General features: G+C 35.1%; 2 protein-coding genes across 3 annotated transcripts in view; both read left to right on the plus strand.

Moving 5' to 3' along the window:
• Window positions 1–15,671: 15,671 nt before the first annotated feature.
• Window positions 15,672–104,725, plus strand: LOC136036704 (caspase-1-like). Of its 2 annotated transcripts, none has more exons than XM_065719024.1 (5): window positions 15,672–15,946; window positions 20,507–20,709; window positions 38,542–38,710; window positions 73,481–73,697; window positions 104,407–104,725. In XM_065719024.1, exons 1-5 carry the CDS (start codon window positions 15,736–15,738, stop codon window positions 104,657–104,659), a joined length of 1,053 nt encoding a protein of 350 aa, XP_065575096.1. In that variant the 5' UTR covers window positions 15,672–15,735; the 3' UTR covers window positions 104,660–104,725. The 2 variants fall into 2 exon arrangements, with proteins under 2 accessions (XP_065575096.1, XP_065575098.1); XM_065719026.1 differs by having other exon boundaries at window positions 73,481–73,676.
• Window positions 104,726–128,397: 23,672 nt separating this feature from the next.
• Window positions 128,398–144,179, plus strand: part of LOC136036708 (phosphatidylinositol 4-phosphate 3-kinase C2 domain-containing subunit alpha-like) — a 144,048-nt gene continuing 128,266 nt past the window's right edge. Inside the window, exons 1-3 of the mRNA XM_065719037.1 lie at window positions 128,398–128,484; window positions 133,260–133,472; window positions 143,485–143,907. Of these exons, the coding sequence (XP_065575109.1) occupies window positions 133,268–133,472; window positions 143,485–143,907 (628 nt within the window). The 5' untranslated portion in view covers window positions 128,398–128,484; window positions 133,260–133,267. The remainder of the gene's footprint in view (window positions 128,485–133,259; window positions 133,473–143,484; window positions 143,908–144,179) is intronic.

Here is a 144,179-nt window from a genome sequence, read left to right on the forward strand (position 1 = left end):
TTTGCTTTAAAACCAGAAATCCCTAACAATTCTTTCAAAGACATGAAGATTCTTAATAATTTAAGAAGGGATGAATCTATTATTATTACAAAAGCAGAAAAGGGTAACACTTTAGTGGTAATGGACACCAAGGACTAAGATTCAAAATTAAACGCATATCTTTGGAGCATATCTTTAATTTTCCAAATCATTTTATTTTGTTTGAAAATGTTTCTTTGGTTTCTAGGGACCAAGGTTTAAAGCAAACTTTCGGGGAAACAATCGAAACTAAAAAAAATCTATTCAAGAATAATTCCATAAACAGAGATACAGGTGAAATTGGATTGAACTCAACTTATGATAATTTATGATAATTTATAATCTGATCTTTGAACTAGTGCCGGGCAATATCGGATATCGATCTTGATGTATCGTACCAAATATCGACATCGTATATGAAATAAATGTTGACATCGAAAATAATATTATTATGGCTTTTTCCGGCATCTACCAGTAATTGTCCAGCAACAGAGATCTAACATAACAAATTGTTTTGCAAATAGCCGAAAAGAAGAATAATCTATTCAATATACTGGCTCATATATGAAGATACACAGCATGCAAAACTGTATCCATAAGATGGCATTCCCTGTTCTCAAAGAACTTCCAAAATGCTTGGATCGATAAATACCTTCTAAGCTTATAGGATTTTAAGCTTATAGGAAATTGTATATACCCGTGACTATTTCCTCCAAATTTAAAGTAAAATAGCAAAAGAAAAACCGAATTGGATTTGTTTAATATGTTCAAATAACGATGACGTTCATGAATCTTGCATCTCTAATAATAATTCCTGTATTGCCCCGGTAATCAGCAGTCAAAAATCCATTCCTGCTAATACCAATTTTGTAGCTGAAAATTCATGCAGCCACAGCATGGACCTGTCAGTCCAGTCTATTTCAAAGCCAAATAATCATTCCACTGAAGTAATTCCAAGTGACAATATCTCTGATGTCACAAGCCAGACGCTCAATGCATTCGATTTCGGTAAGACTTTTGTGTCAGAGACAGGAATTTCACATGTCGTAGTTAATTCAATATTTTTTTCGCTCTTGATTTGCTGAAAGCCGGAATAAGCGTTGATGAAATATCTAACACAATGACAGAATTCTATCATTTAGAAGAGTTGAATGTAGCGAAAACGCTGCTCGCATGTCTTCTGTGTCGTTAAGTTAGTAGATTGCAAGAAATGAGAGGAAAAGCAGGTGAAAAGACTACCGCCTCGGACATAATGCAGGTTATGCTAGAACTTGATTCGAAACAGTTCTTATGGCCTGTAATCGTCCCACGGAGCTTCAATGAATGTCCTGTATTAAAGCCTGACATCAGCGTCCGGCTTGATAAACTCGTTTAGGACTATTCCCGGAAGCTTGAAAATACGCTGTCTTCTATCGAGCGTATCGAATATAATTTGGAGACAAAAATAACACCTGGCAATGATCTTGATCCCAATCCCCCCACTGTGGTCCCCCATGAATGGCCACCTCTCCTACTAAAGACTGTTCCGTTAGAGACCATAGTGATAAAAAACCCACCCGCTCTCCTATTGAAGGATCCTCTCTGCCGCAAGAAAGAATTTGATAAGACGGGATGTGCAAATACTCGTTATGTTAAAGCGACTAAGGATAGTGTTATGGTATCGGTACCATGTCAAGATGCATCGAAGCTCAGTTGTGATTTAAAGGTTAATTTTCTTGAAAGCATAATAACTTCCAAGCCTTGGTGATTTCTTGGAATTATCAGGAGTGTTGACATTGATTTTGATGTTAGTGCCTACGCATCGGACTTTCCGGGTATAATCGAGTTTAATCGGCTAGGAAAATCGCAAACTATAAGAGTTATTGCTCAAACAGGTGAATACCTGCATTTTACATCACACATGGCATAAAATTTGGTTATGAGCTTCTCCGAGTGGAACGTGATCGTATTCAGCCTAGGCGTTGTATTAAATGTCAAAGTTTCAACCATGGTCAAAATCAATGTAAATCTGAATGTTTCAAATATGCCCGATGTAGCGGTAATCACAATTCGACTAAAGACTCCCCATGTCAAGTGCCAGTTAAATGCGCCAGTTGTGGCTCAAATGATCATCCAGTTTACAGCTTTAGGTGTCCAATTTTAAAGAAATTTTGTAAATGAATATACTACTTCGTTTTATATCCTTTAATTCAAATGGTTTGTTAGTGAAACTACCTGTACTTCATAGTTTTTTGAATGAAAATCATCGTTATTATGTCTGCAAGAACACCACCTCCTTGATCATTCGTTAAATCTGCTTTCTAGTTTGTCTACTCAGCATGATATTTTTCCTGTTCCCGCTACGCCGACTTGTGGGCGTCCCTTCGGTTGTTTAGCTACTAAGGTTATTTAGGTTCGGTTGTTAGTTTACAGTCGATTTTCGTACTTATATTTTAGGTGATTTCAACTGTGATCCAAATATAGCTCATGAACTGGGTACAATTTTATCGTCTTGTCTTCCTAATTTTTCTGTTTTACCGAAGTCCCAGGATTTTACTTATATTCATTGGAGTGGTAGTACAACTAATATTGATCATGTTTTTCTAACCCAAGAGATCCTTTGCCTGTGGTTATTGTAATCGAAGATTTCCCCGTCAGTGACCATATGCCATTTCAGTTCATTTTACCCCATTTTCCTTCTCGTCCTTCCCCAGTTCGAATTTCAGGTAATAAGCTTCCTAAATTTTTTGATCGGGTTGATTGAAATCCAAATTTTAAACCGCTTTACCAAGAAAGAGTTGAGACTTTAATTGATAAAGTTTTTATTCCTGATAGTTTGGACGCGATGGACAGTAATCCATCTTTGACTATTAACTGTATTTATTTTGAATTAATCCATTGCTTAAACTGCGGTGCTGCAGCAGCTTTTCCTACTAATAGGATAATATTGGGCGCACAGAAACCTTTTTGGAGCCTCAATCCTTTTTGGTAAATTCTAATAAGGTGGCAAAACAAGCATATTGGGAATGGTGGGTGCTTGGTAAACCTAAGGACTCGCATCCACCTTTTTTGATAATGAAAAAGAGAAAGGCCGAATTCCAAGCGGAGCTCTACCGCCATAATAACCTGATCATGGAAAAAACTTCTTCAAACGTTGAGAAAGACAAGGACGAGAATCTCCTTTGGAAAGTTCTCCAAGCAATAGGCGGACTAACATGCCTGATATTAATTCCACACCATCGCTAAAAGAGTGGGAAAATTATTTTTCTAAGTTATTGACTTCGCATGATTCTAACAGTGTTGTGTTGCAATTAGATGAAGAATGAAGAATTATTCAAATGATTACAGGATATCTGAGGATTTGTTATCAAACGTTAAAAAATGTTATCAAAATTTTAAAGGCGCAGTTGGCTGAGGATCATGATGGCGTATTTTCTAATCACCTCAAATTTGGTCCTTCTTCTTTTCTTATTACTCTACTTTTCAACCTTTTACTTACTACTGGCTTAGTACCATCGTCATTCTATATTGGCATAGTTACGCCTATTCCTAAGAGCGGGAAGAAAGACTTGTCATCTTGTAGTTCCTGGAGGCCAATTACTAGGGGTTCAATGATTGGGAAAGTATTTGAGTTGTGTTTGAAGGATCTTTTGAAATTCTCGACGTCGGTTCTAATCAAGTTGGTTTCAAAAGAGGTTTGGGATGTGACCACGCCCATGCATCTTTCAGAAAAGTTATTGGAGAAGTGGGAATTTGTGGTCAACCACAATACGTCCTCTTGGTTGATATCAAAGGGGCCTTTGATAACATCTCTCACGCATCTGCACTGTTCGCTTTAACCCATGCGGGATTGCCCCTAGCTGTCATTCGAGTCCTTCGCTCTTGGTATTCTGGATTAAGGATCCGTATTTGTCCGAGTTCGTCTTCATCTCAGTCCAAATTAATTCAAGTGGGTAGAGGAATTAGACAAGAAGGAATTATTTCTCTTTAAATATACGATTCATGTTTGGCCCTTAATTCTCTTTCTTGATCTTTTCTTTCATTATCTCGAAATCTGGCTTACATTGCATATGCTGATGACACTATCCTTCTAAGCAGGTCCAAGTCTAGTCTTGTTTCTAATTTTAATGTTTTAATTAATTGTTTAGAAGATTTGGGCCTTTCTATCAGTTTTGAAAAATGTCAATTTGTTGTTGTAAATTGCTTAGAGGATAATGTCAAGTTGACTCTCGATTGCGGCAATGGTGTTATCTTCCAGTCGTCGCCAATAGTCATTTATTTGGGATTACCTTATGCTGCTTCGAATAGAGATTTTAAACCAGTCCTAGTTCTGCATGTTCAGATGAAACTACGCAAGGTATTTGGTCTTTTAATTCATTTTCGGGGTCTTTACCGTCGGGACGTCCTTGGTCGTATGTATAGCGCTGTTGCTCTGCCTCACGAATTGTTCCTATCCCTCCTCTTCCGTAATTTCAGACCTTCTGATCTCTCGCCCATTAAAGTTTCTTATTTTAAATTTTTAAAATTTTTACTTGGTTTCCCCCTTTCTTTTAGTAACACTGAGATTGTTTTAAAGCTTAAAGTGAAGGATCCCGTAGTCTGTATAAAGAAAAAATATAAAACATTTGAAGACAAGGCGAAAATTATCCTTTTAGGCCACAATTTATCTCCGTTTTTTAGTAACGGTTCTGGCTCTTGTTAAATTATTTAGCAAGTATTTTTTTTTCTTTTTCTTTTTTTTTAAGCGTTTGATCAATATTTGACACTTTTGGATTGTAAGCGTTATCATTTGTATTTTCTTCATATTTATGTTGTAGCCTACTCCTCATTTTTTGAGGGAAATAAAGAAAATAAATAAAATCAAATATAACATTTTGCAAAATTTGCCAGAAGGAAGATGACGGGTGCATGTTTATTTGTTCTGTTTAATTATAATTTTTTTTGTAGTAGTTGTAGTAGTAGCAGTACTAGTAATAGTAGTAGTAGTAGTAGTAGTGGTAGTAGTAGTGGTAGTAGTAGGAGTAGTAGTAATAGCAGTAGCAGGAGCATCAATAGTTGGAGTAAGATTAGCAGGAGAAGTAATATACACGTACTACCTTTTTTTCAGTTAAACATCCCGCTTATCTTGTTTCGGAAATTTCAGCTTGATTCTCTAGCTTATCCCTAAGATATTGCTGATATTCCCTCTTGACAGCCAGCATTTCTACAGTTTGTTTTTATTTAGCTTAACATCTCCCACGTCATCTCCCATGACAGAACATCCTAAGCCTTTTTCAAATTATTCAATTAAAGGGGGACTGAAAATTTGCATAAACATTTCCGGAAAATTTCTCCTACTAGCAGGAGTAGCATGTATACAATACCTCCAGGTTGAATCAAAATCCCCCTAAATGTGTACTGAGTGTTTTAACTTAATACTGTAAGCTGTACCTGATATGCAGCCTTTACGCCCTTTTTATAACCTGCAATTACACGGAGCGTTTTGATTTAGCTCAAAACCCAACAACATTCTCTTAAAGTTTTACCTAAATATAATTAGCCCGAGTAGTAGCAGTATTTGAAGCAGAAGTATTAGTAGTTCTAGAAGCAGTTTTAACAGTAGGCTGCTAATGGTAGCATTTGCAATAGTAGTAGTAGTAGTAGCAGCATGAACATAGTTTCTTTAGGTTTGCTCAATATCCCCCTAAATATGCGCTGAAAGTTTCAACTTTCCCAAGGCCATTCCTACGATATTGCTCATAGGCTGTTTTGACAATCTGCATGCACATAATATGTTTTGATTTAGTTCAACATCCCCCTAAACCTTCACTGAACACTTCATCTTAATGCTCTTAGCCTCAGTAGTAGTATTAGTAGTAGTAGTAGTAGCAGTTGTGGCAGTAGCAGTAGTAGTAGTAATAAAAGTAGAATTAGGAGTAGTAGCAGTAGCAGTAGATGTAGTAGTAGTAGCAATAGTAGTAGTAGGATTAATTGTAGTAGTAGAAGTAGCACTAGCAGTAATAGTAGTAGTAACCGTAGTAGTATTAGTAGTAGTAGTAGTAATAGCAGAAGTAACAGCAATAGTAGTAGTGAAAGTAGTAATAGCACTAGTAATAGAAGTAATAGTAGTAGTGGTAGTAGTAATAACAGAAGGAACAGCAGCGGTATCAATAGTAGCAATATTCAATGAACGCCTTTTGATTGGTCAAATGTAGACAAACCCAAGACAGTAGTCTGAGTGAGAGGGAAAGCGGACATAAGTCTTTTTTAGAATTGTATAAATAATAATGACATTTTCACTTGATAGTAGATATTGTCAAATCCATCCTAGGGTAGAACTATGGTAAATAGCCATAGTACTAAGGGATGATTGAGATTTTTGGTTTGACTAATAACGGATAATGTCTACTGAACTTGTATACAAAAGGAGGGGCTGAATTTGCTTGAACTCACAGACGGAAAAGTGACCTAAGCCTAACCTGGGTGCAAAAAAAGTGTTTTGATTTGGTTAAAACCATCATATTTTGTTTCAAAGTTTAATCTTAATACCAATAGTGTCAGTATTATTGGAAATTGTGAGTAAGTATGCACTTACTGCCTTTTGGTTAGTTTAAATTCCCCTCAACATGCCCTGAAAAATTAACATGCTCTAAGCCGTTCCTGAGATGTTGGTGATGTACGCTTTTGGAAATCCACATCCATTTAATACGTTTTAATTGGTATAAACAGGCCCTAAGTTTTCCTTGAAAGCTTCACCTTTAACCCTTTAGCTTCTTTAGTAGGAATGAATGTAATAGCAGCATGCATATATCACCTTTTGTTTTATTAAATTTGCCCTCAGAAAAAGCGGAAACTTTCAACTTAATGCCCTGTGCAGTTCTACGACATTGCTGGTATGTCCTTTTGACAGTCTGCATGCAAATATCCTCTCAACATTCCTAGAAATTTTCATCGTAATAACCTTAGCTTTATAAGTAAAAGTAGTTGCAGTATTAATAGTACTAGTACAAGTAGAAGTATTAGCATCAGCAGCATGCAAAAATTACTTTTTGTTAGTTCAACATCCCCCAAAACAAGTCCTGTAAGTTTTAACCTAATGCTCTAACTCGTACCTAAGATATTGCTAATAAGCTCTTTTGACAATATGTTTGCTCACAGTGCATTTTAATTTAGTTCAACTTTCCCATCGACATTTCCTGAAATTTTCACTTTAATCACCTCAGCCTTAGTAGTGGCCACAACAGAAGCAGCAGCTGTAGTAGCAGTAGTAATAGTGGTAGTATTAGTAGTAACAGCGTGCAAGAACTACCTTTTGATCAATTGATCAGCCCCCTCATCATTCTGCGAAAATTCCAATTTAATGCCACAATTTAGTTCAATGCTTCTACCGACGTTATCTGAAAGTGTCATCAGAATGCCTTTGACCTTTTCATATACGAAAGAGCACCCCCTTTTCCGGTTTCAAATGTTATGAATAAACATTGGGCAAATACCATAACAGAAAACCCCTTGCCCCAAGGGCCGTAGAGTTTTCATTTTGCCTAAGATATAGCTATTGGACTTTTCAACTATGCTGAACGAAATTACTATCCAAATTTCGACTGGATGTCTTCGGGGCAAAGGCAAGTGGGAGAGGGGATAAAAATTTTAAATAATAAATAAAAATATTAATAAATATATAGTTAAATATATGATAAATATAATTAAATCAATATAAATAATAAGTAAAAACCGAATAATATAAAAATAAAATAAATAAATAGAAATATCAAATTAAATTAAATAAAAAATAAATAATTCATTGAACCCATTTTGCTCTTTACATAGGCAGTGCTATTTTGCTGCCGATGATAAGAATTTATGCATTTATCTGTTTGTTTCACTTACGTTTTTTATTGCTTTCTTGTCGTTACTTTTAAACCAAACACGTAAAAAGCTCACCAGAACAGCTTCGAAATGTTAGCTATTTATTTTTTGTTTTTTTCGTTTTATTTTTCATTATCTAATCAGAAGCAGAGATAATGGCATTACAGAAACTAATTTTAATCAGAGTCAGTGTGCTCAAGACCTTATAGGGTTAAACTTAAAAACTGTTGTTTCTTCAAACACGGATAACCAAAATGTTTCAACCATTTGAGGTTAAATTTAAACCGTAAGTAAATACGGGTTATTTATTAATGATAGTATTTTGGAACTCCCCTGAATATATCACAAAAACAGTGAGATTTCATTATGCCAAACAAAACTAAGCTTTTTAAGTTTTTTAAGCATACTAAGAGTTACTGTATCATTATGATATTAATTTTAATACTTGTTTTGCTACGTTGAAATTACTGGTAATCTATGTATCTACGGTTCTTGTAGCTTTTGTAATTATTTGAGTTTCTTACATTTTGAAAGATAGGCATGTGTGTTAGCTAGGGTCTTTTCTTAAAAAATATTTCCTCTACTGCTGAAAATAATTTTATGGTGTTGTCACTTTTAGTTGTTGTTTCATTTAGTAATTCCCTAAATAAATATTTCTGTGTGTGTCTTTTACAACTGCAATTTTTAATTTCCTAAAGCATTATTAAATCTGTAACCCAAATGAACTTAAAATTTTCAGTTAGATTCGGGCAAGAGTAAGGTTTCGCTGCAGCAATTGGATTGTTGTAAGTGTCAAAACTTGTTAACTATAATATATTGAACTGAGTAAACACTAAGCTACTTTTTGCCTTGCCCAACCATAAATGTAGTATAGTATAATATCTATATTTATAAAAACGTCATTATAAGTATATAAGGCTTTGTATATGACGTCATTTTAAGTATATAATGGGCTGATTCAAAGAGAAATTTCAGTATAAATCCTAAAATGGTAGAAGAAACAGCCGAGGAAGCTGCTCAAAGAGTTAATTCAAAGAGAAATTTTAGTATAAATCCTATAATGGCAGAAGAAAAAGCCAAGGAAGCGGCTCAAAGAGTTAATGTCAAAAGGCTTGCGGCTAAAAGAGAAAGTAAGAAAAGAAAGCGTGTCGAGGAATCACAAGAACAACGTGAAAACAGACTTGCGTCTCAAAGAGATAATATCAAAAGAAAGCGTGCCGAGGAATCACAAGAACAACGTGAAAACAGGCTTGAGGCTCAAAGAGAAATTACCGAAAAACTCATGCAGAGGGATCACAAGAACAACGTGAAAACAGGCTTGCGGCTCGAAGATATAATGCCAAAAGAAAGCGTGCCGACGAATCACAAGAGCAACGTCAAAATTATCGCCTGGTATTCAGGTACAGCCCAGTCGATGATTGTAGCTTGAGTAGATGTGTTCAAATCGGGACTATGTCTAAAATTTGTCCCTAGTAGTAGTAGTAGTATTAATACTAATAAGAAATAACACAGACCAAAAGTAGTATTAAACCAAAAGAAATAACACAGACAAAATCAATCGGTAGCACACCAAAAGCGTTGCTTGCGAGTGTGTGTTACTGACAAAAAATATTATTTTTTCTATCCATATTTTTATACTATTTTAATTTCAAAAGCTTTATTATAACTTTTACCCTTACCAGATTTTAGATTAAATTTACGACCATTTCCACTACCTACCAACGATACATAATTGTCGAGATTCCCTTTAAATTGTGGGTATTTCTTTGTACGCAAGTTTATAGGAGCAGTCTATAATACACCTCTCCCCTAGAGAAAATCCTGGATCAGCCCCTGGTTGGGATACCGTAATCTGAGGAACAGTAAGAAAACATAGTCTAAGCCTAGGACACTAGCTGAATATAAGGAAACATTTCAATAAAACAATTCTTTTTTCATAATATGCAAAATAATCAAAAGTTAACACATTTTGCACGGGAAGAACCTTTATCTTCACTTCTTTCCTTGTATTTCCAATTTTTTATCCCATTTCTAATTATCTGAGTCTATTTTCTAAGCCTAATTTCCAAGTATTTTCTAAACGTTTACAAACGAAAGATCAATTGTCATCTATTGACATGTGATGAGGGAATACAATCAGATGACACTGTTTATTTACATACACAAAGTATTTGAAAACAGAAAAATACAGTAATTTATAAAAGATTGTACAACAATGAAAGAAGTGAAGATAAAGGTTTCCACCGTGCAAAATGTGTTAACTCTAATTATTCTGCATAATATGAAGTAAGAATTGTTTTGTTGACATATTTCCTTATGTTCAGCTCGGATCAAAGGCTTATACAGAAAATATAGTTGTTTTCAATTCTTCTCATGGTATAGTCCATCTAAACTTATTTTAAGGGTTACATACAACAAATTGCAAAAGTTTTGATTTTGGTATCATTCGAACCGGATAAAAATTCTCTACAACATAGTTTACAACTTACAACTCTCTACAACTTACTTGCACCAAAGTCTTAGACAGGGGGCTTTGCCTGACAGGATTCCCTGGGCGAAGAAAAAACATATTCGGAGATCTTATACCGACTGGACCTACGTTTCAGCCAAATATCCAGGCAACATTTTTGTTCTGATGGCTGCGACATCGCTGCTTCGACAAAAGATATGACTAATCTTAACCGAAACCGTGTCACTGGACGGGAAGTAATGTCAAGCCCGGAAATGACACTGACACCCAAAAAAGAGGAATTTATTTCGTGCAAAAAGAATAAAGCTCCTTTGATCAATATACTTTCTGATTATTTACGAGGCAAAGGTATGGGGAAATCCAAGCTAAAACTGATGCTGATTTGCTTATTGCGCTTACAGCAGTTGAGTTTTCGAAGACTAGGGATACTATAGTTATCGATGACGACACCGACTTGTTGGTGTTGTTACTTTATCATTGTAGTTCTGTGCATTACAAGGTATACCTGCACAATGAGCCTAAGGCAACCACTTCAGGCGCAACTTGAGACATCAAAGCCACTATTAAGAAGATTGGGACTGAAATCTACAAACTACTTCCTTTTGCTGTTGGCTGCGACACAGCTTCCCGTCTTCATGGACTTTGCAAACGGATTGCACTGAAACGGGTGACAGAGAATGCGCAGTTTAGGGGAAATGCTTCAACGTTTCTCGAATTGATGCTTCGAAAGAAGATATTAAAGAAGCGGATGAGGCTGCACTTTCTATAGTGTACGGGCACGCGCACGACTTCTTTTCTGCATTAGTTGTCCAGTTTTTTCTGTCTGGATTCAACTTCGCGTAATGTTCTTCTCAGTCCTATATTGACGCTTGATTTATGGCCAGGAAGGGGGAGAACTGAACACGAGCGTTCAAAACAAAAACAAGGTGCATATTCGTAATTTACGTACCAGATTCACTTATTACCTTTTTTATATACGTGCCAACTAAGTTGTTTTTAAAACGTCTTCATTTTAGAATAAAAGACGATAAATGGTCAGTTTCGCTTTGTCCGATTTTGGCTGATTTCTTATGTGCTGTAGCAAATTTTCTCGACTTCTAATGGTACCAAAATCAAAACTTTTGCAATTTTGTTTGAGGTTAAACCTTAGATTGACTGTACTATCATATAATTTGTACTTCAGAATAAATTTATTCTCCTGGAGTTACCTCCGCAGATATTTACTAATTTATGTTGCTTACTTAGAAGGAATACAGCGTTATCTATAATAATTTTCACTAGCGTAACCTAGAGCGCTTTGATATTATAATGTAAAGAGCTCAGCAATGTGAGAAATAACAGTCAAGGTGAATTGATAATTTCCTCTGTGCTGATTTTTGTGCAAATGAGTTTTAACAGAGGAAATAATGATGATGATATTATCTGTTATGGTTTGGACATTTTGGATAGCGCCGGAAATTTCATAGCAAAGTGTAAATTTTGGAATAAGATTTACCGAATGAATTGGTCCCTATGTTGTCCAAACTGACGCAAAATGTAATAATCTATTAACAAGCTAATAGTGGCAAACTCCCCAATTTCATGATTTGCCGCCCATCCAATGTACCCTTCATTCCAGCCGTGGCCTACCAAATATTTCGAAAAATACTACTGCGCAAGTCTCTGCTCTAATTGTCTTTGCATTGCTGCCAGTGTCGAAACTCACTTTGATGTATCGTTGTTTAAAGGGTGCCCAAGAGTCAGGGAGGTTATGAAGTTCGGGAGCTATATTAGAGTAAAGCTCATTTTTTTTTTATGGTCACTTGCTGGAGCTAGCAATAAGAGATGGCGTGAAAGTCAGTTGAGAAATTATTTGTATTCACAGGCTATTAAGACTCTCTAGATGTTATGATAAATGCTGTCCTCGTGACCATCTAACGGTGAATTGTCCGAATTCCGATCCAAAATGTGGTCATTGTGCTGGTCCACATACCTCAACTAAAGAATCACCCCGCCCCTGTTATCCTTCTTATAGAAATTACGGCGGAGACCATGTTTCGTAAGCCCTACGGTGCCAGACATTACATAATATCACTGTGCAAAAAGAAAATGTTTCTTGGATATCATGGATCCCCAAGATCTATCGCTAGCTTCTTAAAATATTAATGGCAACAAAGATAAGGAAATCATTCGATAATATTTGATGCTTGATTATGATATTGTTTCTCTTCAGGATCATTTACTAACAGTGGCTAGTAGTAGCTTCCTGCGTCGAAATCGTGGCCATAGGTAATTTATTATTCATGCTCAACCGACTAAACGTCGGCCCTCCTGCGGCCTAGCATGCATAGTGAAGGATGTGATAATTTCATCTCAGTTCTATTCAGATGCTCATCTACTGGCTATTCACATTGGAAATACCGTTTTCATCAACTGCTATTTACCATATGATAAAAGAGATACTAGATCTTTTTCGTCTTTCAGCATAGTTTGTAACAAGTTGAGAGATCTGATCTCCACTGTTACTTCAAAAAGTCTTTGGTCCAAGATATTCGGTAACTTAAATTGTGACATCAGCAATGGCTGTGCTTGTAGTGGCAGTTCTTTGAATGCTCTTCCAGATGCCTTCCTGCCCACAAAAAACAATAATAGGGAAACATATTGATTCAGGCGGAAACCATGACGCTATGCACATTGTCGGGATGGCGCTATAAAATTCCCAAAAACAATGATAACATCCACATTGAGTATATTTCTCGAATCATAATAATATCAACTTTATATTGCCGCATATGCCTAAGGCCCATGTGACTCTGGCCTTATATTTGATTCCTAGACCGGACAAACATTATTTGCTCACGGATTATAAAGGTTCTCTGAGGAATAGATTTAGAAGAAAATGTCATGAAGAAAAAAGCAAAAAAGTAGAAAAAAGCCTCAGCAGAAAAAAAAATAAAATGTCGATAAAATAAATCTTGAAGAAAATGAAATCTTGAAGAAAAAAAATCCTTGGAGAAAAAAATCCATTGAGGAGAAGAAAAATCTCTCCTAAAATATGACGTAACATCCAATTGTGTGCCGTCATTGAACAAAACTCACGTGTACCATCGTTAAATAGCCCTAACATGTGTGCCGTCATTACTTAACACTCATGTTTGCACCGTCATTACTTAACACTCATGTTTGCACCGTCATTACGAAACACCCACTTGTGCACCGTCCTCAGTTACAACTGGGAATTCCCCACAGGCCCCGAACCTTAGAAAGTCATGCGAGACTATGTCATCCTCAATAAATCTAATAAGTCACGCAAGATTACGTCATTCTCGATGAATTTAGCCAGTCATGCAACTCCCTTTACATAACAAACCACTGTAATAAAGTATTACATAACAAAAGTCTGTTCTATAGTATCAAGTAAGACCCAGGTGCGTGGCTTGAGAGGCTGGTAGCTCCAACAGCATATCCCCTATGACTGATTTTAAAACTGAAAACCCCTCACTACTTTTATTGCCTTCAGTTTAGCTTTGATTCGGTCAAATTTTTACTATGGAATGTTTGATAATTCATATTAAACTTACGCTGACAACATTTATTGATTAGCCAATCGAAATCATCTTTGTCAAAAATGATTGGTATCGTTCGTGCTTCATTTAGTAAAAATGGTTGAAATCTATTTAACGATAAATACGAATATTTATGCTTTAACTCCCGCGCGTCGTAATTCGCGGTTAAATGTTCATTTTTCACAATTCCTATTGTCTGTTCTCTGAAATGGCTTGGTATTACTGTATGGTCTAGTTTTATGAGTGTCCGTAGCTTGTAGATGATTCTAGAAAAAAGATTCACGTTGGTTATTCTAAAATTGCAGCAAATACGGAAAAATTTTAACATAAAGTTTCTATGTAAGGTTTATTCAACTTTTGTGATCATGTTGTGCTTTTTCCTGATTGTGTTCTTAGTCAGCTAAAATGCCAAGATGTTTGGTGCATGTACTCGTGTTACTTTTGATATCTTAAGCACCTTCTTTATTTGGATTCACGTACCTGGAGCCGAATACTTATTCATAATTATAGCGCTTCTGATGTGACTAATAGGCTTGAATTACTTTACATTGAGTTGCTAAAGACAGCTCATTGTAAGCTCGGGCTGCACCACGGGCTCATCCGGTTTTTGTTCAATTGTATTTGTATATTGTTATCAATTGTTTTATTTTTGTTCTTAGTTTTTGCACTTGTGTTGTTTTGTTTTTTTTCTTTCTTTTTTATTTGTACTCTACTTTCCTCTGTATTTATTAGTGGGCTATAAAAAAAATCATCATTATTATTATTACTAGCGTTGGAGCCAGATGGTGACAATTGTTTTAACTATTACCAATCTTAATAATTTGCTGTTTGGTACCAACTCTAGGAACATAGAGTGAAAGCAAGGTGTCCCAAGATAATATTTAAAATCTTTTAAGACTGACACTCGGTAGCAACAGAAGCAATATTCTTAATAGTTTTTTTTTTAAGACGTTAATGCATCTTGGTTCATTTGAGTAGAGGTTCACTTCAGTTATGAAATTGGTTTAAGCCATGAACCTCTCCAAGCATGAAGGGTGACGGTGTAGTTTTACAATAAATGTTTTACCCATTTCCTGTGGTCTTATTGAGTTAAAACCTTTAAATGTATTTATTTCTAATAAGACCTATGATAGACTACCTGCAACCCCTCCAACACTCTTCCTTCTATCCAACAAAGCTATATTTCGATATAGACTCGTGTCTACAAGAAAAATGTTTAAACTCTAATGACCATTTAGTTTTTCATGCAGTAGAAAATAATAATATGCTGTCTACGTAAACTTGTTTTGTGAATCCGGAAGAAACTAATCAAGCAAAATTTATGTTTTCTTGGGTGAACTAGCCAAAAAAAAGCTCGTGGACAATGGATTAAAAAAAAGTTTACTAACGTCTGCTTGGCAACGCTGGGCCAGGGATTGGATCCGTGGCTTCTGTGAGGTCGAGTGATAGGCTCATTGCCCCTTGTTACTTGTCCCTGTAAAGGCAACTGGAAACTGAAGCATTGACAAGTGGCGACACCCTATGTCCTATTATTTTCTCAGGAGCATCTAAAACTTTTTTAGCTTATTTGAATGAGGTAAAATATTTTTTCTGCAGTCTTCACTAAATACTAAAAGCTACAATTTCCATTTCTAAATACTAAAAGCTACAATATATAATTTACGTTCAAAACATGAGATAATTAGTGCTACGAATATGCTTTACTTTAACTTTAAGAAAACGGCTATTAATTGGGATATCATCCTTACTGACTTTATTGAGGTCCCCTTGGTCCTGTCTACATGCCCTGTTTAAATTTACATAATTTCTAGTTCACCCAGTGGAAGCAACTTGAACACAGCCAAAGCATCGACAACTGGGCATGATGAAAGGTATAACATGTCACATCAATCAAGAGGCAAGGCGGTTATATTTACTCACAAAGAATATAGTGAAGAGCTTAAAAATGAATATCCATACGACATTACTCGGAAGGGCGCTGAAAAGGAAAAACTGCAGCTTGAAAAAACCCTTAAAATACTCGGTTTTGAGATTGAACCTGACTGCGATGATTTGAAAAAAGAAGATGTGATGAAAAAATTAGAGAAAAGTAAGTAGCATTGCTAACCTTTGACCTATGAATCAACCTTGCCGCTTACAGCAAGTAAATTCAGTTTTAAACCTTTCGAAATTTCTAACCTTTCAGCTATTAAGTCAAGAATTAGAAAAGAGATAATGTCCATAAAACCGAAATTGTCAGAAAACTTGACGAACTTAAGAGACAAAAACTATTTCAACTTTTTCCGGATGTTTCACTAGGGCTTTAGTTTATTTTTTGATGGCTTAAAAAAAAATGCTAATAAGTGCCTCATTTTCAGCTTAGAAAAATAAAACTAGTTTGCAGTTGCGCTTGAGAAAAACGGTAAACCCGCTCAAGTTTGAGATAATTAATGCTAATGATAACTCTGACTTATCTATTCATATAATTTCTGTTTCTCTTTGGTTTGAAGCACCTGGTAATTTAAACTCGTTCTAAGTTTGACTATGGTAAATTTAATAGCCTTTATTTACCGTATAGTGATGTGTCTCTCAAGTTTTTTCCCTGACCTTGTTAATAGGTTCTTGTGCAAAATTGAGAGGAAAATCAGTAGATCGGAAATTGATAGCTACAGTCTCGTATCTACAGGTTGAAAGTGGTCGGAGGACAAACACTCTCCTAACGTACCATTATTTTGCCCATAGGAGCTGTTCTAACATAAAAAAATAAGACTTTTTTCACCTTACATTTTGGAAATAGTAACTTTAATATTCAATTTTGTTACAATAACTTTTTTTATTGAAATAAATGTATAGTAAGGTGACTTATAAAAAATTACTTCTGTTTTCTCTAAACAATAGGATGTAACGAATCAATAAAACCTGATTAGTTTCTATAATTTTTGTCGTATCGGAATTTCTTTGACCCTGTTAATCTGCCATGACTTTTAAAGTGAATCAGCAAAAAAACTTAATGTTTATTTGATCCAAACATCCTAACTCTTTTTCTAGTATTTTTTATAACCACCAAGGTTGAATTTTCCCTTTTTTTTACACCGAAAGTTTCATACCGGTTGGACTGAAACGGTTTTAGGCTTATTTCGGTGTTTTAAAAGCCAATATTTTTACTTCTTTTTGTAGAAAAATATCTCTGCACTTAGGGCTGTTTCCCAAAGTTAATATTAACGCAAGGTAATTTCAGAGCCAATCAGAGACAAAATAGACACAAGACTACTCTGAGCGTTACAAATCAATAAAACACATTGTTTTCAATAATGTTTGTCGTTCATTGAGGTCCCCTTGATCCTGTCTGCGTGCCTTCAAATTTTAAAATGCCAAGAACATTAAATACAAAATCAGATTATTTAAATAGGCTAAGTAGAAATTTAAACAACCATATACTTCTTAAAAATTGATTATAAATCCAGGACTGAAATATTTAACGAAAACAGCCATATACGGTAATGCATTAACAATTAAGTGGCATCAAGATTGAAAACAAAGAACGTTTGAAAAAATAGCAGGAAATGAGTGGAAAGCTCTAGAAAGTATCCCTTTCCTGAGAGTTCTTGCAAAAGACAAAGACTGCAATTAATTGGCAGTAAGTTGAGCTAAAAAAATGATTGAGCGAATAAAATTATGAAAAATATAAACTACGCATTAACAAGTTTATGAATAAAATTGCTGAAAATTAAACACAGTTTAAAAAATAGATTAATGGTTAATTGACTTACATGGTTCAATTGCAACTCAACCGTCGTGTAACTGAACCCCAAGCAGATAAACCCCTGAAACTTAACCCTAGTGTAACTAAACCAAAGTGTAAGTGAACCCCAGTCTAACTGAATACCCGTGCAACTAAGCCCCCGTGCAACTAAACCTCAATGCAACTGCAACCTCGTGCAACTGAACCCTATTTAACTGAATTCTTGCACAATTGAGCACCTTTGCAACAGTACCCCACTTTTACTGAATTCCCGTGCAACTGAACACTCACTTAACTGAGCCGTTGTAAAACTGAAACACTGAGTACCATTGTAACTGAACCCTCGTGCAACTGAGTCCCCTTACAATTTGACCCAAATGGAACCTATTCCAAGTGTAACTCATCTCCGAGGAAAAGTAAACATCAATACAATCGGGCACAAGGAAACATACGGCTGGACAAGGCAGAAATAAGAAGCTTCAGAATAGATACGAAAAAGGTGTGTCTTAGTTTTCGAATGATACCCAAACTCTGTGAGACATTAACCCCAGTCATGGCTATATTGTGTCTAAACAAAATTTTCTCATCAAGCGAGATAGGAAGAAATTAGACCATCTCATCCTGTGGTCTATACGAGGAGCTACACCAGTCTGTGAAAAAAAAAAATGTGACTTTGCAAAAATGGCAATTTCCAACAAACCATAAAAATCTGTTAACATACAGTTCAGAATATGCAGGTTAAGCATGCGTGGAAGGGGAATTCCTGCTTGTAAAACACTCTTGAAACCTTTTTTCACACAGTTCAAAACAAACCAGTTAGACATATGTGTGAGGACGGGGTCAATGACCTCTACAGCTGTAATAAAGAATTTAAATTTCAAAATTCATAGTAACAACTGAAGAAATACCTCAGATAAGAGCTCGTAATATCAACTGACCCATAACAAAGTGCTTTTAATTTTCATAGAAACCGATCCTACTGCTCGTGAAAAGATGCCAGAAATAATTCAGACAGGGCGTTATAGTACTGTATATGACTATAGTGGAATAGATGGCAGTAATAAAGGATGACCATCGCATTTGTTACAGTTCTACTGCTTTTCACAGGTGCATTTAAAACACTGAAGTTCGGTCAAAATCAGTTCTGCTTCACGAATAAAACTAAAAATATGTTTTAAGAGAATACCAGTTTCTAAAGATTGAAACAAGTTGTCAGCGAATCCCCCCTTTCCTCCCAAAAAAAGGCACCAGAAAGGGGTAAAAATAAAGGAAAATTAGTTTAAAATATGAATTTATTCTGAAGGATGTGAAGAGCGAAGTTTTAACATACGAAAAACAAAAATCATTGCTTCGTAGTTTATGCGATATCTATCTAGAAAACCTGAAAAAACAAGCTCACTCGTGATATTTCCTTCCATTTGGTGAATACTAAAAAAACTAGCTCGGTATATCAAGACTGATCTTTGAGAATTTGACCTGTATGGCAAAAGTTATATCATACCAGGACAAAGAATAATACAAACCTTATAAATTCGTCTTTTATTTTGTGCTTGCTAATTACAAGTTTTCTTGCTGCCCAGAGTAGCATCCTGCTGTTTTGGTAAGGCATTGAGTTTTTGAGTAAAGCTCTAGTTTTGCAGCATTCTACAAACATGCTGCAATATCGTGAATGAAAACACAAGTTGGAATCTTTACATGTTCTATCTTGTTGTAACTGCTTATTTTTTAAAGACATGAAATAAATGCCAATTATTTCGGAACAAGAAGGAATATACTGATGACAAAGCTTACAGTATACTAAAGGCCCGGTGTCCTTGTCTGCCAAAATTAGGTCATTGACGAAAATAAGAAATTAAACGAGGCCAAATGCACATCCCTGAGGGATATCATACTCTACTGCAGAAGACCTCCGGAAAAAGAGTATCGATTGAAATAAGTCTTCATACCAGGATAAAGCATTTGATCTTGTATCAAAATTTAATAATTTTCAAAGGAAAAATCTGAAGGGTATAAGAATCAAAATCTTTCTGAATATCCAAAAACAAAGATGCCAGGATAAAGCCAAAATCAATTGCCGAATGAATGAAATTCAAGGGAGTTTGAAAGCATGCTGTGTAGAGAAATTTCTTATAATCCAAATTGGAAACGATGTGAAAACACCTTGACATCCAGAAAACTAAGAAGCCTGAATAACATGGCCTTCTCAAAAATTTTGCTGAAAACAGATACAAGATGAATTGCCTCTGACTAGCAGAATCAATCCTAAATATAGTTTTATGCAGCCAGTATAATCTTAGCCCGTTCGAGAGAGTCAAGGAATATTACTTTCTTAAAAGACAGATAGACAAGCTTAGTAAACGGTAACCAAGACGCAAGAGGAATGGCACTGATAACCCTTGTAGGAAATCACTCTGGCTGTGAAGACAACGATCCTTTAAGATCATTCACAATCTGAGTCTCGAAAAAAATCCGAAACGGGGTTAAATACCACTGACTTTAATCCTTAGGCCTAAGATAGACTCTGAAATGACAGAGAGGGGTGGTAAAGCTTGTAGAGGAAGCAGTTGTCTTTCCCCTATTAGGTAAAAATTAATAAGCTGTAGCTGATCATATCCGTCTCCTTAGACAGTTTGACCATCTAATATCAGTATTACTGAAACTGAAGGTGGAGGGGGAGCAGGTCCAACAAGAGAATTAATAATATTTCCTCTCTACCCCACATCCTTTCCACACTCAGAAAATTTCCAATAACGATACTGAGACTTGGCCTTCTGACACACAATGTTAAACGTACTCTAATAATGCGTATTAAAATGTTAAAAAGAGTGATTCTGTCTTCTTGTGCTTTGATTGTTTTGATTATATTTTGATAATTTAAAGGAATTACTGGTGTGTCATAATTCTATTGTGGTATTATTATTTTTTAAGTATCCAAGGAGGATCACGAGGAACGGGATGCATTGTTCATCGCAGTAATGACGCATGGAGAACCTGGAGACACAGAAAATGGAGAGCGTGGAACTTGGTTATTAGCGTATGACGACAAATACGACATGAATCGTCTGTGGTGTCCATTCACTGCTGATAAGTGCCCATCTCTAGCCAACAAGCCGAAAATATTTATTATACAGGTTAGATTTTCTTTTGAGGCAGAAAAAATATTTAGACTTGGTAGGTTCGAAAAAGTATAACGAACTTTATCACTAGCATTGATCGCTTGACAATTAAATGGGCTTTGTCGTATTGCTTCATAGAAAATTTCTTCTGAAATATTCTCCTTCCTTGGAAAATATTCTCCGCAAAAAAATTTCCCTTCAAATTTCTCTTGAAAATTCTCTTCAAATGTGAAATTGAGCAGCCAAAGGGAAAATTGAGACAAAAAGCAAAAAGATATTTGTACATTAGGTATTATGGCAGTGAGTCATTGTGTAAGTGGGGGTAGGGTAAAAATTGTCTAAAAGCGCATATTTTGCTGAAATTTTTTAGTCTCCATGAGCCTTCAGAGAAACATAGGAGGGGGTATTGCAAGGCGGCAGATAAAAATTAATCTCTCATTTCCCTTTGTTTAAACTAAGACTGAAGATGGGTTCTGCGGGGCGATTAATCCCTCTTATTACAGAATAATATTTCTGACAGTTGTTTTAACACTTTATTTAACTAAACTCATTTGCGTCAGAACTTATAAGATTATGCAAATTGACGTGCAAATGCGCCTACTCTATTAAGAAGGAAGGACAGTAGAGAACTATATAGATGGGAAGGAGGTATATGCCTAAAATAGTGGATTTTAATGCCATAGTTTCTTAACTCTCATTGAGTCTCCTCATAAATACAGAATGAATTCTGGGAAAGGGAGGGGGATTAATTTTTAATTTTAATTAATTTCCCTGAATATTTCTGGTCCACTCTATTATCATTGGCAAAGGAGATGAGAGGGGGATAATAATGATTCTCCTATTGTGACAATCCAGTTTTGTGTAGCATAAAATCTTGCATTTACGCATCAACTGGTGTACAAATTTAAAAGGTCAGACGGGGTCCAACAAGCGTCGCCAAGAATTTTTTTTTCAGAGAGGGGCATATTTTACCGCTTCATTTGTTTTCAGCGATTTTAAGTGGCAATATTTATATACAACCTTTCAATATATTTAAACACATGTTGGACATGCATTTAAGCACCAGATAGCTCTATTGTAAAGGTCACTATGGCTTCTGCCACAAAGAACATAAAAAATCATGTGGAATTCCTATCCACACTGAACAATATTACTCCTTTCTGTCTACCCTTAATTTTGTATTAAAGATTCTATAAGAAACTTATTCAATAAGGCTACTATTCATTGGAAACATGGACTAATAATATAGTTTTTGTCCTAATAGTGTAACGGCTGAAGTATTAAGGAGGGCCTCCCAAATTGGCTGAATAGTTTCAGTTTATTTCAAGTATTAATGATCCTGAATACTTTTAGTTGAAGAAACTTGTTTTTTTTCTGTTTTTTATTTACACTATAATATTTTTCTTCTCTATTTTCATTCCTTCGTTTCGCATTGTTTGGGGCTGGAGTAAAGTTGTCATAACAGCTTTATTCCTTATGCAATTACTCCCTTGGCAGCGAAACTACGAAACTTTAACGTGTCTTTTGAAATTCCACTATAGCCAAATCTAATCAATAAGAAAACGGGTCATATATCTGAAACACAAGAAGGGCAGAGCCCCAACATTCATTATTGCGGAATCCAGTTGAAAATGGATTTTCTGGGCGTTTTTGCTTTTTTCTCTGAAATATTGGGAACGTCACTTCCTATTTTAGCTTCCATATGCTTAGATTGTGTCGAACCATGAGCAAATGCCTTAGCATACATTTTGCAAGTATATTGCTATTCTCCAGCACTAAATCCAAACTAAGTGTATAGGTTAGAACTGTGAGAAAAGGGTTTGCGCATATTTTGCAGAAATAAACCTTTTCTCTAACGCGAAATTTCATATCATTAAACAAGTTAGAACTTACATAAAATGCCATCACATATATCTTGCATGTATATGGTTTTTCTTCAGTATGAATTCTCAAATGGAAAAATAAGCTAAAAATGTTAGCAAATTCTTAAGTGTAGTGTTTTGTTTATAAGGTTTCTTCTCCAGTAGGAAAGTCTCATGATTAGATAGGGTAGAATTCTTTGAAAGTGCTTTAGTGAATATTTCACATTTGAATGGCTCTTTACTGGTATGACGTCTTATATGGATGTATAAATTACTTCCTTAAAAAATATACTTTATTGTATAGCTTGCAATTGTATGGTGTAATGCTTATTCCCGTCACTAAGAGGTTTTTTCCTCGATTCATGACTTGGTGGCATGTGAAATTACTTTTCTTTGGTTAATTGATTATTTATTCTCATCTTCTCGTACAAGAATTCTGTTTGATCTGCTAGTCTGAGTCTCAGTGGACGATTCTGTGATATGCCCCTGATAAATCTTGTAGTATTTCAATTTGTTGTTTCTTTGTTGAGTCTTCTTCTCATTGACTAAAAGTCTCGTCATTCAGTTCCTTTGGCAAATTAACAGGTGACGACCCATCTATCCCTTTGGTTTTTTGGTCCTTCCAGACAGCTGAACACTCCTTTATCAAAAATCAATATTTTGATTATGCATTGGTAAATTTGAAGTGAAAAATAAGTTTTCGAACATAATTGCGAGATAGAGGAGAGAGTGAGAGAGTGACCAATAATGTGGCTTAATTCCTTCTAGATTCGTCATCGAGTATTTGATTGATTTTTGGTTTAGTAATCGCTAGTCTGGAATCTGGAAGTAAGCAGTGTCCCTTAAAATTTTGTAGTAAATTTAGTGGTAAAAAGCAAAATTATTAGATATAAGTGGCTTAGAAAGTTCTCATTTTCAAAAATAGTAAAAATAGAATGTAAAGGGATGTACATAAATCCTGACTAATGTTAGCATGGAAGCGCAATACGGAAAACTAGGGTCGAAACTACTGAATAGCATGCTGATAAAAGAATGATGTAGGGCGTATGCACGTGTGAATAATTCAGGTTTTTAAGAGCGAAATATCGAATAAGGGGTTTGAAACTAATATATGGGAGGCTTCTAGACAGTATAAGGATAAGAAAATGGAGTGGGGTGTCCACAAATCTGAATAATCTTGACTTTTAAACTTCTTCAAACTAATTTCTTCATTTTTTCCAGTTATTTTTTAACCATTTTCTTAAAATCATTCTCCTACAATTATTGAATCCATCTTCTACATTGTCAAATTTTAAACTCTCGGGTCTAGTGTTCAATTGTTCCTGAAATGTTTCTCTTGAATTCCCATCCTGGGACATACCAGCGTCATAGCTTCCCATAAGGTAAGTGCCCTTCCTAATGGTCTAAAAGTGGTTAGAAAGGCGTTAAAATGTAGTTTTAAATCAATAAGAGGAATACTTTAAAATAATATATCAATGAGAAGATGACATGGAGGTATGCATAAACCTGAATAATTTAGATTTAGCAGCCGCACAAAGAAAAAAATTGTGTGAAATCAATATAATAGTAAGCTATTTGAATACTGTGGTGGTGAAAGAAAATAGTGTAGGGATGTATAAAAATCCAGATAATCTAGGCTTAAAACCCAATAAATAAAAAAAGGGTCTGAAATCAATAAGAGAAAGACTTTTGAATACTATGGTGGTAAGGAAATGATGTAGGAATGTACATAAATCTCAATAATCTAGGTTAAAGAGAAAATTAAGAAGAAACTGGTTTGAAATCAATAAAACGAAGGCTTTCGAATATTATGGTGGTAAGGAAATGATGTGGGAATGTACACAAATCTGAATAATCTAGGTTAAAGAGAAAAATTAAGAAGAAACCGGTTTGAAATCAATAAAACGAAAGCTTTTGGATAGTTTAGTTGGAAGAAAATGGTGGAAGGGTGTAGGCAAATTGAATAATCTAGGTTCAGGAGTGAAAAAAAACATTGGATTGAGGTCATTAAAAGTAAAACTTTTGCTTAGTAGGGGAGACCAGCCCACATTCACCACTTTTTTCAATCTTCATTTATTGTAACCACAGTTTTCGACTTAAAATAATTCAGAAAATGGTGCAATATAGGCTTATCTATGGGGTATCTAGGAAAAAAATCCCCAGTAGTCAATCTTTTTCGATGCAGCGAAAAAAAGAGCCACAGTGAGATTCTCCAAAGATGGCTAACCTGGGCCAACCTGGTTCACGTTCGCCACACATTATCCCACGTTCGCCACCATCTTGCATCATGGTTATTAAAGCATCTATTGCTCTAAATATAGCGCTAGAATAGATGTTTATGTATAGTTATTTCAGATATTTATTTGTCACGCAGCTACAAAAGGATTTAGGTATAGCATAATTCACTTAACCCATCTTGTATACTGAAAGGTCCACACCAAAATCAGCCGTTCAGCAAGTCTTGAAGTTCGATCTGACATTGAGGGTTTTCCTAATCTGGTTACAACCTCGGACTTCAAGACGCAAGATTCCTCTTCAGTCAGCACGAACTTGCTCATTTCTACACACTTCAAGAATTTAACACCAAGCTCATCTGGATATTCCTTTAAAACTTTTGCAGCATAAAAATGCTTGCCACTCTTTTTAGCTTGCAAGACCAACTAAGATAAAGTCGCCCAATTCTATTTGCCTGCTTCCCAAATCCTCTTGATCTTCTCCTAAATTTATACTGTTGTCACTATCATCATCAAACTCCATCTCAACATGATCGGATTCACTCTCACTCTCAAGAAATATTTGCTTGCTTGCTTCTTGTAATTTGGCTTTCTTTGCATTCTCCTTTCCCTGGCCCTTTTTCTATTCTTTCTTCTTCTTCCTGTCAGCTTTCAGTTCTTCTTCTTGACAGATTCTTTCCTTCACTGGGGTGTCAGTCAAGATTTCGGTAGTTTTTTTTTTCACTGCACGTTTGATTTGTTTTCTCGGAGGTAACACATTCCGGTCTACATCTGAAGGTAAGCCCAATAGAGATTGGGTAGCGTTGTCACAGTCAGTAAACTGGCTAGCCGCATCATCTTTACGGGAACCAGAAACTGGTGATGGAGGTACTAAGACATCCTGTTCCAAAGGATATGGTCGATCAGAGACATATGAGCTGAGATACTCATGATCTTTGAAAACATTGCGATCGAAAGGGAAAATCCCAGTGCTACGAAAACCGCTTATTATGTTTTCTGGAGTCAGTGCTTTGGGATACGCCTTTCCGCAAAGCTCGGACATGGAAATAGTCTTGCATTTGTGCTGTGTCATAAAAATCGCAGATTCCCTGTCGTAGAATGCCTTCAAAGGATACATAACTGACCTGTCAAGTGGTTGCAACTTCTGCGTTGTATGTGGAGGCACTGTCAGCATGACAACTCCATTCTCTTTCGCTAACTCAAGCAATTCACTACTGTAACGACTAATGTGATTGTCAAGAATTAGTAGAACAGGATTAGCTTTGCTTGGTCTTGCCTGACTGGTTCATTTAAACAAGAAAGAGTTCATTGCACATCCAACCCGATGCCATTTCTGAGCCGTGAGCAATAGTACCTGGTGGCGCTCCTTTCAGCAGAATATCAGGGCATTTCTTGCGAGGGAAATTGAGCATTGGAGGGACGCTATTACCTATTATTGGAGGGACGCTATTACCCCTTCCTTTGACATTGTAATGATTTTCTCCTAATGTGATATATAAGCAGTTTAATCTAGGTTGAATTTTGGCTTTATACCCCATAGAGGAAGCAAGAGAAAGAAGCAATGAATCTCTGGTTTGAACCAGAGATTTCAAACCAGCGTTTCTTCTCAATTCATTGAGAAGAAACGCTATTTTCTTTTGTCTCCTTGCTCACAGAAAAGTGAGGAATTGCGTTTTACATATCTAAGGAATCTCCTTGGTGCATGAATCACGTCTGGTCTTATAAACAAATAGGTTTGAGCAGAATACTGGTTGTTAGTGTTTCTCTAATCATCAGTGCAGCACTAGTTACAGCTTAGTAAAGAGTGAAACACAACTTATTTTCAACGTAATCTTAAAATGTATGCTGTAAGAACCGTATTAAATAATTTCGAATGAATGCTGATACAAAATAATAGCTATTATTTGATTTTAAAGAACAATAGATTGTCGTTATTGAGACACATTTTTGAGAGTTTCAAAAGAAGCCAGAAACACCTCAAAAAGTATGTCAAATCGAAATAAAACACCATTGAAATTGAAATTCTTGAAAATCCTCGATTGAGGACTTACAGTCCCACACATTGAACCAAAAGGAAAAGCACAACTTGGAACGATCAGTTTTTTTTCATGGTTGGTGCTTCCGTCACAACCTCCATAGCAGCCAAAAACTTAAAACATGTTTGGGGAAACAGCTGCCAAGGGAGGAGGAATCGCCATCTGAAGCTGATTCAGGAATATCAACTATTGTATTTTTTCTCGGGGTTGATCGTAACGACTGTTGGTCACAAAGTATAAGAAGAAGAAAGGTCATTTGAACAAAAATCACAACATTTACTTCCCGGTTAGGTAAAAAAAGAAGACAGACTTAGTCGGTTTATTGCGAGAATTCGACCGTCCAGGTTCGCCAGGCCCTGGTTTGCCATTCCTAGGAGTGGCGAACCAGGGCTGGTTTTTAATGGCGAACGTGGGCTTGCTCTCTCTTTTGAGAAAAAAAAGTGTTGATCAATTATTACCATAGATGGCGTCAAATATGCACCCATCATTGTTGTTAAGTTGCAGATTGATCACGTTGAGATAATGAGTCCTCTCATACCTTTATGTTAAGCATTTACTTTTTCCATTTTCCATCAGGACAAAATCTAGCTTTAAAGCACCAAAAAACAACTACCGTATAGAATTTACAAAACGTGTTTTAACATGCTTCTTAATCTACTTAAACTTTCGCTACTAGATGGCAGTTCAAACGCTAGATTATGGGATCCTCTCCGTGGATGGATTGCAAGTAAAACGCAAATGGTGAACCTGGGCTGTGGCGAAGTTGGGCTGGTCTCCCCTATATTGGTAAAAAATGTTGTGGCACAAAACGAAAATCTGAATAATCGAGGTTTATAAACTAAAAAAAGAAATAAATGGTTTGGAATCAATAAAAGGAAGGCTTGTGAGTAGTATAGTGGTAAGAAAATGGTATGAGGGTTTACGGAAATAATCTAGGCTTAGGAACAAAATAAGGAAAGAAAGCCATTTTAAATATAAAACTTCTCGATCAATACGATTTTTGAATTGCATGGTGTTAAGAAGAATGGTCTGGGGATTTATTTAAATCAATATAATCTCATACTGGATCAATACAAAGAATGACAGTGATTTGAAATCAATAAAAAGAAGTCTGCTGAATAGTATGGTGGGGAAAAAATTGCCTAAGGGCGTAAGTAAAACCAAATAATCCAACCTTAGGAATGGATTAAAGAAAATTAGTGGTTTGAAGTCGATAAAAATAGGCTTTAATAACTGTTGTGGTAAGAGGAAGGTATGGGTTAACGCAAATATAAACAACCTAGAATTACAAGAGGAATAACGAAAAAATGGTTTGAAGTCAATAAAGGAAGACCTTAAATAGTATTGTGGTAAGAAAAAGGTGTCAGTCTTACGTAAAACTCAATTATTTAGGAATAAAAGTGAAAAAAAGAAAACTACTGCTTGAAATCAATAAAAGGAAGGTTTTTGTATACAGAGGTGATGAGAAAATTGTGCAGAAGATTATGCAGATCTGAATAATCAAGGTTCGGGAGTGAAATGAAGAAAAAAGTGATTTTGAATTAGAAAACAAGGCTTTTGAATAATATTGGGCAAAAGAAATGGTCTGGGGGCGGGTGTACGCAAATCTGAACAACTTAGACATAGGAGTGAAATAAAAAAGTCAGTGGTAGTGCATTAGGGAAAAAAAGGTAGGAACAAAGGACTATTTACCTTTTCGTATTAATTACCTTCGTAGGAACGAAGGTAAGGACTATTAGTAAAAATGCTTTAAGTTTAACAGAGAGGAGGAGGTGTTGTACAAGAATTATTTGAGCAATACATCACATAAAAATAAGAGAGATGTAAAGAAAGTGAAGAAACCATTTAAAATTAAAACTAAGGGAGTGTGAAGCGGAGGTAGTTGATAAATTTGCCAAAGATCTGGAAGATGCAGCAAGACGGGATAATGAGTAAAATATTGTGCTGATATGTTAATAATTTGAGAAAGGATATTCATTCTGGACTTATTCCATTTATAGATAGGAACTGGGTCACATTTACGGATAAGAAAAGAGTTAAAGAGAGATGAGTAGAATATTTTGAGTAACGTTAAACCTTGAGAGAGTTACATGAAAAGATATAGAGAAAAATGAAAAAAGTTTATAATCCTTTGGATGTGAAGGAAGATTTTTTTGTGGGGGGAATTTGGGACAGTAGGCTACTACAAGTATTAAACAACAATAAGGCACAGGTGCTGATTGTGCGGAAAATGAGTCTCTCAAAGCTGTTGCTATGATATTAGAAATAAGTTAGTCAAGATTATGAGTATGTTTTTTTTTTAAGCAGGAAGTATTTAGTGATTTAGGAAATCCCTGATTAAGCCACTTTATTTGATATGTAATAAGAGGGAGTGTGGTATATATACAAAAGATTAGTCTGGCTTCTGTAAATAGCAAATTACTTAGTAGGATGATACTTTTTAGACTTGGCGATACTGTAGATAAGGTTATGAAATAAGAACAGAGAAATTTTAGGAAGGGTAGAGAATGTGTCGACCAAATTTTCTTTCTTTGATTAATAATTGAGAGAAGTGCCTGGATCATCATCTAGCGCCTTTAATCCTCAGTTTTCATACTATGAGTAGCCGTTAAACTCAGCTGATAAAAGAACTTTAGCGAAAGTCTTGTCCTTGTATGGTATTAAATTAATAAAAAAGAAGTTTTTTTTTTAACTGAAAGTAAGGACCGATATTAAAACTTAAAACGAACAGAAATTACTCCGTATATAAAAGGGGCTGTTCCCTCCTCAATGCCCCGCTCTTTACGCTAGAGTTTGACTCTTTCTCTAAACTACTTTTTAAAACAGTAAAAAACTTAAGTGCAAAGAGCGGGGCGTTGAGGAGGGAACAGCCCCTTTTATATACGGAGTAATTTCTGTTCGTTTTAAGTTTTAATTTCGCTCCTTACTTTCAGTTAAAAAAATAGTTTTTTTATTTAATTTCCGAACGTTTTTAAATTAAGGCATGTTTTGATTTTGGCTCTCCGCACATGAAAAATTAAAAACGAAATTTGCATATTAAATTATTTTTATGGCTAAATGTCTGTCTCATAGTTTTGATTGGGTGATTTTGAGAAAAAAGAGCGGGGGAGTAGGCATAGTCACCCTCCAATTTTTTGGTTATTTAAAAAATCAACTAGAACTTTTAATTTCTTACGAACGTTTTTAGTAGTAAAAATACGTAACATGCGAATTAGCTTACGTAACGAACTTCTATATTCGTATTCTTTTATTACGTATGTGAGGGGATTCATCACCTCGTCAATACCTCGCTCTTTACCCTAAAGCTTTAATTTTTTCCCAATTCCTTAAGAATGACAAAATTAAATGAATCACAAAGGCCGTAGAATAAAATAGTTGAAATTCATAAAGTTACTTTAGCCTAAAGAGCGAGGTATTAAGAGGAGGTGAACCCCTCATATGCGTAATAATTTCTTTTCGATTTAAGTTATAATGCTGGGCCTTACTTTCAGTTGAAAGAAAACTTTTTCATATTTATTTTTTCATTATTCTTTTAAAAAATGCTAGAAAATCTTGCGCCTCCTTCATGGAAATTTTCTTCCCGCATGACAAATTCATCTATGGAAAGATTCCCCCGCGTAACTCCCTCGCCTCAATCCCTCCCCCAACCAAAAAAATCCCCCTGAAAGCGTCTGTACACTTCGCAATAACCATTACCGTGTGTAAACACTGGTAAAAGTTTTTAACTTGCAGCCCCTCCCATGGGGACTGTCGAGGAGTAAATCATCCCCAAAGACATAGTTATTACGTTTTTCGACTATGCTGAATAAAATGGCAATCTCAGAATTTTTATCCGGTGGTTTTGGGAAACGATTGAGCGTGGGAGGGGGCCTAGGTGTCCTCCAGTTTTTTGGTCACTTGAAAAGGGCATTAGAACTTTTCATTTCCGTTAGAATGAGTCCTCACACGACATTCCAGGACCAATGGGTCGATACGATCACCCCTGGGAAAAAAAATGATAAAAAAAACAAAAAAAAAAACAAAACAAACACGCATCCGTTCTCTTTCTTGTGGAAAAAAAAATGCAAAATTCCACAAATTTGTAGATAGATGCTTGAAATCTCTATTCTAGGGTTCTCTGATACGCTGAATCTGACGGTGTGATTTTAGTTAAGATGCAATGACTTTTAAGGGGTGTTTCCTCCTATTTTCTAAAATAAGGCAAATTTTCTCAGGCTCGTAACTTTTGATTGATAAATCTAAACTTAACGAAACTTATATATTTAAAATCAGCATCAAAATGCGATTCTTTTTATGTAACTATTTTGTAAAAATTCTGTTTTTTAGAGTTTTGGTTACTATTGAGCCGGGTGGGTCCTTACTACATTTCGTTACCACGAACTGTTTGATACCAGACAAATTAACTAAAGTAACTTTTACTATGTACAAGAATAAACACTGGTGCGGTTAAGGTGGGGAATAAGGTTAGAATGTTTTGTCAGTTGAAAATTTTCATAAGAAATTTGAAGTTCTGAAAAAATGTTGATAACCTTATCAATTTTAATATTTGTTATTTAATCAATAGGGGTACAAGGAGGAAAAAATCAATAGTTCTTAAAATGTTTTCATAACATTTTTTCATAAATGTTATTCCAATTTTTCATAAGTTGATGTATGAACTCTGAAAAAGAATGATAATATTGATATTTGTAAGGTTTTGCTATTTAACTCAATGGGTTAAAAGAAATAAAAATATGAATTTGGATGTGTTTTATTGGTAGGAATTGAACTTAGAAATTATAAAAAGGAGGCAATCCTGGCATTTGAAATGTTTAGCTTCTTTAATTCAAAAGGCTAGAAGAAAGAAAACGGGACATGCGTTAAAATAATCAATTAAAATGTGTTCTGTCTTTAAAAGCTTAAGTAGGTAATCTGAAATTCTGAGAAAAAGTCCTAGTGTTGTTATTTGAAAGCTTTAGTTGTTTCATTCAAAGGGTGAAAAGTAATAAAATGCAATATTTGTTAAAATTACAAATTATGAAGTGTTTTATTGGAAAAAAGTTTGACATAGGAAGTCTGAAATTTTGAAGAGACCTGCCATTTTTTATGTTTGAAAAGTTTTGATTGTTGAAGTTTAGTTAGGAAAAATATATATTGCGTTATAAAACCATTAGCATAAAGAAAAACAAGGATAGTATAGTTTAGTGGGGAGAAGCAAGCCCACTGTCTTAGAAATATAATTAGGATAAAAATATCCTCCGGAAAACAAAGGATAAAAAATATATTTTGAGGTCAATAAAATGAAGGCTTTTGACTAGTACGTGGAAGGGAGAGGGGAAAGGTTTGGCATGTCAGGGTATTCTCTTTCGATTTATGATTTACTCTAGATTGAATTTCCTGTGTTAGGTTTTTTGGTGTTTTCCTTAAGTTTTTTTTTCATTGTCTCGTTTGAAATTTAGTTAATTTACTGTCTGCCATGTCATGTTATCCTCTTTTGTTTCATGCTTTAAGCATAAAACACTAGGTATGCTGTGTGCTAGGTTGAATTGTCTGTACTAAGTTTGTCGGCGTTTTCCTTGAGCTTCTGAACAGTCAGGGTTTGAAATTTAGTGTATTTATGTTAATTTGTTTATTTGTCCTCTTTTTTCATGGTTTGAGTTAAATTGTATGGTCGGTAGTTAAATTAAGGTATGTTTAAAATCAAAATGTTTAACCTGAAAGAACTCTTGAATGACAAAACACAATGCCAAAAGTAAACAATGGCACAAGCCCGAACGCTTAAATTCAAGTCAGTAAAATACTGCATGTTTAAATTAAGGGATCTAAACACCTAACTACCTAAAAGGACTAATATAAAATATTTCGGACATAGTTTCTCAAATTTAGGTCCGATAGGGGGCCAAAAATGTTCACGAGCAGCTCAAAAATTGAGCTTCAGCGCCTATGGCCAAATAGACTTCTATCTGAAATTAAAATGACTTTTTAGGGAAATTTCAGGTAACTGCCTAGGTTTCCGTAGGATGATATTAAAAGCAGCCACGTCAATTTTTTAGAATTCAAGTTTGTAATACGGGAACTTAACGTTGCATATTGAAAATTTTGTTGATACATGCTGCTTGAGAGTAAATTTAAGCGTCAAGTCTTCTCATGAAGCCAACTATATATAACAATAAATTCAAATATCATGAGTCCATATACAGAAATCATCATCAACAGAAAAAAAAGCATTGAAGAAACTTCAAATCAATAGCCATGTTGGATTAGCAAGTATCTAACTCCATAACTGCTACACCTACCACCACTACTTCTACCACACCACTTTACTTACGATATTGAGAGGAGAATTAAACTAAATCAAAAGACGCTACGTACATGCACATTGTAAAAACTACCTGAAGAATTGATTTGGGTATTGGAATTTTCAGAGAATCCTTAAAGGGGAAAATCATCTTAAAAAACAACAATATGTGCACACTGCTGTTAATCAGTATCAGATCCAGGGGGCGCCCCGCCCCCCTGACGTATTGGTGAATTTGTAGTTAGGACTGGTTGCTTCGGTTTGAGTTGGGACTTGAGTTTTGAATAAGTGTTTAATTATTAAGACTTTCTTTTTGCAAACAAGTTTGAAACCAAATTTCAGTTACTTTTATGTGGTCTCTCTTATATTTTAATAATGACACATACCACCAAAAAGTATTTAATTAACTTTAAGTTTATCAAGGGAATCCATCCCTATTACCACAAAAGCCAACTGGGAGTTGAAAATCTTCATTTTGTAATAGCAAGGAGGCGAAATTTAAATCCTAACTTCTTTAGGATGTTAAAATGATATTTCAGGATTGTGCTGTAACAACGGGACTGAAAAAAAAAAAATATCTATTCTTTTTAAATGATTACTGTGGCCTTTGAAGGAGAATTTCGACTCATATATTTAGTGTCAAGTACATACTTATATGAACCTTTATTAAAGTTCTAAAGAGCTTGGCCTTTATTTTACTGTTTTAGGATGAACAGAGGAGGTGACATTTCATCATTTGCTCACTAAATCCAAAACTTCAATTAATAATTTTCGCGGTTCTCATACATTTATTTTGTTTTATACAAATCTCCTAAAAAACAATAACGTTGTAAAAACCACCCCGCTTCGCAAAAAGAGCAAGCCCAAAAAACAAAAACAGACAGCCAAAAAAGTGATAATATCAATTTCTACGCCTCATTATCATAGCAAGACTCGAAAACAAATTTTTGACAGTAAAAAGAAGTAATTTTAGAAAAAAAAATTATAAAAGAAGGCAAATAATTATGTGTTTATTTTTTATCTAGCTGGTATAGATGGGTATCTGAATTCCCAGTTTGAATCAGTAGAATGACATTTTTTTTTCAAACATTTACTAATAGAATGTTGATAAAAAGTGGAAATTCACGCAACTTGACTTAACCACGGAAACGGAATGCAACTACAATATTACTTCAGAATTTCTGACGTTCTCAATACCAACCAGTCACAAAATATAGCTATGTTTTCCTATAAGGATTGCATTTGTCCATAAAATTGTCTAAATTGCTATATATACCGCTGAGGTTTTTTATACTTATTTAGATACATGCGATCCAATCATATTTACATGATTAGTTCCTTTATAAGTCAAAATTTTTACCGGGCAATTCTCTTAGTTAGTGCTAAAGCTGAGTAAATTTTTGTGCTCAACAGACATATCGAGATTTAAAGTTTGAATTGAATATCAGATAATCTCAATTAAAAAAAAAAAATACTTAGAAGTCAACTACAGCTTGAAACCCGGATAATTTTAATCACCAATCTATACTTATCAAATAAAAAAATAACAAACACATAACTATTTGTTTTTTTAAGGAGTGTTTTGACCCATATTCTTAGTTTGAAGCACATACATACGTACATCTTTATTAGAGTTCGTATTTTGTAATGATTACGGTATTTATTTGAATATTTTTGGTTGAACAGAAGAAGAAATACTGACGAAGAGCTTTAAACTGACAGGACTGGCCATTATAAATTTTCACCAAAATATCGAAGTATACATCAACCGTGCAATAAGCAGATATGGCGGGAGTGGAATTACAGAAATAGACTTTTTCTTATAAAATTGTGAATGCTGTAATTTAAGCATATTATATAGAACTTCAAAAAGTGGAAAGATGCGCTCCGTCGTTATGAAAAGTAACATTTTGATTAGTAGATTCTTGAGATTTCGTCAAAGTTGAAACTGTTTATTTAAACACTATTTTGAAAAAGAAACAGTGATTAGTTAATGATTTATAGTCTCTACTTAAAACACTCGTTTTAAATATCTTCTGTGTATTTCTATCAGTTCGTTCTGTTTTTCTTGTTTTCCCCTCTAAAAGAATTAGCATTCCATGTTTAGTATATCCTTTACGAATATACAAATTGTATCTTTATCGTCACTTCCTACTCTTCACTACTATCTTAGTTACTAAGCGATGCCACAAAGTTAGGCGACATGCAAAATGGTTTGACAATTACAAATTGTCACAAAGAGTGCACGAGCCTAAAAGATGGCTTAAGACCATTTTTTTTTACAATAAACAGTTCTACTTACTCGCTATAGCTGTCAGAAGGCCAAAGGCAAAAAATTATTCAGAAAATGTTAATTATAATTTTTTGTTTAGATGCTGAACATTTTTTTTTTACTGTTGGTTGGCTTTTATAGCTTAATATTTTTTTTGATAGATATTCTTATTCCATTTTAGTTTCAACGGATTTATTAGAAATTTAACCCTCACCAGATTTTATATTAAATTTGCGACCATTTCCACTATCTACCTAGGAAACATAACTGTCGAGGTTCCCTTTAAATTGTGGGTATTTCTCGGTTCGCAGGTTTATATAAGCAACCTTTTGTATCACCCCCCCAAAGAAAATCTTAGATCCGTCCCTGCTGCTAATACTACTATTACTGCTATGTATACTACTATTACTACTACTACTACTTCTACTACTACTTCTTTTTTTACAACCACTTGCAAGACTAAAAGCCTTGAGAAGAAAATTTCAAGAAGAATATGAGCAACAGGTTATCAAAAGGACATATCAGCAATGTCATATCAATGGCTAATTCCATTAAGTTGCAAATTTCAGGACTTGATGAGAGGGATGCTCTAATGACCAAAAGACAATATGTTAATGCCACTGCTGGTACTTCGCAATTACTATTAGTGCCATTACTAGAAATATTAATGCTACTACTGCGACTACTATTACAACTACGCCTAAGGGTATTAAGGTGTGATTTTCAAAGAATATTTAGAAGGAAGGTACACTGAATCAAAACTCGACGTCAGTGTGCAGGTTGTCAAAAGGACATAACAGTAATATCTTAGGAACTTTTATTACTACTGCTGCCACTAAAGCTACTACTATTAATTCTGCTACTACTACTACTGCTATTAAAACTAAGACGACAAATTTGGGATGTATAGAGACTGTATGGAACTAAGCCAAAACACACTATGCCCACGCGGTTTGCGTGGGCATAGTGATCGACCACGCGGTCGATCGTATTCGAAATGCTTCAAGAACGGCTGATTGTATTAAACTGAAACTTTGAGCGTGTATTGAAGGGAAGGTTAAAGTAACCAAAGGTACTATGAGCATGCTTCTACTAATGGTGCCATAACCATTGCTACTACGCAAGCTAAGGGTATTAAGGTAAAGCCTTTAAGCAATACTCAGGCGGAAGTTGAATTAAATCAAAACAACCTATGAGCATGTGGACTTTCCAAAGGGGACAAAGCAACATCTAAAAAACTTATGCTACGAGTATTAAGTTGGACCTTTAAGGGTAATGTGTGGGGCGTTTTGAACTAGCCAGAAACGAATATGTTTGTACTATTAATACAACCACTACAGTTAATGTAAGTAATGACGCTAAGTGTATTAAGTATGAAGCGAAGAATAAAAAAAGAAACAAATGAAAAAGATAAATAAAATCACATAGGCAAGGGAAACGAGGGAAGTGTCAACCAGTAGAAAAAAACAAAAAGAAAAGAAGCAGATATTTTTGACAAGGAATTCCGCCAAGTCATCTTCAGCGCTAAAAAAACGAACACAAACAAAATCTACCCTCTTGAAGTAAACCTCACGAGAGGAGAAAAGACAGCCAATCAAAACCATTCAGATTAAATTTTGTAAGACGATTCTGCAGTTGGATTGGGCAAAAATAAAAGATCAGAATAAGAAAAAACAAAAAACAATGATATTATGCATTATAAAAATAATGCAGTAAAGAGTTCCATTAAACCAAAAATGAGCAGGAATCAAGTAAAATAAAATTTCAAGCGAAAAAACTACCGCAGATCAACGCCAATAAATAGATGAAAAATAAAACAAACAGATGGTACAATAAATATCCAAGTCAAACTCAGAACGATTAAAACTTAGCATAAGTCGGACTGACAACCTACATGCTTTCTCAAGACCACAACACAATTTGAACTAAAAACAAGATGCACTTTAAACGTTTTCACTTTTTCTACTTTAATAAATAAAAAATGGTCAACCGTTTAAAGAATAAATGTCAATATACTTATATAAAACGGACAATCCGGGTTCATTTTTTTCCAGTAAATTGCAAAATATGTCCTAGGCTTGAAAAGGTATGGGGGCTTTCAGCCCTATTCATATTAATTATCGCACTTTTTAAGTTTTACACGTTTATTTATTGTAGTTTCTGTTCGATTTGTATTTCATTTATTTGTTGATAGTCATTTGTGGTAAGCTTTATGCTTGGAAGACTATTTGACTTTCTTTTTGCTCATTTTTGGCTTAATGGTTTTACTTTACTTTGGCTTTATTTTTCCTTGAAAACTTACAGGGAAAAAGTTTTTAATTGCTTTTTTAAAGTTTTTAAAGACTATTTGACTTTCTTTTTGCTCATTTTTGGCTTAATGGTTTTACTTTACTTTGGCTTTATTTTTCCTTGAAAAATTACAGGGAAAAAGTTTTTAATTGTTTTTTTAAAGTTGTTAACATTGAGTAGCCGAAATGGAGTAGAACTATCTTAAAAATTTCACTAGATTACTATTTAACCCTCTTCGAGTCAAAATTATTGTTTTACCCAACGATATGACCGAAAGTGCCACTTTGCGGTGCCACTTTCTCTTTAACCATTTAAATAGGGTGTTGGAGCTTCCAATTTCCTTTGCTTCACTATATTAAGGACGGTCTTTCGGTACAATAACCCATAGAATAATAGACAAAAAAAAAATAAAGATACATACAAAAAAATAAACTTTTTTTTCGTAACCATCCTTCTTGAACAAATAGAAAATTTTGGATTCTTACCAATGAGGCTTGAAATCTCTACAACAGGGTTCTTTCCTATGCCAAATCTAACATTGCGATTCTCATCATCATCACTTTCCTTTTCGGGAGGCCAACCCTATCTTTTTAAGTAGTGAAAATTATCTCAAGCTCTTAAATTTTGATGGGTAATTGTTAAGTTAATGACCTGCACAAGTTTGTTTTCACTGTTAAAAGTCAGTTGTATATATTGTGAAAAACCCTACTGATGTATTGTTATCAAAATATCATTGGTATTGTTTTGGTTACGATTGGCAGAGATCAACCATTAGCTGTAGCTCGTTACTGCGAACAGCTTGACTAAGTTTCTGTTGTCTAAAGAGAAGCCTTTTGTACAGCCGGTTTGCTAATAATTCTTGTTATCCTCGTTTTAGGCATGTCAGGGTGAGTCTACAGACGCTGGAACGACCCTATATAGGGAAGATAGCCAAACCGATTCTACTAAATTTAACGAGGCAACACCAGTTAGAAGTGCCACTAGTTTACCTTATTTTACAATTCCTAATCAGGCAGACTTCATGATATGTTTTGCAACCATTCCAGGTATTACCAAACAAAGACAGCTTTTTAATGAAAGAAACATGAAATTGAAACTTAAAAGAAACCTAAAATTATCACCCAAGGAACAAGATATATATCAAAATTAGTTAAAATAAAGTAACTGCTGATATTTTTCTATATTTTGGGAATATTTAAACCTAGCGCTTTACTAAAATCACAAAGCTAATGAAAAAATCAAATTGTTAATTTTACTTGTAAAATAGTAATCAAGTCCCTGTAGAAAATAGCTGACTAATTCATAAGGTTCTCAAAAGCCTTTTACTTACCAAAATGTCAGTCGATTTAAGTGTTCAAAATCAATTTTTCTCAGACCTAAAAAACAAAACAGAAATCCTTTTGGACCAATAAGAAGATCATTTAACTGTGCATAAAAATAAACGGCCAAAAGTCACTGTTCTAATCATCTGTGATATAAATAAATAGTATTATAACATGATTTGCTGAGAAAATTCACCCTTGGATTCAAAAAACTACAGAAAAAGTTTTCGAAGGAGATTAGAGAGCCAATTAAGACAGCAGGAATAAATTCGTACAATAATTCGAACTCAAAACCACCAGAAATTATTATCAAAAAGTAAATAAGTCAAAACGAACAGAGATGAAACGAACAATCATAACAAACAAATACAAATACTAATTGAAAGGAATAAATTTTAAAACAAGTAAAAGCTAAATTGAGCATGGTTATCAGACTAAAAATGAACGAAAATCACTGCAAACAAAAGTTTAGCTACTGTCCTTTTCCCTAACTGTGAAAGTCTAAAGCCTACTGCATCATTTGCGTTGTATTGAAAACTACAGACGTCTTGATAATTCCTTAGGAAGAACTAATAAAATCAAATTGCATATTTTTTTATGATGATAAGAATATATGGCAGCTCAGCAGTTCAGGATTTTATTTCACTGTATTTTTTTTTCAATGTTGAAAATAGAAAAGAAAATTGTTGTAAGATTATACATTTTCAGTAAAGCGCGTATGACAAAATGGGCTTTAGACTTTTGCAATTAGGGAAAGGTACAGTAGCCAAAGTTTTGTTTGTAGTGATTTTTCTTCATTTTAACTTTAATTTACATATTCAATTTAGTTTCTACTGGACTTAAGATCTCTTTATTTATTTAGAACTTAAGATTATTCAATTATATTAGTACCTGTTGTATGTTTCTTTGCTATAAATGTTTATTTAATTTATGTTTGTTTTGGGTTTCATTTATTCTTTAGTTGTAATTTTTGGCCATTTTGAATCTTAAACTTTATAAGAACTTATTTCTGCTCGTCTTAAGCTTAATGTGGCTCTTTACTTTTCTTTTAAAACTTTTTTTCTGAATTTTTTTTTTAAATTAATTGCTGTTTCTTCTTGATTGCCAAAATTTAAAGTTTTTTAAGGTTTCCCATTTTAATATCAAAGGCTCATCGAAGTATTAAAACATCAAAGTGACGTTTTTTCACAATAAAGATTGAAGTTAGAAATTCCCCCAACATTCCCTGAAAGTAACCACAAATAGAAGCAATCACAGTCACAGTTACTAGTGGTCACAGTTGAAAGTAGTCATAGTTGCAATCACAACCAGTCTCACTTGCAGTCGTAATGGTAGCATCAGTAGTAGCAAGCCTGAAAGTTTCAACTTAATACCCTTACCTAATCCTAAGATACTACAGGTAGGCATTTTTGATAGCTTGGACGTATACAATTTTTTTTTTATTTAGCTCAACATACCCCTCAAAATTTCTAGAAATTTTGCATCAACACCCTCATCATTTTGGATCATATCCAGGATCAAATATTTCTCCCTTTTCTAATAATAAATTCTGCATGTAAAAACTGATAAATTGCATAATATATATCCCGTGCCCCGGGGGGCTGCAGGGGCATGGTATGCCCAGAGCCTTAGCTATTAGAAGTTATGACCTTTTCAAATAAAATGGATTTTTAAGATCTCTATCAGTGAGTTCTACCACAATTACTACTACTGCTACTACAGCTACTATTTCCAAAGAAACTATTTCAGAGGCTGGGGACATTAAGGTGGAAAATTCAGGAGATATTGAGGGGAAAATAACTAGATGCAAACACACAATAGGCATACTGGTTTTCAGAAATATCTCTGAAACGGCTTAGCGTATTTAGTTGTAACTTCCAAGGCATGATGAAAGGACTGTTCAATTGACCAAAAGGTAACTGGTGCATACTATTACAGCTACTACTGTTAATACTCCTAATACTACAACTACTGCTAGTTCTACTACAAATAATTAGGGCTCCTACTGCTAATAAGAGTAAATGTATGAAGGTGAAAATTTTCAGGGAATATTGAATTTTAATATATTGCATATAGGTTGTCAAAAGGGCGTATCTCAGGAATAGCTTAGATTTCAGTTTTCAGATTCTGATATTTATTGCTTCACTAAAAAAGGAACTAGCAACATTACATAAGACCTATAGAGCCACATAAGATAAAATTCCTGAGGGTGACTGTATGTTCTAACTATCTTGTTCACCATTAACCATAAATATTAACCACCAGTTTCAATACAAATAATTTTGATTTTGATTTAAACCAAATTGAGTTACTGGCCACTCCAATGCTACGCAATGAAATGAATATGAACATGACAAAGCGGGTCTATTGCCAGTAAAAGATAACAAAGAGAACAAAAATTCAAACGAATATTTCACCTAAACAAAACAAGATGTCTACAGCGTAGACGAAAATATAACGGTTCAAAATAAGGATGAAACCTTTTAATCGACTGTGAAACAAGTATAAAATTTCTCACTTAATATTTCGGACACATATACAGTGTCCATCATCAGCAGTAAAACTGAAAGACATCAGTAAAACCAACAAAATTTATATCCAATAAACTAATTACAAATAGTTTATTGCTCTCATTTTTTTCAATGAACTATATGAGCAATAAACTATATGTAATTAGCTTATCGGGTATAAATACTGTTGTTTTTATTGATGTCTTTTCGTTATACTACTGATGATGGACACTATGTATGTGTCCGAAATATCCAGTGAAAAATAGTATATTTGTTTCACTGTCAAGTAAAAGGTTTTAGCCCTATTTTGAAGTTAACCAGTGTAGAGAAAAGAAAACTAGATCTAACTTACATGGGCAACGTGAGGTGTTGCGGCAACCTTTGTTCGGCTTCGCCGAGTAAAGTGTTGCGGGAGCAACAGTTTATTTTTCCTCGCTTCGATTAAACGCTGAAGTTGTTAATATGCAAGAATCTTAAAATAAATACTAGGTACACCGACTCACAAATGTTGTTAACCTCTCATTGCAACTAGCAAAAGTTGCAAACCCCTCATCGCTGAAGATGATTGTAGCCTAACAGCCAATTATTACTTACAAGTCCCCTACATGTCTTACCACTGGAACCAAATTGGTCTTACCATCAAATACACGGGAAAAAATAATAGGTACACCTGCTAGTGAAAAGTTGCGAACCCCTCATTACCAAAGATAATTGTGAGCCAACAGCCAACTGCTGCTTAAACTCTCCTATATGTCTCACTATTGGTATCGGTCTATTTTTGGTTTCAGTGTGTACCTTAATACTGAAGTTGTCAACCCCTTTAACCTTTCAAACTGATATATCTCAGGAAGAAATTTGTCTACCAAAAAATGGATGATATATACTTGGATCAGCTCATTAAGAACTATCGACTGCCGTCGAAAAAAAAATCAATCTGTCTTAGTTCAAAAGTTGACTTTTTTGCCGTATGCCAAGTTTCTATCGTCATCACTCAGAAAGGAGCAAAGGATAAACCCTAATGTCTTTAGCAATGATAGAACTTTTAAATTATAAGAGGCACATCCGATACTATGTCTCCACCACAATCCCAAGTGAAAAAAACTGAAGATAAACTCAGCCAAAATCACGAATAGAAATGGATAGAAACAATAGATTCTTGGCCCCAGGCAAGAGTTCTACGAAAATTTTCAAAATGAAAAGCCATATTCATCAATCTAGCCTAAGGTCCACACTTTCCGTAAAAATAATAAGATGAAATCAGGGTGCTAGGGGAAATAAAACAAACAAAACAAAAAAACAAAAAAAACAACAAAAAATAACGACAAAATCAAAGTGTTGCTCTCGCAACACAACTAGATTCTAAAACTAAAAATATAAACAGAAACATATATAAAACTAAAAACCGACTAACTATAACGTACAATATACAATTATTCACGCATAGTCTACAATTGCCAGCTACCTCCATGAAACCATAAAAGTAACTCAAACGTTATTTCGATGATACTTTTCTGGTTTCATGAAGATAGCTGGCAATTGTATATGCAAGTAATTGTACATTGTATATTTTAGTTAGTCTGCTTTTAGTTTTAGGTATTTCTTTTATCTTTTTTAGTTTTAGATTCTATTTTTTTTATGTTTTTGTTTTTTGTCTTTCTCTATGCTGAAGACGTCTTGCTCTATACGGGTGAAATATTCATTTGATTTTCTGTTCGCTTTGTTTTCCTATAGCGGTCCTATCCCCGTTTTGTCATTTTCATTTCCTTTTCTGTTTTTCATGGCTGGCGAGTTTAGCTTTAGATCTTTTATTCACTCTAATACTGTCTGGAAGAACATTCCACACTTAAACAGCATTGTATCTAACAGCAAAGCCTGACCTGCTTCAATGTCAGGTTTCATGAAAGAAATTACTGACGTTTCTAATAGCAAATTCATGATAAGTAGAATTCTAAGAAAAATATGCAAGAAGTACATGGGGGACAAATTATTTAAATACTTAAATACAAAATAATTGGTAGTCACGTTGTTGTCCAACATTCAAAACATGACGCTTGTTATAACACGATATAGTACTGTCATGTTGTTATAACTTACCGAGTACTGTCATCACTTTGTTTTGAACTATTTCAATACTTTTGTAGTTACTTAAGAAATTAAACCATACCGAACACTGTTGCCTAACATAGAGTTCAAGAGTGGAGCTATATAAAAGTTTGCGGGTCTAGACCAGATGTACATTTTACAGTTTCGGATTGTCCCTAGACCATTAGAAGCTTTGGCAGATATTATTTCACAATGCATCTTCCAGTTAAAATAACAGTCAATGTGGAGGCAGTAGCTACCGGATGTAATATAATTTTTGAATAAATTCAGGTCCCTATAAAACTACAGAATCCATTTGGGCTAAAGACCCATTCCTGCTAAAATCATGAAGCTGTACTTCCTCGCATTGAAAGTAAGGTAACTCACACTCACAAAGACGTGAAGACACTATTTGCTTTTCCCTTGAACAGACTTCGAACCCTTGAACTGACTTTGCAAAACTAGTAATGGAATTATCATCAGCAAAAGAATTTAGTACAAAACCACTTATATATGCCGTAACGTATCCACATAAATTCGAAATCAATTTGATCCTAAAACGGATCCCTGTGCCGCACCAAATTAGAAGGCATCACGGCAGTGATCGATCGCGAAAGTAACCATGAAACCATCTAAGAGCATTATCTTTAATGCCTGGACTTTTTAACTATGTCAAGAATATTCTAAAATCAACAGTATTGAATAATTTGTTTAGATTAATAAATACTGTTAAAGAGTCAACTTTCTTTCAAACATGAAACCTTGGTCGGATGACAAACTCTGATATGCTGTTTCCAAAAGCTTTTCGTGTAAACTAGTCAGCTGCTCAGTAATATTTGGAAGATAAACCTTGCTTACAATCTATTGGCTTCTGCACGAAGAGAGAGATAGCGAATAAATTTACAGAAATGTATTTTTTTATATTCTTTTTCCTAAGAATAGGGTAAAGCTCAGAAAGGCAAAGAATAAAATAATCTGAAAATGTAGAATAAAGCTCACCAAGGGCAATAAGATTATATTTCCTTTGATAATCTACAATTTTAGAATAGCCAATTCGGATCTTTAAAATTTGAGAGAGTGAAAAGGTTTAATTAATCGAAAAAATTTAATTAATCAAGCAGCAAACAAAACGTAGCAAAACGCACTAAAAACAACACACAACAAAAACATAAATTAAGAAATTTACGAATATTTCTACTGCACATTCGGGAGCCTTTTTCAACGGCAAAAAAAAACAGAGAAAAAAAAATCAATCAGAAAAAAACAACAGTACAACACGAAAAATAAACAAATAAATAAAACTCAACTTTTAAATTATTCGAGAAATGCAAAACCTTTGATTTTCTGCCTAATCACCGACAACCGTATGTTATTAGTACAACAGATATTTCTCCTCTATATAGTCAGATTGACAAATGAAATCTGTTAACAATAAAAGCTGTATTTATTTGAAAAAAAGAACAATTCATAAAACCCCAAGTCACCAATCCTGATTGAATTTATAAGGTTAAAAACATTTCAACTATACATAGCAACGGATGTATCATAATTGAAGTGAATTGTCTTATTTGCTAACTTAGCTGCCGTCCCTTAACTCTTCCCAGCTTCGACCCCATCCCGACTTTCACTTACAACGTTGTTATTTGTCCAAGGACTATTATTTATATTACCACTGTTAGAGAATTTTACCTGCCGCTTAATTAAACTATTATAAATTGAATTAATTTTAAAATTCCCTTCGTTCTTAATAATACTAATGCTCCCGTAGATATTTCTTTTTAATTTCTATAATTTCTCTAAAGCTTTGTAAGAGGCCAATAGATGTATTTACAATTTGTGCTTGGTCAAAGGATACATTACGGTAAAGAAAGTCAAATAAATGCTCTGCTAAACCTGATTCACACATTTCTGTTTTTTTATTATATTTTAGCGGACAGTTAATAGCATTTTTAATGTTGCTGCAATCTCTTTTCTAAATTTTGTTTTGCCCTTCTTAAATAAAATTTACCACAAGCAAACGAAATTTTGTATACGTCACTTCTTTTGTTTTCTGGAATCCCATGTTTTCCATTATTCAGTAAAAAACCTATGATTTGTTTGAATTTAATAGCTGTTTTTATAGTATGTTTATTTAATTCTCTTCTTAATTTATGTGATAGAATTAGTACATACAGTCAAGTTATGTAATTAAATATAGAAAAACAGGTTTTTTTAACTGAAATTAAGGAGCGACATTAAAACTTAAAACGAACAGAAATTTCTCCGTACATGAAAGGGTCTTTTCCTCCTCAACGCCCCACTCTTTACACTAAAGTTTGACTCTTTCTCTTAACTCTACTTTTTAAAACAGTAAAAAACTTTAGCGTTAAGAGCGGGACGTCGAGGAGGAAAAGCCCCTTCCATATACGGAGTAGTTTCTGTTCGTTTTAAGTTTTAATGTCGCTCCTTACTTTCATTTAAAAAAAAGTTTTTTATTTATTTAATATCTGAAAGTTTTTGAATTAATGCATGTTTTGATTTTGGCTCTCCGGACATAAATAATTAAAACGAAATTTGCATATTATTTTTTTTGGCTAAATTGCTTTCTCATAGTTTTAATCGGAAGATTTTGAGAAAAAAATGAGCAGGGGAGGAGGCCTAGTTGCCCTCAAAATTTTTAATTAGTTAATAAGAGCAACTAGAACTTTTAGTTTTTTACGAACATTTTCATTAGTAAAAAACATACGTAACTTACGAATTAACTTACGTAAGGAACTTCTATATTCGTATGATTTTATTACGTATATAAGAGCGTATACCCCCTAACAATACCTCGCTCTTTACACTAATACTTGAATTTGTTCCCGATTCCTTAAGAATGACCCCTGAATCACAAAGGCCGTAGAATAAATAGTTGAAATTACTAAAAATACTTTTTTGCGTAAAGAACGAGGTATTATGATGAGGTGAACCCCTCCTCATATGCGTAATAATTTCTGTTCGTTTGAAGTTTTAATGCTGCTCCTTACTTTCAGATGAAAAACTTTTCATATTAATTTTTCGTTGTTTTTTCAATAATGCTAGAAAGTCCTGCACTCCCTTCATTGAAATTGTCTTCCCCCATGACAAATTCCTCCATGGAAAGATCCTCCCACGTAACCCCCTCCCTAAACCTCCCCCCCAGCCAAAAAATCTCCCTGAAAACGTCTGTACACTCCCCAAGCCATTAGTATATGTAAACAACGGTGAAAATTTTTAACTTGCAGCCCCTCCCAGGGACTCTGGGGCAGTAAGTCGTCCCCAAAGACATAGTTACTAGTTTATTTGACTATGGTGAATAAAATGGCTATCTCAGAATTTTGATCCGGTGACTTTGGGAAAACTATGAGCATGGGAGGGGCCTAGGTGCCTTCCGATTTTTTGGTAACTTAAAAAGGGCAGTAGAACAATTAATTTCCGTTAGAATGAACCCTCTCACGACATTCTAGGACCACTGAGTAGATACGATCACCCCTGGGGAAAAAACAACAACAAAAACAAACAAACAAATAAACACGCAACCGTGATCTGTCTTCTGGCAAAAAATACGAAATTCAACGTTTTTGTAGATAGGAACTTGAAACTTCTATCAAAGGGTTCTCTGATACGCTGAATCTGATGGTGGGGTTCTTATTAAGATTGTATTACTTTTACGGAGTGTGTCCCCCTATTTTCTAAAATAAGGCAAATTTTCTCAGGCTCGTAATTTTTGATGGATAAGATTAAACTTGATAAGACTTATATATTTAAAATCAGCATTAAAATGTGATTCTTTGGATGTAACTATTAGTATCAAAATTCAATTTTTTAGACTTTCGGTTACTATTTAGCCGGGTCGCTCCTTACTACAGTTCGTTACCACGAACCGTTTGATTATTTGTTGATTTGACCCGTCATCTTCTAAAACTACTGGTTCCATTAACTCTTTTTTCTATTTGAGTTATTTGGGAAATCATCTTTTCAGGGTATTTATTATCTATTAGAATACTCTTAATGAAAATTAGTTCATTACTTATATATCCTGATGATGCGAATATTAATACCATATCAGCTAAAAAAATAACTAATCCCTTTTTAATTTGGATTGGATCATTTGACATGAAATACAAATACCACTTATTGTTGGTCGGCATACGGTAGGTTGGAAAAATTTATTAATTATTATTTTTTGTATCAAAATGTTTGCTAACAGTGGACTTAAAGCCCCCCTCCTCCATTTGGTTATCCCCTGATTTGATGCAAAAAATTATCCCTAAGCTTAAAATAGTTCGTTTAATTACTAGAAATTTTACCTAAATTTAAAATAGTTTCTATTTCAATTCGCGTATATTATTTTTCTATCTCATCCTTGTACTACTGAAATTTTTTGGATAAAATACTAAAAGATTCATCAAATGGAATATAACTATACATTAATTTTATTTTTAGTGATTTAGGAAAGGTTTAAGTGTCTCTGCTACCTATTTCCCGATCTTTTCCATTGGTTAGGTAGTTGTCAGTATTATGTTCTTAGTGCGTTAAGTGTCCAGTACCCTCAATGCTTTAAGCGGCCAATGCCTCCATTAATTTAAGTGACCAGTCCTTCCATTTTTCCTACGAGTATTTGGAGTTGCTAGTCCCTAGTATCCAGCTAAAAAATCTTATAAAATTTCATATTATTCCGCAAACAATATATTTTCGGTTAAACTATTCAATTGATACAAGCGGACCCAAAGTTTTATCTCAAATTCCGGTTTATAAAGGAATTCTTGTTTCATTTGCCAAATATGTTGTAAAATAATTAAAGTAATTTTGAAGTGATATGATGTCTAATAAACGAAGTTTCAATTTGGATTACAATATACAATTGGTAGAGATTTTTGTACTATAATGGTATCAAGCCGATTAATTATTATTGATAATTGATTATGTTTACGATTAAGAGGTATCATTAATTTAATTTAATGGCCCTGAGCACACTGGCTTTCCATTACCGGGTTTACACATGAGTTTTGGTCACAAAATTCCCATTCTAGACCCAATGCCTCCCACCAGGGTCTCAAATTTTTATCCAGGGCCCCAATGCTCCCCCTTCAGCTTCCCCCCTCCCAACCACGTTTTTTTTTAAATCAAATTAAAGTTCTTAGAAATATATTCTAAGGAAATCAATGTGTTATATCTGGGACAGCGGCCAACTGATGCTAACCGTCACAATATCATAACAAGTTAATTGAGCAATCAATTTTTTGAATTGAAGTTGGATTTTTTAGCAAATGCTACCAGTGAATTGTTTTCATGTACCTAGTTTTTTTTTAAGCATCATTCCAAGAACAAGCAAGCCGGTTTCCGAGAATTTCAAGAATCTTAAGAATGATTGGTTATCTGGTACTGCGTAATCATTCATGTTGTCAGTAAAACAATACAAACGAATACAAGCGGGATCATATGATTTCTGAAAATTTCTCGGCATGTTTCTGGGAATTTCAAGAATGATACGTTATCTGGTATAGCATAATCATTTGTGTTCTCGATAAAACGATAAAATGAATGTAAGTGGGCCCACATGCTGAATTCTTAAAATTCTTTTGTAGGTTTCAGAGAATTTCAAGAATTATTCGTTATCTGGTATTGCGTAATCATTCATCTTGTCGGTAATACAATACAACGCGTTCTCTGACTGCCCTCAAATCTGGTCTTGCACAGCCACAGTTTTATTACAATTTCCGGTTGATAAGAGAAAGTCTTGCTTCGTTTTCCTAGTAGGTTGTACAATAGTTGAAGTGAGTTTGAAGTGACGTGATGTCTAGGAAGCGAAGTTTTGATATGGACTCTAACATGCAATTAAATAAAAAAAAACTTTTTAACGGAAAGTAAGGAGCGACATTAAAACTTAAAACGAACAAAAATTACTTCGTATGTGAAAGGGGCTGCTTCCTCATCGACGCCCCACTTTTTACTTTAAGGTTTGACTCTTTTCTCTTAACTTTACTTTTTAAAATGGTAAAAAATTGTATCAGAAATTTGATCCGGTGACTTTGGGAAAATAATTAGCGTGGGAGGGGGCCTAGGTGCACTACAATTTTTTGGTCACTTAAAAAGGGCACTAGAACTTTTTATTTACATTAGAATTAGCCCTCTCGCAAGATTTTAGGACCTGTGGGTCGACGCAATCACCCCTGGGAAAAAAACAAACAAACAAACAAATGAACACGCATCCATGATCTGCCTTCTGGCAAAAAATACAAAATTCCACATTTTTGTAGATAGAAGATTGAAACTTATACAATAGGGTTCTCTCATACGCTGAATCTGGTGGTGTTATTTTCGTTAAGATTCTGTGACTTTTAGGGGTTGTTTCCTCCTATTTTCTAAAATAAGGCAAATTTTCTTAGGCTCGCAATTTTTGATGGGTAAGACTAAACTTGAAGAAACTTATGTATTTAAAATCAGCATCAAAATGCAATTCTTTTACTGTAGCTATTGGTATCAAAATTCCATTTTGTAGAGTTTTGGTTACTATTGAGCCAGGTTGCTTCTTACTACAGTTTGTTACCGCGAACTGTTTGATTGGTAGAGATCTCTTTTCGTACTATAATAGTATCGAGTCGCACATTGATCATTGATTATGACTCCATCCGGCCAGGTATCAGTTTTGTAATGTAATAGCCCTAGAGAACACTAGTTCTTCATTTCCAGGCTTGCACGTGAGTTTTTGTCCCCACATTACCTCTCCATGGCATCAAGTACCGCTCAAGGGCCCAAATGCCCTCAAAGTTTTACCCCCAATTGAACAGAAAAAGCAACACCAAATAGTCGTAGGAATTGTGGGAGTACTGGCAGCGTACTCCCACACTTTTTTCTGAACTGAAACTTTTTCAGTTTTTTTCAACACGATTATTTTTTAGACAGAATTTTTTGGACTTAGAATTTTTGGGGACTTCGAATTACTTTGGGAGGCCAAGAATTTCTTGGGACAAGAAGTCCCATAGAAGACAACGAAAATTTCATAAAATAAATGGAAAACTGCATAAAAGCTAAGAAATGTTGTTGGCTCAGTTGTTATCTCAAAAGACCAGATATGGGGTCTGTCCCCGAAAAACTCTAAGTCCCCAAGAAAAAAAGTAAATTTCAAAAGATCAATTGAAAACTCCTTAGAAGCTAAGAATATTGTAGACTCATGTGTTATCTCAAAAGACCAGATATTAGGACTGTTGCAGAAAATATTGTATTGTTTCACTGACAATATGACTGATGACAATACGATTTCCTTAGAATGTATTTCTAAGAAGTTTTATGTGATTTTAAGACGCAGAAAGAATAGTTTAATGGGAGGGAGGGGCAAAACTCACGGGGCATTTGGGCCCTAGTGGGGAACTTGGGGCTCTTGAGGGGCTACTGAGTCCTGAATGGGAATGTGGGGACCCAAACTCATGCGCAAGCCCAGTAGTGGAAGACCAGTGTGCTCAGGGCTATTACATTACAATTATGATACCTAGTCGGCTGTAGTCATAATAGATTATTAATAATCAATAATTGGCTAGATAGTATTATAGTACAAAAATCTCTACTAATTGTATATTATTAGACTTATCAAACTTCATTATTAGACATATCAAAACTTCATTTCTTAGACATCATGTCACTTCATTTCAGTCATTATACAACATGTTTGATACGAGTTGGATACGAGGGACTGGCTAGTAGGAAATGCTCCAAATAGTCGTACGAATGGTGAAAGTACTGGCTGGTTCAATTAATTGGGGTACTGGCAGCTTAAAGTAATGGTGGTACCGGGCACTTAAACGTATTAATAAACTACTATAGTGGACTATAGTTGATCCTATACTATACTATACTATACTATACTATACCCTACTACAGTGGATCCTATAGGTTGAAAAGGGATACCTATTTATTGTATATTTTGCACACCGTATATTCTTGAACAGACTGATATTTTTGGAAGGAACATATAATGCATTTCTGTCGTGATATTTTTGTTAGTTTTAAGGTCCGTTAAAAACTTTCTTAATTTTGCTGCATACAATTCATTTGGGTCTCTATTAAGTTTTTGGTAATTTTAACTATTCTTTAGTACTGTTTCTGTTTTATTATTAATATTCATCTCTTTCTAGAATTACTTCTGAATTGTTCTTATCTGCTGTCGTTATTATTAGAGAACCATGTGTTTTTAGATGGTTCAAAATTTTCATATCTTAATTCTTAAAGTTTTTTTACATTGTCAAATTTTTTTAAATTTTCACAACTCCCAGTCTTAATTTATTTAATTTATTATCAAAAATATGAAATGCTGTCTCCACATCTGAAATCATTACTTCAATAGGTACTTTTTCAGAATTTAGTACCTATTTTTATCTTTCTCTAGTACTTCCTTTTGTTCTTCGGTTACGTTCCATTTACTTAAAATCACCACACTTGGTCCTGGGAAATGTTTTGGCTTATAAGCTGATATCTTTTGCTTTTCATACTCCCTTTTAAATTGTAAAATTTTTTGGTTCATTCTTCCTCTATATAATCTTAGAACATGCTCAAATAATTTTTGAAAATCAAAATAATTTGATGAATTAATTAATATGAAGAAAACCAAAAAGTATTTTTTTTAATCTGTTTCTCTTACAATTTTTAGATTTTTTCGCGTAATTAGCCTTATTAATTGCTTTTAAGTGATGCTTGAAACACAACCATTTTGGTATTATTTTGTTTATTTTTTCAATTTTATAAAAACTTTTGTTGCGTAATAATATCGGCATGGTTTTTTGCTAAATTCCATTATGATAATATTCAATTGGTCTTTTGCCACCTATATGCTATTCTTTTATAATTATTTAGACCACACTACTTTTGCTTTTAAAATTTAAGATAGAAAAAGGGTTTAATTAATCAAGCAGTGAACGGAACGTGCTAAAAATATACTAATAACAAAACTCAACAAAAAAAATTCATAGAATTTCAACTCTACATCTGGGACCCAGGAGCCTCCACAACAGGAAAAAGAGAGAAACCACAAATAAATTTAAATCATTAAAAAGCAATAACACAACAAGAAAGAGAGCACAACACAACTATTAAAGAACTGCAAAATCTATAACTGCAAAAACTTTATGTCACTAGTACAACAGTTTTATCTCTTCTTGAAAGTCAGATTAGTAAATCAGTTCTATTAAGAATAAAAACTATTTTTATTTGAAAATCAATTCATATAATCTTAGGTTGCCACCCCTGATTAAGTTTACAATGTTAAAAACATTTTAAGTATGCATGGCAACGGGTCAAAGAAACGTTATAAATTAAGTGCGTTTTCTTATTTGGTAACTTAGCTGCCGTGCGTTGACTTTTCCCAGCTTTGACCCTATTCGAAATTTCACTTGCAATGTTATCAATTTTTTGAGGACTATTATTTAAATTACCATTTGTAAAAAAATTTACCCGCCCCTTGATAATACTATAATCAATTGAATTAATTCGAAATCCTAAGACCGTTCTAAAATTAATTTTAAAATCATTTTTTAGAGTATCAGTTACTGTTGAGCCAGGTCACTCCTTAGTTACAGTTCGTTACCACAAACTGTTTGATTACTAGTTCCATTAAATTTTTAATGGAATTAAATTTCAGGGTATCCATTACCTATTAGAATATCCTTAATGAAAATTAGTTTATTACTTATGCATTCTGGTGATACTAATTTTAATACCCTATCAACTAAAGAAATAACTACGCCCCATTTTACTTAGATTGGGTGATTTGGCCTTATTGGGTGATCTTTATTTGCTTTTTTTCTCTCTCTTTCTTGTTTTTTTTAATGTTGATATTTATTTTCTCTCTTTTTTCCTGCAGTTGATAAAGGCTCTCTGATTTGGAGTTGAAATATTTGGAATTTTTCAATAGATTATTTTGTTGTATTTTGTTTTTATTGCGTTTTGTTCACTACTTCATTCATTAAACCCTTTTTTTCTTTTAAATTTTAAAAGGAGATGCAGTCTGGTCTAAGAAATTATTTACGTATAGCCTTTGGTTGGAAAATGACCTATTCAATATTATTATTTTTGAATCTAGCCAAAGACCAAGCCGATATTATTACGCAACAAAAGTTTTTAGAAAATTGAAAAAATAAACAAAACACACATAATGAAGCTAATCAAGAGGACAATCTAAATTTGCCAAATTTAATCGACGGAATGAAAGATAAACGATTCCAGAGATTTCTAATTGTAAAAGAAATAGATTTTTACAAGAAAATACCTTTCTAATAATACTTTTCTAATAACATTTGACTAATTAAACCAGTTTTTCACTCTTAAATATTAAATGGAAAAGCAAGAAATTGTCTAAAAATTTGGATCTTTAATCAGGCATTCTGAACGGCAGGCTAATAAGAATTTTTGTGTGTTTTGGTAAGTGTAATACCCATTCACGGCATCAAATCTAAATGAGGGATAGACATTTTTTAAAACTTAAATGTCTTGCTGTGGGTGGAAAATTGAAAGAAAAATAATCATATTGCTCAACATCAAGTGAAACACTGATATTAATAAAGAAATAAAGAACCTCATGAACCATTTGCGATATACTGAGTTTACGCCGGCTAATGAAAAGAATATTATCAGCATACGAATCGAGAAGAATCAGTCTACCCTACGAAACAAACAGAAGAGATATTTTTAAACACGCTAGAAATAGAAAACTTAAAATACTTGGATATAATACTCCTGGTGTAAACCCTGACGAACGGGAAGAATAAAAAAAAAGAAAGGGCACTGTAGTTTTAATTCAAAGATACGAGTAACTATACCAAAATTTAGGAACAAAAATAACTTAAAAGTTAATGCTGTGATTGCAAAGAAAGTAAAGGGTTTAGATTGCGTATAAATATACCTAATGTAAAGACACTAGCCTTTTGCTGAGGCCTCTTTAGCAAGAAAAGCCAGAGGACGTTGAGCGTACTGGCAACCGCTGTCAGACCAAAAACCAAGCTGATTCTCCAAGAAACTAGCTTTCGTATTAATGAAAGAAAGCCGGAATTATTCAAGGATTCTACCAAAATTACAATTTTCCATGATAGACCTTTGAATAGAACCATCTAAAAGACTCTTACCTCATTTAGGAACAAAAAAATCCTATACTAGTATTTATTAATCTAAACAAAACATTCGATACTCTTGATACTAGAATAATTTTGACGTTGGAAAAAGCCTAAGTATTAAAAATAATGTTCTAAGTTGGTTTTAGGGTTAAATTCCTGATCAACATATAAATGTTGTTCAAAAAAATATTGTCACTGCCACAATGCCTTCTATTTTTGGTGTACCACATGGTTCTGTTCTAGAACCCTTTCCATTTCTAATTCATGTGGATACCTAACTGTATTATATCAGTGATGCTGTATTAGCTACTTTCGCTGATAATAGAGCCAATACTGTTTTTGCAAATTCAATTCAAGAAATCGTGAAAAAAGTAAACAGTGCACCCACGGTCTATGTGTCTTCGTGGGTGTGAATTACTGTGCTGTCAATGCAAGGAAGACCAGCTTAGTGAATTTCAGCAAAACCGGGTCTCTGTCCTCAATGAATTCTGCAGCCTTATATGGATCTGAAGCTATACAACAAGTCTAGGACCTTTGTTGTCTGGGATTCTATATTAATCCAATGTGTCCCGGTGTCACGGTCGTCATTTGTGTCCCGGTGTCCCGGTCTGTAGTTTCGTCAGTCGACACGCATATTTGTAGTTAATTTTAATGTTATTACGTTATTAATGTTATGTTATTATTAATGTTATAGTAATGTTATTAATGTTATTAAATTAGAATTGTTCAGGAAAGCATTCATTTCGTCTGCAGGGGTTGATCTAGGCATTATAGGTAATGTTTGCCTGAAATTTCCCGCAAGCAAAATTAATGTGCTACCAAAGGGTTTCGAATTCCCTCGCAAATCTCTCAAACATTGATCCATAGCCTCGAGCGATTTTTTGTGTGCCATTGTGCACTCGTCCCAAATAATAAGTTTGCATTGCTGCAATACTTTACCCATCCCAGATGATTTGGAAATATTGCACGTGGGAGTTTCTGTAGAATGAAAATTCAGAGGCAATTTCAAAGCGGAATGAGCAGTTCTTCCACCAGGCAGCAACGTTGCGGCTATTCCGGACGACGCAATTGCCAACGCTATGTCTTTTTTTGATCGAATTGATGCCAAAATCAATTTTATCACAAAAGTTTTACCAGTACCTCCTGGCGCATCCAAAAAGAAGATTTCTCAAACGTTGCTATCGACACAATGCATTATCTTATCATAAATGTCCTTTTGCTCCGACGTTAACTTAGAAATGTTATTTTGTATATACGACAATAGATCACTTGTGCTGTAACTTTGTACACGATCCAATTCTACACATGTTGAAACAGCAGCGTTACGATTAGGTGAAGGCATTCCCAAACCCTGAAGAGGATTGTTTGCCATACATACGGACAAATCTTCAATAATAACTAAAGTGTAGTTATAAATTTCTGATGTAAAATCAAAAGTCACATCTGACGTCTCTAGCCGTTTTCGATGGAGTATATCCTTGACCATTTTCGATTTATATTTTTCTCATAACTCTGTAGGAGCTGAAGGAGAGCAAGTTGTTAGTATGATTCCAAACAATGCACGAATTTGACTTGGAGTTGACGTTTCGCACGCGTCATTGATGCATTATCCCAGTGTTGGTCATTCTCCAATAAATTCAGAGCTTGGCATGCACTACGGTAAGTGTGATATATAATACCGTTTACAGTTCTCAAATACTCAAAGGACGTCGGACCGGGTACATTCACCAAAAGCAGGCGGAGAAAGAAGCATTCATGTTGATTGGATTGAATGGTGTAGAGTCTTCCTATCGTGGTATCTTTGAAGATGGTAGGTTGACCGTCGACTGACTTACCCTGTTTTCGACGTTCAAATACTTTATTTTTAGCATTCCACGTGTAATACGAAGACACTTCAGTATACAGCAGTTTTTTTGCAAAAGAATCATTTAGACATAACAAAAAGAAAGCAGTTAACGTGGTATCCGGTGGATTGAGGGCTCTTTGTCGCACGTTAGATTCTGCAAAACAAACACGTTGTCTATTCTGTAAATGTACCGCTAAGTGAACAACAGCTGGACTTCGTTCATGTATCGGAAATGAAGGAATTTGCCAAACAGCTTCATTACTGCTAATGCATCTTCCAGCCTGATATTGTATGATTTCATCGATATCACTGATTTCGGACTGCAAGCCAAAAACTGCCATGTCAATGCCTTTGGTGGCGTATTTACATATGTATTTGATTGTCTTTACGGAGTTACAGTATTCAACGTTTATATGTGCATTAAATGTTTTTGAAAATAAAGGTGAATATGGAACAACCCACTGATTATCTACTTCGATGGTGGTACCCTTATGCTTTTTTATTATTGCTGTTTTACCGCCATCTTCAGTAGACCTTCTTCTATATTGTGGGTAACCATCATTGCCAGTAATTGTGTTGGGTACTAAAAGTGGAGGATATTGCTTTGTGCACCTTCCTTTGGCCATGCATGGTGATTTTTCATTCAGTGCTCCGCAAGGTCCATGTATCATATTTTTTACAACAATATCATATAAGCCCTTATCGACATTTTCATCAGGAATTTCAGCGGAAATCAAATCGTCAATTTCATTAGAAGTAATTTTATCATGTAGCCAGATTAAAATATGTGCGTGTGGCAATCCTCATTTTTGCCATTCCACTGAGTACATCCAGCATCGTACAGACCCAAACACTTTAAGATTTGCTATGTAGTTCATCAGTGATTTCAACTTTTGCCGGAAGACACGGGCCGTAATGTCATGTCTATGAACCGCCGATTGTCCTTGAAGTAAAAGCTGCCGTATATTGTAGCACATGTAAATGTAATAAACAAATCTGGACGACCATAGAGACGAACACACGCAATGGCATCTTGAGCATATTCATGCATATGACGGAGACTGCCAGCATGTGACGAAGGTAAAATCGTTAATCTTCCAACATTTTTGGTATTACCGTCATTTACAACCGCATCTCGCAAATGAATGTATTTTTCAGAGCAGAGCTTGGTCCGATTCAGACGGATAAATAGCAAACGTTCTGATTCAATTTTTGCATACATATCAACGATGTATTGGTGAAACAATTGACGGCATTTTAAAATATAATTGTCTTCATCCTGCCGAATCATTAGTCTATAGGAATAATAATGCATTGCTCTGCATTTCTTATCCGTTTGTTTGTTAGTGGATGGATCTTGTAATTTATTATTAAAGTGATAGCCGTCGGCTCCATCCCAAAAAATGAAAGGATATTGTAGGGCATCGTAGTATCGATGAGTTTCAGCAATTCTTACCAACTGAGTGTTTCGGTTATGAAGAATAATATCCTGAGGGAAAAACTGATCACCGACCATATTGATTGCCACTTCGTCGATAGTTGGACCATTTTATCTACGCACATGTTGGCCAGGAGGCGTTTTGTCAGCGGAAATAACAATTTTATGCGTATCAGTAGGCATCAAATCGATGGCTGTTTTGAACAGACGCACTAAATTATTATTTTCGTGGAACATATGTTGCAATTGGGAAACGATAGTCCTTTCAACGTCGAGAGAAATTTCGCAACATGCATTTAATTCAGAATCTCTATCACTGATTAAGTACAGTTGTAAAAATTTATGATTCTCGCCTGAGAATAGTAGAAGGGACCATGCTCTATGATAGATTTGCCCTTTTACTTTGAAAGTAGGCATAAATTGATCTGGATTTTCGATTTGGGCACCAAACGACGTCATTTGGAAACATGAGTTATATTTTCTGATGTTTGATAAAAACGCGTAGATTCTGACGTGTAAGCAAAGTCTCAATGGCTCTGGTTGTGCAGCCAGTAGAGGAAGTTTAACTTTTCCTGAGGCACAACACATTCCCATTGTTTCATCTTTAAATTTCAAGGCCTTGCAATAGGGACAAATTTTAGACATAGTCCCGATTTGAACACATCTACTCAAGCTATAATCATCGACTGGGCTGTACCTGAATGCCAGGCGAAAATTTTCAGGTTGCTCTTGTGATTCCTCGGCACGCTTTCTTTTGGTGATTTCTCTTTGAGACGCAAGCCTGTTTTCACGCTGTTGTTGTGATTCCTCGGCACGCTTTCTTTTCATACTTTCTCTATTAGCCGCAAGTCTTTTGGCATAGACTCTTTGAGCAGCTTCCTCGGCTGTTGCCATTGTAGGTTCTTCTGTCATTTTACAATTAAAAATTTCTCTTTTAACGATCTTCCTAAATACTTATAATAACGTCATATACTAAGCCTCGTCATAACTAACATGACGACAAACAACTTCATGACGACATACAGCTCAATCCTTATAATGACGACAGTCGACAAACACGACATTAGTCGACACACAAACATGACGTCAGTCAACAGACACACAAAAACAAACAACTTATTTTTATATCTATACTAGCTGTTGAGGTGACGCTTCGCGCCGAACCCAACACCTAGTTGGTGGGGGCGCTTCGCGCCCCCCCAAGCCCCCTTCGCGCGTAAGTTGTTACGCGCCATATTAGTTACGCGCCATTGCAGTTGTGTCCCTGTGTCCCACCTGTAAATATAGAAAGATATATATATATATATATATATATATATATATATATATATATATATATATATATATATATATATATATATATATATATATATATATATATATATATATATATATATATATATATATATATATATATATATATATATATATATATATATATATATATATATATATATATATATATATATATATATATATATATATATATGTTTTTAACAACGTAAAACTTGCGAATATACAAGATTCTTCGATGTCCCATTGTCTGTGCATATAAATAGATTGTCAGGTTTACCGACTCTTGAACATGCAACATAAAATTGTCTATGGGAAAAACAATCCGTATTCAGATCTATACCTGATTATTCTAATGATTGCCCTTGAGCTTTGTTGATGGTGATTGCTAATCGAACATTCCCTGTGTCCCCGTCGTCATTTATATATCCCCCTGTCCCCCGGCATCCCCCTTGTAGTTGTGTCCCTGTGTCCCGGTCGTCATTTATATTCCCAGTATCCCGGTCGTTATTTGTGTCCCAGTGTCCCAGTCCGTGATTTCTCTTTGATTGTCCCGGTCGTCATTTATATTCCCTGTGTCCCGGTCTATAGTTTTCTTTTTCTCCTTTATTTTTCAGTTTTTTTCCTTTTTTTACTTTTTTTTCTTTTTCAGTTTTCAGTTTTTTTAGTTTTTTTATTAGTTTTTAGTTTTTTTTCTTTTTAGTTTTTTTTATTTTTAGTTTTTTTTGTAGTTTTTACCTTTATTTTAGTTTTTTTTTAGTTTTTTTTCTTTTTTAGTTTTTTACCTTTTTAGTATTTTTTTTAGTTGTTTAGCTTTTTTAGTTTTTTAGTATTTTCTTTTTAGTTTTTTTTGTAGTTTTTACCTTTTTTAATTTTTTTTCTTCTTTTGTATTAATGCACCAAACGACGTCATTTGGAAACATGAGTTATATTTTCTGATTTTTGATAAAAAAAAAAAACGCTTAGATTCTGACGTAGTTCCAGTAAGCAAAGTCTTCAATGGCTCTGGGGGTGCAGCCAGTTGAGGAAGTTTAACTTTTCCTGAGGCGCAACACATTCCCATTGTTTCACCATTAAATTTCAAGGCCTTGCAGTAGGGACAAATTTTAGACATAGTCCCGATTTGAACACATCTACTATAATCATCGACTGGGCTGTACCTGAATGCCGCGATAATTTTCACGTTGCTCTTGTGATTCCTCGGCACGCTTTCTTTTGGCATTATCTCTTGAAGCCGCAAGCCTGTTTTCACGTATCTCTTGTGATTCCTCGGCACGCGTTCTTTTTTCACTTTCTCTTTTAGCAGCTGGTCTGGTTTCACGTGGCTCTGGTAGTTCCTCGACACGCCTTCGTTGACGGAAATTGCACATTCCTAATCTGGCATTATCTCTTGAAGCCGCAAGCGTGTTTTCACGTTGCTCTTGTGATTCCTCGGCACGCTTTCTGTTCTTACTTTCTCTATCAGCCGCAAGCCTATTTTCTTGCTATTCTTGTGATTCTTCGGCAAGCTTTCTTTTCTTACTTTCTCTATCAGCAGCAAGGTTTTTGGCATAGACTCTTTGAGCAGCTTCCTCGGCTGTTGCCATTGTAGGTTCTTCAGTTATTTTACAATTACACATTTTTCCGTCTACGATCTTCTTACAATTAAAAATTTGTCTTTGAACAAATTTCTTAAATACCTTTAATGACGTCATCGTCAAAACAAAAATGACGACAAAAACTTCATGGCGACATGACGTCACTCGACAGACATAACACACAGACAACTTATTTTTATATAGATATAGCTGTTGGGGTGGCGCTTCGCGCCACCCCAACACCTAGTTGGTGGGGCGCTTCGCGCCCCCCCAAAGCCCCCCCGTGCGCGTAAGTCGTTATGCGCCATGTTAGTTACGCGCCATTGTAGTTGTGTCCCTGTGTCCCACCTGTGAATATAGATAGATTTCTATATGTGTTTCAAACTACGTAAAAATTGCGAATATACAACATTCTTGGCTTTCCCATTGTCTGTGCATATACAAAGCCGTATGTACTAATAATGACGTCATATGCAAACGCTCTTTTTACAAACAAACAAACATGCATACACACAACTCGTTTTTATATAGATAGATAGATAGATAGATACAATACGAATTAACTGCGTAAAACTTGCGAATATACAACATTCTTCGCTGCCCAATTGTCGCTGCATATAAATAGATTGTCAGGTTTATCGACCCTCGAACATGCAACACACAATTGTCCATGGGAAAAACAATCAGTATTAAGATCTATACCACATTTTTCTAATGATTGACCTTGAGCTTTGTTAATGGTGATTGCAAATGCTAATCGAATTGGGAATTGTAATCTTTAAATTGAAAAGGCAGATCCGTTGGAATCATGGGAATGCGAGGAATAAGAACAGCCTCACCCTCAAAAGGCCCTTTCAAGATTGTGGCCTCTATTAGGTTTTCCATTGTTTTTTTTACGGCAAGTCGCGTGCCATTGCAAAGCTTTGGTGGGTTGATATTTCTTAAAAGTATTATTGGTACGCCTATTTTTAGTTGTAGCACGTGTGGTGGAAACCCTGAAGGATCCATGGAATTTAAAAATTCAGATGGATAATTAACCGCTTCATTTGGTTCCAAAACTTTGTCGACTGACTTGTAAAGGACTGCCTGGTCTCGAATCTTGGTCAAAACATTATTGTTGATTTCGTGGACGTCTATATTTTTGGGTGCGAGAATCGCTCTTTCACTTAGCCATTTATTATTTTTATAATTTTTTAGAATATTCGGAAATACTTTTTCAATCAATTCATTTTTGGACGTCACTAAATTACAGAAATCAGCAGGTAGTTGTATACGTCCTGAAATTGAGTCTACTGGGAGCTTTCCGTTTCCAATTGCCAGCAATTGGATCTGAAAATGTTTGACCAGAGTCATCGTTTTGCAATCGGACAGGCATATTTGTAGTTAAATTTAATGTTTTTACGTGTGCCCATAAATTAGAATTTTTCAGGCAAGCATTCATTTCGTCTGCACGAGTTGATCTAGGTATTATAGGTAATGTTTGCCTGAAATCTCCCGCAAGCAATATTAATGTGCTGCCAAAGGGTTTCGACTTCCCTCGCAAATCTTTCAAGCATTGATCCAGAGCCTCGAGCGATTTTTTGTGTGCCATTGTGCACTCATCCCAAATAATAAGTTTGCATTGCTGCAATACTTTACCCATCCCAGATGATTTGGAAATATTGCACGTGGGAGTTTCTGTTGAATGCAAATTCAGAGGCAATTTCAAAGCGGAATGAGCAGTTCTTCCACCAGGCAGCAATGTTGGGGCTATTCCGGACGAGGCAATTGCCAACGCTATATCATTTTTTGATCGAATTGATGCCAGAATCAGTTTTATCACAAAGATTTTACCAGTACCTCCTGGCTTATCCAAAAAGAAAATTTCTCCAACGTTGTTATCGACACAATGCATTATCGTATCATAAATGTCTTTTTGTTCCGACGTTAACTTGGAAATGTTATTTCGTACATACGACAATAGATCACTCGTACTGTAACTTTGTTCATGATCCAATTCTACACATGTCGAAACAGCAGCGATACGGTTAGGTGAAGGCATTCCCAAATCCTGAAGAGGTTTGTTTGCCATACGTACGCACAAATCTTCTATAATAACTAAAGTGTAGTTATAAATTTCTGATGTAAAATCAAAAGTCATATCTGACGTCTCTAACCGTTTTCCATGGAGTATATCTTCAGACATTTTCGATTTATATTTTTCCCATAACTCTGTAGGAGCTGAAGGAGAGCAAGTTGTTAGTTTTGAACAGACGTACTAAATTATTATTTTCGTGGAAAAGATGTTGCAATTGGGAAACGATTGTCCTTTCAACGTCGGGAGAAATTTCAATTCAGAATTTCTATCACTGATGAAGTACAATTGTAAAAATTTATGATCTGTTTTCGATGGAGTATATCTTCGGACATTTTTGACTTATATTTTTCCCATAACTCTGTAGGAGCTGATGGAGAGCAAGTTGTTAAAATGATGCCAAACAATGCACGAATTTGACTTGGGGTTGACGTTTCGCACGCGTCATTGATGCAGTTTTCCCAGTGTTGGTCATTCTCCAATAAATTCAGAGCTTGGCATGCACTACGGTAAGTGTCATGTATAGTACCGTTTACAGTTCTCAAATACTCAAAGGATGTCGGACCGGGTACATTCACCAAAAGCAGGCGTAGAAAGACGCATTCATGTTGATTGGGGTGAACGGTGTAGAGTCTTCCTATCGTGGTATCTTTGAAGATGGTAGGTTGGCCGTTGACTGACTTACCCTGTTTTCGACGTTCAAATACTTTATTTTTAGTATTCCACGTGTAATACGAAGGCACTTCAGTATACAGCAGTTTTTTTGCAAAAGAATCATTTTTGCAAAGCGAAAAGAAAGCTGTTAATTTTGTATCCGGTGGATTCAGGGCTCTTTGTTGCACGTTGGTTTCCGAGAAATAAACACGTTGACCATTCTGTAAATGTACCGCTAAGTGAACAACAGCTGGACTACGTTCATGTATCGGAAATGAAAGAATTCGCCAAACAGCTTCATTACTGCTTATGTATCTTCCAGCCTGATATTGTACGATTTCATCGATATCTTTGATTTCGGGCTGCAAGCCAAAAACTGCCATGTCACTGCCTTTGTTGACGTATTTACATATGTATTTGATTGCCTTTACGGAGTTACAGTATTCAACGTTTATGTGTGCATTAAGTGTTTTTGATAATAATGGAGAATATGGAACAACCCACTGGTTATCTACTTCGATGGTGGTATTGTTACGCTTCTTTATTATTGCTGTTTTACCGCCATCTTCAGTAGATCGTCTTCTATATTGTGGGTAACCATCATTGCCAGTAATTGTGTTGGATACTAAAAGTCGAGGATATTGCTTTGTGCACCTTCCTTTGGCCATACATGGTGAATTTTCGTTCAGTGCACCGCAAGATCCATGTATCATATTTTTTACAATAATATCATGTAACCCCTTATCGACATTTTCATCAGGTATTTCAGCGGAAATCACATCATCAATTTCGTTCGAAGTAATTTTTTTATGTAGCCAGATTAGTATATGTGCGTGTGGCAAACCTCGTTTTTGCCATTCCACTGAGTACATCCAGCATCGCACTGACCCAAACACTTCAAGTTTTACTATGTAGTTTATCAGTGATTTCAACTTTTGCCGGAAGACACGGGCCGTAATGTCATATCTATGAACCACCGATTGTCCTTGAAGTAAAAGCTGCAGTATCTCGTCCCAAGATTGATTACATGTAAATGTAATAAATAAATCTGGACGACCATAGAGACGAACATACGCATTAGCATCTTGAGCATATTCATGCATATGACGGGGACTGCCAGCATATGACGAAGGTAAAATTGTTAATCTTCCAACGTTTGTGGTATTACCGTCATTTATAACTGCATCTCGCAAATGAATGTATTGTTCAGAGCGAAGCTTGGTCTGATTCAGGCGGATATATAGCAAACGTTCTGATTCAATTTTAGCATACATATCAACGACAAATTGGTGAAACAATTCACGGCATTTTAAAATATAATTTTATTCATCCTGCCGAATCATTAGTCTATAGGAATAATAATGCATTGCACTGCATTTCTTATTCATTTCTTTGTTAGTGGCTGGATTCATCAATTTAATATTAAAGTGATAGCCGTCGGCTCCATCCCAAAAAATGATAGGATATTGTAGGGCATCGTAGCATCGATAAGCTTCAGCAATTCTTAACAACTGAGCGTTTCGCTTATGATGAATAATATCTCGAGGTAAAAAATGATCACCGACCATAACGATTGCCACTTCGTCGATAGTTGGAGCATTGTATCTACGCACATGTTGGCCAGGAGGCGTTTTGTCAGTGGAAATAACAATTTTATGCGTATCAGTAGGCATCAAATCGATGGCTGTTTTGAACAGACGCACTAAATTATTATTTTCGTCGAAAAGATGTTGCAATTGGGAAACGATTGTCCTTTCAACGTTGGGAGAAATTTCGCAACGTGCATTCAATTCAGAATTTCTATCACTGATGAAGTACAATTGTAAAAATTTATGATTCTCGCCTGAGAATGGTAGAAGGGACCCAGCTCTATGATAAATTTGCCCTTTTACTTTGAAAGTAGACATAAATTGATCCGGATTTTCGATTTGGGCTCCAAACGACGTCATTTGGAAACATGAGTTGTATTTTCTGATTTGTGACAAAAAACGCTTAGATTCTGACGTAGTTCCAGTAAGGAAAGTCTTCAATGGCGCTGGTGGTGCAGCCAATAGAGGAAGTTTAACTTTTCCTGAGGTGCAACACATTCCCATTGTTTCACCATTGAATTTCAAGGCCTTGCAATAGGGACAAATTTTAGACATTGTTCCGATTTGAACACATCTACTCAAGCTATAATCATCGTCTGGGCTGTACCTGAATGCCAGGCGATAACTTTCAGGTTGCTCTGATTCCTCGGCACGCTTTCTTTTCTTACTTTCTCTATCAGCAGCAAGCCTGATTTCTTGCTGTTCTTGTGATTCCTCGGCACGCTTTCTTTTCTTACTTTCTCTATCAGCAGCAAGCCTGATTTCTTGCTGTTCTTGTGATTCCTCAGCACGCCTACTTTTTTCACTTTCTCTTTTAGCAGCAAGTCTGGTTTCATGGTGCTCTGGTAGTTCCTCGGCACCCTTCTTTTTTCACTTTCTCTTTTAGCAGCAAGTCTGCTTTTGCGTAGCTCTGGTAGTTCCTCGGCACGCTTTCTGTTCTTTTTTTCTCTATCAGCCTCAAGCCTGTTTCCTTGCTGTTCTTTTGATTCCTCGGCACGCTTTCTTTTCTGACTTTCTCTATCAGCAGCAAGTTTTTTGGCATAGACTCTTTGAGCATCTTCCTCGGCTGTTGCCATTGTAAGTTCATCAGTCATTTTAAAGTTAAACATTAATAGATTTCTACGTGAAAATATGTCTTAAATATCTTTAATGACGTCACCGTCATAGCAAAATGACGACAACTAACTTCATGACGTCAGTCAACACACAAACATGACGTCACCTGACAGACACATCCACAGACAACTTATTTTTATATATATAGATAGATAGTATCTATATATATAAAAATAAGTTGTTTGTCTGTCTGTCGACTGACGTCATGTTTGTTTGTTGACTGACGTCATGTTTGTCGACTGACGTCATTATAAGGATTGAGCTGTATGTCGTCATGAAGTTGTTTGTCGTCTGACGTCATGTTTGTCGAATGACAAAATTGCACAAAATGACGACCGGGATACTTGGAATATAAATGACGACCGGGACACAGGGACAAACTACAAGGGGGATGCCGGGGGCACAGGGGGATATATAAATAACGATGAAATAATTCAGACGTCATATGCGGACAGACAGACAGACAAAAACTAAAAAAAGGGTAAAAACTAAAAACTAATAAAAAAGTAAAAAAGCTAAAAAACTAAAAAAACTAAAAAAATAAAAAAAAGGTAAAAAAGTAGACTAAAACTAAAACAGAAAAAAAATCTAAAAAAAGAAAAAACCTGAAAAATAAAGGAGGATATATATATATATATATATATATATATATATATATATATATATATATATATATATATATATATATATATATATATATATATATATATATATATATATATATATAGTTTTCAGTCCAGAACCAATAAAGCTATAATGTAAACATCAAAAATATTTATGTTGTCTGAGCAATAATTTTTAGTTTTTATTTCAAAATAGAAAATTGCCTGAATATTTTAGAATTAGTTTTGTTTTATGTTAGGTTCCTGCTATTCAACGCGTGACTTCAGCTCGTCACGAATTAGTGAAAATTATAAGATGTCTACTTGGAATAATTATGTTGAAAGTGCTCAAAGAGCTACTCAAAGAGTCTATTTCAAAAACTTGCGGCTGATAGAGAACGTAAGAAAAGAAAGCGTGCCGAGGAATCTCAAGAACAGCAAGAAAACAGGCTTGCGGCTGATAGAGAAAGTCAGAAAAGAAAGCGTGCCGAGGAATCAAAAGAACAGCAAGGAAACAGGCTTGAGGCTAAAGAACGCAAAACCGCGCAGTTAGATGAAGATCCACCTGGACAGCGAGAGTCAAAACAAATCAAAACTGAAAATGATAGCAATGATGATTGGGTTTGGGATTTTGACTTGGATAAGGTCATCAATGCCTACCAGATTTTAGTTAAAAAAACAAAGGTTCGGCGATATGTATTTCATAGTGAAGCTGAAAAATAAAGAAGAAAAAGAAAACTGAAAAAAGAAAAAATGTAAAAAACTAAAAAATACTAAAAAGAAAAAACACTCAAAGAGAAATTACAGACCGGGACACAATTGACGACCGGGACAGAGGGAATATAAATAACGACCGGGACACTCAAAGAGAAATTACAGACTGGGATACCGGGACACAAATGACGACCGGGACACAGGGAATATAAATGACGACCAGGACACAGGTATTTAAGAATATCGTTCAAAGACAAATTTTTAATTGTAGGAAGACCGTTGAAAGAGAAATTTCTAATTGTAAAATGACTGAAGAACCTACAATGGCAACGGTACCACCATCGAAGTAGATATTCATATTCCCCATTATTATCAAAAATATTTAATGCACACATCGACGGCCAACCTACCATCTTCAAAGATGCCACGATAGGAAGACTCTACACCGTTCACCCCAATCAACATGAATGCTTCTTTCCACTCCTGCTTTTGGTGAATGTACCCGGTCTGACATCCTTTGAGTATTTGAGAACTGTAAACGGTACTATACATGACACTTACCGTAGTGCATGCCAAGCTCTGAATTTATTGGAGAATGACCAACACTGGGATAACTGAATCAATGACGCGTGCGAAACGTCAACCCTAAGTCAAATTCGTGCATTGTTTGGCATCATTTTAACAACTTGCTCTCCATCAGCTCCTACAGAGTTATGGGAAAAATATAAGTCAAAAATGTCCGAAGATATACTCCATCGAAAACAGTTAGAGACGTCAGATATGACTTTTGATTTTACATCAGAAATTTATAACTACACTTTAGTTATTATAGAAGATTTGTGCGTACGTATGGCAAACAAACCTCTTCAGGATTTGGGAATGCCTTCACCTAACCGTATCGCTGCTGTTTCGACATGTGTAGAATTGGATCGTGAACAAAGTTACAGTACGAGTGATCTATTGTCGTATGTACAAAATAACATTTCCAAGTTAACGTCGGAACAAAAAGACATTTATGATACGATAGACTCAATTTCAGGACGTATACAACTACCTGCTGATTTCTGTAATTTAGTGACGTCCAAAAATGAATTGATTGAAAAAGTATTTCCGAATATTCTAAAAAATTATAAAAATAATAAATGGCTAAGTGAAAGAGCGATTCTCGCACCCAAAAATATAGACGTCCACGAAATCAACTATTTTGTTTTGACCAAGATTCGAGACCAGGCAGTCCTTTACAAGTCAGTCGATACAGTTTTGGAACCAAATGAAGCGGTTAATTATCCATCTGAATTTTAAAATTCCATAGATCTTTCAGGGTTTCCACCACACGTGCTACAACTAAAAATAGGCGTACCAATAATACTTTTAAGAAATATCAACCCAACAAAGCTTTGCAATGGCACGCGACTTGCCGTAAAAAAAAACAATAGAAAACCTAATAGAGGCCACAATCTTGACAAGGCCTTTTGAGGGTGAGGCTGTTCTTATTCCTCGCATTCCCATGATTCCAACGGATCTGCCTTTTCAATTTAAAAGATTGCAATTCCCAATTCGATTAGCATTTGCAATCACCATTAACAAAGCTCAAGGTCAATCATTAGAAAAATGTGGTATAGATATTAATACTGATTGTTTTTCCCATGGACAATTGTACGTTGCATGTTCGAGGGTAGGTAAACCTGACAATCTATTTATATGCAGCGACAATTGGACAGCGAATAATGTTGTATATTCGCAAGTTTTACGCAGTTAATTTGTATTGCATCTATCTATCTATCTATCTATATAAAAACGATTTGTGTGTATGCATGTTTGTTTGTTTGTAAAAAGAGCGTTTGCATATGACGTCATTATTAGTACATACGGCTTTGTATATGCACAGACAATGGGAAAGCCAAGAATGTTGTATATTCGCAATTTTTACGTAGTTTAACTCCTGCAGACGAAATGAATGCTTGCCCGAAAAATTCTAATTTATGGGCACAAGTAAAAATATTAAAATTAACTACAAATATGCGTGTCCGATTGCAAAACGATGACTCTGGTCAAACATTTTCAGATCAATTGCTGGCAATTGGAAACGGAAAGCTCCCAGTAGTGGGAAAGCCAAAAATGTTGTATATTCGCAATTTTTACGTAGTTTGAAACACATATATAAATCTATCTATATTCACAGGTGGGACACAGGGACACAACTACAATGGCGCGTAACTAATATGGCGCGTAACGACTTACGCGCGCGGGGGGCTTGGGGGGGCGCGAAGCGCCCCACCAACTAGGTGTTGGGGTGGCGCGAAGCGCCACCCCAACAGCTAGTCGCCTCACACCAACACCTAGTTTCACGAACCCCCCCCCCCCCCCAAAGCCCCCCGCTTACGTAATCTTTACGCGTCATATTAGTTACGCGCCATTGTAGTCGTGTCACTGTGTCCCACCTGTGAATATAGATACATATATATATGTTTTTAACTACGTAAAACTTTCGAATATACAACATTCTTCGCTGTCCCATTGTCTGTGCATATAAATAGATGGTCAGGTTTAGTTGGGTCAGTTGATAAGTCCTGGTTGTAACTGAGGGAGGCACACACATGGCTGCTATATAATAATGATAAACTATTGGTATATGACGCAATATTGAGTGCCTTGCTAGATTTATTGGAGGTGATGTAGTCTTACAAAACTTGGCAGATTTATTGGGAGTGACTCAATCTCGCGTAACATACTTGACTTAAGGGCCTCGTGGGGAAATTTCAGCTTATAACTAAGGAGGGAACAAACTAGGGAGCTACGTAATAACGATGCACGCCTGGGTGTTACGTAATGGCGGTGTATAATGTTACGTAATGGTAGTACAGACGTGGATTGTTTTGTAATGGCGTCACATAAGTTGATGTTACGTAATGGTAACGCACACGTGAGATGCTACATAATGGTAGCGCAAACATGGGTGCTACATAATTAGGATTTATACGCACGATGTTAGATAACACTTTAAGGGATTTCATTTTCTTTGGGATTTCTTCAGATCTATACCTCATTATTCTAATGATTGCCCTTGAGTTTTGTTGATGGTGATTGCTAATCGAACATTCCCTGTGTCGCCGTCGTCATTTATATATCCCCTCTGTGCCCCCCAGCGTCCCCGTTGTAGTTGTGTCCCTGTGTCCCGGTCGCCATTTATATTCCCTGTGTCCCGGTCGTCATTTGTGTCCCGGTGTCCCAGTCTGTAATTTTTCTTTGAGTGTCTCGGTCGTCATTTATATTCCCTGCGTCCCGGTCCGTAATTTCGTCAGTCGACAAACATGACGTGAGTCGACAAACAACTTCATGACGGCATAATGCTCAATCTTTATAATGACGTCAGTCGACACACAAACATGACGTCAGTCAACAAACAGACAAACAACTTATTTTTAGATATATAGATTTATATATAAATACTAGCTGTTGGGGTGGCGCTTCGCGCCACCCCAACACCTAGTTGGTGGGGGCGCTTCGCGCCCCCCCCAAGCCCCCCCGCGCGCGTAAGTCGTTACGCGCCATAATAGTTACGCGCCATTGTAGTTGTGTCCCTATGTCCCACCTGTGAATATAGATAGATATATATATATGGTTTTAACTACGTAAAACTTGCGAATATACAACATTCTTTGCTGTCCCATTGTCTTTGCATATAAATAGATTGTCAGGTTTACCGACTCTTGAATATGCAACATATAATGGTCCATGGGAAAACAATCTGTATTCAGATCTATACCTCATGATTCTAATGATTGCCCTTGAGCTTTGTTGATGGTGATTGCTAATCGACCATTCCCTGTCCCGGTGTCCCGGTCGTCATTTACATCCCCCTGTTTCCCCCGGTGTCCCCGTTGTAGTTGTGTCCCTGTGTCCCGGTCGTCATTTATATTCCCTGTGTCCCGGGTCCCGGTCGTCATTTGTATCCCGGTGTCCCGGTCTGTATATACATTCGTTTTTAGTTTTGTTTTTCTCCTTTATTTTTTTCCTTTTTTTTTCTTTTTTAGCTTATTTAGATTTTTAGATTTTTTAGTTTTTTTATTAGTTTTTAGTTTTTTTTTCTTTTTAGTTTTTTTGTCCCGGTCGTCATTTATATCCCCCTGTTTCCCCCGGTGTCCCCGTTGTAGTTGTGTCCCTGTGTCCCGGTCGTCATTTATATTCCCTGTGTCCCGGTCGTCATTTGTATCCCGGTGTACCGGAGTTGTGTCCCTGTGTCCCGGTCGTCATTTATATTCCCTGTGTCCCGGGTCCCGGTCGTCATTTGTATCCCGGTGTCCCGGTCTGTATATACATTCGTTTTTTAGTTTTGTTTTTCTCCTTTATTTTTTTCCTTTTTTTTTCTTTTTTAGCTTATTTAGATTTTAGATTTTTTAGTTTTTTTATTAGTTTTTAGTTTTTTTTTCTTTTTAGTTTTTTTGTCCCGGTCGTCATTTATATCCCCCTGTTTCCCCCGGGTCGTCATTTATACTCCCTGTGTCCCGGTGCTTTGTTGATTGCTAATCGAACATTCCTTTTGTCCTGGTCGCTTTCTCTTTGAGTGTCGTCATTTATTTTTTTCTTTTTTAGTTCTTTTAGTTTTTACCTTTTTTAGTTTTTTTTAGTTTTTAGTTTTTTTAGTTTTTTACCTTTTTTTAGTTTTTTTAGTTTTTTTTAGTTTTTTAGCTTTTTTATTTTTTTTATTAGTTTTTAGTTTTTTTGTAGTTTTTGCCTTTTTTTTAGTTTTTTTAGTTTTTTAGCTTTTTTATTAGTTTTTAGTTTTTTTTGTAGTTTTTGCCTTTTTTTAGTTTTTTTAGTTTTTTAGCTTTTTTATTTTTTTATTAGTTTTTAGTTTTTTTTGTAGTTTTTGCCTTTTTTTTCTCTTTGAGTGTCGTCATTTATTAGTTTTTTCCTTTTTTTTTTAGTTTTTTATTGGTTTTTACCTTTATTTTAGCTTATTTTTCAGTTTTTTCCTTTTTTTTAGTTTTTTTTATTTTTTATTTTTTTTAGTTTTTTACCTTTTTTTAGTTTTTTTAGTTTTTTAGCTTTTTTACTTTTTTTATTAGTTTTTAGTTTTTTTGTAGTTTTTGCCTTTTTTTAGTTTTTTCAGTTTTTTTTTTAGTTTTTTATTGGTTTTTACCTTTATAGTTTTTTTTAGTTTTTTAGCTTTTTTATTTTTTTTATTAGTTTTTAGTTTTTTTTGTAGTTTTTGCCTTTTTTTAGTTTTTTCAGTTTTGACGTCACCTGATCCAGTTTTTTCAGGTGACGTCACCTGACACATCCATCCATCCATCCACAGACAACTTATTTTTATATATATAGATATTTTTTTATTAGTTTTTAGTTTTTTTTGTAGTTTTTGCCTTTTTTTTCTCTTTGAGTGTCGTCATTTATTAGTTTTTTCCTTTTTTTTTTTAGTTTTTTATTGGTTTTTACCTTTATTTTAGCTTATTTTTCAGTTTTTTCCTTTTTTTTAGTTTTTTTTATTTTTTATTTTTTTTAGTTTTTTACCTTTTTTTAGTTTTTTTAGTTTTTTAGCTTTTTTACTTTTTTTATTAGTTTTTAGTTTTTTTTGTAGTTTTTGCCTTTTTTTAGTTTTTTCAGTTTTTTTTTTAGTTTTTTATTGGTTTTTACCTTTATAGTTTTTTTAGTTTTTTAGCTTTTTTATTTTTTTTATTAGTTTTTAGTTTTTTTTGTAGTTTTTGCCTTTTTTTAGTTTTTTCAGTTTTGACGTCACCTGATCCAGTTTTTTCAGGTGACGTCACCTGACACATCCATCCATCCATCCATCCACAGACAACTTATTTTTATATATATAGATTTATTGAGGTTTGCGACACAGAGGTGGCTGAATAGTTATGCCAAAAATGTTTAGAATATTCTATTTCTTTCAACAGGTTTTGTAACCTTTCGAGGAGTTCTTGTTCGAAATTTATGCAAAGTACTAGAAGAAAAAAGTGGAAGCACCCATTTAATGGACATGATGACGGAAGTACTTCGAAATATCGCCGTTGATTTTTCATCACGCAACACTACAAACCCGGAATTAGACAACAAAAAGCTGATGCCCTGTGTCTTTTCCTTGATGACGAGGCACGTCTTTTTCGAGAGCAAGTAATTAGTTAGATTCTGCTTATAATTAAATATAAAAAACAAGTTTTTTCAACTGAAAGTAAGGAGCAGCATTAAAACTTAAAACGGACAGAAAATACTCCGTATATGAAAGGGGCTTCTCCCTCCTCAACGCTCCGCTCTTTACGCTAAAGTTTGACCCTTTCTCACAACTCTACTTTAAAAAAAAATAAAACAAAACTTTAGCGTAAAAAGCGGGGCGTTGAGGAGAAAACAGCCCTTTTTATACAGAGTAATTTCTATTCGGTTTAAGTTTTAATGTTGCTCCTTACTTTCAGTTGAAAAAGCTTGTTTTTTTAAATTTAAGTTCTGAACGTTTTTCGATTGATGCATGTTTTGATTTTGGCTCTCCGTGCATGAATAGTTAAAACGAAATTTGTATATTAATTTTGTTTTGGCTAAATGGCTTTCTCATTGTTTTGATAGGATAATTTTGAGAAAAAAGGGTGGGGGAGGAGGCCTAGTTGCCTTCCAATTTTTTGGTTACTTAAAAAGGCAGCTAAAACTTTTGATTTTTTACGAACATTTTTATTAGTGATAAATATACATAACTTACGAATCAACTTACATAACGAGCTTCTATACTCGTATATTTTTGTTTTATATATGAGAGGGCTTGTCCCCTCGTCAATACCTTTCTCTTTACACTAAAGCTTAAATCTTATCCCAATTCTTTAAGAATTACCCCCTAATCACAAAGGTCATAGAATAAATAGTTGAAATTACAAAAAAACGCTTTAGCGTAAAGAGCGGGGTATTTAGAAGGAGATGAAGCTCCTCGCATGCGTAGTAATTTATGTTGGTTTGAAGTTTTAATGCTGCTCCTTACATCCAGTTGAAAAAACTTTTTCATATTAATTTTTTCATTTTTTTAAAGAATGCTAGAAAATCCAGCGCCCATGGGTAAAGAGAATTTCATGAAAATTCTCTTCACCCATTATAAATTTTCCCTGGAAAGATTATCCCAGGCAACCTCCTTCCCTAGACCCCCTCCCCCTAACCAGAAAAAATCCCTTTGAAAACGTCTGTACACCTCCCAATAACCATTATTATGGTCAAAGCTTGTAACTTGCAGCCCCTCCTTCGAGGACTGTGGGGGAGTAAGTCACCCCTCAAGACATAGCTATTAGGCTTTTTGACTATGCTGAACAAAATGGTTATCTTATAATTTTGATCCATTGACTTTGGGAAAAAATTAGCGTGGGAGGGGGCCTATGTGCCCTATAATTTTTGGGTCACTTAGAAAGGGAACTAAAACTATTAATTTTCGTTAGAATGAGACCTTTTGCAACATTCTAGGACCACTGGGTCGATACAATCACCCCTGGGGAAAAAACGAAAAAAATAAAAAAATAATAAACACGCACCCGTGATCAGTCTTTTGGCAAAAAATACAAAATTCCACATTTTTGTAGATAGGAGCTTGAAACCTCTAAACTAGAGTTCTCTGACACGCTGAATGTTATGGTGTGATTTTCGTTAAGATACTATGATGTTTAGTGAGTTTCCCCCTATTCTCCATAATAAGGCAAATTTTCCTAGGTTCGTAACTTTTGATAGGTATGAATAAATTTGATGAAACTTGTATATTCAAAATCAGCATAAAAATTTGATTATTTTGATGTATCTATTGGTGTGTAAATTCTTTATTTTAGAGTTTTGGTTACTATTGAGCCGGGTCGCTCCTTACTACAGTTCCTTACCACGAACTGTTTGACTGTGTATAGTAGATTAAAAAAAATATTCGAAAAGAGGAGTAGAGAGTAATTTCAAGTTCAACTAGAAGAGCTGTTTCATTCTCGAGGCTTGGTGATAAAAAGTGTAACTTCCTATCATACCTCTCCTATGCCGTAGCTTAGGTGTTACTCAGCAAAATGTTCCCCGTCCATTGTTTACAAATACATTTGTTTTCGTAGGAGAAAGTATAATGTCTGGGTCTCCAAAACGGTTAAGGATATTAAGGTGAAACTTTCAGCGAATGTTGAGGGTTGTGTAGCCTATACCAAAATGAATCCACACTAAACACATGCTGGTTACTAAAAGGGCGTTCCATATTTTTCAGTTGTTTAAATGTTTGTTTTTGTGAGATGGGGGGAAAGGCTGATCCTCAATGGATCCGAAAAGGCAAAGGTTGTTAAGGCATAACTTCAGGGAATGTAGAATTTTGACTGTTTTCGGCATTAAATCCCCCCTCCTCTGCCAGGGAGTGTTATGCCAAAACCAGACTCGTGGTTATCAGAGTAATATTTCTGTCAGATCCGGTATTTGTCTGGGTGGGGTGTTATCACATTATCTATTCAATTGACAATTTGCTCATGAGAATTAAGCTTACATGTCTTTTGGGTTCTTTTCACGAATGGTATATTGCTACTGTCGATGGTATTTTTGTTATAAACCATACTAAAACTAGCATCCTCCGTTATAATGATTTATCAAATATTTCTGTGTATTGGTCTTTCAATGAATATAGAGAAATGTGAATATTTAGTTATCGAATTCTAAGCGTGTTTATGAAAACTTAAATTATGGTCTTTTTTTATTCGTCTTGTTTCATTGGTACGGTGGCTAGGAATTCATGTTTGCACAGGCATATCAGCCCTGTGTACTCAGCTCCTTAAAGGTGCCATGGGGAATCAAGGCTAATCATCTTTTTCGTTCCTGCTCAATTTTTGAAACAGATCCTACAAATCTTAACAACGCCACTGCGTGTATCTGTTCGATGGCAAACCCGTTTATGAGACTGTTGACAAAAACATAATTAGTCTACATGTTTTTACATAATGTTAATCTAGTGGGAAAAAAAAACGAAATATTTTGATTCAGTAAAAGCATGTTAGATTCTGCGAAGATTAATTTAGACAAACAGGTTACGATATGTAAAAGAACATATACCCACTGCTGAGCTAAAAATAGTATTTTCTTTTGCACATCAAATTAAAGGGTATTCCTGTATTTTTTCGCGCTCAATTTTCTCATCCATCATTCCATTATAAATTTATTATGAAAAAGAAGTAGCATATAAACAGAATTAAAGGAAATAAAACTAATTTATTGGGAAGAGAAGAGGAGGAAAAGTTTTTAAAACGAATAACTCTATGCATACCCGTACTAATGAACGTATTTTGGAAGAAATATATCCTCTTACGGGCATTCAGGTTAAAGCACAAAAAAGACAATTTGTACTGAAATACAAGAAAAGCGAGAAAAGTAAAAAGTTCGGGATTTCACAGAAGGATTGTAAAAACCCTCGTCCTTCGTATCTGCCACCGTTAATTACAACAACTAAAACAAACAGTCTGCACATGAAAAAGTAAACTACCCAAACAAAAAGGTGTAATGTTTGAGAGGCTTTTCGCTATCAGAAATCATACTTATCAGTTGGCTAGTACCAAGCATAGCAGAACTGTGAGAACAGCACTAAGAGTGAATGATCTGTGCCAAGTGTGGCGTAAGTATCCCAAGCATGGCAGATGTGTGCCAAGACTGGTACAAGATCGTGACTTCATAGCAATCTGGGAATGTACATTATAAAATTAGGCTATTGAGTTAAGTAATCGAAAATTAAAGAGTCATTTGAAACAGACGGACACAAATAAAGTCCTTCAATAATCTAAACATGAAACTGTCAAATATTACTATCCATGATTAATTGACTGAAAATGGCCAGAAATAAAAACACATAATCATACCAAACATAAAAGTAATGGGCACTGCTATATACAAATAATTAAATCCTAAACGATTGAAAATTAAAATTACCGCTGAAGTTAAACCAAAACGGACAAAATTACTTCTTATAGGAATTGGGCTACAGTTCCCCTTATAACTGTAAACCAAAATAAAGAATCGTAAGTAAAATCTGTAATTTTTTACGTTTTGTTAATATTTTGGAAACTGAAGCATACTATGTTTCAGACAAAAAGACAAATAATTTCATTCGTTTCAGGAAAAAACTGCACCATTTTTAACGTCATGTTCGAGGGGCATTTAGGATATTCTTTGAATGTCCATAAACTTACTCTTCAAATAATATTTAACATTCAATATTAATTACAATAATAGTTATCCTTTCTGAATAAAAACATATCACACTTTTTATGTGCAAAAACTAAGGTTAGCTAGTGATATCTAGCGCAATGAGGATCCTAAAATTTCCGAATAACCCGGTAGGAAACGGCATAAAGCAATGTAGAGAAACGGAAAAATTATTGCGAATAATTTTATGGCGGAATCGTACCATGCACGGAACAAGTGAAATTAAAAAGAAAAAAATAATAATATTGATCAGTTATTTATATTGTTAAATTATTAAGATTTAATTCATTTAATTAGTTATTTAGATTGAATTTAATTATTTAGATTTGGGTGGTGTGAGTGTTGGATCCTCGATGCATATTTTTTTTCTAAGAGTTTTTTTCTAAGTTTTTTAAGCATATTTTTTTTTTCTATATTATTTTTTTTCTAAGTAGGTGGTGCGGAGACCGGTTGTACTTGGGTTAGGATTGGTTAGTAGACTCTAAATATATTTTGAGTGTGAATGTATTTAATAGCTATTTATATTTTGTTTTGTTGTTGTTTTTTTTCCCAAATAACGGACCATTGAGCTCTTTAGAATATTTTTGTTTATAAATGGATGGATATTGATAATAAAAGGAACTTGAACTTGAACAAGTGTGGTAGAAATGGACCAAGTGTGCCTTAAGTGTGCCAAGAGTAGCATAACTGTACCAAGCATGGCGGAACTGCATCAAGAGCGGCAAAACTATTCGGCACACATGGGGTTCCAATATGTCAAGCAGGTGGTGAAAAGTGGGCACTCCTCGTGGAATAATAACAGTGCAAGTTCAGCCACTTCAACAAAGAATTTAACATGAGTTTCATTTAGCCAAGCAACTGCATTATCTAAGATATAAATATTGATTAGATGAAAGCTATTTTCCTTATAATTAGATTAGGGCATTAACAGTCTTTTGTGTTTGGGCGAGATGCACAGGATTTTGGAAAGAGACTGAATGACGCTTTAATTAAATCCCAAAAATGAACGAATTGTACAAAAAACGTGGAATTGTAGAAAAAAACTATATTATTTCCAAAATCAAAACAATGTACGCTTGTACACTTGGAAAACTATAGGTTCGATTACTATATCAGCTCTATGACTATCTACCTTGGTTCTACTGCCCTAGCAATGATGCATGGACAGATAATAGATAAACATATCTGTTAAGAAATGAACTAACCTCCCTTTTTTTACAATCCTAATAAGGGGGAATTAATGCCAGGTTTTTCTTTTCATTCAATTGGACTATCTGTCTTGGCTTTTTCTAAAAATTAGCCATGACTTGATGCCCACAACCATTCCATTTTAATTCAAGATGTTTTTAAAGACATTTCCATATTAAGCCCAAGTAAGATACGAGAAATTTATGAAAAACTAAAATATTTGAATCAAATGGCTTTGAACTACTTCAGATCAGATAAGAAACTTAATTATTTTATCACATCGACGAAGAATGAGACAGAAATTAATGGAAGAAAAAGAATCTTCCTTACCAACATTTTTTAAGACATTTTTGTTTTATCAAGCACGAGGATTTATCTATTCAGACATCTATTATAAATCAGACTAAATTATCTCTTCAAATTCACTGTTTTCATGCAAAGAGTTCCTGGTAAATTCACTGTTGTCTCCTGATCCCTTCTGTGCATTTATTTTTCTTGCTGTTCACTTCAACTAGACTCAACCTAATTTTTTTCCTCTTTTTATTTCTTGAGACAAGCTCGAGTCCTTCGGTTGGTGGGCTGTTGTACATTTTACAGACACGGGCTTTCTGATTTCCATATTCCTTGCAATCCCTGAGTCTAAGTATTCAGGAAGGATGGATTTATTCCAAAAGGCTTCAAGCTTCGGAAATATTTTTTTCCAGTATCCTTTCGATCGGTGAACTGTAGTTATTTCCAGTCGTCCATAGAACTATAAATTATTAAGTGGCGTATCATGTTATCCAGTATTTCGAGTTGGTCTTGTATCTGGGCGAAATACCAGTGATTTTTTTTAGGTGAAGGACCTTCACTGGATTGAAATTCTTCAAGAAAACATCCTTTAACTAAATTTTTTGACTAAGCCACATCAAAAATGGTTTTGAACTCTAATATATTATGCACAGTTTTCATCTCTATAGGTGTGCCATTAGGGAGCAATCTATCAACAGATGCAGCAAGATACTTATGCTGTAGATGCACACTGAGTCCTATTTGATCTCCCTTTATGACTTTTAAGTTGAATTTGTTTTTATATGCTTCTAGTCCCACTACTTTTAAATCTAAGCCCTTTTTCATTAGGGCAGAGCAGAATCTAGGTCCCAAGTTTCGAATATGCTTAATAATTGGCCCAGCTCTGGTTCTGTTTTTTCTGGTGGCAATTCTGTGGAAGTAACTACTTGTTATTTTCTTAGATCTTTTTTCAACCCAATTTTCATTTTGGATAGCCCCTTGGTAATGTCGAACAAACAGCTTATACTGGCAAAATCCAATTTTAAATACTGGTCAGTATATTTTTGTACGGCTAAATTTATTTTATCAGAAGTCATGTCTGGCTTATTGCGATTTGGTCCATAGTCACGATCACCAAAGTTATAATTTCTATTTTTTAGACTTAGCAACGTGTTTTCCTCCAAGAGCACTATAATAACTGGTCAAATTACGTTCAGATCTTACACGAAGTTTAGCCGTTTTATTGCAATACTTTTGGGTTACGACCTTAATTATAAGCAAGACTGGCTCCTTTAACTCTTGCATAGTATGAACCTCGTTTAAACCGGCTTATTAGCTTTCCTCTGGGGAATTTTGTAACACGTGACACGAGCTTTCAGATAGTTTTGCAGTTGCGTCACTTTGAAGCTGCTCTGCTTTCGACACACAATTTTGACCCGTGCCATAACATCTTCAAACACGTGCAGGGGCACAGTATTCCACCAACCTTTCCATTTTACCGTTCATGGTCAATTCAACAATCTTAGGACATACAAAATCACATTTTGTGTGGTTCCAAAAACATGGTACGGACCTCTTTTTAACAAGTTTTTCAATTCTTCCGTTGTTCCATTATTTTCTGAGTTTATTTTTGTCGTACCCCTTAAATTTTTTTTCAGTTGCTGGATAATTTCTTTGGGAAGAAATTTTGCACACATTATATAGATGGGTTATATAATTTTTTGTGACGTGATTTGCACATTCATGTTTCCGTATGTTGGAACCGTAGGAAACACTTTGTTTTAGCTTATAAAAAACACTAGAATCACCGTCACCGATAAACTCTAAAAACTGTAATCCGTGCATCTCTTCACTGGAACGAAAGCCTTTAACTACAATATCTGTTTCCATGCTCTTCGAATTTCCGTTATAATTCAGAAAGCAAAAATGATCTTTGGGAATTACTTTAGCGTTTGCAGAAGAAAAACATATATAATAGTATTTATTTCTTATGCCAACATATAACATTTTTTCGTAAATGCATATATGATAACTGCAACACATCCTTTGGCTGAAAAAAATCACGTCCTTTGCTACGCTTATTCCAGCCTCCATCACATATCCTTTTGTCCAGCTTTATACCTCTTTATACCTATCATACCCTTAGAGTCCTTTTTATACCTATCATCATGAATGGCTCATTGTAAGGCCTCTTGTCCGTTTCCTAAATTTCTGATAAACTATTCATCCAAGCATTAGCAAGCTGCCTTTCAATACGGGAATAAACTATTTGTGACATTGGTTTCACTCCAAGTACCACGAATCATTCACACAGTGTAGAAAACCCTCCTCCAGTGCCCATGGCTCCCCAAACAGCCTTCAAATTCAAGCAACCTTTTAAACTTTTTTTTTTTTTTTTAGAAAGCAACCTGTGTCTGGTCCGTAAAACCTAAAAGATATTTTCTTACGCTTGTTATTGGACATTCTGGTTCACCTTTAATCCTCTTTTCCCAGTTACACTTATTGCACTTAACTTTCACTTCAGTTTTCAGGCCTTTCTTTCTATTTGCTTTATAATCAATTTTCTATGTGATAGTTCGCAACTGATTTTGTGTGTGAATGCTGAAATTACTTCAGTGAGGAAATACCTTAGATTCACAATGCAGTCTCCATCTGGAATTCCAGATAAGTTTATATCAGTATTGGTATCAGGGAAATCAATACCAGAAGAACCACCACCGTTTCCCAATTTATTTGCTTGGTTTATAAGAGGATTTGCTGAAAATTCTTCTGAAAATTTTAGATCCACTTGACAAATTGTCTCTATCTTGTTCTCCCAGCTGCACCCTCCTAAAAAAATGAAAATAGCCAAAGAAAAAAAATACTTTTTTTTATGAAATATATGTAATTATATGTAATTATAATATGTAATAATATGTAATTATTATAAATTATAGGAAATATATTATAAAGGAAATATATGTAATTATTACCATTTTGGAAGGGCAACCTTATACAGCTTATGATGTACGAGTTAAAGATCATAAAGGTAAAAATATGACACTTATTTTGGTTCTTATGTATTATTCAGAACACACTCAATAAGTGAAGTTAGGTTCTTTTGTGAAACAAACTACGATGCAGGTGCATTTTATGAGAAAATCCGGTTTCATAGCCACAAAGACAAAACTCAATTTAGTTTGCTACGCATAGTGGTAGAAGTGTCTGAACATGGATTTTAAAATGAAGATTTGAGATTTGCCAGAGACTGAAAAAGAGGCCATTATACCTTTCCGGGATAAGGGGTTGTTGCCCACAACAAAACAGTGTGTCGATGGAGACAATATGACTTTATACTCTTACAAGAAGGAACATTTAGGTTAGGTTTACCTAATTAAAATGTAAAGTCGGCCAAGGTTGGGATTATTACAGGAAAGAAATAGAAAAGATTTTGAAAACCCCTGTCTTAACCAACAAAAAAGACTCAGTGAATTAATTACGAACATGAATTAATTTTTATACAAATCTTTTCAACAAACTTTTTCTATTTGTGTTTGAGGTTTTCAGACAACAAGTAAATAGCCAGATTAAACCAAGGATGAAAAGAAATAAAGGACAATCATTTGTCAAAGCGTAAAATGACTATAGATCGCTGTCAATAAATTAACAAAGCGCAAAACGAACCGAACTTTAAAAAAAAGTCAAACACAAATCGAGCAGAATCTAATAGAAACAAGAGTATGGCTAATACCCCATTGCGCTTTAAAGTTCAGAACGTAATTTGCACTTTTCTGAAAAAAAAGATAGATGAAGATTGTGAACTTAAAGACTCTGTGTGATGTCCCAGGTGGGCAAAATGACGTTCGTTCAATAGCATAGGAAATGCAAAGATCATCAAGTCAATATTTTCAGGAAATATTCATTCGGTCTTTGAACTAAATTAAATAAAAAAAAAGTTTTTTAAACTAAAAGTAAGGAGCGACATTAAAACTTAAAACGAACAGAAATTATTCCGTATATGAAAGGGGTTGTCCCCTCCTCAAGGTCCCACTCTTTACACTAAGGTTTGACTCTTTGCTACAACTCTACTTTTTAAAACAATAAAAAAAACTTTAGCGTAAAGAGCGAGGCGTCGAGGAGGGGACAGCCCCTTTCATATACGGAATAATTTCTGTTCATTTTAAGTTGTAATGTCGCTCCTTAATTACGGCTTAAAAAACTTGTTTTTTTATTTAATTTCGGAACGTTTTTTAATTAATGCATGTTTTGTATATGAATAATTACAGCGAAATTTGCATATTATTTTGTTTTGAATAAATGACTCTTTCGTAGTTTTGATCAGACGATTTTGATAAAAAAAAGGGGTGGGTGAGGAGGCCTAGTTGCCTTTCAAGTTTTGGTTACTTAAAATGGCAACAAGAACTTTTTATTTTTTACAAATGTTTTTATTAGTAATAAATATACGTAACTTACGAACTAACTTACGTAGCGAACTTTTGTATTTGTATATTTTTATTACGTACTAGCTGTTGGGGTGGCGCTTCGCGCCACCCCAACACCTAGTTAGTGGGGCGCTTCGCGCCCCCCCAAGCCCCCCCACGCGCGTAAGTCGTTACGCGCCATATTAGTTATGCGCCATTGTAGTTGTGTCCCTGTGTCCCATATGCAAAGCCGTATGTACTAATAATGACGTCATATACAAACGCTCTTTTTACAAACAAACAAACATGCATCCACATAACTCGTTTTTATATAGATAGATACAATACAAATTAACTGCGTAAAACTTGCGAATAAACAACATTCTTCGCTGTCCAATTGTCGCTGCATATAAATACATTGTCAGGTTTACCGACCCTCGAACATGCAACGTACAATTGTCCATGGGAAAAACAATCAGGATTAAGATCTATACCAAATTATTCTAATGATTGACCTTGAGCTTTGTTAATGGTGATTGCAAATACTAATCGAATTGGGAATTGCAATCTTTTAAATTGAAAAAGCAGATTCGTTGGAATCATGGGAATGCGAGGAATAAGAACAGCCTCACCCTCATAAGGCCCTGTCAAGATTGTGGCCTCTATTAGGTTTTCCATTGTTTTTTTTTACGGCAGGTCGCGTGCCATTGCAAAGCTTTGGTGGGTTGATATTTCTTAAAAGTATTATTGGTACGCCTATTTTTAGTTGTAGCACGTGTGGTGGAAACCCTGAAGGATCTATGGAATTTAAAAATTCAGATGGATAATTAACCGCTTCATTTGGTTCCAAAACTGTGTCGACTGACTTGTAAAGGACTGCCTGGTCTCGAATCTTGTTCAAAACAATTTTGTTGATTTCGTGGACGTCTATATTTTTGGGTGCGAGAATCGCTCTTTCACTTAGCCATTTATTATTTTTATAATTTTTTAGAATATTCGGAAATACTTTTTCAATCAATTCATTTTTGGACGTCACTAAATTACAGAAATCAGCAGGTAGTTGTATACGTCCTGAAATTGAGTCTTCTGTTTGACCAGAGTCATCGTTTTGCAATCGGACACGCATATTTGTAGTTAATTTTAATATTTTTACGTGTGCCTATAAATTAGAATTTTTTAGGCAAGCATTCATTTCGTCTGCAGGAGTTAAACTACGTAAAAATTGCGAATATACAACATTCTTGGCTTTCCCATTGTCTCTGCATATACAAAGCCGTATGTACTAATAATGACATCATATGCAAACGCTCTTTTTACAAACAAACAAACATGCATACATACAACTCGTTTTTATATAGATAGATAGATAGATAGATAGATAGATAAAATACAAATTAACTGCGTAAAACTTGCGAATATACAACATTCTTCGCTGTCCAATTGTCGCTGCATATAAATAGATTGTCAGGTTTACCGACCCTCGAACATGCAACGTACAATTGTCAATGGGAAAAACAATCAGTATTAAGATCTATACCACATTTTTCTAATGATTGACCTTGAGCTTTGTTAATGGTGATTGCAAATGCTAATCGAATTGGGAATTGCAATCTTTTAAATTGAAAAGGCAGATCCGTTGGAATCTTGGGAATGCGAGGAATAAGAACAGCCTCACCCTCAAAAGGCCCTGTCAAGATTGTGGCCTCTATTAGGTTTTCCATTGTTTTTTTTACGGCAGGTCGAGTGCCATAGCAAAGCTTTGGTGGGTTTATATTTCTTAAAAGTATTATTGGTAGGCCTATTTTTAGTTGTAGCACGTGTGGTGGAAACCCTGAGAATAATATCTCGAGGTAAAAACTGATCACCGACCATAACGATGGCCACTTCGTCGATAGTTGGAGCATTGTATCTACGCACATGTTGGCCAGGAGGCGTTTTGTCAGCGGAAATAACAATTTTATGCGTATAAGTAGGCATCAAATCGATGGCTGTTTTGAACAGACACACTAAATTATTATTTTCGTGGAAAAGATGTTGTAATTGGGAAACGATTGTCCTTTCAATGTTGGGAGAAATTTCGCAACTTGCATTCAATTCAGAATTTCTATCACTGATGAAGTACAATTGTAAAAATTTATGATTCTCGCCTGAGAATGGTAGAAGAGACCCTGCTCTATGATAAATTTGCCCTTTTACTTTGAAAGTAGACATAAATTGATCTGGATTTTCAATTTGGGCTCCAAACGACGTCATTTGGAAACATGAGTTGTATTTTCTGATTCATTTATATTCCTTATGTCACGGTGTCCCGGTCGTCATTTATATCCCCCTGTTTTATATCCCGCTTATTTTTCAGTTTTTTCCTTTTTTTAGTTGTTTTTTTACTTTTTTAGTTCTTTTAGTTTTTACGTTTTTTAGTTTTTTTTAGTTTTTTAGATGAATTTTTTTTTTTAGTTTTTTACCTTTTTTTTCTTTTTAGTTTTTATTGGTTTTTACCTTTTTTTAGCTTTTTATCTTTTTTATTTTTTTTATTTTTATTTTTAATTTTATTAGTATTCTTTTTCTCTTCTATTTTTCATTTTTCCTTTTTTTTATTTTTTTTTTAGTTTTTAGTTTTTTAAGTTTTTTCCTTTTTTTAGTTTCTTTAGTTTTTTTAGTTTTTCGGCTTTTTTATTTTTTTATTAGTTTTTAGTTTTTTTTTGTAGTTTTTGCCTTTTTTTAGTTTTTTCAGTTTTTTTTTTAGTTTTTAGTTTTTTACCTTTTTTAGCCTAACCAGGATTTGAACCTGGGACCTTCATTCTCCGTTCTGACACCCTCTCTCACCGAGTGACTACTCCAGCATGTTCATTTTGGTGTTTTAAATGGTATATTATTAACCAAATTAATGTGTTTTACAATATACTAAGCATCGTCATAACAAAAATAACGGCAACTAATTTCATGACGTCAGCCGAAACATGACGTCACCTGATCCACAGATCCACAGACCCACAGACAGACAGACAACTTATTTTTATATATATAGATATAAGGGGGTTCGACCCTTCGTCAATAGCTTGCTCCTTACACTAAAGCTTGAATTTTGTCCCATTCTTTAAGAATAACCTCTGAATCACAAAGACCGTAGAATAAATAGTTGAAATTACTAAAAATACTTTAGCGTAAAGAGCGAGGTATTAAGGAGGAGAAGAACCCCTTATGTATGTAATAATTTCTGTTCGTTTTAAGTTTTAATGCAACTCCATACTTCCAGTTGAAAAAACTTCTTTATTTATTTTCTCTTTTTTTTGTTTAAATAATGCTAGAAAATCCTGCGCCGCCCTTCATACAAATTTTCTTACCCCAAGATAAATTCCTACATGAAAGATACTCCCACGTAACCTCCTTCCCTCAACCCCCCTCTCCCAACCAAAAAATCACCCTGAAAACGTCTGTACACTTCCCAACAACCATTACTATACCTAAATACTGGTCAAATTTTGTGACTAGCAGCCCCTCCCCCTTAGACAGTGAGGGAGTAAGTCGTCCCAAAAGACATTGTTATTAAGTAATTGGACTATGATGAACAAAATGGCTATCTCAAAATTTTGATCTGTTGACTTTGGGAAAAATTAGCGTGGGAGGGGGCCTAGGTACCCTCCAATTTTTTGCTCACTTAAAAAGGGCACTAAAACCTTTAATTTCCGTTAGAATAAGCCCTGTTGCGACATTCTGTCACCACTGGGTCGATACGATCACCCCTGGGGAAAAAAACAAAAACAAATAAACACGTACCCTTGATCGGTCTTCTGGCAAAAGATACGAAATTCCACATTTTCGTAGATAAGAGCTTGAAACTTCTACAATAGGGGTTCTTTGATGCGCTTAATGCGATGGTGTGATTTTCGTTAACGGATTCTCTAGGAATTTTAGGGGGCTTTCCCCCCTATTTGTCAAAATAAGGCACATTTTCTCAGGCTCGTAACTTTTGATGGGTAAGACTAAACTTGATGAAACTTATATATTTAAAATCATCATTAAAATGCGATTCTTTTGATGTAGCTATTAGTATAAAAATTCTGTTTTTTAGAGTTTTGTTTACTATTGAGCCATGTCGCTCCTTACTACAGTTCGTTACCACGAACATTTTGATAAAAAGAAACATCGAGTATTTCTATATATATAAAAACTAGCTGTTGGGGTGGCACTTCGCACCACCCCAACACCTAGTTGGTGGGGCGCTTCGCGCCCCCCCAAGCCCCCCCGCGCGCGTAAGTCGTTACGCGCATTATTAGTTACGTGCCATTGTAGTTGTGTCCCTGTGTCCCACCTGTGAATATAGATAGATTTATATATGTGTTTCAAACTACGTAAAACTTGCGAATATACAACATTCTTGGCTTTCCCATTGTCTGTGCATATACAAAGCCTTATGTACTAATAATGACGTCATATGCAAACGCTCTTTTTACAAACAAACAAACATGCATACACACAACTCGTTTTTATATAGATAGATAGATAGATAGATAAAATACAAATTAACTGCGTAAAACTTGCGAATATACAACATTCTTCGCTGTCAAATTGTCGCTACATATAAATAGATTGTCAGGTTTACCGACCCTCGAACATGCAACGTACAATTGTCCATGGGAAAAACAATCAGTATTAAGATCTATACCACATTTTTCTAATGATTGACCTTGAGCTTTGTTAATGGTGATTGCAAATGCTAATCGAATTGGGAATTGCAATCTTTTAAATTGAAAAGGCAGATCCGTTGGAATCATGGGAATGCGAGGAATAAGAACAGCCTCACCCTCAAAAGGCCCTGTCAAGATTGTGGCCTCTATTAGGTTTTCTATTGTTTTTTTTTACGGCAAGTCGCGTGCCATTGCAAAGCTTTGGTGGGTTGATATTTCTTAAAAGTATTATTGGTACGCCTATTTTTAGTTGTAGCACGTGTGGTGGAAACCCTGAAAGATCTATGGAATATAAAAATTCAGATGGATAATTAACCGCTTCATTTGGTTCCAAAACTGTGTCGACTGACTTGTAAAGGACTGCCTGGTCTCGAATCTTGGTCAAAACAATATTGTTGATTTCGTGGACGTCTATATTTTTGGGTGCGAGAATCGCTCTTTCACTTAGCCATTTATTATTTTTATAATTTTTTAGAATATTCGGAAATACTTTTTCAATCAATTCATTTTTGGACGTCACTAAATTACAGAAATCAGCAGGTAGTTGTATACGTCCTGAAATTGAGTCTACTGGGAGCTTTCTGTTTCCAATTGCCAGCAATTGATCTGAAAATGTTTCACCAGAGTCATCGTTTTGCAATCGGACACGCATATTTGTAGTTAATTTTAATATTTTTACGTGTGCCCATAAATTAGATTTTTTCAGGCAAGCATTCATTTCGTCTGCAGGAGTTGATCTAGGTATTATAAGTAATGTTTGCCTGAAATCTCCCGCAAGCAATATTAATGTGCTGCCAAAGGGTTTCGACTTGCCTCTCATATCTTTCAAGCATTGATCCAGAGCCTCGAGCGATTTTTTGTGTGCCATTGTGCACTCATCCCAAATAATAAGTTGGCATTGCTGCAATACTTTACCCATCCCAGATAATTTGGAAATATTGCACGTGGGAGTTTCTGTAGAATGCAAATTCAGAGGCAATTTCAAAGCGGAATGAGCAGTTCTTCCACCAGGCAGCAATGTTGCGGCTATTCTGGACGACGCAATTGCCAACGCTATATCATTTTTTGATCGAATTGATGCCAGAATCAGTTTTATCACAAACGTTTTACCAGTACCTCCTGGCGCATCCAAAAAGAAAATTTCTCCAACGTTGTTATCGAAACAATGCATTATCGTATCATAAATGTCTTTTTGTTCCGACGTTAACTTGGAAATGTTATTTTGTACATACGACAATAGATCACTCGTACTGTAACTTTGTTCACGATCCAATTCTACACATGTCGAAACAGCAGCGATACGGTTAGGTGAAGGCATTCCCAAATCCTGAAGAGGTTTGTTTGCCATACGTACGCACAAATCTTCTATAATAACTAAAGTGTAGTTATAAATTTCTGATGTAAAATCAAAAGTCATATCTGACGTCTCTAACTGTTTTCGATGGAGTATATCTTCGGACATTTTTGACTTATATTTTTCCCATAGCTCTGTAGGAGCTGATGGAGAGCAAGTTGTTAAAATGATGCCAAACAATGCACGAATTTGACTTGGGGTTGACGTTTCGCACGCGTCATTGATGCAGTTATCCCAGTGTTGGTCATTCTCAAATAAATTCAGAGCTTGGCATGCACTACGGTAAGTGTCATGTATAGTACCGTTTACAGTTCTCAAATACTCAAAGGATGTCGGACCGGGTACATTCACCAAAAGCAGGCGTAGAAAGAAGCATTCATGTTGATTGGGGTGAACGGTGTAGAGTCTTCCTATCGTGGTATCTTTGAAGATGGTAGGTTGGCCGTCGACTGACTTACCCTGTTTTCGACGTTCAAATACTTTATTTTTAGTATTCCACGTGTAATACGAAGGCACTTCAGTATACAGCAGTTTTTTTGCAAAAGAATAATTTTTGCAAAGCGAAAAAAAAGCTCTTAATGTTGTATCCGGTGGATTCAGGGCTCTTTGTTGCACGTTGGTTTCCGAGAAATAAACACGTTGACCATTCTGTAAATGTACCGCTAAGTGAACAACAGCTGGACTACGTTCATGTATCGGAAATGAAAGAATTCGCCAAACAGCTTCATTACTGCTTATGTATCTTCCAGCCTGATATTGTACGATTTCGTCGAAATCTTTGATTTCGGGCTGCAAGCCAAAAACTGCCATGTCACTGCCTTTGTTGACGTATTTACATATGTATTTGATTGCCTTTACGGAGTTACAGTATTCAACGTTTATGTGTGCATTAAATGTTTTTGATAATAATGGGGAATATGGAACAACCCACTGGTTATCTACTTCGATGGTGGTACCGTTACGCTTATTTATTATTGCTGTTTTACCGCCATCTTCAGTAGATCTTCTTCTATATTGTGGGTAACCATCATTGCCAGTAATTGTCTTTGATACTAAAAGTCAAGGATATTGCTTTGTGCACCTTCCTTTGGCCATGCATGGTGAATTTTCGTTCAGTGCACCGCAAGGTCCATGTATCATATTTTTTACAATAATATCATGTAACCCCTTATCGACATTTTTATCAGGTATTTCAGCGGAAATCACATCATCAATTTCGTTCGAAGTAATTTTTTTATGTAGCCAGATTAGTATATGTGCGTGTGGCAAACCTCGTTTTTGCCATTCCACTGAGTACATCCAGCATCGCACTGACCCAAACACTTCAAGTTTTACTATGTAGTTTATCAGTGATTTCAACTTTTGCCGGAAGACACGGGCCTTAATGTCATGCCTATGAACCGCCGATTGGCCTTGAAGTAAAAGCTGCAGTATCTCGTCCCAAGATTGATTACATGTAAATGTAATAAATAAATCTGGACGACCATAGAGACGAACATACGCAATAGCATCTTGAGCATATTCATGCATATGACGGGGACTGCCAGCATATGACGAAGGTAAAATTGTTAATCTTCCAACGTTTGTGGTATTACCGTCATTTATAACTGCATCTCGCAAATGAATGTATTGTTCAGAGCGGAGCTTGGTCTGATTCAGGCGGATATATAGCAAACGTTCTGATTCAATTTTAGCATACATATCAACGACAAATTGGTGAAACAATTCACGGCATTTTAAAATATAATTTTCTTCATCCTGCCGAATCATTAGTCTATAGGAATAATAATGCATTGCACTGCATTTCTTATTCATTTCTTTGTTAGTGGCTGGATTCATCAATTTAATATTAAAGTGATAGTCGTTGGCTCCATCCCAAAAAATGATAGGATATTGTAGGGCATCGTAGCATCGATGAGTTTCAGCAATTCTTAACATATATAGGTTTGTTTGTACCACCCATGTGGGGATGTTTTTTATCGACTAGATGTATAGCGCGGTCAGTTATCCAGGTTTTTTTTCATTTGCTATGTTGGGTACCAAGTTGGGTGCTTCCTCTCCAGCAACAGGGACCATGGCACATTTGGTATTTAAATAGTTTTTTGACGGTTTTAAATAAATTGGTCATCTCAGAAATTTGTTAGGAAACATTTTGACTCCATTTGGGCTTAAAGTTTTGTTCAGTAGGGAAAATGGCAGAAATAAAAATTTATTATTGTATAAACATTTTATATGAGGATTACTTAAAATGGTTGGTAGAACTTTGAGTGCATATAGATGATAATCATCCTGAAATAAAAACACCACTTCAAATGGTTTTAACTGGATTAATGCGAAATATTAAAAATATATTACATGGCTATCATTTCTGCAGTTCTAAAAGTGAATTCTTTAAACAAAGTGTTTATAGGGATGTTCCCCATTGAAACTAGTAGTGACAAAGCGGTATTCTTAAGTCCAAAATGAAACATAATATGGAAATCCGATTCCATTCAAAGATGGTTTATCTATTTCTTCAAGAGAACTAAGAGAAAGTGAAAGGTGTGAAACGAAACGACAATTTAGGAACTCATTAGAAGACGGCAGACAGTAGAGACCAATCCGTGTGACTGATTTATTTTGCGTCACTGAAAGATTGAAAAAAAAGTAGAAGAACAAAAATAAGTACTAAAAACAGGCAATATTTTAAAAGTCAGTCTACAATGGCAGACATCATTAGTTCTGGCTATTTGCATTTTTTAGTTTTAACATTCAGCAAAGCCTATCAAAACTTGGGTCCCTGAGAGATCCTCTCACTAGTTACCAGTCATTACCAATCCCACCCAAACTTTTACCCTGTAGTCTTATACCCTGTTCTTACCCTGTGCTGGAATCGACATTTATTTTCTATATGTTATTATTCCGTGTTTCGCACAAAATCTTGTCCCATTCCTTGTAACCCAATTGTTACCGTGAGGCTTTTTATTCTTATTCAACCACAAACAACTATTAACTATGCCATGGGTCAGGTTTTGTTTTAATTCAAATGTGATTTTTTTTTCCAGCAATGAAAGTTTAGAGGTTAGTTGAGTCAGTCCCTCTCAATACCTGATATCTTCGCATATGTCAGAACCCTGATTTCCCTTTTCTCAAATGTAAATTGAAGAAAGAAAATTCCCTATTTAATCGTACTACGCAGCCTTGATAAGTGAAAACCCAGAACACTGTAGACATTGGTCAAAATTATTTTCTATTAGTGCATCCAACTCTTGTTGAATGTATCCCTTGAAAACTAGCTTCTCGTGAAAGATCCCACCACCTTTGTCCCTTTTTAGTTTTTTCTTTCTGCTGGTGGATTGTTGGATATATGAATTCCTCTCAGTCTACGCTGAAAACTTCATTACTATACCGGCACAATTTTTTCTGCTAATCTTGTGGTCCTGAGCCAAGCTGATGAATATTAGTCATTTGACGTTGACCAGGGATAGAATGGTTAACTGAGATGTCGATGCTGGGACTTTTATTTATTATTTAGTTTTGTTCTGTTTCGTTACCCTAGGAGATTCTGACCAGTTTTGTGCGGTGGTAGCCATTTATTTTAGGAGGAAAGTGTTTGACCCTTGAACCTAATTATCAGATAAATGTCAAATTTACAGCTAAATATTATTCATTCTCTACATTCACTGTTTCACCCCTGGCCCTAGCTATTAATTCAATAAATTTTTGTCCTTTCTTTTAGCTACCTGATTTTTTTTTCCTTTTTGGCTGATAACTGGATAATCTCTGAAGAATTCGATAATTAGCTAGCGTCTGAAAATACAGGCTTATGGTGAGTCGAAGTGCTGGCCAGACATGCACTTTTGAACGTTTTACACGGTGGTATCAAAAGACGAAACAGTCTTTCATTTGGCTCACAGAGTAGACCACACGGACCTTCAGATGTCACTCATTCGTCAGTATTCTCTGGGTCGTTTTATCGTGTATTTTATATTTTCTGATTTTTAGTTCAGTGTATTTTTGTTATCAGAAGAACAAAAATCACTTAGTGTGTTTTCTTTCCTTTTTAGATGTCTATGTCCTAACTTCTCGTTTTGGCGAAAAGTTTTGGGAAGTTGTATACCTTCTACTAGATATGGTGTCAGGAGCTATGGTTCTAAGTATTAAGCCAGTTTTTTTCAGTCGGGACAAGATTACCTATTCGATTCTATTCCAGTCTGGCACCGGGCGCGGGGGTGACGTATATATAGTGACGTACATAGAATGACGTATAGTGACGCATATATGAGTGACGTATATATAGAGACATACAAAGGAGATTTCCGAGAAAACCTTTCCCCTCCTAGAGATGATTCACTAGGTTACAGAGAATTAACAGTTCAAGCCATAATTTATTCGAAATATTTTACTTAGAGGGGGGAGAATAATAATCAGTATTACACTGGCCCGCTTATCTAGACCCCAATACAATTCATATGCAATCAAGCCAGGACCCATAACGAATAAATAAAATTTTTAAATGGGTATAATATTATTTATTTAGATAGTGAAAACAAGTACAAACTCTAGATATTTTGATCACATATGCAGCGATCGACAAGTTTTAAGTTCAAGTTTTTATTTCAACTTTCACAAATAAATAAATAAATAAATTTTCGCGCTGGGGAAAACCTATGAGGGTTTGTATTCGCGTGAAAGTCCACATATCTACTTACCTATGATAGCAAATCCAATCTCTCTTACTCATTAATACACAAATCTCCCTCCCCCCTTTCATTCCTCCCAACCCAACCTTACCCTCCTGCCCACCCTTACCTTCATAGCCGACCCGTACATCAGTAGCAATACTAAAGTATTAAAATTACAATTAACATATTTACACAAAACAAAATAAGTAACTTCCAGTTCATTCCCAGGAAGTTCATTGAAAAAGAAATGTTGAATTTAATTGTTTTGTGGTCATGGAAAAGAATACCTTGTTTAAGAAATCACGTCAAAAATGCGTCAAAACTCCTGTGAATATTCTTTGAAAGTTTCAACCTAATAACCTTAACTACTTCCAAAATATTGCAGATTTGGCCTTTTTATAGCCTACTAGCTGTTGGGGTGGCGCTTCGAGCCACCCCAACACCTAGTTGGTGGGGGCGCTTCGCGCCCCCCCCAAGCCCCCCCGCGTGCGTAAAAACTTGCGAATAAACAACATTCTTCGCTGTCCAATTGTCGCTGCATATAAATACATTGTCAGGTTTACCGACCCTTGAACATGCAACGTACAATTGTCCATGGGAAAAACAATCAGGATTAAGATCTATACCACATTTTTCTAATGATTGACCTTGAGCTTTGTTAATGGTGATTGCAAATACTAATCGAATTGGGAATTGCAATCTTTTAAATTGAAAAAGCAGATCCGTTGGAATCATGGGAATGCGAGGAATAAGAACAGCCTCACCCTCATAAGGCCCTGTCAAGATTGTGGCCTCTATTAGGTTTTCCATTGTTTTTTTTTACGGCAAGTCGCGTGCCATTGCAAAGCTTTGGTGGGTTGATATTTCTTAAAAGTATTATTGGTACGCCTATTTTTAGTTGTAGCACGTGTGGTGGAAACCCTGAAGGATCTATGGAATTTAAAAATTCAGATGGATAATTAAAAGCTTCATTTGGTTCCAAAACTGTGTCGACTGACTTGTAAAGGACTGCCTGGTCTCGAATCTTGTTCAAAACAATATTGTTGATTTCGTGGACGTCTATATTTTTGGGTGCGAGAATCGCTCTTTCACTTAGCCATTTATTATTTTTATAATTTTTTAGAATATTCGGAAATACTTTTTCAATCAATTCATTTTTGGACGTCACTAAATTACAGAAATCAGCAGGTAGTTGTACACGTCCTGAAATTGAGTCTACTGTTTGACCAGAGTCATCGTTTTTCAATCGGACACGCATATTTGTAGTTAATTTTAATATTTTTACGTGTGCCTATAAATTAGAATTTTTTAGGCAAGCATTCATTTCGTCTGCAGGAGTTAAACTACGTAAAAATTGCGAATATACAACATTCTTGGCTTTCCCATTGTCTCTGCATATACAAAGCCGTATGTACTAATAATGACATCATATGCAAACGCTCTTTTTACAAACAAACAAACATGCATACATACAACTCGTTTTTATATAGATAGATAGATAGATAGATAGATAAAATACAAATTAACTGCGTAAAACTTGCGAATATACAACATTCTTCGCTGTCCAATTGTCGCTGCATATAAATAGATTGTCAGGTTTACCGACCCTCGAACATGCAACGTACAATTGTCAATGGGAAAAACAATCAGTATTAAGATCTATACCACATTTTTCTAATGATTGACCTTGAGCTTTGTTAATGGTGATTGTAAATGCTAATCGAATTGGGAATTGCAATCTTTTAAATTGAAAAGGCAGATCCGTTGGAATCTTGGGAATGCGAGGAATAAGAACAGCCTCACCCTCAAAAGGCCCTGTCAAGATTGTGGCCTCTATTAGGTTTTCCATTGTTTTTTTTTTACGGCAGGTCGAGCGCCATAGCAAAGCTTTGGTGGGTTTATATTTCTTAAAAGTATTATTGGTAGGCCTATTTTTAGTTGTAGCACGTGTGATGGAAACCCTGAGAATAATATCTCGAGGTAAAAACTGATCACCGACCATAACGATGGCCACTTCGTCGATAGTTGGAGCATTGTATCTACGCACATGTTGGCCAGGAGGCGTTTTGTCAGCGGAAATAACAATTTTATGAGTATAAGTAGGCATCAAATGGATGGCTGTTTTGAACAGACGCACTAAATTATTATTTTCGTGGAAAAGATGTTGTAATTGGGAAACGATTGTCCTTTCAATGTTGGGAGAAATTTCGCAACGTGCATTCAATTCAGAATTTCTATCACTGATGAAGTACCATTGTAAAAATTTATGATTCTCGCCTGAGAATGGTAGAAGAGACCCTGCTCTATGATAAATTTGCCCTTTTACTTTGAAAGTAGACATAAATTGATCTGGATTTTCAATTTGGGCTCCAAACGACGTCATTTGGAAACATGAGTTGTATTTTCTGATTCATTTATATTCCTTATGTCCCGGTGTTCCGGTCGTCATTTATATCCCCCTGTTTTATATCCCGCTTATTTTTCAGTTTTTTCCTTTTTTTAGTTTTTTTTTTACTTTTTTAGTTCTTTTAGTTTTTACGTTTTTTAGTTTTTTTTAGTTTTTTAGATGATTTTTTTTTTTAGTTTTTTACCTTTTATTCTTTTTAGTTTTTATTGGTTTTTACCTTTTTTTAGCTTTTTATCTTTTTTATTTTTTTTTATTTTTATTTTTAATTTTATTAGTATTCTTTTTCTCTTCTATTTTTCATTTTTCCTTTTTTTTAGTTTTTTTTAGTTTTTAGTTTTTTAAGTTTTTTACTTTTTTTAGTTTCTTTAGTTTTTTTAGTTTTTCGGCTTTTTTATTTTTTTATTAGTTTTTAGTTTTTTTTGAATACTAATAAAATTAAAAATAAAAATATAACCTTTTATATAAAAAAAAATAACCTTTTTTTAGCTTTTTATCTTTTTTATTTTTTTTTATTTTTATTTTTAATTTTATTAGTATTCAAAAAAAACTAAAAACTAATAAAAAAATAAAAAAGCCGAAAAACTAAAAAAACTAAAGAAACTAAAAAAAGGAAAAAACTGAAAAAACTAAAAACTAAAAAAAACTAAAAAAAAGGAAAAATGAAAAATAGAAGAGAAAAAGAATACTAATAAAATTAAAAATAAAGATTAAAAAAAATAAAAAAGATAAAAAGCTAAAAAAAGGTAAAAACCAATAAAAACTAAAAAGAATAAAAGGTAAAAAACTAAAAAAAAAAAATCATCCAAAAAACTAAAAAAAACTAAAAAACGTAAAAACTAAAAGAACTAAAAAAGTAAAAAAAAAAAACTAAAAAAAGGAAAAAACTGAAAAATAAGCGGGATATAAAACAGGGGGATATAAATGACGACCGGAACACCGGGACATAAGGAATATAAATGAATCAGAAAATACAACTCATGTTTCCAAATGACGTCGTTTGGAGCCCAAATTGAAAATCCAGATCAATTTATGTCTACTTTCAAAGTAAAAGGGCAAATTTATCATAGAGCAGGGTCTCTTCTACCATTCTCAGGCGAGAATCATAAATTTTTACAATGGTACTTCATCAGTGATAGAAATTCTGAATTGAATGCACGTTGCGAAATTTCTCCCAACATTGAAAGGACAATCGTTTCCCAATTACAACATCTTTTCCACGAAAATAATAATTTAGTGCGTCTGTTCAAAACAGCCATCCATTTGATGCCTACTTATACTCATAAAATTGTTATTTCCGCTGACAAAACGCCTCCTGGCCAACATGTGCGTAGATACAATGCTCCAACTATCGACGAAGTGGCCATCGTTATGGTCGGTGATCAGTTTTTACCTCGAGATATTATTCTCAGGGTTTCCATCACACGTGCTACAACTAAAAATAGGCCTACCAATAATACTTTTAAGAAATATAAACCCACCAAAGCTTTGCTATGGCGCTCGACCTGCCGTAAAAAAAAAACAATGGAAAACCTAATAGAGGCCACAATCTTGACAGGGCCTTTTGAGGGTGAGGCTGTTCTTATTCCTCGCATTCCCAAGATTCCAACGGATCTGCCTTTTCAATTTAAAAGATTGCAATTCCCAATTCGATTAGCATTTACAATCACCATTTACAAAGCTCAAGGTCAATCATTAGAAAAATGTGGTATAGATCTTAATACTGATTGTTTTTCCCATTGACAATTGTACGTTGCATGTTCGAGGGTCGGCAAACCTGACAATCTATTTATATGCAGCGACAATTGGACAGCGAAGAATGTTGTATATTCGCAAGTTTTACGCAGTTAATTTGTATTTTATCTATCTATCTATCTATCTATCTATATAAAAACGAGTTGTATGTATGCATGTTTGTTTGTTTGTAAAAAGAGCGTTTGCATATGATGTCATTATTAGTACATACGGCTTTGTATATGCAGAGACAATGGGAAAGCCAAGAATGTTGTATATTCGCAATTTTTACGTAGTTTAACTCCTGCAGACGAAATGAATGCTTGCCTAAAAAATTCTAATTTATAGGCACACGTAAAAATATTAAAATTAACTACAAACATGCGTGTCCGATTGAAAAACGATGACTCTGGTCAAACAGTAGACTCAATTTCAGGACGTATACAACTACCTGCTGATTTCTGTAATTTAGTGACGTCCAAAAATGAATTGATTGAAAAAGTATTTCCGAATATTCTAAAAAATTATAAAAATAATAAATCGCTAAGTGAAAGAGCGATTCTCGCACCCAAAAATATAGACGTCCACGAAATCAACAATATTGTTTTGAACAAGATTCGAGACCAGGCAGTCCTTTACAAGTCAGTCGACACAGTTTTGGAACCAAATGAAGCTTTTAATTATCCATCTGAATTTTTAAATTCCATAGATCCTTCAGGGTTTCCACCAAACGTGCTACAACTAAAAATAGGCGTACCAATAATACTTTTAAGAAATATCAACCCACCAAAGCTTTGCAATGGCACGCGACTTGCCGTAAAAAAAAACAATGGAAAACCTAATAGAGGCCACAATCTTGACAGGGCCTTATGAGGGTGAGGCTGTTCTTATTCCTCGCATTCCCATGATTCCAACGGATCTGCTTTTTCAATTTAAAAGATTGCAATTCCCAATTCGATTAGTATTTGCAATCACCATTAACAAAGCTCAAGGTCAATCATTAGAAAAATGTGGTATAGATCTTAATCCTGATTGTTTTTCCCATGGACAATTGTACGTTGCATGTTCAAGGGTCGGTAAACCTGACAATGTATTTATATGCAGCGACAATTGGACAGCGAAGAATGTTGTTTATTCGCAAGTTTTTACGCACGCGGGGGGGCTTGGGGGGGGCGCGAAGCGCCCCCACCAACTAGGTGTTGGGGTGGCTCGAAGCGCCACCCCAACAGCTAGTAGGCTATAAAAAGGCCAAATCTGCAATATTTTGGAAGTAGTTAAGGTTATTAGGTTGAAACTTTCAAAGAATATTCACAGGAGTTTTGACGCATTTTTGACGTGATTTCTTAAACAAGGTATTCTTTTCCATGACCACAAAACAATTAAATTCAACATTTCTTTTTCAATGAACTTCCTGGGAATGAACTGGAAGTTACTTATTTTGTTTTGTGTAAATATGTTAATTGTAATTTTAATACTTTAGTATTGCTACTGATGTACGGGTCGGCTATGAAGGTAAGGGTGGGCAGGAGGGTAAGGTTGGGTTGGGAGGAATGAAAGGGAGGAGGGAGATTTGTGTATTAATGAGTAAGAGAGATTGGATTTGCTATCATAGGTAAGTAGATATGTGGACTTTCACGCGAATACAAACCCTCATAGGTTTTCCCCAGCGCGAAAATTTATTTATTTATTTATTTGTGAAAGTTGAAATAAAAACTTGAACTTAAAACTTGTCGATCGCTGCATATGTGATCAAAATATCTAGAGTTTGTACTTGTTTTCACTATCTAAATAAATAATATTATACCCATTTAAAAATTTTATTTATTCGTTATGGGTCCTGGCTTGATTGCATATGAATTGTATTGGGGTCTAGATAAGCGGGCCAGTGTAATACTGATTATTATTCTCCCCCCTCTAAGTAAAATATTTCGAATAAATTATGGCTTGAACTGTTAATTCTCTGTAACCTAGTGAATCATCTCTAGGAGGGGAAAGGTTTTCTCGGAAATCTCCTTTGTATGTCTCTATATATACGTCACTCATATATGCGTCACTATACGTCATTCTATGTACGTCACTATATATACGTCACCCCCGCGCCCGGTGCCAGACTGGAATAGAATCGAATAGGTAATCTTGTCCCGAGTGAAAAAAACTGGCTTAATACTTAGAACCATAGCTCCTGACACCATATCTAGTAGAAGGTATACAACTTCCCAAAACTTTTCGCCAAAACGAGAAGTTAGGACATAGACATCTAAAAAGGAAAGAAAACACACTAAGTGATTTTTGTTCTTCTGATAACAAAAATACACTGAACTAAAAATCAGAAAATATAAAATACACGATAAAACGACCCAGAGAATACTGACGAATGAGTGACATCTGAAGGTCCGTGTGGTCTACTCTGTGAGCCAAATGAAAGACTGTTTCGTCTTTTGATACCACCGTGTAAAACGTTCAAAAGTGCATGTCTGGCCAGCACTTCGACTCACCATAAGCCTGTATTTTCAGACGTTAGCTAATTATCGAATTCTTCAGAGATTATCCAGTTATCAGCCAAAAAGGAAAAAAAAATCAGGTAGCTAAAAGAAAGGACAAAAATTTATTGAATTAATAGCTAGGGCCAGGGGTGAAACAGTGAATGTAGAGAATGAATAATATTTAGCTGTAAATTTGACATTTATCTGATAATTAGGTTCAAGGGTCAAACACTTTCCTCCTAAAATAAATGGCTACCACCGTACAAAACTGGTCAGAATCTCCTAGGGTAACGAAACAGAACAAAACTAAATAATAAATAAAAGTCCCAGCATCGACATCTCAGTTAACCATTCTATCCCTGGTCAACGTCAAATGACTAATATTCATCAGCTTGGCTCAGGACCACAAGATTAGCAGAAAAAATTGTGCCGGTATAGTAATGAAGTTTTCAGCGTAGACTGAGAGGAATTCATATATCCAACAATCCACCAGCAGAAAGAAAAAACTAAAAAGGGACAAAGGTGGTGGGATCTTTCACGAGAAGCTAGTTTTCAAGGGATACATTCAACAAGAGTTGGATGCACTAATAGAAAATAATTTTGACCAATGTCTACAGTGTTCTGGGTTTTCACTTATCAAGGCTGCGTAGTACGATTAAATAGGGAATTTTCTTTCTTCAATTTACATTTGAGAAAAGGGAAATCAGGGTTCTGACATATGCGAAGATATCAGGTATTGAGAGGGACTGACTCAACTAACCTCTAAACTTTCATTGCTGGAAAAAAAAATCACATTTGAATTAAAACAAAACCTGACCCATGGCATAGTTAATAGTTGCTTGTGGTTGAATAAGAATAAAAAGCCTCACGGTAACAATTGGGTTACAAGGAATGGGACAAGATTTTGTGCGAAACACGGAATAATAACATATAGGAAATAAATGTCGATTCCAGCACAGGGTAAGAACAGGGTATAAGACTACAGGGTAAAAGTTTGGGTGGGATTGGTAATGACTGGTAACTAGTGAGAGGATCTCTCAGGGACCCAAGTTTTGATAGGCTTTGCTGAATGTTAAAACTAAAAAATGCAAATAGCCAGAACTAATGATGTCTGCCATTGTAGACTGACTTTTAAAATATTGCCTGTTTTTAGTACTTATTTTTGTTCTTCTACTTTTTTTTCAATCTTTCAGTGACGCAAAATAAATCAGTCACACGGATTGGTCTCTACTGTCTGCCGTCTTCTAATGAGTTCCTAAATTGTCGTTTCGTTTCACACCTTTCACTTTCTCTTAGTTCTCTTGAAGAAATAGATAAACCATCGTTGAATGGAATCGGATTTCCATATTATGTTTCATTTTGGACTTAAGAATACCGCTTTGTCACTACTAGTTTCAATGGGGAACATCCCTATAACCACTTTGTTTAAAGAATTCACTTTTAGAACTGCAGAAATGATAGCCATGTAATATATTTTTAATATTTCGCATTAATCCAGTTACAACCATTTGAAGTGGTGTTTTTATTTCAGGATGATTATCATCTATATGCACTCAAAGTTCTACCAACCATTTTAAGTAATCCTCATATAAAATGTTTATACAATAATAAATTTTTATTTCTGCCATTTTCCCTACTGAACAAAACTTTAAGCCCAAATGGAGTCAAAATGTTTCCTAACAAATTTCTGAGATGACCAATTTATTTAAAACCGTCAAAAAACTATTTAAATACCAAATGTGCCATGGTCCCTGTTGCTGGAGAGGAAGCACCCAACTTGGTACCCAACATAGCAAATGAAAAAAAACCTGGATAACTGACCGCGCTATACATCTAGTCGATAAAAAACATCCCCACATGGGTGGTACAAACAAACCTATATAATTAGCATATATCACGTTTGAGGAGTCAATTGAACAGGACAGGGAAAAATACTGTTCAGACCTTATCTCTATCACCTTTATATACCAATATTAAGCCTGAATATCAAAACGATATGGATGAAGGGGTGTTAGGCTCTCTTTCATTTATGAAAGCCTTGAAAGGCTTTGGCAGGAGAAACTTAAATTCTAAAAAAGAAAAGTTTTGATTGCGATGTTTGCAAGAATAAGATCTAGTATTTATGCAGAATCTAAATATGCAAAGTTTACTAAATTTTAGTTTCTTGTAGAAGTTATCAGGAGATGAAAATTTAACTGCATAATTTAGAAATAAGGGTGAAACTCTCCAAAAAGGTTGTAATATGTAAGAGGATTACATTAGAATCAAAAATAAATGGAAACCCGGAAAATTGTATCCGCAAAACCTGAAGCTTTATATTTTTTCATACTTGGGTGGTTATGTATACTCATATCTTTTCACTCGGGAGACCATCTTGATGATCACCCTGGGGACACTGCCTGAAATTTTCAAACCACCAGGCAACGATTCTTGAAACTTTTTGACCAATCAACAAAAAAATATGTTGTATCATTTTCAATCAAAATTTTGACTGCGCTGATTCCTAACTAAAACTAGATTTTTGGCCCTTTGACGAGCTCCGTTTTGTGAAACGAAATTTTCATTTTGGGGGCCAAAGCCCCCAAGCAAAATGTATTCTTGTAAATTAGTGTCTTCTTGGTCCAAAGACTAAAGAGACTGAGTTTCAAGCTGTTCAGTATAGAAAAATAGGTCATTTTTCTGCCCTTTGTCTTGTCCGTTTTAGGGGAGTCATTTTTTTCAGTTTCCATTTTGCATGAGGACTTAATCTACATAAGGTAATCATAAGGACTTATAGATATAAGTTTTGAGCCGATGCAAAAAAAGTTTTGGGGCCATCTTCAGACGTCTGTTAAGGGGGATCTTATTATAATCTGTTCTAAATTAGGCTCCTCTTGGCCAAATTGGGCCCAACCTGGCCCACCTGACATTTTCGGCCCTCCTACAACAAAATGTAAGATCCTATTTTCTGAGAGAACAATCTCTGAAAGCTACGAGCGAATCAAACACATTAGATCTACAGTTAACATATTTGTAGATAACTGAAAATTTCCATAATGCACGGCCCTATTTACGGGAGCTTTGGGGGATTTTCATCCTTGGAGGCATACTTATCAAGCCTTTCAATTATTCTAAACGGAACTTTTCTTTTAGTGGTTTGAACTGAAGTAAATAGTGGGCAGGTGGTAATTGACTTTACATAGGGAGCAACAAATTCATAGGGAGGGGATTGATTGCCCTTCAGTAACTTTCAATTCTTGAAAAGGGCACTAAAATTTTAACTTTTTAGTCGAAACAGTCCACTGCATAGTTTCTATGTCAACCCTTTAAATACAAAATTGCCAAGTATATTATGTGTTTTTTCTGTCTGGCTTTCTCTGTTTTAGATGGTAATCGAATTTAACATTACTTTTCTTCTTTTTCTTCTATTTTCAACATCACACTTTACACAAGTTCTTCAATTTTCTAGATTGTCATAATTAATTTTCATTCCAGGTCAAGTCTCTCAGAAACTACTGAAATTGCTGATTCAGAAATTGATGAGCCAGACGAAAAAGAGGATGAAGTTATCAAAGTTGAACATGCTTTGAAACTTATTGAAGAAAGTCTTCTAACAAGAAGTGACCACCAGTTTGAAGAAATAATTTCGGATATATTTAAGTGTTTAGCGAAACACCAGCCACGAACTTCAAAACGCTCCGGTGCTTTTCTATCAAAATTTTTCAGAACAAAAGGTTCAAATAATTGAATTTTATATTAAGAAATATCAATTTATTGATGCTCCAAATTGGAAAATAAATAAGGACTGGGAAAATTTGGATATTTTCATATGAAGTTGCGATAAGTAGCTTAGAAAACATACGAAGCATTTATCAAGGGTAAACACAATTTCAGCCACACAGAAAAGGGCATTTAACTTGCAAAAAAAAAACTATTTCCACAAAATGATGACTCCGAAGCTTTTTTTTTGCACAGAAGAATCAATTAAGTTTTTTAAAGGAGTAGTATCCAAAAGCATCAATCAGAGCAGTCAAAGACAATACTATAGGGTCACTTATAGCAGAGGGTCATAAGCCTTCAATGTATTATTTTTTCCCAGAGGCACTTCATATGGGAGAGGTTGTTGCTTAGGATTCGGTGGGGGTTAAGGCGATTGGAAAGTTCCAATTTCCTTTTTATGAGTCATAAGCTATGGGAGGGAAACCAGCCCCTGTTCCTCAAAATGCACCCAATTAAAATTTTGCGATAATCATTTAGTTGAAAATAGTCTAAAGGTATAATAACTAGTTCTTTGGCGTTGATAATAACTCCATAGCCCTAAAGGCAGGGGCCGGTAGTTAAACAAGTTGCCCATTGCTAGTATATAAGGCGCTTTAGGGGGAAAAGGGTATATGTGATACTGGATGTCCATAAAGGCCAAGGAAATTAAAGTGAAAATTTAAATAAATATTGAGAGGGACACCAGACCCAATCAAAACACACCGTGTGCATGCTGATCATAATAAAGGAATATGAAAAATATTTAAGGAACAGCTGGGAGTACCAACTTGAAACTTTAAGGTATATTAAGGGAATGTTGAAGAAAGATTTTAGTGCAACCTGCCCCCTCCCCCCTTGTCCTTACTAGGTGTCCCCTCTGACAAAACAAATCAAAATTTTGAAATTGTCATTTTGTTCAAACTAATGAAAAGGCGTAATAGCTATGCTCCTAGAGCTTTAGAAAGGGTGTTCCAACACAATAAAAACCCACTGAGTTGATGCTGGTTATCAGAAGGGAGTATCAGCAACATTTAAGAAACTGTTGAGGGTATTAAGCTGAAATATCCAGGATACGCTGAGGACGCTGAAGAGTGAACGAAGGGCAACCCACCCCCTTGCCTCTCTTACATTCCGATAAAGAAAAAAAATACCTAAACTGTCCAAAATTTAAGGTGGCAATTTTGCTCAAAATAGTTAATAGATCTAGTATCTGTACTTTCGGAGGTACAATGCCTCATTCAGCCCTCCAGGGCAAAGATTGTAAGTTATGCGATTTGCCCATTTTTGCATGTAGGATTTGCCATTTTTAAGAGGTTGACTGTTTAACTCAGGGTGTGTGAAAAATGCTAAGGGTATTAACTTGAAACTATTCGAATGTTGAGGGGCATGTTAAAGTAAATCAAAATATATTTTGCAGTTCCAGTTTATCAAAAGACGCATCTGTATTATTTTAAGAACGGCTGTTGGTATTAAGCTTAAACTTTTAGCACAATTGGAGAGGGTTGTGGAACAGTCATCAGATGACTGCCAGTCACCTCCCATGATCTTTTTGACTGCCCCCCCTCCCCTAAAGATGTCTGATCAATATTTGAAATAACTTTTTAAGGTCTTTTTAAGAATCTGAAGGCAACTAGCCTCCTTGAACTGCCTTTTTATCCCCAAATCCTTAATTGTTAACACACAGCTTTTTATTGTGAAAAGAAGGCATTTTGAATCCTGGGCTGATCAAAAGATAAAGTATTAAGATGGAATTTCAAGGAAATGTTGAGAGAAATACCGAACACAATCAAATCACACTATGTGTTCACTGGTTGTCTAAAAGGAATATCAGCAATATTGAAGGAACAACTGAGGGTATTAGGTTGAAACTTTCAAGGTATACGGTGGGTATGTTGACGAGTGATTGGAGGGCAAATATCCCCTCTCATTGCCCTTTTTAGGCAACCCCTTTCCTGAAAACTGTTCGGGATTTTTAAACTGTCATTTGTTTCAAACTCTTCAAAAGATCTACTAGCTATGCCTCCAGAGTAGTCCCCAAAGACTTGCCAAAAACCAGCGATGAGCAACCGAAAATCTTATAGCGCGCCCCCGCTGAAAAGGCATCAGTGCCCAGATGCCGCCGCCAATGTGGTCGGTGGCGTCGCGCAGTCGGAATTTTAAGTGCCGAAATATTTTATGATATTATTGAGAGGTAAATATAATGCAAAATCTGCTATTTAACGGTACATGCAAAAATTTTAGATCCTCTCAAAATGTTTTTGAATCTACTCGTCAACTAAGGACTGTGTATCATCATTCACTTGTTTCTGTCCTCTTTGCTACAATATTATATTTTCTAATTAAAATGAGGTTCGACTAGCCATGATATTCCTCGAATACCGTATTTATAAATGTTTTACCATTTGCAAAAATGCAGCTATTCTACAATGGCCTGAAAGTAAGGTGGAAAAATTTTATAAGTAACAACCACCAACCCCTCTCCCCTACGCAAAACATTTTTGTATACATATGTACTTGGAAGTATGTATAAATTGAAAAAAATGACCTTATATACAAATTCTTTGTCTTCCTAACAGCCTTGTAGAAAAAATTTAAATTTAAAATAGCAGTGAATTCCTTAAAACGTTCTATGATTTAGATGAGGTTCTTAATTCTGATAATCAGTTGCCCATTGTGCAGGTTGCTGATGATCTATCTCCTATGTTAGTTATCAAGATGTGAACAATGCAGGTCCTTAGAACGGGGTTTCCCCACAAGATGGAATGCAGCATATAGTATGATGCAAAATATTATTCAATAAAAAGGCCCTGTGGCAAATGTTTTGTATAGACTTGAGAGACCTGACTATGTTCTATTTGATGAAAGATATGAACTGATGTGTGAACTTCGTTCTCTACTACCAAATCGGTACTACAGTCGGTACTACGGTGCTTCTACTACAGTCGAGGTTATTGAGGAAAAATCCCCTCTCATCCTAAATGTTGCTCTGCTCTGTTGGGGCCTCCTAAAATGTCACCTTAATGAGTAACCTAATAACAGTAGCTGTATTTTGCTTCTAAAAGAAAATGTGAAAAACGGTGACTTTTGCTACCCAAGCAATGATGTCATGGTGACAGCTGCACTTTTGGACTTCAAAATATTCAAGATAAATGAAATCTTGAGCTTCTAAACCTTCTTGATGGTTCACTGACAAGAAGGGAATTCTCGTTCAAAACGGTTAAGCCTTTAGTGCTGGCGTCTGACATTAGGTGTTTTATCACATCTTCTGTGAACCGAATTTGTCCAATCAACACTCCACGTCCCTCTGCTTCAACTTGTGGTGAGCGTTTTAGCGCAGCAGAAATTCTTTTGTACAAATATGAGACGACTCTCTAAAAACCTGAAGAGAAGGCTGTAATCTCAGGTGCTGTCACTGCAATAGCGACCTAATCAGTTGTGTGAATATGGCTAGTGGATCTTCCCAGAAGAGTAGCAAATCTAAATCTCCTCATGATCATACATGAAAAAAAACGAGGCGGCTTGATCAATAATGTGTCAGAATGACAATGCAGAACAGGATGAAAATGATGATGTGATTAAGCGTCAAGTAGATCTTTTATCCGGACGTTTCAGCCCATTTCAGGAGATCGAAAGATCCTTTCCCAGTTGACGCAATCAATCCAACTCTGAATTATGTAGATGGGAAGGAGAACAAACAAGCTCTTTCATTATCAAAGGAGTTGGTTGAAATGTTTAATTTTAAAACTTAAATTCCATCTCCCTTAAGTGAAGGGTTCAATCTTGAAGCAATGAAAACTTATAGCTTCTTTAGCGTAGATAGTGAGGGGTTGAGGGGTAGGGTAGTCAAAGAAGTAGAATACAGGTTGCAAGACGAGAAAATTCACGAGGCGACTTGATCAATAATGTGTCAGAATGACAATACAGAACAGGATGAAAATGATGATGTGATTAAGCGTCAAGTAGATCTTTTATCCAGACGTTTCGGCCCATTTCAGGACATTCAAAGATCTTGTCCCAGTTGACGCAATCAATCCAACCCTGAATTACGTAGATGGGAAGGAGAACAGACAAGCTCTTTCATTATCAAAGGAGTTGGTTGAAATGTTTAATTTTAAAACTTAAATTCCATCTCCCTTAAGTGAAAGGGTTCAATCTTGAAGCAATGAAAACTTATAGCTTCTTTAGCGTAGATAGTGAGGGGTTGAGGGGTAGGGTAGTCAAAGAAGTAGAATACAGGTTGCAAGACGAGAAAATTCAGACAAGAAATAATATATAAACTGCAGATTCCATCGAAATTTCAAAAAATATCCATGGATTTGTGGTGCAAGTACATTTGTACAATTCAAGCTCTAGAGCTTAATTTAAATCAAATTTTGAATTATCTATTTTGTCGAATTAATTCAAATACTAAGCAGTTTAAAGTCTTGCTATTGATCGTTTGGGTTTAAAGAGTGTTTGTAAAAAATTAAGATTGATATCTCGCCCTTATTTTGTCCGATGCTTTGTCTTTGTAGTGAAGCTAAAAAGGAATTGGGGACAGAAATTTATGATAACAATTTAGTTCTAGAAACCTTTTAAAAGTAGCCAATAAAATTCAAAAATAGAACAAACGCCGACAAATTGATGGCCCTCCACACATAATTTTTGGCAGCACGGCCCCAAAATTTTTTGGAACCACCGGCAACACGCCGCTCCCGGTATAATTGTGTCCACTGCCGCTGAGTTCTATTTCGGAGTGATCTTGGGGTTTACTCCAGAGATGTCTTGGCCCCGCACCCCCAGGACAAGGATTGTAAATTAGGCAATTCACTCAGTGTTTACATGCAGGATTAATCATAAGAAAAAGAGAAAATTGTTGATTCTGTGTGCATCCAAAAAGGTAAAGGATATTAAGGTGAAACTTTGGAGAATGTTGAGGGGCATGTTAAATTAAATCAAAAGGCAGTTTTGCAACCATTATATTGCAAAGGTGTGTCGGCAATATCTAAGTATTATGTAATTAAATTCTCAGGATATGTTTAGGGTAATACTTATGAGTGTCTGGAGGGATAACCAGACCCCTTCCGTTTTTAAATGCCCCCTCACCTTGAAACTGATAAAATTATTCAAAGGGCTTGGTAACAATACTTCTGAGGATGCATTGCCGCTCATGCACTATGTCATTTTGAAAGGCAAGATGCCTAAATAAAACAAAGTTTTTTTTCCAACTGAAAGTAAGGAGCAACCTTAAAACTTAAAAAGAACAGAAATTAGTATGTATATGAGGGGTTCGCTCCCTTTTCAGTGCTTAGCTCTTTGTGCTAAAGTTTGAGTTTTGTTCCATTTCTTCAAGAATGACCCCTGAATCACAAAGGCTGTTTAATTAGAATAAATACCTTTTTTGAAGGTACTAAAAACCTTTAGCGTAAAGAGCGAGATATAGGCGAAGGGGTTAATCCCTTTATACACGTAATAAATTTTGTTCGGTTTAATGTCATAATAACTGTCATAAATAACTTTTGTTTGTTGTTAATGTCACTCCTTATTTTCAGTTGAAACAAAAAGACATTTTTTTATTTGATTTCTAGTCGTTTTTTAGAAAATGTTAGGAAATCCAGCATCCCTTTCATATAAAATTTAATTCCCCCGTGACAATTCCTCCATGAAAAGAACGTCCCACGTAACCCCATTCCCTGATCCCCCCACAAGAAAAAAATCCTTTCTGAAAACGTGTGTGTACTTCCCAATAGCCAAACCTATATGTAAAAATGATCAAAGCTCATAACTTGCAGCCCTTCCCCCGGGAGCTGTGGGGGGTAAAGTCATCCTCACACACATAGTTGTTAGATGTTTTGACTATGTTGAACAAAATGGCTATCTCAAATTTTCATCCGGTGATTTTTAAAAAATTAAGCGAGGAAGGGGGCTAGTTGCCCTCCGATTTTTTATCACTTAAAAAGGACACTATAACTTTTAATTTTCGTTTGAATGAGCCCTCTCAAGATATTCTAGGACAACTGGGTCGATACAATACCCCTGGGAAAAAAAAACGAAAAACAAATAAACCTGCATCTGTGATCTTTCTTCTGGCAAAAAATACGAAATTTCACATTTTTGCAAACCTATACTTGAAACCTGTACAATAGTAAAAATCCAATTCTTTGATGTATCTATTGGTATTTAAATTCCGTGTTTTAGAGTTTCAGTTGCTATTCAGGCAGGTCACTCCCTACTTACAGTATTTTACCACGAACTGTTTGACTACAGAGAGTCTTTTGGTAGATGAACGTTAGATAACTTAGGGCAAGCATGAGAAATATGGGGAAACTGAAAAACTCGACTTTGCAACATTTAGTTCAAGCCAATCAGCATCGAGTCAAATGATGACTCGCTCAGAAGGTTCCACTAGTCGGGGAAGCATCTGGGATTTCGTTCTTGCTGTGGTACTAATCGTAGTGTCAACAGCAAAAGCAACGAAAGCGTCCTCATCCAGTGACAGCGATTGATTTCTTGGAACATCAAAAGATTCGGGAAAGCATTCTGATTAAAAGTAACGAGTAGTTCGAGTTGCAGTCACAGTAGAAGTTGCAGTAGTTGTGGCCCTGAAGGAGTCAAGCTAAAGGATAAAAGGATATGGGAGGGGGCAGCTTGGCATCCCTAGAGGCATAATCCTTAAAATTGTTGACCTTTTTAAATAAAATGGCCTTTCAGAACTTTATTCTGTGCCAAGGGCGGTATCTAAAGTACAAGAGGAGGGGATTAATTGTCCTTTGAACCCTTTACAATATCTCCTTAGATCTAGACGCCATGCCGATTTGTCAGTGGCGTGCCTCCAATGACAAACGCACCGGAGTCATCCTTGGGAAAAATTTTCTCCGGGGGTGGGTATTTTTAATGGAGAGGGAGGAGGATTTTTTGGCAATATTTGAAGAACGATCAGATAGTAGATTAGTCATTTCCAATTGAAAGTAAGTAGCAACATTAAATTTTGAAACAAGCAGAAATCATTCAGTATGTGAAAGGGAATGTCTCCTCTTCAATTCATTGTTCTTTACATTAAAGTTTGACTTTTTGTTTAATTATATATAAAAAGATTTCTGAATGTAGTAGGAAGGGGCGATGGATTGAGGAGGGGTAGCCTCCATCACATACGAAAAAATTCTGTTCGTTTTAAGTTAAAATGTTGCTCCTTACTTTTAGTTTAAAAAAAACTGTTTTTTTTTTCAACACATACGAAATAATTCTGTTCGTTTTAAGTTAAAATACTGCTCCTTACTTTTAGTTAAATTTTTTTTTTTTTTTTATTTGTTCACTTTCAAGATCTATCATACGTAACTACCCGTAATTTGTCATACCATTGCTCATTTCATCCCTGTACTTTAGTTTTCAGTGTATTTCATTGCAGATATATTTTTTTCAATCTTGAATTAAGGACTATCATTATTACTTTCCATCTTTTGAGTTGCTCATTATGTCGCAAAGTGGTATAAGAGGATTGCAAAATACCCTTTTCCGTAAACCTTTTCTTGCTTCATAATAAGATCTCACAAAATCATGTATTAATAAAAGATTTAAAATGTTGTAATCTATGTAAAGCTCGAGGGAAAATATATTAAGTCGTTTTTTCTTTAACCCAGTTGAAAACTTTTGCTCCATATCAACAATTCTAAGGAAAATGAGGTAGTCAACCGTTTTTTCTTTAGTTTTATGGAAAAAATTCCATACAGCTGAGGCTTACTGTAGACTTCATCGTCACCTCTTGATTATTTGTGTTGCGAGAGCAACACTTTGGTTTTGCCCCGTTTTTTTTTTTTTTTTTTTTTTTTCCTATGCCGCCGATCTCAGATCATTCCTGGAAACTGGTAAGGGTCTAACCTGTGCAGTTTTTACAGAAAGTCTGAGCCTCAGGCCGGATTGATGAATATGACATTACATTTTGGAAAGCTCCGCAGAACTCTTGCCTGGGGCCAAAAAGGATGGTTTTTGCTTGTCCATGAGCCAGAGCCTATGGTGTGCGAAGTGAAGCGGAGTTATATAGCCTATGTCAGAGAGGGGTATCTGAAGTTGTGCATCCAAGCTTTCGTTTCATCAAACCATGCTTCTGCTTTCGAGTGGAAAGCTCCGTTCTAGCAGGCAAGCAGGCAGGCACCACTTTCAAATTGAAGATGGACTAATATCTATAGGTGTTATATATATACGGCAGTTACCCGGGCCCACAGCCAAAATATCTCCTTTGAGTGATAAACAGAAAAATTTACAGAAGCAAAAGTTGGCATTTTCCCACGGGTCCGAAAGTGCTGCCATTTATTGTTTCTACCCATTTCTGTTCGTGATTTCAGCTGAGTTTATCATTCGGTTTTTCGGACTTGGGATTGCGGTAAAGAAATAGTATCAAATGTGCCTAATAAACTTTAAAAGTTCTCTCATTGCTAAGAAAATTGGAGCTTATCCTTTGCTCCTTTTTAAGTGGTGACGTTAGAAAGTTGGCCTATGGCAAAAAAAAATCCACTTTTGAATTAAGACAGATAGAATATTTTTCGACGGCAATCGATAGCTCTTGATGAGCTGATAAAAGTGTATGACATCCATTTTTTCGTATAAAAATTCCTTCATGAGGTATACCAGTTTGAAAGTTTCATGGGGCTGACAACTCCAGTAGTCAGGTACACACTGAAACGAAATCTAGGCCGATACGAATTGTGAGACATATAGAGGACTCGTAAGCAACAGTCGGCTATTAGGTAAAACAAGTAAGAATCGGTTCACTTTGGGCGAGAAACGGCTGTTAGCTCATTATCATCTTCGGCAATATGGGATTTGCCACTTTTGCTAGTTGGTGTATCTATTATTTGTTTCCAGTGTATTTGATGGTAAAACCAATTTGTTTCCAGTGGTAAAACATGTAGAGGACTTGTAAGTAATAATCTGCTGTTAGGCTAGTCAACTTCAGCGATGAGGGGTTTGAAACTATGCTAGTTGGTGTACCCATTTATTTGTTTCCGGTAAACTTAATGCCTATCACGGGAGAGGGACTTATAAGTAAGAATCGGTTCACTTTGGGCGAGAAACGGCTGTTAGCTCATTATCATCTTCGGCAATGAGGGGTTTGCCACTTCGGCTAGTTGGTGTACTTATTATTTGTTTCCGGTGTATTTGGTGGTTAAACCAATTTGGTTCTAGGGGTAAGACATGTAGGGGACTTGTAAGTAATAATTGGCTGTTGGGCTACAATTATCTTCAGCGATGAGGGTTTTGCAACTTTTGCTAGTTGGTGTACCCATTTATTTGTTTCCGGTGAACTTGATGTCTATCACGGGAGAGGGACTTGTAAGTAAGAATCTGTTCACTTTGGGCTAGAAGTTTGTGCAAATTGGTGCACATTGCATTCGATCTCTTTAAATCTGACAGAATTAAGTGTTTACTTAACGGGTTAACGGATTCGTAATAATTAGTGCCACCTACGGTATTTTAATCCTGAAAAGTTACGGATAGCTTTATAATACCAACTAGATTATATAAGATATTGTTCCAAGTTTTCATCTATCACGATGTCTACGATTAGAAAAGATCAAGTTCAACTGGCTGCAAAGTCAATTTAGTCGCTTCTTTCGATATTATTTTGTTGTTGTTCTTTTTTCAACGCTGAGGAATAGCCTTTGGTCATGTGATAACTGATTGTGTTCTTGTTTGAACATACCATTTTAAAAACTTCGATAGGCTGGCAACTTCATCATTTAACCGATAGTGAAGAAACAAGCACAAACGAGAATGTAAAACAATAAAATAGTTTCGTAATAATTAATAGAATGTCATCTATGGTATTTTGATCCTGAAAAGTTAGGGATAGCTTTATAATACCAACTAGATTATATAAGATATTGTTCCGAGTTTTCATCCGTCACGATGTCTACGATTGAAAAGGATAAAGTTCAACTGGCTGCAAAGTCAATTTAGTCACTTAATTCGATATTATTTTGTAGTTGTTCTTTTTTCAACGCTGAGGAATAGCCTTTGGTCATGTGATAACTGATTGCGTTCTTGTTTGAACATACCATTTTAAAAACTTCGATAGGCTGGCAACTTCATCATTTAACCGATAGTGTAGAAACAAGCACAAACAAGAATGTAAAACAATAAGATAGTTTCGTAATAATTAATAGAATGTCATCTATGGTATTTTGATCCTGAAAAGTTAGGGATAGCTTTATAATACCAACTAGATTATATAAGATATTGTTCCGAGTTTTCATCCGTCACGATGTCTACGATTGAAAAGGATAAAGTTCAACTGGCTGCAAAGTCAATTTAGTCCCTTCTTTCGATACTATTTTGTTGTTGTTTTTTCAACACTGGGGAATAGCCTCTGATCCTGTGATTACTGATCGATAGCGAAGAAACAAAACCAAAGTGATGCTCTCGCAACACTTTGGTCGGCGAAGCCGGACAAAGGTTGCCGCAACACTTCACGTTGCAACGTAAGGCAACGTAGGTGTATTTTCTTTAGCTTTTATAGCATTTTCCATCGAATCATTTTCAACGACACCATATCAACGATTTCTACCGATTCTTGAACTTCTGCTATCAGCACCATATTTTGCTTTTGTATGTTTTTTGCTCGTTGTTCATTTTGGCAAAAGATAAAAAATGAAAAGGTCAATTAATGTAAATTCAGTAAATTCGATTAGTGAATAAACTATTTAAGTTCAGAAACATATTTTGCTTTCTTAGTTTAAACTGGGCCGAATTGACGAAACTACGAAATTGTAAAGTTAATAATGTATTTTCCATGTTCGTTTCAGAAAATTGTCTTAGAATAAAATTAAAGTTCCTTGCAAGTTTTTAAACAAGTTCACAACTTTTGTTTAGTTTGCAGTACAATTTTAGATCTTGATTCAAATTTAACTATATAATAACTAGATATGTAACTGCGGGACTGGCTTCAAAGAATCTGTAAATTTTATTACTGAACCTTTGACCTTTGCTACCGGATCCTGAAATTTGAATTTAAAACGGATCAAAATTTTGGATTCTCTGAGAATTTGCCGTAGCTACTCTATTTTTTCTCAGTTTCAGTGTGATTTTGAACTTTATGTATAACTTTCACCGAATCTAACAGAAATTACGCTGCTGCTCCTTCTGTCGGAAGGCCTCTGGCCGTTACAATGGAGAGATAAATCCAAATCAACTTTCGTTTACATGCATTCCGACATCCATTGTTCAAATTGTTGTCTGTTGTTTGTCTTCCCCTTTCCCCAAACGTCTGAATTTCTGAACTACATTTACGTTCTGTTGCATGCAAAGAACAAAAAATGCTTCACTTTTGTTCTCACACTAAGTTGAAGGTTTGATATTGTGACTTTTGGTTTTTATTGGGTACAACAGCATATATCACGAAAAAATAAACACGGAGGGAAGGTAATGTTACCAATTATTGAACATCAAAATATTAACAAGTCTGAAGAAAAGTCTTGACCCTAAAATTTTTTTAGTGTTGTTACTTGTGTTGTGTTTTCATCGAGTAAGTCATTGCGTATTAGGTAAATTATGAGTCTTAAAGGACTTAAAAGACTTGTCAATTTGGTTAAATAGAAACAACATGCAACTCAGAGTGTTGAACAAATCTTAGAATCCTCTGAAATACGATAAAGCGACGTCAGTGGTTGGCGTGCAGCCGAAAAAAAAATGATGACGTGCAAAAGACTTTTGTAGGCTAAGCTTATAAATATAAAAAAATGGCTGATAGGTTTAAAATTTCTATCAGATAGTGTTTTATAAAACCATGGTGATCATATAAACATGCAGAAAGCTGAAGGACCGATCATCAGCATGAAAGGCAAAGAAAAACATATTACAAGACTCCATTACCTATTCAGAGTGCGCTAATAAAGATACAGGATAGAACAAGAGCTAAGAGCTCACATGGCACTTGTGACAAGTTCAGAAGAGCCAAGAGCCAAAAGATCATATGGTATGAGATCTAGCAAAATTCTAAGAATCAACAGAGAATCAACAGTGAGACACGAGATTCTTTTAAATATCAAAATTCATTAAGATCCAATCACCCACTCTTAAGTTAAAAATACTACATTTTTTTCAATGTTTCCTCTCCCTCCTGCCCTCCAGATGGTTGAATCAGGGAAACGACTGTTATCAAGTCAATTTGTGAAGATCCCTGACACGCCTACCAATTTTTATCGTCCTAGCACGTCCTGAAGCACCGAACTCACCAAAGCACTGGACCCCCCTAACTCCCCCAAAGAGAGTAGATTCAGTCCGGTTACGTCAGTCACATATCTACGACATTTACCTATTCTACCCACCAAGTTTCATCCCGATCTCTCCACTCTAAGGGTTTTCCAAGATTTCCGGTTTCTACCTCCAACTCCCCCCACTGTCAACATATCTGGTCAGAATTTAAAATAAAGGCTCTGAGACAGGAGTTCCTTCTAAATATCAAATTTCATTAGGATCCGGTCACCCGTTCTTCAAGTAAAATACCTCAATTTCTTTAATTTTTCCGAATTACCCCCCCCCCCCCCAACTCCCCAAAGAGAGCGGTTTCAGTCCGGTTACGTTATTCACGTACTTGGGAATTGTGCTTATTCTTCCCACCAAGTTTCATCCTGATCTCTCCACTTTAAGCGTTTTTCAAGATTTCCAGCTTCCCCCTCCAGCTCCCCTTCCATATCACCAAATAAGGTCGGGATTTAAAATAAAAGTTCTGAGACAAGAAGTCCTTCTAAATATCAAATTTTGTTAAGATCCGATCACTCCTTCGTAAGTTAAAAATACCTCATTTTTCGAATTTTTCAGAATTAGCCCTCCCCCCATATCCCCCAAAGAGAGAGGATCCGTTCTGGCTATGTCGATCACGTATCCAGGACTTGTGCTTATCTTTTCCACCAAGTTTCATCCCAATCTATCCGCTCTAAGCGTTTTTCGAAATTTCTCGATTCCCCACCAACTCCCCCAATATCACCAGATAGGTTGGGAATTTAAAATAAGAGCTCTGAGACAGAAGGTCCTTCTAAGTATCAAATTTCATTAAGATCTGATCACCCATTCATAAGATAAAGATACCTCAATATTCACGTTTTCCAAAATTTCTGGTTTCCCCCTCCAACTCCTCCCAATATCACAAGATCTGGTCTGCATCAAAAATGAGAGCTTTGAAGCACAATATCCTTCTCAATATCAAATTTCATTAAGATCTGATCACCCGTTCGTAAGTTACAAATACCTCATTTTTTCTTATTTTTTCAAATTACCCCCCCCCCCAAAGAGAGCAGATTTGGTCTGGTTATGTCAGTCACGTATCTTGGACTTGTGCTTAATCTTCCCACCAAGTTTCATCCTGATCTCTCCACTCTAAGCGTTTTCCAAGATTTTCGGTTCCCCCTCCTCCCCCCTGTGATACTGGATCCAGTCGGAATTCAAAATAAGATATCTTAGTTACGAGGTCCTTCTAAATATGAAATACCATTAAGATCCAACCACTCCTTCGTAAGTTAGAAATATCTCATTTTTTCTAATTTTTCAGAATTAATCCTCCCCCACCCCAACTCCCCCAAAGAGAGAGAATCCGTTCCAGTTATGTCAATCACGTATCTAGGACCTCTGCTTATTTTTCCCACCAAGTTTCATCCCGATTCCTCCACTCTAAGTGTTTTCCAAAATTTTAGGTTTCCCCCTCCACTCCCCCCAGTGTCACCGGATCACGTCGAGATTTGAAGAGAGAGCTCTGAGACACTATATCCTTCTAAATATTAAATTTTATTAAGATTCGATCACCGGTTCGTAAGTTAAAAATACCTCATTTTTTTATTTTTCCGAATTAACCATCCCCCCAGATGGTCAAATTGCAGTTGTTGCAAATTGCAGTTCTTTGTCCAGATGGACAAACAACTATTTCTAATTTAATCTGGTCTGATCCCTGATACGCTTCCCAAATTTCATCGTCCTAGCTTATGTGGAAGTGCCTAAGCTAGCACAAAAAGGACCGACAGACCGACAGAATTTGCAATCGCTATATGTCACTTAATAAAGACCAAGGGCCATAAAATCTCTTATATTTGTCCTGATAAGAGGTTCAGGATGACATAATTTAAATTTTTTACGTACATGACGTCAATGTAATTTCTACTACATGACGTTGTTTAACAAAAACCAAAATTAAGGCTCTTAATGAATTTTCTCAGGCTTCTTACCTATCTTCTAACCTATCTATCTTACCTATCCCGAAATTTTCTTTATGTGAGAATATCCCAAGATATTTTAAGGAGCTATTTTAGAGAACATTCATAAATACATACACAATTATTGCTCACTTATAAAGATAGTATTTTGAGTTGAAAATAAAACCTGGATCAATTCTTGAAAGTGTATGTGAACGTTGGCTACAAAAAGCTTTCCGCGCAAGCATTTGTACACCTCCCAAAGCGTTGTTTCTCTTGTCATAAAACCAGGTAATTGGCCTCATAGTGCTCCAATCAGGCCCTCTGTTCTCGCTGTTGATTATGCCAACACACCTCTAACAGTGCCTCTCCGTTTTCTGTCTAGAATGTAATGTTGCCGGTCATACTTGTTATAGTCAAAAGTTTCCTAATGACAACAGTCAACTAGTAAAGTCCACGGTATGATATGGTTCTGTCTATTGCTGTACAAATTGTACTTCTGTGGAATATTTATGGTGGACTTTTTTTCAAACATCCTATTATAAAAAGTTTGCTTTCGAACTGTGACGTATTGGGCTTGCAAGAACATTTTTTGACGAGTCCTAGCTTAGGCCTTCTGAAAAATAACAATGATTTTGCCCATTAAGCTACTCGGTGCCCGCTAAACGATACGCTTCCAGTGGCGGCCCCTCGGAAGGCATTGCGACTTTTTGCCGGTCGAGTATTTTTGAGCCAGGTGATTTTCTTCTTGCTATCCATGTAGAAAAGTATGTTATTGTAAACGACTATCTCCTGACATATTACCGCAACGACCTATCGGAATTTTTATTCACTTTTGCGTGTGAGAAACTAAGCTCTTGCCTTTCAAAGATTTGCCAATTAGATAAGTGTTGTATTATTATAGAAGATTTTAACTGTAATTTAACTGATGGCTTGTTATTGTGTACTTCTATTTTGTCTGGTATTTTCAAAAATTGGCTTAGGATCTTGCCTAAAGATCTTGATTACACTTGCTCGCACAATTTAAGTCACGTGTCGAAACTTGACCATGCAGTTTCTTGTCACCTATTCACGTCGTTATTGACTTCCAGCTATCAGACCACCTTCCAATATCTGCATCTAATCGTTGATGCAGATCGATCATGTGATCTGATCGATCCACATGAAAACAAAAGGAACATAAGGAAAATAAAGAAAAAAATAAAATATGCACTAGAGGGTTTTGAACTGGATGACATGGATAAAATTACTCGGATCTGGAAGATGCAGCTAGACGGCATAATAGCAAAATATTGTGCTGGCATGTTAAAAAATTGAGAAAGAGCAGTCAATCTAGACTTTTCTCAGTTAAAGGTAGGAACGGTGCCACCATTAATAATAAGGACAGAGTTAAAGATAGATGGGATGAACACTTTGAGAATGCGGTAAACTGAATTGCAGTTGCAGAAAAATATATAAAGAAAAATTAAAAAGTCTGTAGTGCCTCAAATGTTAAGGAAGATTTGTTTTTGAGGAAGAATTAGCGACAGTACTAAAGGATTAAATAATAATAAAGCTCTATGTGCTGATAATATGGTAAATGATTTTCTTAAATATGGCGGCTCTGAGGTTAGAAATAAGTTACTGAAGATTACGAATATGAATTTTAAAAAAGGGAAACCTAGCACTTACACCTAGCGATTTTAGGAAAACCTATTTAAACCACTGTTTAAGAATGTTTATAAGAGTGAGTGTGGTAATTATTGAGGTATTAGTCTGGTCTCTCTAGGTAGCAAATTTAATCAATCAATCAATCAATCAATTTATTAATACTAAAGAAAACTATTACAAAAGTAAATCAGTTAATAGGCCCAAGAAGCTATGCTTGTAATGGGCCACAGAGAACAAAAATAAAACACTTATAAAATATATACAAAAAAAAAAAAAAAAAAATTTAAAAGAAGAGAAGTGACATACTAATTGGGATAGAATTAAAAGAGAGACAAAAATTATTTAACTGGAAAGACCCGACGAAATAATGCCTTTGCAGAAAGAAAAAGAGGGACATCCAAAGAAATGGAGTTCCATAATAGAATTGACTGATATACAGGAGACCTCTGAGCTGCTGCAGAGGATCGTTTTGGTGAAATAAATCGTCAAGAAGAATTACGCAAAGAAGAAGAGTACCTACCTGAGCCTGTCCTTGAGAAAAACTGCTGCAGGGTCGGTGGAACAGTACCTAGAAAAGCAGAGTGCGCTAAATAAAGAGTGCTTTTACCTATAATATGATCCAGCGGAGCTATTCCAGTATCATTATAAAGATCAGAGGAAGGGTAAGGCCGAGGGAGAAGAAAAGTAGCCTTCACTGCCTTATTTTGGTCTCTTTGAAGTGAGCAGAGAAGAGATTTATTAGTATTGCCCCAGACAGAGCAGCAATAAGAAAGGTAAGGATGAATAAAAGCATAATAAAGAGAAACCATAATATCAGGAGGAAGAAATTAGTTAATCCGGTGCAACATTGAAGACTGGCGGAGGATTAAGGAATGGGTGTGAGTTATATGCGGTTTAAAAGATAGAAAACAGTCAAGATACACACCAAGAAGTTTCACCATAGTAGCTTGTGGTATAATATCATTCCCAAAAGTCAGGGTGATTGGCTCCCGTACGTCTCTCATGCGGTAAAGGGTCCTAAAGTTGACAAAGGCACTCTTTCGGCTGTTAAGAGCCATACCATTTGACAAGCACCAATCCTTTACTTTATCAAGAAGACCTTGAGCTATAGAAGTGGCAGATGGCAGGTCCACCGCAGCAATGAAAAAATTACTGTCATCAGCAAAAAGAACAGGGTGAACATGGGGATGAAGAACTTCAACAAGATCATTAATGTAGATTAGAAACAAAAGTGGTCCAAGCACAGAGCCTTGTGGGACACCTTTCAATACAGGCAAAGTAGTGGAAGAAGTACGGTTAACCAAAACAAACTGAGATCTATCTGAGAGGTAGGACCTAAACCAATCTAGTGGGACTCCACGCACACCAAATAAGGATAGTTTAGACAGAAGAACATTGTGGTCAACCATATCAAATGCCTTTGAAAAGTCAAGAAATAGACCCAAAACACACAAGCCCTTGTCCAGATTAACACGCACAAACTCTGAAGCATCAGTAAGTGCATGTAAGGTAGAGAATGAGGGACGAAAACCATACTGATGGTTAGTGATGAGAGAATTTCCATCAGTCGAATTAGTACAAAAAACAAATGAAGAGAGTCGACGATACACTACTTTTTCAACAACTTTTGAGATGACAGGAAGAAGAGAAATAGGTCTGTAGTTTGAAATTAAAGACGAATCACCTTTTTTGTGCAAAGGTGGAACAGTAGCAACTTTAAATGAATGAGGGAAAATACCAGAAGAAAGAGAGAGGTTAGTTATGTGTGAAATCGGATGAGAAACAAACTGACTAATTTTTTTAAGGACATTATTACTCAAACCAAAACTATCAACTGAACGACTGCTAGAAATCTCAGTAGTACTACATGGGGAAAGGAAAAAAGACTTCTGTGCCAAGGGAAAACAACTTACTCTACTCAGGGGTGGAATTAGAACTGAAGGAAGTGTGGTGAAATACGAATTGAAGGCACTCGCTGAGGATTGTTTGTCCACAACAGAACCTTCAGCATTTCTATAAAAACATGGAGAGGAATGTTTGAGTTTCTTGCGAGAGAGAGCTTCATTAATGGCAGTCCAAACCTTGCGCAAATTCCCCTTGCATTCATTAATTCGACGCGAAAAATACAGCTTTTTTGCTAAACCAACTGAAGAAGTGAGCACATTTTTGTAATGTTTATACTTCAAAAGATCATCCTGTGTCTTACTTTTACATGCAGCCTTGAACAAAGACGCCTTCATATGGGTTGCATTGATCAGACCTCTAGACATCCATGGGCATTTGGGTGTAAAATTCCTTGGCTTATTTCTAAGAGGAAAATGCTTATCCAACAGAGTTCCCATACGACACAAAAATAATCTAGTTGCACAATCAGGATCATTAGCTTCAACAACACTAGACCAATCATTACTCTGAAGACCATGTATTAAATTAGAAATTTCTTTATCTGTAAAAGTTCTAAAAGAAGACTCACCTTTCTCATCCAAAGTAATCTCAGTTTTAGGCACATATGGTGATAGATAAATAGGAAAGTGATCAGAAAGATCAGTGAAAACAAGACCAGAAGAGAACTTCAAATTAGGAGAATGAGAAGTGAAAATATTATCTATTAAAGTGGCAGAATTTCTTGAAGGGTCAACACGAGAAGGAAAAAAATTGAAGGAAGTAGCCCTGAAGAAGAAAATACATCAAAAAGATGGTCACATTCATCATTTGATCCAACATTTAACATATTGCAATTAAAGTCTCCCAAAACACAAATTCGTTTTTTAGAGAAAGTCCCCACACCGGAAAGCTGAACAAGCAAATGTGTTGGAAAAGGAGGGGGCTTATAAAGCAAACAAACAGTATCACATGCAATCTGGCTTTTCAGATCAATGACAAGAGAATAAACTGTCCTACTATTAGACACCACTGATGTAAACAAGGATTCAAGGTCAGATCTTCTACAAAATTCAATATTAGATTTTATAAACAAAGAAATACCCCCAGAAAACTTTGTTACCATTCTAGGGACGTGAATAGCAATATAACCATCCATATCATCATCTGTAAAATTATCACTATCAGATAACCATGTTTCTGTCAAGCCTATGACATCAAAAGGGCAAGAATTAACTTTGCTTATTTAGTAAAATGATACTTTATAAGATAAGAGATGATGTAGGCAAAGTTTTAAGAGAAGACAGTGTGGTTTTAGAAAAGGTAGAGTATATGTCGACCAAAATGACACTCCTAGGTTAATTATTCAGTAGTGCCTGAATTATCAAACACCTTTGACCCTCATTTTTATATATTATAAGAAAGTGTTCGATTCTGTTGGTAGAAGAGCTTTAGCGAAGGTCTCATCTTTGTATGGTTTGCTACACAAATACATTAAAGTGATTAGTACTATGTATGTGAATAACACAGCTGCGGCTAAGGTAGGAAATGGGGTTAGGAGCTGGTTTCGTATTTATATCAGGAATTAAGCAGGGTTTTGTTCTGTTCCCTTAATATGGATTATTCTCATCCAAAGCACAAGAAAGGCAATGAAGCACAGGACACAAGAAAAGGATCACAGGAAAGGAAATAGAGAACGCGGAATCAAATGGGGAGGAAAAATTCTCCTGGATTTAGATTATGCTGATGATTTAAGCATCCTAGATGAAAGTGGGAGTAAAATAAATAAACTCTTAAAGGTTTTGCCAGTTCGGGGTTAGAATAGGTTTAAAAATTTACATTAAGAAGAATAAGTCGCTAACGCTGGGTATAAATGAAGATGAAAAGGTGACGTTGGGTAGCAAAAAGATTGATCAGGTGGACAATTTCATTTACCTTGGTAGTATTATTATTAAAGATTTATATATATATAGATTGGAAGAGCTGTGAAGATGGTAAAATTAATTACAGTTTTAAATTAAAACAGTTTGTGAAGTTGCTGACGGTTTCTTAGGAATGAAAGGTAGGACTGCAGCTAGGAATATTGGTGAAAAGGCTTTATGTTTAATAGAGAGAAGATGGGCCGTGTGCAAGACTTATCTGAGGGGACAGATCAAATGAAAAGAAAAGGAACGTATAGAATGTTGTAAACACTAAAATATAATCTAAGGAGATGTGAAGTGGGGGTCATGGATAAAATTGCCGACGATCTGGAAAACGTAGCTAACCGGCATAATAATAAAATATTGTACCGGCATGTAAATAAGTTGAAAGGGAGTAGTCAATTTGGACTTCTCCCAGTTGAAAGTAGGATTGGGGCCACTATTAGAGATAAGGAAAGAGTTAAAGAGAGTTGGGCAGAACATTTTGAGAATGTGTCAAACTGAGATAGAGTTGTAGGAAGAGATATAGAGGAAGGGGAAATTTGTTTATACATTGGATGTGAAGGAAAGTTTGTTTTATGAGAAAGAATTAGCAAGAGTAATAAAAGAATTAAAAAGTAATAGGGCTCCAGGTGATGATAGAGTGGTAAAGGATTTTATTAAATTTTGTGGCTCTGAGATTAGAAACCTGAGTTATGAGTGCCTGAGTTATCAAACACCTTTGGTCCTACTTTTTACAGATTGTGATCAAGCGTTCGATACTGTTTATAGAAGAGTTTTAGGAAAGGTCGTATCCTCGTACGGTATACCAAACAAATGCATTAAAGTGATTAGTGCTATGTATAAAAACAACACTGTTGTGGTTAAGGTAGGAAATGCGGTTAGCAGCTGGTTTCGTATTAAGTCTGAAGTTAATCATGGTTCTGTTCTATCCTCCTTTGTATGTATAATTTTGATGGTTCTTGTCTTAAGAAGCACAGAAAAGGCAATGGGAGACCACGAAAAAAGTGAAGAGGAAAAACTGTCGTGGACATATTTTATTGATTATGTGAACAGCTTCACTTAACTTTGTATTATTACTAATACAGACGGCTAAGATGTTAAAAGTAGAATAGCCAAGGTTCAGGTTGCTTTCTCACAGTTAAAAAACTTTGGAAGAATAAGAAGATAATTCTGTAAACCAAGAATAGAATATTGGAACCTACAATGATGACAGTGGTCAAATGTGGCTCTGAAGTTTGGGCGCTCCGAAAAGTGGATGAACATTTGCTTGATGTTTTGAAATATTGCCTATAGATTGTTCTGGGTACCCGGCTGATTGACCGTATTTCTATAAGTAGACTGTAAGAAAAGTGTGATTCTATCCCACCTTCTAGGGGCCATATTGAGAGGAAGGTTGAGATGACTAGGGCACTTTTTGTGGATGAATAATGGCGGATTTCCAAAGATTTTCCTTTTTGACCAACCGTCTAGGGTTAAGTGGAAAGCAGGTCGTCTCTGGTAGTGGTGGGAGCATGTCATAAAGAAAATTTAAAGAATTTTGAACTTTCTGGGAGCGTATAAAGAGGGTGCTTTGAATAGACTGGGACGGAGGAGGAACGTGCGTAGCTGTGGTGGCCTCAGGTGGCTTATTGCTGCGTTGTGCTGCTAGTAGTAGCTGTTGAAAAGTTATGCATGTATCATCACAAGCATTAAAGTTGTTAAAGAAAATGACTCATAATAGTGAAATTTTCATTGTGACACTAGTAACAAAGAACTATAGCTAGAAGCTGTAGCAGACAATGTCACAACCAGAACCTCACAGTTAGGTTTCGCTCTTGGTTCTGGGGAATTCGTAGAGCTGACATAAAAGCATTAAAGCTTCGTATTTGCATTGCTGAAAAATTTTCTCAAAAGTACTAAATTTGGAAAATTATGTTAATATACTTCTTGCTGATTCAGTAAAATTGTTTTTAAAATCCCTGTTGTTTTCAAGCATTTAAGAAAGAACCTAAACCAACCATTGGAATATTGCTGTCACGAATAATTGATGAGTGACTCGAATACAAACTTGAATTAAAATCAAGGTGTCATCATGCCATGGCTAATTTGAGTATAAATCTGGCATTAGCCTTTTTCAGGATTGTATAAAAGGGATGTCATTTCACTTTGTTGATAGATAGTCTATCATCAATCCATCCATCATAGGGCAGAACTAATGTAGATAGTCATAGAACTGAGGGATGATCAAGATTTTTGAGTTTACTCATGACAGATAATGTCTCCTGAACTTGTATGCAAAATACTGGACTAGATTTGCTTGGACTCACAGTTGAACCAATGACAAGCTTAATAGACTTGGCTCCTTAGTTTTAGGTGCCCCTATTTTACTAACTTTAGGTTATTCAAAAATGGAACAAAATAAGTAAGTGCTAAATTAGCCACACAACCCTCTTTTTAAACCCATTAAATTTAAGAATGAATTTAAATTAAGATGGTCCTTATCTTAGCCTGATCTGTGGAACCATAAATGATAGTGTGGGTCATTTAATGTACTTGTTTGTAGAATTGAGTGAGTTGAGAAATAAAGTGCATTGAAAGTATAGGTTAGATGAGAGATGGCTGGTGAATGTATATAGGGATAAATGTTTTACAAAATTTAAAACTTAAAACAATTACTCAGTTTGGCAATGGAGCACAGAAAAAGAATTTTGTGATTTATTTTTTGTTGTTTCTATTACGTTTGTTCACAGTAAAGTAATTAATAGTCATTTTTCGTTTTATATTGCCATGGCCCTTGAGCATTAATGTAATAAAATATACTAATGTGCATCAATTAGTTTTAAACAGACAAGAGGTCTATATTTCTTGGCTTCAACAAAATTCAAATCTAAATTTAAACATAAAGAAAGCACTCATGTAAAAAATAATTTCTGAGATAACAATGGTTAATCATAACATTAGCCTTATGCTAATCGCATTTTTTTGCAATTTTGTGCTTTGTCTTGTAGAAAAAAAAAATGAGCAAAAAACATTTTTACCCATCGACCCTAAGGTCATAAATGTTGGGCACCCCTAAGATAAAATAAACAAGGCTTCGACTATACATCAGTATTCTTTAAACAGACAGAAGGAGTAAACCTTCAAACCTTGAAAAATTCAATTTGACTTTTGGCTTCTCTATTTTCAAAGGAAGCTTTAGATTTATAATTATTAGATTTTTTCGCATCCAACTATAAACAGTAAGTTCAAGTGACCATTCACTTAGTCAACTTGCTCAGGGAATATCATACAGCTTTTGTATACTTTACCCGCAACAACCCCAACGTGCGAATATATAGCCAAAATTATTATATATTTCAAATATATTCTGCTGCATTTTACTGTCTTTTTAGTTTTTTTTGTCGAAGTTGATCGAATTTACAGGTACACGGGTTGAAGCAAGTAAAACAGATTGGCAGAAAAATGGAAAATATGTATTTTCAGGTTTATATTTGAACATTAGGGGGGTTTGAGGTAAAATATAGCAGGTTTGGAGGCAAAATGTGTTACCTAAAATTATTCTGCATATTATGTTTGGAATAAAATACTGTTTTAAATAGGTTTGGAATAAAATATTGTGAATACTTTTTTTTAGAAGGGAGGACAGTTCCCCTCAGGGAGAAGGGAGCTTTGGAAAGTAACTGTAATCCATGATACCAAAGAATTTCTTATTTGATTTTTCCTAAGAATGCCTCAAAAAATTTTTCGGGGAAGTTTGGAAAGCAGTTGATGCAAACAATTCTTTTAGAAATTTGAAAAATTATAAAAACCTCTCACACACCAACACAAACAAATTCCTTTCATTTTTAGATGAAAGATCCCATCCATGCATTTTATTACGTTAAACAAATGCATTGGCTGTTAGATGGTTTTCAATTTTAAAACTTGGACTCAAAAGTAAAACTAAAGTGGTGAAACGGTGTATCGTTCGAGGCTCAACTCGTCGTTCTAAAGAAAGAAGTACTAAAAACCTTTGAACGGCATTTCAAACGACGGCTTATAAACGTAAAGTAAAACAGAACGGCGGAAGCGAAACCAAGGATAGGATTTCGAATGAACGGCGAAAATGAACGCAGCTAATGAGCAATTAGCAGTGAAGGAAAAGAGCAGATATTTTAAATTAATACCTCGTGCGTTTATCTCACAGACACATTAAGAGTTACTATAAGCACTGTTGATCTAGGCAGGTCAAGTGAATATTTTGATTTTTACTTCATAATTTTTTGTAGCTTTTTGATCAATCCATTATAAATATGATATAAAATTGCGATCTGAATAGGAGAAAACATATTCCTTTCAATGCTCTTTTCTAATTCAAAAATGACTATTGTTTCCTATCCTCCTCTAATATGAACATTTGTATATTAAAAACAATTGTTGGCTATCCTTTTCTCATACAAATCTGGTAAAGGTTAAGCATAGCAGCAATCTGGAAGGAGGCATACTAGGACCAAAAAATCATTAAATTCTTCACTTTAATTATACTTCAACTATCAAAGGTATTAAACTTTTCTGTTTTGCCATTTCTAATTGCTTATACCAATTATGTTAGTTATTTTTACACAGGTCTGCCCATATGAGACTATTAGTGCTGGAGATGAATTCACAAAAACCACAAGATAATGGTTCTTTGGTGTTTTCCCCATTACTATCTGGTTTATCAATTATGTTAGTTTTTTATTACATAGAACAGGCCTAGATGAGGTCACTAGGGAGGGGCTGTGGTTAAATTATCAAAATACATAAAATTAACACTCTAAAATGTTCTCTCTGTTAAGTTCTCCTTCTGAAGAGTTGCTATTCTAGACCTTTACTACAGTATTTCATCTCAGTGAAGTATTTAATAAAACTATAAGAGAGAGCTCTACTATAATAGGTTAGATATGACTAGGTTAGATATAGGTTATTATGACTTGCTAGGTGCTTCAACACTTAAGTCTAAGTTTTCTCTTCACTCCTCTACAGCTCCACTAAGGGATACAGCCAAAAACTGTAGGTCCCCAGAAACCAGCAGCTTCTGTAGGCTGTTAAAACTTCTTCACTGTTTACTCTGTTCCACTACAGAATAGTCTCAGATGCCTCTGTTCAGTCTAAAACTAGGGAATCATTCAAGAAGGGTGTTGATTAAGACTTGAAAAATCTGGAATAGAAGTTAACTTAGGATGTTAACTCCTGAGAATGTTGAAACCCTTCCTGCAATAGACCACATGACCTTATCTGGTTTAACACCACCTTTTCTTGCTGGTCAATGCAATTTATGGTAATAACATTTGCTGTTCTCATAATACAATGCTCATCTTATGATCCAAGATAACCTACAGTCCTATTTGATTTATTTCTCTGTTACTTTTTTTTCTGTATGTACATTGTATTTCATTGTTAATGGGTAGGCTAGCTGTATTCTTGACAGGTAGTACCTACAGTACTAAAGAGTGCCTATTCTTGGACAAAGAGCCTGATTAAAAAGTATCTTCCCTTGGCCTAGGTAACCTGTTCCTAACCTTTGATTTTATATACACTTATTTAATTGGAATTGGCTAATAGTTAAGATTAACCACCTATAGTGTAAAGGTAGGCTACTGATGATTCAACAGTTTTCACCAAAAAAAAACACTTTTTCTACTCCAGAAGGCTTAATTTAAAGACTTTTGGTATGAAAAAGGTTTAAGTATGTAGAAAAAATAAAAAATAAAGGCTATAGAAGAAGAAAAAAGAAAAAATGTAACTCTAACTGTTTGATTAAAAATTTGAAGTTTTACTGGAAAAGGGTACAAAACTCTGATTTTCTTAATGTGTTTTCACCTACAAATTTGACAGAACAAAAAAACTATCTGTTTCAATGCAATTGAAACACTATCTGTGCAATCCTACACATGTTGAAATACTTGGGGAATACTTTTGGGTGGATCCTGGTGGATTTGACATGCCTATTCTTTTTACTTTATTTCTTTGTTTCTCTTCAACTTTTTTAAATGTGTAAATGTATAAAAACTATTCAGATAGTAGAAGCAAAAAACTGAAAAAAATGCCTCAATTATAAGGACAAAATTGGATAATTATATGGAGTGTAATCATGTGACCTAGGTCTCTATAATATATTGTGTGATATAGGTTTCTTTATAAATGCTCTCTGGAATGGCCAACTTTCTCTCAGCTTTAATGGTCCAGCAAAGATTTCTTTGCTGTTTACAGTTAAAGTGTTGCCAACATTTAGCCATTTCAAAGTTAATCTACCAGTTTAATCCACTTTAAGAAATTTTAGTTTTGGTTATGCTTTGTCTCTAAAGTCTAGTATTCTTGAAATATGCATGTCCTACTTAAGATTATTAGAACTTTGTGACACTGACAAGTTTAACATGTTTCATTAGCATTCTAGTTGGGATTGGGTGTAATAGGAATTCCATGTTAATTAGGGGGGAGGGCTCAGAGAGTTTTTTTTTTTGTATTTTAAAGATTGACATCTATTTGAAAAAAAAAACATGTATAATATTTACTAAGAGAGGGTGTACTTCAAATTTACTCAGTTATAAAAGAATTAATGTGTTGTGATCAACCAAGTCAAATGCTTTAAAATATGAACATAGCATGAGGACAAAATGTAGTTCCTAAGATGATAGAAAAATCAAGCATCAGATCAGTAAAACTACAATTACAAAAAATTAATATTTTTTCATGTGAAATATTATTACAAATAATCATAAAAATCTCTCGTTGTTAAGAAAGTACCCATAAATTCAATAGCTATTTTTTGTAAGAGAACCCTTTAATTTCGACACCAATTGTTTCTCATCTGTTCTACATGTTTAGTGAAGTTTTGACAGAGTTCGACTATATTTCAACAGGGCCTGTTGCTGTCTGTCAAAAATTTTGACAAGGTTACTACAAGACATTCTCAAAAGAAATGAATCTCATAATAGAAGCTAATATCTTCATTTGAATTTGGCTGAAGGAACATTTTTAGTCAGTCTGGTATTCTACTACATCAAGCAAGAATTTTTGGCACTTAGAACATAGTTCTGTCAATATACTATTAGCTGCCATTTTAACTTAATTTTTCTTTTAAAAAGTCTTTTTCTTTATATTTGAACTTCAGTATATCTTCAAGTTGGCTACATCTGGCCCCATTTAGGGGACTAGGATTCAATTGTAACAACAGCAACAATTATATTGGAAAGAGCTAGAGAATCTTATATTATAAATCTTTTTTCCTAACTGATTTCAGCCCTATAAATAAACTCTTAAGAAACATTGGATATCAAAAATACTAAAGCATTAAATGTTCTTGTGATTGATTTACTGAAGGTCCAAACATTTCTTTTATAACTGATTAATCTGAAGTTTTGATCTTGATTAAAGAAGTGGTTTTCAAGATGTTACACTTAGCAACCCCTCATATTGAAGATCTCTTAGAGGATAAAAGAGTTTAATAGTAGAAAGATAACTGCCTTTTTGCCTCATATTTTGCAATACAGAGCTTTATTTGAGATAAAATGATCCATTAGCAACAGGAAGATGACAAATAATGATCTTTGTAATTTACCCCTGCCCCCATTCTGTGAAGGTTAAAATTGACGCTGGAGTTTTGTGAAGACTTGATATCTGATGTTGGATTCTTATTTGTCATGCTTGGTTTGATAGAGAACGACTGCTTAAACCAAAAAACATGTCAAAATAGAAATTCTTTTTTTACCTCTCATTTTTCCTCTTCAAGAGGGGTATGGGGTAGTTGTGCAAGGGGTTTGGGGGGATTTTTCCATATGATTAAGCTGATTTTTCTGAACGTACTGATTTTAAATAGTTGTTCTGCAATTTCTTTGTGGGAGATCAAACTGTATTTTTCTCAACTAAAATAACTTTGAACAGCTAAAGAAAAAGGCATGGGACAAGGAACAGCAAAAATCACATTTCATTCCAAAGGAAAACACTGTACAACAAAATACATGGTTAGAAGACAAAGCAAAATTACAGTGCAATGAAGGAACATGTTAGTTTAGCTTGCGTGAGTCTACAAAGGATAAACAGGAAGGAGGAATTGAATTTAAACCAGAATTATCTATATCAATTGAAATTGCTGATTTTTTTTCCTAGAATTACTTCCTAGTCTTCCTGTTAATGCATCAAAGAATCATAAATTTTATAGGATTGGTTTTGCCCTGTTACTCTCACTGTTACTTTTCTTCTAACTGTTGCCTTTGATGTTTCACTTCTCTTGTTTTATAACTTTGTTCATTCTAGAGTGGATAAGAAATTCAGGCATGAATTTCTTTTTTCTTCATGTGAATCTTTGTGTCCTGTGTTTCTGTTCAGAATTGTTTGTCCTTATTTGTAATTTTGCATGTGTCAAAAGATACTGACACAGATATGACCACTTCCTACTTGAAAATGAATCTGACAGTTTTCAAAATAAAAAACGAAAACTTTCCTTTCCATCAAAATGCTCTTTTGCTTCTGTTTTATTTTATTTCATAATTTTTTTTTAATCTAGTGTTACTTTTGAATAATAACTGTAAAATTAGAATGGGTAGTTAAAGGGTTAAATCCATTTAAAAAGGAAGAAAAAGAAAATTCAAATAGAGGACAAATTCTTTGCAGTCAATATAATAGAACAAAATAAATCTAACTTTAAAACATTCTCCCTCCCCCAGCGGATGGTTCAAAGAACCCCCTTATCCCCTAAAAAATTGATTCTATTTTTATTTGCATTTTAATGCCCTTAATCACAAATAATCCATAAAACTGTTTGTAGTGGACATTATCTGGAAATATGACAACTCAAACTTAAAGCTCCATCTCTAATAGGTAGACCCTTGTAAATTTACAAACGAACTATGTCAGAAATATGGACATGTTAGATTTCTAGTATATCCAAATATATCCTATTTAAAGAATAAACAAATTGGAATATATAAGAAGATTTCAATTCTCTTTATATTATTTCAACTGACATTTAAGTTTATTTCAGGCTTGTTCATGAGTGATGAAGGAGACTATGATGAACAAGAACAGCAATTCCTCAGAGACTTGGAACTAGCAAAGTCTTTAAGCCTAGCAAGCTATGCAGAGCAAACATGCAAAAACATATCTGCAACTCAATCTGGAAGAAGCATAGCGCTGGTCCAACCTTTCACAGAACCAATTAAGGAAAGTGTCCAAGGGAAATGCATTATTAGTCCTGGTAAATTTTTCTATATCAGTTTCTTTTTTGAATGAGTTTTTTTTTCACCATTCTTTTTTTCTGAAAATGAATTGTGCTTTGAAAGTTCTATTTTGAGTCTGTATCTACTGGTCACTGACAGAGATGTATGCTCTTCGAGATTGGTTGGGATCCTGAAATAAAATATATTTTATATGCTTTGGTACTATCAAGGCTTTTTTTAAGATAAGGGCTCTAGAATGCCAGAAAAGTGCATGTTTAGACTGTCAATCTCCAAGGTTTTTCTTTTTGCACTTAGTAATTTCCATTTCTTTCAATTTTGACTTATTATGTGACTATCTCTGCTTTTTTCAATTTAGTATAGCAGTTTGTTTTTGAAGAAGTTTTAAAACCCATCCCTGCACAAGAACCAAGTGTTTTTTCTTCTTGTAATTGCCTTTTAAGGATATGGGGAGTACATTTTACATGAAAAACGTCAATAGATACCTACATAGGGGATGGGGGGGGGCTGGTAACTAATGCCTCTTGGGATGACAAGACTCCCAATAGCCTCTTGGGCAAGGGATGTAAATTATGCCAGTTACCCATTCTTTACCTATAGGTTTTACTATTGGGAAAGTGGGATTATTTGATCCTTGGTCCCAAAAAGGCTAAGGGTGTTAAGGGAAGTTTTTATGGAATATGAAGGGTCAAACTAAATCAGAAGACATGTGTATCCAGGTACCAAAAGAGCATATGTGTAATATCTCGGGTATAATTAACAGTATCTAGTTGAATCCTTCAGGGAATTTTGAACTGAACCAAAAGACACTCTACATCCAGGTTGTCAAAAGGGTGTATATATAGTATTTCACGGACGGCTTAATGTTTTAAGCTGAGGGTATTCGGGTTGTCAAAAGGATAAATGTGCAATACCTCAGGAACTGCTAAGGGTATCCAGTTGAAACTTGATGTGTTTTTCCTCAACCAGAAAAAAAAACTTGTTCATAATGAATTAGCTCAATATGCATTTATTTTAACCATCAAACAGTTAAAACAAAATGCAATGAAATAAGATATTTAAAATGAAATCGTCCATATTCAAGGCTGCAAAATGATATGGCTACAGAAGGCCTATTTATTTGAAAAATTTTCCCCCACCCATCCTTCCTAAGTTCTCTAGTACATCTATTATTAAAATCTGTTGCAAAATTTTGTCACAATTGTAAATGGTAGGCTAAGCCAGAATCTTGGTTCTTGTGCAGGAAAAAAAACTTAGTGTATATTCCTATATAGCCTACAAAATGGCAATTGCTGTTCAAAACGTTCAGAAATTAATTATAAAAAAATCTATTAGAGAAGTTTCTGAAGAAAAGTATAGAGGTACATTATACCAAAGACGCGAGTACAAATAAAGTAAAATAATAATTTAATTTAATAACAATCATCATCAATGAATAAGTGAGACAAAAAATGAACAGATACTATAATTAATAATCTAGTCAAACTTAAAACAAACAGAAATCACTGCAAACAGGGTAGGGCTAACCTCCCTTCCTCCCATGATCTTTACCTCACTTAGTGTTTTATATGGAAATATGGGCAAGAAACTTTGAAGCAAGTTCTGAATAATACACTGCTGGATGTGTCTGGCCGAGGAGCTTTATGTCATCAACCAGTTCCACAAGTTGATCTTCTCTACTACCTTAGGTATTCTTTTGATTGCCACATGGCATAAAAATGTAAATGTTACACTATTTCATCGAGAACCACCGTTGGGTTGGCAGACTTTGACGTTTTAAGCACTTCCTCCCCCAAAAGATACTCTGAACTACATATTATTCGTTTTTTGTCCAAACATCTACGGTTACCTTCTATGAAGCAGTAACTTCTTATGCACATATAGAAGAGATCAAGTTCTGGAAAGTAAAGCTGTTCCTATTGATTTGATAGGTACATGCCTGACATCTGCACTTGTTTTATGTCTTTAAGCACCTTAATATAGGTCAGATAAGAGATTACCAAGCTGCAGTATTTGTGTTTTGGTTTATCAAACAGTTCATGGTAAAAAACTGTAGTAAGGAGAGACCCGGCTCAATAGTAACCAAAACTCTAAAGAATTGAATATTGATATCAATAGCTACATCAAAAGAATCGCATTTTAATGCTGATTTTCAATATATAAGTTTAATCAAGTTTATTCTTACCCATCAAAAGTTAGAAGCCTAAGAAAATTTGCCTAAAAGTCATAGAATCTTAACGAAAATCACACCATCAGATCTAGCGTATTAGAGAACCCTATTGTAGGAGTTTCTAGCTCCTATCTACAAAAATGTGGAATTTTGTATTTTTTGCCAGAAGGCAGATCACGGATGCGTGTTTTTTTGTTTGGGTGGTTTTTTTTCCAGGGGTAATCGCTAAGTTAAGGGGTGCCCTTTTTAAGTGACAAAAAAAATCGGAGGGCACCTAGGCCCCCTCCCACGCTAATTATTTCCCCAAAGTCACCAGATAAAAAATTCTGAGATAGCCATTTTATTCAGCGTAGTCAAAAAACCTTATGACTATATCTTTGGTTACGACTTACTCCCCCACAGTCCCCGTGGGAGGGGCGACAAGTTATAAACTTTAACCAGTGCTTACATGTAGTAATGGTTATTTGGAAGTGTACAGACGTTTTCAGGGTGTTTTTAGGTTGGGGGGATTGAGAAGAGGGAGATATGTTGGGGGAACTTTCCTTGGAGGAATTTGTCATGGGGGAAGAAAATTTTCATGAAGGGGGCGCAGGATTTTCTAGCATTATTAAAAGAACAATGACAAAATAAATATGAAAAAGTTTTTTCAACTGAAAGTAAGGAGAAGCAACTTAAAACGAACTGAAATTATTACGCATACGATGGGCTCACCTCCTCCTAATACCTCGCTCTTTACGCTAAAGTATTTTTAGTAATTTCAACTATATATTCTACGACTTTTGTGATTCAGGGGTCATTCTTAAGAAATTGGGATAAAATTTAAGCTTTAGTGTAAAGAATGAGGTACTGACGAGGGGGTGAACCCCTTCATATACGTAATAAAAACATGAGTTTACAGAAATTTGTTACGTAAACTAATTTGTAAATTACGTATATCTTTTACTAATAAAAACATTCGTAAAAAAATAAAAAGTTCTAGTTGCCTTTTTAAGTAGCCAAAAAATCGTAGGGCAACTAGGCCTCCTCCCCCGCTCCTTTTTTCTCAAAGTCATTCGATCAAAACTATGAGCAAGCAATTCAGCAAAAAAAAAAAAAAAAAAAAAATGCAAATTTCGTTTTAATTATTCGTCTGCGGAGAGCCAAAAGCAAAACATGCATTGATTCAAAAACGTTCAGAAATTAAATGAAAAAAACTAGTTTTTTTTTAACGGAAAGTAAGGAGTGACATTAAAACTTAAAACGAACAAGAAAGTACTTCGTATATGATAGGGAATGCTTCCTCATCAACGCCCCGCTCTTTAAGGTAAAGTGTCTTACTGTTTTAAAAAGTAAGTTAAGAGAAAGAGTCAAACTTTAGCGTAAAGAGCGGGGCGTTGATGAGGAAGCATCCCCTTCCAAATACGAAGTAATCTCTGTTCGTTTTAAGTTTTAATGTCGCTCCTTACTTTTCGTTAAACAAACATGTTTTTTTTTATTTAATGAATGGTTCAGGTCCAGATGTTTTTAAGGATTTTTATCAAATTATTATTGATCTGCGCAATTACGGAAGTGGGCATACTGATAATATAGCTGTGGACTTGTATCATGGTACCCAGTCCCCATTTTCAATGAAGCCCATGGGTCCGTTCGTATGGAATGCGCTGTCTGTGAGGACTAGGGTGGCGTAACACATATTTCAGTTAAAAAAATCGGGAGAGGGGGATAATTGTTATGAGTGGTTGGTCTGGTAGGGGAGAAAGGGTCGGCGAGGTGGTAAGGGTGGGAAAATGGGTAGGTAAATTGGTATTAGGAACATAGGCTAGGAGAGGGGGATAAGTGATGAAGACTGGGTTTGTATTATTATTTTTCTTCCATATTTTCTATTTATCTATTATTATTTTTAATTCACCTATTTTATTTTATATTTTATAGGCTATTTATTTATTATTGATTAACTTGGTGATTTGGTTTAATAGTTAAACAGTTACATTACACGGACTTTCGCGCGACTGCCACCCCTCATTAGTTTTCCTTCAGTGCGAATATATTGTTTTTATATATTTGTTTGTGACACTCAGAAATAAAATTTAACTTCTAAAATGCCAGAACTTCATTTGAGCTTCAGTGAAAACAAATTACATTTTAAAAATCATTCAATCAATCAATTACTTTATTAAGCGAAAATAAAGAAAAATTACCAAGCTTTAGACCCCCACAAAGGCTCTTTGGCCTGTGATGCTAAGAGACCAAACATTTAATTAATTAATTTAGAACAGAATCAAATAGAAAGAAGAAAAAAGAAGGTGAAACACAAGAAAATAAGGTCAAACACAAAAAAAGAAACGAAAAAAAAAACAACAAAAACAAAACAATGACACATATGCTTATGTGGCAAAAACAATTAATAAAGGAATTGGAAAAAAATGAATATAGTAAAAAAAAAGAAACGAAAAACAACAAAACAAAATAATGACATATCTGCTTATATACTAAAATCAATTAATAAATGAATATAGTAAATAAATTAGCAAGTGGAATATATAAATTGAAAAAGAGAGAGAAGGGAGAAGGTAGCTGAATTTTTGGGTATTTGGAGTGGTCAGTCGGGAGGACATTAAAAAATTTTTAAACATAAAATATCAGGACATTAAAACATTTTTCAAAACTCTTTGGAAACTACCAAAGGAGTGACATTCTTGAGCTGAATCAAGTAGGCGGTTTCAAACTATATGACAAGCAGTTAATGGATTAAAGTCAGATCTCACCGATGGAGTAAACAAAATATTAATATTCCTTGAATTTCGAAAGTGATGCATAGACCTATCAGTGACGAAAGAAGGAGTAGTTTATAGGTCCGAGGGAACATCACCATGAAGTTAATGAGAAGCGAATGACGCGCAAGAAAGAATGTAGAGTAACCACAAATCAAGTAAAGTGCTAGTTAAGTTAGTTGTAGAACAATTGGTTTCCTGTATAAGCCTTCTTGCTTTATCATACGACTTAGATAGTAGTTTTAGAAAAGAAGAAAAAGTTGACATCCATACAGTAGGGCAATAAGAGACGTAGGACTGAACTAAGCAATGGAACAGAATTTTATAAAACTGATCCAGGAAAAATATGTTTTAGTTTCCTCAAAATTCCAAGACTCCTTGAGATCTCCATATAAATTAGTCCAATATGATGCTTGAACGAAAGGTTCTCATCAAGAAGTATACCGACAAATCGGACATATAGATCCTTAGGTCTACTGAGAGAACCCCTAGAAAGGTGGATATCAGCTCACTGAGGGCACGCCAGAGAAATATGGGAAAAATTAAAAAACTTCATTTAGCAACATTTAGGGCAAGGCAATTAGCATCAAACCAGAGAACGACTCTCTCGAAGAGGTTCACTAGTTTGGGAAGCATCTCAGACTCAGTTCCAACTACAGTACAAATAGTACTGTCATCAGCAAAGGCAACAAGAGTGTCCCCTTCCTGCGGAAGTGAAGGATTTTTTTGCATTGAAAGATTCAGGATGACATAGGCGACAGCAAACTGAGGGTTTCCGCAAGCATAAGGGCATTAACATCAATCAAAAACAGAAACGGACCAAGAACAGAACCTTGAGGAATACCAAACTCAACTTCAGACGAAAAGCGGGTAAGAGAATCGACAGAGATAGTTCTACCGGACAAATAGAAATCAAACCAAGTATGAGCCTGTCCTCTTACACCAATGTGTGATAGCTTATAATGAAGAATCCCATGAGTTAAGGAGTCAAAAGCCTTACGGACATCCAGGAATATAACTGCAGGGATCAAACCAGAGTCAAGCGCGTTGTGGAGAAAATTTAAAAGCGTTACACATTCATGTCCCATAGAATTAGCTCGAAAGCCAAACTGAAAATCATGAAAAAAACTTTTAGCCTCTAGAAAAGCTAGTAGTCGGGAAAGCATGGTCTTTTCAAAATTTTGCAAAAAACAGACAGCAAGGATATAGATCGACATTTGGCTGGATCGTTCCGAGATCCACCTTTATATAAAACAATTACTTTAGCTCGTTTAAGAGAACTGGGGAAAATCCCGTTTTCAAAAGAAAGATCTATAAGCTTCGTCAGTGGGGGAATAATTGAAATTAACTACCATAGTTGGAATGCAGTCAGGGCCAGACGTCGAAGAACCTTTCAAGCTATTTACAATCCTGGCTACTTCAACATCAGAAGTAGGATGCAACACCATCGACTTAAGACAAGGCGGGCCAAGATAAGATTTGTAATTTGTTTGTGACAGCAAAGACCTGACTGAAGAAGCAGTAGTTTTTCCAACAATAGCAAAAGATGTTGTAAATGCTTCCTGAACAGATGGAACGCCCTCAAAAGCCATATCACCAACCACAAGACTTGGAGGGATAGAGGGAGTTAGAGAAGAACGTTTAAGGACGGAATTAATCACTTGCAAAGTTTTACGAATATCCTTCCCATAATCTGAGAATTCCTTAGAATAATAAAGGAATTTGGCCTTCCGGCACAAAGAGTTAAAAGCATTCCTGTAGAGTTTGAACTGCTGAAGACGTGCATCATTCGAACATAGCTTTGCTGACTTAAAAGCTTTCCAAAGATTATTTTTTCTTCTCCAAGTCTTTAGAAGGCCAGGTGTCATCTATGGGTTAAGAGGAATAGATCCTTTTGACCTTGAATTAGAGGGGTTCAGAGCACATACTTCAAAAATCGACGCTTTCACTGACTCATAAAAAGAATCAAAGTTTGAACAAAAATCATTATCATCACTAAAAATATTCTATGTCTTTTCAGCTAAATGGGATCTGAGGCGGATTAATTCATTCAGACCAAACCTAAAAGAAACTGCTGGAGTATTCCTAATTAACGTTATTTTAAAATTATAACTGAAAAATACGGGAAAAGGGTCTGAAATATCACTCACTACAACATTATTCTGAACCACACTAAGAGACTAAAAAATATTATCAATTAAAGAAGCTGACGTATCAGTTAAATGTCTCGGAATACAGGTTGTTGGTAGAACCCCAGCAGCGAGCATAGTTGAGAGGAAATCCACCGCAGTAGAGGATGCCACGTTAGTAAGATTTATGTTAAAGTCTCCCATTATTATTAGTTCACACGAACGTCTCCCTATTAAATCCAAAACCTCATCAAGTACCTGAAGAAAAGAAGGGACGGATGCACTTGGAAATCTATAAACATTACCAATTATCAAAACCTTCTTTTGTAATTTTATTTCAATAAATTGGGATTCAATAACCCCTTCATCATTCGTTGACAGATCGCTTCGAATAAAATAGGGAATACAATCAGGAATATGCAAGACTAGACCACCCTTTGCCGTCTTTCTGCGATTAAGTCGTTCCATTTTATAACCGGGTATATCAAGAAGCATTTCATTATAAGAAATCAGAAAGCTCTCACATAACCCGACAACATCAGGTTGTTCATCAGAAACTATCTGCCTCAGTTGGTCAATCGATGAGCATAGTCCCTGAGTATTGAGTTGAAGGACTGAAAAATTATCATCTCCTCTAGTAGCCCACTTTAAATCAGAAACATACTTACTAGTAATTGAATAAGAAAAATTTTAAAGAATTGTTTTGAATTTGACCAATAGAATTATCAACAATACTCAAAACATCTATTGGATTACTATGTAATTGAAGTAGACGTCCATCAAGGGAGTAAACATCCCCAGAGCCTGATCTAGAAAAAATCATAGGACTCAAAGAGATGGTGTATCAAACCTGCGCAATAAAAAAAATTAAGCGATATATATATATATATATATATATATATATATATATATATATATATATATATATATATATATATATATATATATATATATATATATATATATATATATATATATATATATATATATATATATATATATATATAAAAATGAAAAAACGGTGAAAATATAAAGACTTTTAACTATTAGCACATACTATTAAGCAATATCGTTAATAGACCATAAGCGACGTGGATACGAATCTTTAGCTAGACGCACATAAATTCGACCTTGATGAGACCACACTTGCTTATTCCCATATTGATCCCGTGCTAAGTTCAGAACATCACGTCTTTGTTTTGTCAGATTTTCCGACACAAAAATACCAGTGCGAGCTAATTTTGACTTGAATGTAACAACTATAGGAGCAATTGCATCCTTTTTACTATTGCCTTTGCGTATATTTAATCTTTTAACTTCTATCATATCCTGATTTGATATTTTAAGCTCCATTCTGTTTGACACTATATCAAGAACCACCAACTTCAAGTCACTATTAGGAGGTGGCTTAACCCCATTGAACATGAGACTATTTAATCTCGTTTCCTGTTCATAATCATCAAGCTTTTGCTCTGCAACTTTAATTCGTTCCTCCATAAATGAGCATTGATTTTTTAAATGTTTTAAATCATCAGATAAAACAGCAAATTTCGGCTCGAATTCAACGATTAATGCTCTGTAAATTTCACTTTGTAATTTTAGAGATGGTGCTAGAGATGGCGCTTTGATTGCACTGATTGTGTCCTTTGAAAATGTTTGCCTCCAACAGCTGCTAATTTTTCATCTAATCTCTGATCTATTTTCTGATGACAGTTTTCCATGACAGACTGAATTTCTTGTTCCGTCGCTATAATCTTGTTAATAAGAGAGGTTGATCCCAAAGACTTATTTAAATTGATATTTTCAGAAGCTTGTCCTTTAAGTTTGTCTTTGCAAATTTATATGTAAATGTCTGGTTTCATCACAAGTTCTTCAAACGCTCCCTTTACATCTTTTTTAGAGTTTTTCATAGCTTTAGCTTTATTGCATTCAAAATCTAAAATTTGGGACTCATTTACGAACTGGGTATCATGAGTACCGTAACAGAAAACTAGATACTTGTAATTTCTAGTTTGTTCACTTCCCTTCGGATCTATTACTTCAACAATGCGTACAGGCCATTAAGGATAACCTCTAAACCTAGCCAATACCAGCATATGAACAGTAAATTTAGCCATCTGCTTAACTAGCCAGAAATTAGTTAGAAAAATAGCATCGATAACACGAAAAAGGTCGTACCTTTTCGTTGAGGGGTTGAACCATAGACTTAAAAGTCAGCCAAACTGTCCTTAGTAATGTGTCAATCTGAACAAAATTAAACAATAGACCAAGTGAGTATCTCTTTAATGCATAAACTTTTATCAAATAATTTTCTTGATCCAAAATCCTATTTGAATTCATTTCGCAATCACTTACTGAACTTGTAATGCAATCTATCTAAGTCCGATGCGAATGCTGTATTCTAATCCTTTCAATCAGAAACCAGTTCTTTATTTCAAAGGCAATAAAATATCCGTTTTCTGCTAGGTGTTATTGATTCGAACTCTTATTCAATACTGAATAGTTTTCTTTTCTTTTCTAACGTTAATAAATCCAAAATTGCTGAGACTTCCAGGGATGAATATCATTGTATAGTGAACAGCCAGTCTCTTTTCTGTTGTTGATCTTGTGGCAAATAGAAACACAGTGCTCGAAATAAAAGCTGATTTCAATAAAACGAATCGATGGTCCGGCGTTTAGATGGCTCTGGGGTGTTAGCCTACTCCGGCATGTGGTAATTTCTGGTCGTTTCAAGTTTAGAAGTTTTATTTTACTTTGTTTCTGTTTGTTTTGGGTGTAATGCAGCTCTTCACTTTTGTTTCCAAAATTTCTTTTATAGGTATTTTTTTTTTGTAAAATTAAAAACAAAAATAAACTATAGAATGAAAGTACATTTTTTTAACACGGTAGTATGGGATAGTAATTTCTCTTTTTACGTTAATGTTTTGTATGTGCAAGCCATTTGCATTTAATTTGTACTATATATGATCGTATTATATCATAGGAGAAGAAGCAGTAGAACTTCGTCCTCGACCGCGACCAAGTCCATGTCTGTCGACAAAAACTTCGAGCGACCCTTTGCTTCCTCCTCCCCTCAACCTTCGTAAAGCATGGGCCACATCAGATCTAATATCTCTGGACAGCCCATCTCCATCCAATGTTGGGAATCGTATCTCTGAAGCATTTGAAAAATTTAATGTCCGACTGCCAATATATCATCAAGATCTGCAGCAACGAACTCAGAAGGAGTCGAAGTCCATCTTTAATGAACGTCCAAATGTATTGCAACTACAGCAGTCACATTTTACACCCTCTATAGACTCTTTGAATTTCAAATTGGAACAGCTTAGCTTTAATACAAGCAGTGAAGCAGCCTCAAGCTCTTCAGCCACTATTAATGCTGGAAATCAATCAATTCCCAAAAAAGGTATTTTTAATTGTATTAATTTTTCTTACTTATTTTCATATCTATGGCATTCTAATAAAAATTGAATTTTAAAAGATATATGGTCAAAAATTCTAAAGAGAAAGTGCAAAGAAAAATATTCATGTTCTTGGAAGCGAAAATTTATTTAGTCGTTATCTTTTTAATAAAATTAAATAAAAATAAAACTAATTATTTTCATTCCTCTTTCTTTACTTTATTATCTCTTTCTTTTCTCTCTGTCTCTCCCTCTCCCTCTCTCTCTGTCTCTCCCC

This window comes from Artemia franciscana, chromosome 15, assembly GCF_032884065.1.
Source record: "Artemia franciscana chromosome 15, ASM3288406v1, whole genome shotgun sequence".
Classification (NCBI taxonomy): Eukaryota; Metazoa; Arthropoda; class Branchiopoda; order Anostraca; family Artemiidae; genus Artemia; species Artemia franciscana.

Bases quoted from the DNA above. Each gene is read 5' to 3' on its own strand.
- LOC136036704 (XM_065719024.1), top strand. From the start codon at position 15,736: ATGTCACATCAATCAAGAGGCAAGGCGGTTATATTTACTCACAAAGAA. The intron at 15,947-20,506 runs GTAAGTAGCATT...TTATTTTTTAAG, and splicing joins GATGAAAAAATTAGAGAAAA to TATCCAAGGAGGATCACGAG. The intron at 73,698-104,406 runs GTAATTAGTTAG...TTTTCATTCCAG, and splicing joins CACGTCTTTTTCGAGAGCAA to GTCAAGTCTCTCAGAAACTA.